The sequence below is a fragment of the Dipodomys merriami genome, unplaced genomic scaffold (assembly GCF_024711535.1).
Source record: "Dipodomys merriami isolate MVZ:Mamm:240054 unplaced genomic scaffold, mDipMer1.0.p SCAF_64, whole genome shotgun sequence".
Lineage (NCBI taxonomy): Eukaryota > Metazoa > Chordata > Mammalia > Rodentia > Heteromyidae > Dipodomys > Dipodomys merriami.
In genome coordinates, this window is record NW_027206224.1 from 2,249,848 (window position 1) to 2,371,743 (window position 121,896).

General features: G+C 47.3%; 1 protein-coding gene and 1 long non-coding RNA gene across 3 annotated transcripts; one reads left to right on the top strand and one right to left on the bottom strand.

Annotated features, from left to right (window-relative positions):
• The first annotated feature begins 28,903 nt into the window (after positions 1-28,903).
• Positions 28,904-120,989, top strand: LOC138815377 (sphingomyelin phosphodiesterase 3-like). 2 transcript variants are annotated; one of them, XM_070004728.1, is made up of 9 exons: positions 28,904-29,032; positions 91,040-91,106; positions 105,049-106,597; positions 113,203-113,278; positions 113,380-113,535; positions 114,949-115,038; positions 115,239-115,302; positions 117,694-117,856; positions 118,083-120,989. In XM_070004728.1, the coding sequence occupies exons 3-9, from the start codon at positions 105,263-105,265 to the stop codon at positions 118,182-118,184; spliced, it is 1,986 nt and encodes a 661-aa protein (XP_069860829.1). In that variant the 5' UTR covers positions 28,904-29,032; positions 91,040-91,106; positions 105,049-105,262; the 3' UTR covers positions 118,185-120,989. The 2 variants fall into 2 exon arrangements, with proteins under 2 accessions (XP_069860829.1, XP_069860830.1); XM_070004729.1 differs by lacking the exon at positions 28,904-29,032 and adding an exon at positions 86,565-86,596.
• LOC138815379 (uncharacterized) lies at positions 85,576-90,489 on the bottom strand. Its single transcript, XR_011368305.1, has 4 exons — positions 90,414-90,489; positions 88,068-88,170; positions 86,190-86,257; positions 85,576-85,679 (listed from the first exon to the last, which is right to left on the bottom strand). It is a non-coding gene; the product is annotated as an uncharacterized lncRNA (long non-coding RNA).
• Positions 120,990-121,896: the final 907 nt, after the last annotated feature.

Below are 121,896 nucleotides of genomic sequence, written 5' to 3' on the forward strand. Positions count from 1 at the left end.
GGCACAGTTCTGAGCGGTGCCAGGCACTGCCTAGCCTCCTCACAGCCTTATCTACCATGCTGGGTCAGAGTCCAAGCCTCACCCAGATGACGCTGGCCTTGGCCTGACTCACCTCCATTCTCTGAGCCTGGATTCCCCCAGCCCTATGGCTGCAATAGCCTGGCTGACAGGAGACTGAACTCAGCCGACCTGAGTAGGCAGGCTAGGCTGTCTTCTCACAGTGGTTCAGTAGATAAGGAGGGAGTAGGAGGCCTGCAAGTGGTTCTATAGGCAGAAAACAGGCCAAGATGGTGGCAGCGACCAAACCAGTGACCACTGGCAAACAATTTACTTCCTTCTCCCTAAATTGAGCCCAGAAGGCCAGTGCATGGGGGTCCTGGGAACTCTCAGAAGCCAAGCAGAACAGCTTGGCCATTTCTGGACACAGCTGCAATGGCCTACCTTTCCCTTTCTAGTCTCTGTTTCATCTTCTATCAAAGGAGAGCCTATTTCTAGCTGTGAACATCAACACCAAAACGCCAAGTGCCTCCACAGATTCATGAACAGCACCCTGGCAAAAAGCTAAAGATCAAACCAAATTCTCCCACTGGTTTGATTCAGACCTTGTGACAGGAGATTGAAATGCAGACCTTGAGTAGAGATTTGTTCACTATAAACACTCGGCATCAACCAGCCAGCAAGTTACCACCTGAGCCAGAGAAGCAGGAAGGAACAGCTCCTGTTAGTCTAGTCTTCTCAAACCTACTTTGGAACCCTGGGCCAGGCATCTTGACTCACGAGGGCCCAGACTGCAAGGGCTGGCATATAGTTCAGGCTTTGCAAGTCCTCGTGCAACGGGCAGTACCAGGTCAACCAGGTGAAGTCACCCAGTCTGCGTGGCACAATGCTTAAAGGATCCCCATTTCTAGGGCTTTTTCCCCCCTCAAGCACCCCCAGGAGAGATGAGTTATCTACCCACCAGCAAAACCAGCACCCCTACCTGCTGCTCCTCCTTCCTCTGTTTTCCTCAGCTCTGCTTCACTATTCTGAAGGTGAACTCTGGATATGGTTAATGTCGCTCTGAGGTCATGGGTGGGTGGAACGTTCAGCAGGTGGGTCTAAATAGAAACACGCTTGGCCAGCGGGGTGCTCACGGTGTGTAACCAGAAAACCAGTCCTGTGATGTAAAGGCTAGGTGATCACAGCTGAGCCAAATTGGGATTAACCATTAAATGGGGTTAAACACCTGTCCAGCTGGCTCTGGCTTCCCCCTGCCTCCTCTCTTATTCCTGAGACTGGGACTGCTCCAAGGGAAACTGGATCTCCGACAAGTTGAGTTATGACTCCAGAGAGTCCTTCAGTGCCTGAGGAATTTGGGGCAAGAAGGAGTCATAGTGCCCCCGAGTCACAGGTGACTGAGCCCCTGGCAGCCAGTTCAGACTGAGAGCTGACACACATGAGCTAGCAGCTGTGTGCTGGACCCAGGAGGACATCTGTGGTCCCCACCTTCACCTCCGTGAAGGATGGCTGCTCTGGTAACCTGTGATGGACAGGTGGGTAGGGAGATGCGTGCCTTGGCTCAAGTCCCACCTCCAACTAATCATTTCAGGCTTCGCCCTGCGACCAATCAGCCATCCTTCCATCCCTCCAGCTATTTGTCATTTAGACAAGAAGGATTGGGTGGGGACCGATGACAACAGGGCTACTAGAGTCAAAAGAGGAGATGGTGGCTCTGGGCTGGTGGTGACCACTGTTTTTCTTGTCCACATCGTCTCTCACTACTCTCCCCTCTTCCTAGGGACCTTGCCCTCCTTTTTTTTTTTTTTTTGCCAGTCCTGGGGCTTGAACTCATAGCCTGGGCACTGTCCCTGAGCTTCTGCTCAAGGCTAGCACTCTACCATTTGAGCCACAGCGCCACTTCCAGCTTTTTCTGTTTATGTGGTGCTGAGGAATGTAACCCAGGGCTTCATGCATGCTAGGAAAGCACTCTACCACTAAGCCACATTCCTAGCCTCCCCCCCTTTTTAAAACCTAGATTCCACATATGAGAGAAAAGATTTGATATTTGTCTTCCCAAGTCTGGCTTATTTTTCTTAACATTCTAAGCTTTGGTTCAACACATCTTCCTGCAAGTGACATAATTGTGTTCTTTTTTTTTTTTTTTAATGGCTAAATAATACTCCACGGTGTGTCTGTACCACATTCTCTTTATCCATTCATCCATTGACTGGCGCCTGGGCTAATTCCATGAGTTGGTTATTATGAATAGTCAGCATTTTTTGGGAAAAATTAAACATATATTTATTATTATGACTCAGCATTCTACTCTTAGCTATTTCCCCAGCAGCAATAAAAGTTGATATTCACATGGCAACTTCACATGGGACATTTGTTGTAAGTGTATTTGGAACAGTCCCAGATTGGAAACAACCCAAATATATATTTGTGGGTGAAAAGATAAACAAGTTGTGATATAACCCAGAAGTGGGGGTATGGCTCAAGTGTTAGAGTGCCAGCCTTGAGTGAGAAAGCTAGGCAAGAATGCAGGGCCCTTGCCGGGCGCTGGTGGCTCACGCCTGTAATCCTAGCTACTCAGGAGGCTGAGATCTGAGGAAGGATCACGGTTCAAAGCCAGCCCGGGCAGGAGAGACTGTGAGACTCCTATCTCCAATAAACCACCAGAAAACTGGAAGTGGCGCTGTAGCTCAAGTGGTAGAGCGCTCGCCTTGAGCTGAAGAGCTGAGGGACAGTGCCCAGGCCCAGAGTTCAAGCCCCATGGCCGACAAAAAAAAAAAAAAAAAAAAAGAATGCAGGGCCCTGAGTTCAAACCCTACTACTGGCATCAAATAAATTATGTGGTATAATCTATACCATGGAATAGTATTCAGCAAAGAGAAGGAATCAATGTAAACAACAACACATGCAGATGTCAAAATAATCATACTCAATGAAAGGACAACAACTCAAAATAGTACATACTGAATGATCTCATTTATTTAAAATCCAAAGAATGCAAATTTCACCGTTAGTGACAGGGAGCGGCATTTGGGGGACTGCCTGGTGATAGTGCAGATGGAAGGAGAGATCACAAAGGGGCAGAAGGAAAATCTTGAGGGGGGGAGGGCAATGAGTACGTTCACTGTCTCGCTAGTGTTAATTTCATAGGTGTACACATATGTGAACAGTCATCAGATTGGACACTTCAGTATGTGTATTTTTATATATTATAAAATGTATATTTTATATGTAAGAATTATCCTTAAATAAAGCTATTCCATAAAAGAACAAGAGAGGGGCTCATCTGCTGGTGGCTCATGCCTGTAATCCTAGCTACCAAAGAGGCTGAGAGTTGAGGATCACAGTTTGAAGTCAGCCCAGGCAAGAAAGCCCATGAGATTCTTTTTTTCTCGTTTTTTTGTCAGTCATGGGGCTTGAACTCTGGGCTTGGGCACTGTCCCTCAGCTCTTCAGTTCAAGGCTAGCACTCTACCACTTGTGCCACAGTACCACTTCCAGTTTTCTGGTGGTTAACTGGAAGAGTCTCACAGACTTTACTGCCCAGGCTGGCTTTGAACTGTGATCCTCAGATCTCAGCCTCCTGAGTAGCTAGGATTATAGGTGTGAAACAATGACGCAGCCAAGATTCTTATCTCTAATTAATCTCCAGAAACCTAGAAGTGGTGCTGTGGTTCAAAGTGGTAGAGGATTAGCCTTGAGTGAAAAAACTCAGGGACAGGGCCCCACAACTGACCAATAAAAGGGAAAAAAAAGGAAAAATCCTTGTGTGTTTGTGTATGTGTGTATGGTGTGTGTATGGTGTGTGTGTGTGTGTGTGTGTGTGTGTATTCACACATGTGCACTGGTATTAAGGCTAGAACTCAAGGTTCTGCATTCTCACTTAGCTTTTTTCACTCAAGTCTGACCCTCTACCACTTGAGCCATACCTCTTCTTCTGTCTTTTGGACATAAGAGTCTCGTGGATTTTTCTGCCCAGGCTAGGATCCTCAGATCTCAGCCTCCTGAATAGCTAGGATTCCAGGCATGAGCCACCAGTGTCCAGCTAGGAAGAATTGTATTACCTTGAATTCTTGTATTACCTTCAGGATAGAGTCACTGCTCAGTGAGGTCTTTGAGGCCTTTTAGGCCACCTAGCCAGCCTCTCTAGCTTCTCTCATCTCTCTCTTCCCTGGAAATCCAGACATGGCTTCCTGTGCCTGGTCTGGGTCTCCTGTTTCATCCACTAAGTGAGTTCCTACTCCACCAAGGCCTGGCTCAGCTGTATCCTCTCTAGCAAGGTCACTGTGAATGGCTCCTTTCTCTCTGCTCCACAGTCCTGGTATACAAATAAGCGGAGCCCAGCAGAGTGCAAGCTTCTGTCTCAAAGTGTGTGCACCTTGGCCTTATCAATGCCAGGCATATGAGCAACCATGGGAACTTTACACAGTGAAGTCCAAGAAGATGAGACGGGTTCACATGGGTGGGGGTGCAGGAGGTTCAGAGGAATGAGAGGAGCCAGGAAAAGGCAGAAATCTCAGCCTCCAGGGAGAATGAGGCTGCTTTTCTGCGCAGGTCATCTACACTGTCACCAAGAGGTTCAGCCAGGGCTCAGGGTCCTGAGGGCTGGGTGGGGTGTACACTCTTCCCTCTGTACAGTGGAATGCAAGGAGCAGGGCTGTCTCTGCTTCTCCTCCAGAGATGGGAGAGGGCTGAGGTCTCCACCCTGAGGTGCAAGTGCCAAAGTCTGTTGGATCATGTGCTTTTCTGGGGCCTAGCAGGAAATAGCAAGACAAACTACATCTGGCAGCTTGGAGGAATGGGATGAGGGGCAGCTTCTTCAACAATTACTGGACTTGCAGGGAGACAAACCCTGTGAAGGTTGCTGTACGAGCTCCCAATGCTTCTAGTAACCTCCTGGGTCTTGCGCAGATCTCTGCCCTGAGGATCATGCGGGGATCCCTCAAAGTCCATACCACCATCTTCCCATTATACACTGAGCTGAGGCTGGGGAACTGAGCTCTGTGGATGACGTGACCCCCACACAGCACAAAAGCAAGCATGGGAGGCCTGGGGAAATGAATTCTTTGGGGGATGTTCCCCAAGGTTCTATGTTGGTGATTAGAGATACAGCGGTATCCCAGGGGCCCGATGAGCCCCCGCCTCCACTGTAAGTGCACATTGAGAAGACCCAAGAAATGGTCCAACTCATTCCCGAAGCCCTCAGACAGATGATCATGCATGCAATACTTCTTTCAAAACCAACTGATGTCTACGGGCTACTCAGCTTGTTCACCCTTGACCTAGCCAAGGGCTGGATATTCTTGGATCCTATCCTAGCTGCTCGAGTAATTGTTTTCTCCAAAAAAGATTCCTACAAGGTCAATTTCTTCTAGAAAGTATCCCATAAGAATCTTTCTTGGGGATAGGCCTGCTAGTGTCATGTTGAATGAAATGTTCTCCAGGGGCTCCCCCAAAATGAAATCCTAGAAAGTCATTTCTAAGCCCACATGGATATAAGCTTAGGACAGTCATCCAAACTCAGCATACAAGCCATCTTCCTTGCAATGAGCTGCCTCCCAGTCCCTTTCTTTCATTGCACACTGCTGTGTGGGGAGTCCTGGCCTGGCTGCCTTGGGAAGGGCAGATAGATATCAGCCCCACCAGATACTCACTGGCAGCTACACCTGCAGAGCCAGGCCTAGCAAGGGGCCCTAGGGACACAGAAAGTGGGATAGGGGGGTCTCAAGCTTGTTCTCCAGGGACCCAGTAGGGGCACTGATGGGCCAACACAATTCACAGTAGCTTTGTGAGCCAGTCTGAGAATGTCCCCGAACAGGTATAATAAAGGAAGACAGGAATGGTTTTATCTATGGTTTTATCTCTTTCTCATTCATATCTGACTCTCCAACAGGATTTGCTGAGCTGTTCTTTCTGTTGGGAACAAGGTCAGGGCATGGGGGAGGGCACCCCTGAAGCATCTGGAGTGATAAACACAGGTCTGCCTGGCAGAGAAAGGGGGAAGGGCAGGCCAGGTAAAAGAAGCCACTGAGAACTCCCAGCAAATGGCTCAGGATTTAAGCTGAGAAGTGCTTCCGATGAAGTCCCAGCTCAGAGAACTCCAAAAGAATCCCAGATTTCAGAACATGAGGCAGTGCTATTTGTCTCGATACCAGGCTATGTGCCAACTCTGGCATTCACCTAATTCTCTTCCCTTTGCCTCTGCCGGGAATTTCTTTGAGGCAACTCATACTAAAAGCCCATGGTAATGTTCTCCTGTGAAGACATCTTATTCCCTACTGGATAATTAGGACACTGAAGAATCCTCTGGGAATGGCTGTTTTCTCTAAAGGCTGCCACTATCCCAGCCCAGAGACTGACACTCCTTAATTGATTCATTTGATTCACATTTGAACCTGTGTTCATTTTGTAATGGTGTGCACTTCACCCACACCCCCCTTTACATGGATGAGCTTGTTTAAGAGTTGTCTGGTTGAACATGGTGTTCATACTTGTAATCCCAGCTCTTAGGAAACAGAGGCAGAAGGATGTCAAGTTCAAGGCTAGTCTGGGACTACATAGCAAGCTCAAGGCCGTCATAAGACCCTGTCTCAAGAAAACAAAGAGAATGAGATTTGAGGATTGAGATTCAAAGCTAGCCTGGGCAGGAAAGTCTGTGAGACTCTCACCTCCAATAAACCACCAGAAAACCTGAAGTGGCGCTGTAGCTCAAGTGGTAGAGCACTAGCCTTGAGCTGGAGAGCTGAGGGACAGCGCCCAGGTCCAGAGTTCAAGCCCCACAGCCAACAAAAATAAAAGAAAATATCACCCTGATCCCTGGTGCGCCTGCTGGCAGCACTTCCTAGGACAGCACTGACATTATGGTTCAGGAACTTTTCAGGGCTTTTCATACTCTCAGCCCTGGAGCCATTGGTCAGATACCTCCGCTGTTACCCTTTCCCTGTGGCACCTGGCCTGCCTGGTTGGGCTAGCAGATCCTCATCTCTGGGGGGAACTTTTAGCTGGTACTTCAACAATTGAAGGAAGATGAACTCTAGGCATTGGCCTTTAAGGCCCATCTGCTGCCATGGCCTAGAGCTTGGACCTCATTTTGAATGGCTGGGTCCCTCCTTTGTCGCAAGTAGTAAGAAGGAGAGGAATGGATGGGCCAAGCATTGTGTTTAGATCTTTTTTATTGGGGGAGGGTCTAGTCATGGGGCCTGAACTCTGGGCCTGGGCACTGCCCCTCAGCTCTTCAGCTCAAGGCTAGCACTCTACCATTTGAGCCATAGCGCCACTTCTGGCTTTTTGTTTCTGCTTATGTGGTGCTGAGGAATCGAACCCAGGACCTCATGCATGCAAGGCAAGCATTCTACCACTGAGCCACCTTCCCAGCCCCTGTGTTTAGCTCTTTATCTTGGTCTTTCTACTTTTCTCTTCTGCTCTATGAGAGGAAAGAGGCAGTACTTGAGGTATCAGTTGAAAAACTTTTCACAATTAATAGATGCCATTTAGGTATGTTAAAGAATCCCAAAGAAGCCGGGCGCTGGTGGCTCACGCCTGTAATCCTAGCTACTCAGGAGGCTGAGATCTGAGGATCGCGGTTCAAAGCCAGCCCGGGCAGGAAAGACCGTGAGACTCCTATCTCCAATAAAAACCACCAGAAAACCAGAAGTGGCGCTGTAGCTCAAGTGGTAGAGTGCTCGCCTTGAGCTGAAGAGCTGAGGGACAGTGCCCAGGCCCAGAGTTCAAGCCCCACGACCGACAAAAAAAAAAAAAAAGAAAGAATCCCAAAGAAAACCAAGCAAGATTCAAAGTGTGGGTTGGAGAGGGAGAAGAAAAGGAATAAATAAGCATGCATTGTAAATTGTAGAATATGAGAGAGAGAAAGAGACAGTCACAAAAAGACAGACAGAGACAGCCTCTTGACATTGGTCCCAAGCTATCATTACAGCCTCAGCTTCTCTGAATTCACCAACATTCAGGCAGTGCCAGCTGTGCCCTGTCCCCTGGGCAAGTGCTACGTCATCCTAACTCCCTACCAATCATGGGAGTGGTGCCAGATGGTGTCCCAGGGCATCAGGTGCATAGAGGAGGAAATCTCTGCCTCTGTCATGTTCTAGAGTGTGCTGGAGATCAGAAGCTGATTAGGTTAGGAAACATCACAGGCACGTGTTGGTGCCACAAAGAGGCAGAGATAAAGGTGTGATGAGAAGAAGGTGAAATATGGACTCAGAATACCCTGGCTCTTAAGAGAAAATGGCTCAACCCAGACTCATTCCTTTACACCATATATAAAAATTAATTAAAAATGGATCATGTTCCTAAATGTGCGAAGTGAAACTATAAAATGGCTGGAAGAAAATGTAAGAAAAATCCTTTGTGACTTTAGATTTGGCAAAGATTTCCTATGTAGTGTGCAAAAAAAAAAGCACAAACTAAATGATGGAAATCATCAATACATTGATCTAAAACTCTTTGTCAAGATTTAAAATTTAGTCAGGCAATGGTGGCTCACACCTATAATCATAGTTACTGAGGAGGCTGAGACTTGGAGGATCAAGTTTCAAAGCCAGCTCAGTCAGAAAAGTCGACTCCATCTCCAATTAACTAGAAAAATGCCAGATTGGAGTCATGGCTCAAGTGACAGAGTGGCAGCTATGAACAAGACAAATGGAAACTCAAGGCTGAGTTCAAGCCCAGTGCCAGCATTAAAAAGTGAAAGAAGAGAAAGCAGAAGAGAAAAAGACTTTAATTACAGATGATAAGTAGCCTAATTTAAGAACTGCAAAATATACAGACACTTCACCAGAGAAGATATAGGGATGGCAAATAGGCTAACAATGCTCAACATCACTATTCATAAGGAAATGCAATGAGATACCCATCCTACTAAATAGCTAAAATAAAAAAAGCTGACTATACCAAGTGTTGAAAAGGACACAGAGAAACTCCAACTCTGGGGGATATAAAACACATCCACTTTGGAAAAGTTTGGAGGGGTTGGAAATGTAGCTTAATGATAGAGTGCTTGCCTACATTGATGAAGCCCTGGGTTCCATTCCTCAGTACCACATAAACACAAAAAGCCAGAAATGGCCCTGTGGCTCAAGTGGTAGAGTGCTAGCCTTGAGCAAAAGAAACTCAGGGACAGTGCCCAGGCCCTGAGTTCAAGCCCTAGGACTAGAAAAAAAAAGTTGAGCATAATGCCATGTAAGTCATGTATTTCACTCCTAAGTACTTAGCAAAAGAAAGTGTATAGTCGCATAAATATTTTGTATAGACTCGACATGAAGTAAAGTGACAGAGTGTTTTCCTAGACCTTGAGTTTGATCCCCCAAACCATACAACCCCCCACCACCAAAATTACCCACTATAGGTAATAGTCTCAGTAGTTTTATCCTGTGACACATCCCGAAGTAGAAGCAACTTATGAATCAACAAATTCTGCTCGGTCCATATAATGGAATACTACTCAGCAATAAAAACGAGCAAAGTGCTCATACAAACAATGACATGGATCATTATTAAAATAATGATGTAGGATGAACAAAGACAGATGAAAAATGCATATACTGTAAGATTCCACATGTTTATGATCCTGTAAATATAAGCTAATCTCTAGTGACTGACAGCAAGTCAATTGTCTGGGTGTGGGGTAGGAGAGGCAGGAAGGAAGGGATTTCAAATAGTTACGAGGAGTAGGGGAAGCATGCAATGAAGTCAAGTGATGGATACAGTCATTGTCTTGACTGTGGTGAGGGTTTTATAGGATCAGACAGGTCAAATCTCATCAGATTGTGGACTTTAACGCCATTCCATTTATTGAAGATGTTCAGAAGGAGAATCAGGAGGAGGAAGAGGACAGCAGCTTTGACCCCGTGCTAAAGATCTTCCTCAGCTCTGCTCTTCTAATCAGGACATTATCACCAACTTGACTGAACATCTCCATTTTGTCCTAGGTGCCTTGAGCACAGGAAGTGTGTTTTCTGCACCAAGATGACGACGAAGATGAAGCCATTGCACAGGTAGCTCTGGTCAGGCTGGGCTCTTTCTAAGACTAGGAGTGTTGACTCCAGGATCCAGGGACATCCACCCAACATGAGGCAACGCCACCATGGTCATCCCTGCCTTGGTGTGGAATGTGTGGTGACTTGTTCTTGGAAGACTCTCAACATTGCAGAGGAACTGGATGAGGCAGAGGTGAACCATATTGGCTCCTGAAGACACTGACTCTCTGGGGCTCACCCTTCAGGTTGGGGCTGTCCAACAAGAGGAGGCTTATGTAATCTCCAATGAACCAAGCTGATAGGAGCCAGGAAGTGCATGCCATGTGCAAGATGCCTGCTGAACTCAGATTCCAACCTCTCCCACCCTGACCTGACAGCCGTTTCTGTGCTCCTGTGCGCAGCCTTGGGCACAGGAAGCTGATGACCTTGCTCAGCCAGATCTGGAGTTCTCTCCCTTCCAGAAGCCAGGCTCGAAATCCTGAAGTTACTTTCTGATGCATTCAAGAGCTTGTGAGGTGCTGGGCACTGGTGGCTCATGCCTGTAATCATAGCCACTCAGGAGGCTGAGATCTGAGGATCACAATTCAAAGCCAGCCCAGGCAGAAAAGCCAGTGAGGCTAATCGCCAATAAACCACTCAGAAAACCAGAAGTGGTGCTGTGGCTCAAGTGGTAGAGTGGTGGCCTTGAGCTGAAGAGCGCAGGGACAGCACCCAGGCCCACAGTTTAAGCCCCACGACCAACAACAATAACAAAAAAGCTGGAAGTGGAGGTATGGCTCAAATGGTAGAGTGCCACCTTAAGTGAGAAATCCAAGCAAGAGAGCAAGGCTTTAAGTTCAATATCTATCCCCCAGCCCCCCCAAAAAGGAATACAACCTTCATCTTGTTGCTAGTTCTACTATGATCTGTTCTCATTCCTGTGGACTTTCCTTGATAGCATAAGCCTTAGTAAAGGAAAAGCTTCATTCAGAACCAAACCACAAGCCAGGTGCTGGTGGCTCACACTTGTAATCCTAGCTACTCAGGAGGCTGAGATCTGAGGATCAAGGTTCAAAGCAGTCTGGGAAGGAAAGTCTGTGAGACTCTTATCTTCAATTAACCAACCCAAAACTGGAAATGGTGCTATGGCTCAAGTAGTAGAACACTAGGCTTGAGCAGAAGAGCTCAGACTGCGCTCAGGCCCTGAGTTCAAGCCTCACAACTGAAAACACACACACACACACACACACACACACACACACACACACACAGAATGGACACAGCATTGCTTATAAGTTAATATTTACTTACTTGCTTGACAAAGTCGCCTGTTAGATAGATATCCGGAGGTTCCTTTAAATCGCACACTGGCCCAGTCATCCACAAAACAGTCTGTTTTTCAGAAAATGCCTGCAGGTGAATTTCTTGGGTGTGCCAGGAAAGCAAGATGACACTTCCAGCAAGAGCACTCCTCTCTGGGGTTTTCCTGGCTCCATCTTCATCTTTGAAAGAGCAGTTGCAGTGTGGGGGTGGAGATGTGCATGGCATACTGTCTACACTTCCTGTCTAATTAATTATTCTCAGCACCTTGCTGGTCCTGAGTGGAGGGCTGAGTGGCAAATAAGATGGATGAGAGAGCTGGGAATGTGGCTTAGTGGCAGAGTGCTTGCCTAGCATGCACGAAGCCCTGGGTTCAAATCCTCAGGAACACATAAACAGAAAAAGCTGGAAGTGGTGCTGTGGTTCAACTGGTAGAGTGCTAACCTTGACCAAAAGAAGTGCAGGGCCAGAGCCCAGGCCCTGAGTTCAAGCCCCAGGACTGAGAAAGGAAGGAAAGAAGGAAGGAAAGAAGGAAGGAAGGAAGGAAGGAAGGAAGGAAGGAAGGAAGGAAGGAAGGAAGACGACAGCCCTGCTTTTGTGGTTATCAGTTTCACCCTTGCAGCACCAGCCCCCAGAGGTCATGAAGCAAGAACAGGTCTGACCAGGTTAGGTACCAAAAGCAGCTTAGGGAGCACTCAGGGATGCTTAGGACAGGGCTAGCTACTGGGCTGAAGTTGCTGCTGCCTCAAAGGTCTCAATGCATGTGTAACTCCCAGCCAGATTCAGAATGGGTTGGACTCTAAGAAGGTCCAACCCAAGTCCGAGGCCACCCCAGGGCTGAGGCTCTGCAGTTCTCCTTTGCAGACAGGTCCTGCACCAGCCTGGGGCCAGATATCTGGAAGTGTGGGCTGGGAGCAAAGGCTGGGCTTGTGGGGAAAAGTTAGGATGAATGAGAGAATGAGGTTTCAGCAGAGGCTGGAGATGGAAGGAGAGGAATAGGCCTAATGGTGACAGTAATGCACAGGGTAAATTGTGCCCCATAGACCAGGGGACAGCCTGGAGTCAGAACTGGGGCCCCCTTAGCTGCATCTCCCACATGAGTCCATCTGAAATACATGAGAGCCAGTGACCCTCAGTTGCTCCAGCCTGCCTCCAATTTCTGTTTGCCACTCGCTACTTCCAGGCTTCAGCCTTCTTTACTGTGTCTCGTTCTAGGGTATGAACTGCACATCAGAGAAGGACTTCTTTGACTCCTGGGGAGGCCTTTATTCCTGAGGTTCCATCTTGTCCAACTATGGTCTCACCCCACAACCAACTAGAGTATCAGGTTAACTGGTCATGACCTATGTGGTTTTCCCTGTCCATACTGGATAGCGGATGGTTCAGACAGGAGGGGAGACAACAAACTGTGGGAATCAGATCAGCACTTTGGTCAGAGACCAGGGACCCCTCAGAAGCTACATGAGGGAGGAAATCAGTGACTACTGGGTAGCCACGAACAGGAGAGCAGGTTCAGTTCCAGAGTTAAGAGACAAAGTTGGAGGGGCTGGGAATGTAGCTTCATGCTAGAATCTTTGTCTTGCATGCATGAAGCCCTGGGTTTGATTCTTCAGTACTACATAAATAGAAAATGCCAAGTAGTGATGTGGCTCAAGTGGTAGAATGCTAACCTTGAGTACAGAGAGGCTCAGGGACAATTCCCAGGCCTTGAGTTCAAGCCCCAGGACTGGCAAAAGGGAGAGAGAGAGAGAGAGAGAGAGAGAGAGAGAGAGAGAGAGAGAGAGAGAGAGAGAGAGAGAGAGAGAGAGAGAGAGAGAGAGAGAGAGAGAGTGTTAGACAGACAGACAGACAGACAGATAAGGTTGGAGTAGACCAGGCTGAGCTCAGGAGCTGAGCTAAGAGGTATTGAGAGCAGCTAAATTGGACTTAAGGCCAGACATCTGAGAGACCACTCAGTAAGTGGTGGGGACACAAATTTGGAATCTGTCCCACGAGGGCTCACTGTGTTCTTTTTTTTTTTTTTTCATACACAGTTGTGTATTTTTTTTTGCCAGCTCTAGGGCACTGTCCCTGAGTTTCTTTCACTCAGGCTAGCACTCTACCATTCAAGCCACAGAGCTACTCCCAGTTTTTTCTGTTTCTGTGGTACTGAGGACTCAAGCCCAGGACTTCATGCATGCTAGGCAAGCACTCTACCACTAAGTCACATTCCCAGCCCCACTGTGTTCTTGTCTTGGAGTTACTACTAGCCCCGAAAGGGTCAAGGCAAAACAAGCCAGATAGAAGAGAGAGGTGGAAAAAAAACCTATAGCACCAAGATAGCTAGGTTGGCAGCAGACAGCTGAGTGCTCTGAAGACAGTGGGTGCTTGCTTACCTAGTAACCCAAGCTGGCTCCTCTCTGGATGTGGCATTCCTTTTGATGGCACTTAGTTTTCTTAGTTCCTACAGTCACACACACACACACACACACACACACACACACACACACACACACACACACACACACACACACACACACATATGGTTAGTTAGAAAACCTTGCCTTGAAGAACTTCTGGTTAACCATTTCCACCTATTTACTTAAAATCTGGAGAAAAATTGGTGAGACATGAGACACCTACCTATTCAACCTCCTAGAATGTCAAGTAACAAAAAAGTTAATTCAGTTTTGGAAACACACAATCAGCTCCCCAAAAGAATGTGGCTCTAAGAACCTAATAAAAGGGAACACCAACAGCCGTCAACCCCATGAGTCATCTCTAGCTCTCGGCAGCTGCGTGGTATATTCTGGACAGGTTCAAAGGCCACAAGAAGCCCAGCACTAGAAGCCAGACCCTGTCATACTTTGCCATGAGATCCAAGAGGATCATTTCCCCCTGGCCTCCATTCCGATTAGCAAAGTGCTCACTGCCCAGGCCACACTGCATGAGGCAGATTTTTTTCACTTGTCCTCCCTGCTAGAGAGACAATGTTCCCTCAGGAAGGTTCTGCTCAGAGCTTGCCTTGACAGCAGGTAATTCTCTCCACATACCCTGAGTGACAAGGACAGCTGCTAGGGAATAGAGAAAGGAGAATCAGTCCAGAAAGGAGAGCCCAAGAAGAAGCACGTGATAAGGCAACTCCACCACCAGCTCAACACACTGGATTCTCTGCTGTCCAGGAAAGGACAGCGGGGGGGGGGGGGGGGGGGGGCGGGGGGCGCGGCGGCGCAGAGGGTATGAGGGACCTGCGGCCTCTTCACTCCCCACCTTAGTCCAATGGCATGGTTGTAGGGATTACATAAGAATGTGGGTTTAGATGGGGGCACCAGTGGCTCCTGCCTGCTCAGGAGGCTAAGATCTGAGGATCCCAGTTTTAAGCCAGCCAGGCATCAAGTCTGTGATATTTCCATCTCCAATTAACCACCAAAAAAAGCCAAACGTGGAGTTGTGCTTTCATTGGTAGAGCACCACCCCTAAGTGATAATTAGTACAGCACCAGCCCTGAGTGATGAAGTGAATGAACAGCACCCAGGCCCTGAGTTTAACACACACACACACACACACACACACACACACACACACACACACACACACACACAAAGTTGATGAATGTCACTTAACACACACTTCAACAATGCAACTTCCCCCATGGTTTCTCTTCTAACCACACCAGCAACCACACCTGTGAGCTGGGAAAGCCTCTCTCAAAAGACAAAGCAGGAATCTGGCTCTCGAGGCGAAGTAGGTAAAATGGTTAATGACTAAAGATTCAGAACTGCACTTTGAATAAACACAAATGTGGCTGTTCTGGGCTGCTTTCTTACTATTAATTTTATTTTTAGTAGATATTACTACTAACTGCACAAACCTAGGACAGCTGGAATATCCTTAATCCTTATCCTTGGAACCAGGAATGGTTCAGATTTCAGATTTTTTTTTAAAACTCTGGGATATTTGCATTTGTGGAATGAGTTATCTCGGGGGTGGAATCCAAGTCTAAACATGAAATTCATTTATGTCTTATATATATGTACACACAATTCCATGGGGTGGAATTTTCCTCTTGTAGTGTCATCTCAGCATTCAAAATGTTTCAAATTTGTGAGCATTTTGGATATTTCAAATTAGGAATATTCAGCCTGTATTCTGGAAAAGTGACAGTGGGTAGCAATAGTGACAAAACTCTGCTAATTAAAACTCTTCCCCAATTAATTTAAAAGGAGAAAAAGAAAACAAAGCAAAACTAAAAACAAATTTATTTTTAGAAATGCTTTTCTGGGTAAATATTTATTTTGAAACAATGAAAATATTTACACAAAAACAAACAGATTTTTTCTACAAAGTCATTAACAACTCAATTTCAGGAAATCCCAGAATTCTTTTCAAAATTTTCTATTCTGACTCAAACCCAAATTCAATTTACTATTGAGCAGAATATGAAATTGATTTTTTTTCTATTCTCAATATTTGTTAAGAAAAAAGTTCTTACAATCTTGAAACTAATTGGTTTGGATACATTTCAAAATTAGCTTTTTAACACTATATATTATCATGTTTTATTGTTATTTTGGTTGTAGGGCAGGCTTTCATGGTTAGAAGGGGATTTGAGACAGGGTCTCTCTGAATAGCCCAGCTGGCTCTGAATACATGCTCCTACTGGCTCGGCCTCCTGAGGGTTGAGATTACAACGCCACCATGCTCAATCTGAAGGTTTGTTAGTCAAAATGGTTTTGACTAGTTTTTGTTGTTGTTATTTTTTGTGTGGGTGCCAGTACTGGGGCTTCAATTCAGGGCTTCAGATCTTGCTTAGCTTTTTCATTCAAGGTTAGTGCTCTATCATTTAAGCTCTAGTTTGGAGTTTTTGTTTTTGGCTGATTAATTGGAGATGAGGGAGAGTCTCACAGACTTTCTTGCCCAGTCGGGCTTTGATCAATGATCTTCAGATCTCAGCCTTCTAAGCAGCTAGGATTATAGTTGTGAGCCACCAGTAGCCAGCCTTGAATAGTTTTTATACTATCATCATGCTCTGTAATCACCTTTATAATAACAATTTTAAAAAACCATCATCATGGTCATCATCATTGCTGGTGCTGGGAATTAAACCCAGGGTCTCAGAGACAAAAGGCATTCCCCTACTGAGTTACATCCCCAGCCCTTCGCTGAGTATTAAACATTATAATGGTATCTAAAGCTTTAGAGACATAATTGCAATGAATGAGCAAAAATACTGTTACCCTTAACAGAAATGAAGAGAATGATTAGGTTAAGTGGCTAAGACCATACAGGAAGAAAAGGATAAAAACTTCACATTAACACAGTAGACAGGTAAAGTATCTTTTTGCAGAAGCCATGACCTCTGCATCTATAAGACTCAACATTCATGGGCTGGCGAATGTAGCTTAATGTTAGAGTGCTTGCCTAGCATGCATGAAGCCCTGGGTTCCATTCTTCAGTACCACATACACAGAAAAAGCCAGAAGTGGCACTGTGGCTCAAGTGGTTGAATGCTAGCCTTGAGCAAAAGAAGCTCAGGGACAGTGTCCAGACCCTGAGTTCAAGCCCCAGGACTGGCAAAAAAAAAAAAAAAAAAAAGAAAAGAAAAAGAAAAAAAGAAAAGATTCAACATTCATGGGACTGGGAAGGTGGCTCAGTGGTAGAGCGCTTGCCTTGCATGCATGAGGCCCTGGGTTCAATTCCTCAGCACCACATAAGCAGAAAAAGCCAGAAGTGGCACTGTGGCTCAAGTGGCTGAAGAGCTGAGGGACAGTGCCCAGGCCCAGAGTTCAGTCCCATGACTGACAAAACAAAAAACAAAACAAAAAAACCCCATCCATATGGGGTCCATGGGAATCCAGGACAAGGAAGGTGATGATAGGACCCTGGGCACCAGCTCTAGGGGTGATAGAGACAGGGCCTGCAACCAGTGTAGCTGCATAGGGCCCTGAGCTTAGGACTGAATGATCTGCAGTTGCCATCTTGAAATCTCTTAGTAATTCTATCTTTATGTCTTTAGTAAGTAAAGGCCAATGGGACAGCAGGGGCTGGCAAGCTTCATCCACTTGGGGTCTGTCTACAATGAGTTTTTACTATATTTACTTTTTGCACCCTCTTACAAGTACCTCATGGGATCCAACTGTCAAGGTCCCTGTCCTCTGTACCCCTCCCCCTGCTCTGTGCCCTGGAGAGGAAGTTGGAAGAAAGGATGGAGGATGCGGTGGAGCCATGCTAAGAAGTTGCAATGATATTATGGGCTCCCCTGGGAAGATCTCCAGGACTACAATGTCCTCCTTCAATAATCATGCCAATGACCACTGTTGGACATCTGTAAATAACTTGGGACCTAGTAATTTGGGACTTTGTGTAAGTTCCACAAAGTCTGAAAGATCAAACAAGACAAAAATGCCAGCTACTTTTCTGGGTGGTTGTTATCTTAAAATACCATAGTAAGTGTGTCTGTCATTTCCTCACCAAGTAGCTAATGTATCTACCGTGACAGTGTGGGTGGCCAGGAAAGAGCTGGAAAAGCCCAGAGACAAACACCAAAGCCAATAGCTGGCCCCTGGGGCTGCCTGTGAACAGGTAGAGTGAGGTGGGACGGACCCAAGGGGACAGTTGTGGCACAACAGATGGAAGTCGAATCAGCAGATATGTCCCGAGGCCAGTACATCTGAGGCCTGATAGCCTGGAGAACACTAGATACAAAAACAGAAAATAAACGAACAACAAAAAAACCCACCTGGATCTGGTGGCTCATACCTATAATCTCAGCCATTAGGAGACTGAGCTCTGGAAGATCACGGTTTGAGACCAGCCCAGGCAAAAGTTTAACAATTAGACTTCAAACTAAAGAAACAAGCCAGGCATGGTGGTGTATATTGCTAATTCAAGTAATTTGGGAGGTATAAGTAGAAGGATCTCTGTGCAAGGGCAGCAACAGGACAAAATGTGAAACCTTATCTAAAAAATAAGTAAAGCAAAAACAAAGGGCTGAGAGTGTGGCTCAAGCAGTAGAGCATCTGCTTAGTACATGTAAGGTCCTGAGTTTAAACTCCAGTACCATGAAAAAGAGAAAAAAGAAAGAAAGAAAAAGCAAGCAAGCAAGCAAACCAGAAAGAAAGAAAAAAGAAGGAAAAAGAAAAAGAGTGTTGGGAATGTGGCTTAGTGGTAGAGTGCTTGCCTAGCATGCATGAAGCCCTGGGTTTGATTTCTCAGTACCATATATACAGAAAAAGCCAGAAGTGGCTCTGTGACTCACGTGGTAGAGTGCTAGCCTTGAGCAAAAGAAACTCAGAGACAATGCCCAGGATTTGCATTCAAGCCCCAAGACTGGGAAGGAAGGAAGGAAAGAGGAAGGAAAGAAGGAAGGAAGGAAAGAGAAGGGAAGGAGGGAGGGAGAAAGGAAGAGAATGGTTGTCTTCCCCTTCTACAATATAAGTCCATAGTCCTCTGCCTGTGGGAAGGATCATGTAACTTCTCATGGCCTCTATGCCTAGCTTCAAGGTCTGCTTGAGACATTGCTGGAAACTTCTCTAGAAGTCAATTGGAGTACGAGCTAGAAAGAGTTAAGGCAAAAGTCATGGTGAGAGGGTCCTGCAAACTGTGGGACTATGGACTGGGCCTAAATCAAGATCCCACGATCAGGACAACTTCAAGTCGGAGCTGAGTGAAGGGAGGAATCCACAGGACCAGCTAGAGGACACAGTGACCTCATGATCACCACGCTGTCAGTCCCCAGTGCCTGGCTCTCATTGTCTGTGTCCTTCCAACTTGTGAATCATCCTAGGGCAGGATTTTGCCTGCAATTCTCAGGAAAAGGACAGCTCCCATTTCTAGGGAAATTTACACGATTTGCTTTGTGTCAAATCTGGATGTTCAGCCAGGTCCAAGTTGTGTTCCTTATTCCTGTCCAGCTTCCTTCTGCCACGGGGGGTCAACCTTCCAGGTCAGACACTGGGCTATGAACTGGAGGTGACCTCATCCTATTGCTTGTGTCATTTATTCTGCAGCGGGCTCAGATCTGGGGACTCTCCTTAGCAGGGTCTTGCTAAACAAGTGCTCTGCCACTTGAGCCATGCCCCCAGCCCGTTGTTTTAGCTGTTTTTCATATAGGGGCTTATATTTTTGGCCCAGGTCTAGCCTTAGACTATTGGGATTACAGATGTATACTGCTGTGCCTGGGTTTTCGTTGTGTTGTTGAAATGAGCTTGTGCTAACTTTTTGCCTCAGTTAACCTTGAACTTTCATCCTCCTAATCTTCTGAGTAGCTGGGATTATAGGTATAAGCTATAGGGAGATCAGTTATTTGTTTTCTTAATTTTAGATTATATACGATATAAAGATATATAAATATATATTTTCCATGGTTGTGCTTTGAATCTTTTGGGATTTTTGAAAATGAAGTAAGCAATTGGTTCATTTTGTGTGTGTGTGTGTGTGTGTGTGTGTGTGTGTGTGCGCGCTCACGCACGTGTGCATGCCACATGTGTGCGTACAGATACTGGGACTTAAATTCAGGGTTTAGGTGCTGTCCCTCGGCTTTTTCACTCAAGGCTGGCTCTTCTGAGTATCTAGGATTACAGGTGTGAGTCTCAGCACCTGGTAGTTGGTTCACTTTTGTTTGTGTGTGTGTCATGGGGCTTGAACTCTGGGCCTGAGCACTATCCCTCAGCTCTTCAGCTCAAGGCTAGCACTCTACCACTTGAGCCACAGCACCACTTCCAGTTGGTTCACTTTTAAGCTTGTGAATATAAAGCACATTAAACAAGCTTAGCAAAAATTTGATGCTAAAAATGTAAAGTCATTGCTCCAGGGAAATGTTTATATTTGTAGATAAAACAAAACCCAGTTGTTCCTAATGAAAATTGAGCAAGGGAAGAAAGATTAGTATGATGAGCACAATGCTTTGTACTAGCAGAAAAGCAAAGGGATTTTTTTCCTTCCTATTGGCAAGGAGATCCAAATATTCTACCCTTTTTACTTATTTCAGAGAATTTTATTCTAAGAGAAATCTTCTTTCAAAGTAAGTAAAAATTTGAGGGAAAGTTCATGCTTACTATTATGATTTTTGTTTTGGGATTTTTTTTTTGTCATGAGTTTGTCTATGTATCATTAAACATCTGTGCTATCTTGGTTTTTTGAAATGCCCAAATCAACAGAAATATTTTCATATGGCCTCTACTTTTTTTGTGTGTGAAAAATGTTAACTAAATCAATAGATGGTTCTATCAACCATATGTATATTTAAAAATTACTGCTGATTTTTTTATTGTAAATAGCGCAGCAAAAGCTATTCTGCAAGTTTCTTTTTTCTTTCTTTCCCTCCCTTCCTTCCATCCTCCCTTCCTCCCTCCCTTCCTTCCTTCCTTCCTTCCTTCCTTTCTTTCTTTCTTTCTTTCCTTCCTTTCTTTCTTTCTTTCTTTCTTTCTTTCTTTCTTTCTTTCTTTCTTTCTTTCTTTCTTTCTTTCTTTCTTTCTTTCTTTCTTTCTTTCTTTCTTTCTTTCTTTCTTTCTTTCTTTCTTTCTTTCTTTCTTTCTTTCTTTCTTTCTTTCTTTCTTTCTTTCTTTCTGCCAGTCCTGGAGCTTGAACTCATGGCCTGGGCACTGTCCCTGAGCTTCTTTTGCTCAAGCCTAGCACTCTACCACTTGAGCCACAGTGCCACTTCTGGATTTTTCTGTGTATATGGGACTGAGGAATTGAACCCAGGGCTTCATGCATGCTAGGCAAGCACTCTACCACTAAGCCACATTCCCAGCCCTATTCTGCAACTTTCATTTGGAATCTTTTGAGGAAAAATATGAATCTCAAAAAAATGCTAGTTTGCTTTCCTGCCCTCTCTCGAGTTTATTTTGGGTTTCAATGGCAGTCATTTGTTGGAGTCGGCTAGAGTTTTGTTGCTGCTATTAATGCTGTTGCGGCTGGTGGCTGGGGGAGGGGCGTGCGTGTGTGAGTACATGCACATATGCACATTAGCAGCAAACAACTTTAGGGAAAGACAATTCTAAGAAATAATTTCTGAATTGTCTTCATTTCCAGGTAATGAGTATTTACATGTTACGTTTAGTATTAGGAACTGAAAGAGGTTTTAAATGATCAGGTGGCTTCACTTCCAATTCAGAATTGAAGTGGGGGTTGGTACTTCTGGCTGGGGGAGCCTGGGCCTTAGGCCTTGTCCACGCTCGAGCTGCAGAGGAAGTGGCTCTACTTCGTGAGACATAGATTTCCTGAAGCCCAGGAAAGAAAGCTTAGATGCCAGGCAACCAAAAGGAGTGACAAATGTCTACCCCAGCATCTCATTCCATTGTCATAGCAACATGTGTTGTCAGGATGACTCTTTACTGTCCCCTATATTAGACAGGAAAAGTGGGACCAGAGTAGCTTCACAGTCAGGTTGAACTAACAGGGAGAAAGCAAAAGTCTTGCTTTTGGGTATGAAAAGATCAGTACAGTAGCAGGCCTGGAGAAACAGCTCAGCAGTAGAGCACCTGCCTAGCAAGCTCAAGGCCCTGAGTTCAAACCCCAATACCACTGGCATAAAAAAGATCAACTGCAGAAGCATAGGACAAAAGAAACTAAATTTGGCTGCAGTTCATGCAAAGATCTTAGAATAGAATCCCAGTTGACCATACATAAACTTCCCATGAATCAGCTGTAGGGTCTTGACTTGGCCACTGTGAAGACTTCTGGGTGGGATAATATCCTGGCCTCTGGGCATACCAGGCTGTTCCAGGGGTTGAACATTCTAGTCTACTTTCATATTTGTGGAGATGGGAGCGAGTATGAAGGCTCTGCAGCACTTACTGTGAGCTCTGTGGCTTCAGAGGACAAAGCTGAAGTCTATGAGAGCCAAAGAGGACAGACGCCGACTCCCAGCTCTATTCTTTTTTTTTTTTTTTTTGTCGGTCGTGGGGCTTGAACTCTGGTCCTGGGCACTGTCCCTCAGCTCTTCAGCTCAAGGTGAGCGCTCTACCACTTGAGCTACAGCGCCACTTCTGGTTTTCTGGTGGTTTATTGGAGATAGGAGTCTCACGGTCTCTCCTGCCCAGGCTGGCTTTGAACCGCGATCCTCAGATCTCAGCCTCCTGAGTAGCTAGGATTACAGGCGTGAGCCACCAGCGCCTGGCTCTCCCAGCTCTATTCTTGAGGGGACTATAAAACCTGGACATGTTAGCCAGGCACTGGTGGCTCACACCTACAATTCTAGCTTTCCGGAGGCTGAGATGTGAGGATTATGGTTTGAAGCCAGCACTGGCAGAAAAGTCTGTGAGTTTCTTACCTCCAATTAACTAGCTAAGGGGGTGGGGAGGTGCATTGTGGGGAGGGAAAGTAGGAGCAAAACAAGAGAGAGTATAATAATGTTTGACAAGAAATGTACTCACTACCTTATTATGCAACTGTAACCCCTTTGTCCATCACCTTGACAAAACAATTAATTAAAGATAAAATAACATAAAACACCATCACCACCACCACCAACACGAATTAACCAGCTAAAAGCTGAAGTGGAAGTGGGGGGGAGGCTCACGTGGTAAAGCAACAGCACTAAAAAGCAAAAAAGCCAAGGGAAGGTGTGAGGCTCTGAGTTCAAGCCCCAATACCAGCACAATAAAATAAACACACAAACCAAAGTAGAACTCATAATATATCTTAACTATGGTTTCCAGAATTTTAAGGTTACACATGTGTCCTAGAACTAGACTATTAATATTGACAAATTCAAAATAGATGCTAGCCTCCATTATTAGGATTAGGACAATGTCTTGTTATTCATGCAACATGATAGCTCTCATGACCAGGTACTGTTCTTCATACTAGGAATACAATAGTGAACCAACCAGACAAAGTTGTAGCCTAATGGAAAACTGTTCAAGTAAATCACGGGAGTCACAGTGGAGAAGAGACAGGATGGGATGGAAGTGGGGTTATCCATACAAAAATATGTTAAAATTAAATTATTCTTCCTTTTTTTTGTTGGTTGTAGGGCTTGAATTCAGGGCTTAGGCACTATGTCTGAGCTTTTTAAGCTCAAGGCTCACATTCTACCATTTTGAGCCACAGCTCCACTTCCAGTTTTTTGGTGATTAAAGTTCATAAGAGTCTTATGAACTTTCTGCTCAGGCTGGCTTTGAACTGTGATCCTTAGATCTCAGCTTCCTGAGTAGCTAGGATTACAGGCATGAGCCAGCACCCAGCTAAATTCCTTTTTCAAAGACAGATTCAAATCAATGAACTGGTTTTGTTCTTTTTTTTCCCCCTCTCCTTTTCCTTTTTTTTTTTTTTTTTTGTTTGACATGCTGGAGAATGCTTTTCTCAGTTAACATTTAGATATATGTTACCTACTCTACAACAAGTCCCATAATTTCAAACTGAGTTTCTGCTTGGGAAATCCTAAGTTTGGCTGCTTGTTTGATTTGTCTTAAATTTCCCACGCACAGTACCACAGTATGTCTGTTATATCATTCCGACCCACATTAATGATAGGAGACCCTCATGGGAAGGTGGAATGTGCTGGCGAGATTATTTGAAAAACTAATAAAAGCCTTGTAATCCCTTTCAAGGATGCAGAGAGGAAAAATGGCTGCATTTCAAATTCATGGCATTTCAAAGGCATGAATTAAGCTCTAAGCTCTACATTTGGGGGAAAAAATCAACACAAGTTCTCTAATTTATCTTCTAAACTGAGAAAACAAATTGTTGCTAAGAAATGAGATTTCAAAAAAAAATATATGTATCTATTCAAAGTTGTTTCTTAAACACATTTTCCAGATGACAGGCACATACCTAATTCTACAAACTATACCAAAATATAAATTACAGGAATCACTACCATTGAACTTGGTTGATACAATTTCACCATAGAGTCTGGAGTTACATTTTGGTTTGGTTAATTTTAATTCGTAGACATCCTGCTGTTAAGGTGAGTCAAAAAATTGCTCATGTGTAGATGGAGGAATGGTGACAGAATAGTTGGGTGAAAATGTCTGAAGAAGATCACTGCATGGGCAGGGAATGTGGCTTAGGGGTACAGTGCTTGCCTAGCATTCATGAGACACTGGGTCTGATTCCTCAGTACCACATAAACAAAAGAGAAAGCCAGGCACTGGTGGCTCATGCCTGTAATCCTAACTACTCAGGAGGTTGAGATTTGAGGATCATGGTTCAAAGCCAGCCCAGGCAGGAAAGTCTCTGAGACTCTTATCTCCAATAACCACCAGGAAACAGGAAGTGGTTCTGTGGCTTAAGTGGTAGAAGACTAGCCTTGAGCTGAAGAGCTGAGGGACAGTGCCCAGGCCCAGAGATCAAGCCCCATGACCCACAAAAAAAAAAAAAAAAAGTCTATGGAATTCTACTGAGATCCTTGCTCACAAAAAGGAAGAAGCAGGCTGGGAAGGTGGATGAGTGGTGGAGTGCTTGCCTTGCATGCATGAGGCCCTGGGTTCGATTCCTCAGCACCACATAAGCAGAAAAAGCTGGAAGTGGCACTGTGGCTCAAGTAGTAGAGTGCTAGCCTTGAGCTGAAGAGCTGAGGGACAGTGCCCAGGCCCAGAGTTCAAGCCCCACGACCAACCAAAAAAAAAAAAAAAAAGAAAGAAAGAAAGAAAGAAGGAAGGAAGAAGCCAGAACTGTGCCCCTGGAAGCTTCCATAACTCTCATTTGTCTTTATATAACTCTTCACATAACTCTCACCCCTAGACTTCCATTTCTTTAGGGTTGTGTGCCCTAAAAACATGCCTAAAAATAACAAGACAATACATCCAGCAGTCTCTCATGAGTCAGATACTTTATCTCATCTAATCCGCACCATTTCCATTTCTTAAATGAGAAAACTGAGATGCAGAAGGATTAAAGATTTAAAAATCATGGGCTAAGGTTGTGGCTCAAGTGATAGAGCACTCGCCTAGCAAGGGTAAGGCCCTGAGTTTCAATCCCAATACTGCCATAAAAAAATTGTTTTTGACCAAGTCATACAAGTGCTAAGAAAGAGAATGGGTAATCAAACCCAGATTCCTAGGGTATCAATCTTGTGTCTATTCACTATCAACCAATGATCCAAGATACAAAAATGAGGAAACAAACATTTGTGGAGGTTTGATATTTATAAAGTACTTTGCACAAGGCATTTCATTTATTGCATACATTTTCAAATAAGTAAACTGCAGGTCCAAGGAAGTAGTATATACAAAGACACATAGCTAGTAAAATGGGTTTGTATTTTCTCACCTCTACTCTTTTTTTTTTTTTTTTGCCAGTCCTGGGCTTGAACTCAGGGCCTGGGCACTGTTCCTGAGCTTCTTTTTTTTTTTTTTGCTCAAAGCTAGCACTCTACCACTTGAGCACAGAGCCACTTCTGGATTCTTCTGTTTATGTGGTACTGAGGAATGGAACCCAGAGTTTCATGCATGCTAGGCAAGCACTCTACCACTAAGCCACATTCCCAGCCCTTACCTTTACTCTTATTAGTTTTTCTGCAGCACCAGTAAACAGCACTTATGACTCAAGAGACTCTATGTAGTTAGGCAGATAATAGTCTAGTCTCTGAGAGCTGAGAGAGTTAAGTAGCTTGACTTTTTCCTATTTGTAATAATTTCCTGAAAAATCAACACACATGTGTTATGTGTATATGTGTGTATATGTGTGTTTTATTGGGCTTTGAACTCAGAGCCTTGTTCTGGGTTCTGCCACTTGAGTCACACCTCCAGTCCTTTTTGCCCTATTTACCAATAAGATCTGCTTTTCTTTTTTGGTCATGGGGCTTGAACTCAGGCCCTGGGCATTATCCCTGAGCTCTTTTGCTCAAGGCTAGTGCTCTACCACTTTGAGGCGCAGCTCCTCCACTTCCATTTTTTGAGTGGTTAATTGGAGATAAGAGTGTCATGTGGACTTTTTGGCCTGGGCTGGCTTTGAACTGTGATCCTCAGATCTCAGCCTCCTGAGTAGGTAGGATTTCAGATCTGAGCCGCAGATGCCTGGCTGTTCAAGGCTTTGAACACACCTCCATTCCCCCTACTCACAATCTCCAAATAGCTGGGTTCACAGGCATGAACCACTATACATGGATTGTTCTTTGAGATAGGGTCTTGATAGCTCTCCCTTTCCCAGGCTGATCTTGAACCACAATTCTCTCATTCTCTATCTCCCCCATAGCTGACAGACATAAGCAACCATATCCAGCAGTACTAGAGATCAAACCCAGAGCCTGAACATGCTGGTCAGTGCTTTGTCACTGAGCTACACCCTTAATCCTAGACTACTTCTGAAGAGCTAAACTAACCTCCAAAGGGATCTGGCTCCAAGCAGCCTCATTGGTAGCCTCTGATCCTCTGCTTGTGGCATAGTCTTCGTACCTGCTATTCCAGCAGCCTCTGCTCTCGCTGCATCCCCAAGATTAGACACTAAGCTTCAGGACACCCCATTTCCCTCTACTTCCTTGCAATTTTCTCAGCCTTGGAAATGAGACCCTATCTGTTTATCCAGTTTCCTTCATGGCTAGCCAGGACCAAATCCCTTCTACCGCAATTCTTAGAAGTCCTGTTAGTTCTTCCTTTAATGTCATCCATTTTCTTCATTCTCCAAGCCTAACATCTCCTCAGCTGTCACCAATTCAAGGATGATATGGTTGCTTTGTCTCAGGTGTGTGTGTGTGTATGTGTGTGTGTGTGTGTGTGTGTGTGAGAGAGAGAGAGAGAGAGAGAGAGAGAGAGAGAGAGAGAGAGAGAGAGAGGAGAGAGAGAGAGAGGGTTACTTCCTTTTTGACCATGGATTAATTATTCTTATATATTAAAGCATTCTTCCAAAAATGGTTCAGCTAACATACACCCAAAAACTTCTGGAGTGACAAAGGAAACATATGGGATTAATTGGACCATTTAATCAACACCTTTAGTGGGGAAAGATTTGGGAAAATGTTACCTGAGATGGTAGGATGACACCACTGGGCCTTATGATTCTGGGCAGAGGGTGCAAGCAGGGCATGAAGCTCAGGCTGTCTCTCACTTCATAACTGACAGGAACAGATCTTCCAGAGGAAAGGAGGAGAAAATAGGGTATTTAGGCACAGGAAGGATCAAGGCCAAAAGCTAGAAATAGAGGATCATGAAGAACTGATGACATTTATGGCATAATTGAAAGGAGTAATTGGCATGAATACTAATATCTAGCATCATAGGATTAGAAGGGCCCTCAGAGCATTCAGGCAATCTCAGCCAAATCTAATGTCACGAATGACAAAAACATGTCAAGGAGTAACGTACTTCAGCTGAACATCTTCAACAATGGGAAATACCCAACTTTAGGAAATCAGGACTTTGGAAGTGTATGTGAATAAAGTTCAGGTACATTTCCCTTAATTTCCAACAAATATCTGTATAAATAGCTCAATATCTATTCACAAAACAGACAGTGTCTAGGCTGGACTTGAAGTGTGTTGAATTAGCTAGAGGTAGGGTGGAGGGGCCCATGGGAGTGAGAGGAAAAAGGGTGTTTAAGGTTTCCCAGTTTCCACAGAAGTTCGATTTTGCAAGAAGGTGGAGTCCAGACCTTGGGGGTCCTTTCCAGCTATGCTGAGGAATGTGGGCTTGATTCCAGAGGCATTGGGAGCTCGTGAAGAGGTTTAATCAGCTCCCTATATCAGGCTGCCCTGGGAGAGATGCTACAGTATCCAGAGTGGTGGCAAGGAGATGACATGGAAAGATCTTGGTGGCCCAAGGAATGTGACCAAAAGTGAAGTGCTCCTGTATGACAAGATCAAGACTAAGATAGAGATAAAAGCTGAGTACAATGGGATGGTCTCCTCTATCCTTCTTCATCTTTGTTGGTCAAAAATCAAAGTAGCGGGACTGGGAATATGTTAGTAGTAGAGTGCTTGCCTAGAATGCATGAAACCCTGGGTTCGATTCCTCAGTTCCACATAAACAGAAAAAGCCAGAAAAAGCCGAAAGTGGTGCTTTGGCTCAAGTGGTAGAGTGTTAGCTTTCAGCAAATGAACTTAAGGGACAGTGCCCAGGCCCTGAGTTCAAGCCCCAGCACTGGCAAAACAAAAAACAAAAAAACAACTTAGTAGCTGGTCCTGGGTTTGTCTCCCTTCACCACTGTAAGTACGAGGAAGAACGTCTCCACAACCCTCTTTCCTGATAGGAAAAGTGAGGCCTAAGGTCCCGAGATGGGAATAGAGGGGGGGAAAAAAAAGGATAGAAATATACTCCCAAAAGGCTGATCCTGACCGAGACCCTCGATCCTTGATTCTTCGGGGGTCACCAGGCCTGCCCCAACTTCGCGGCCAACCATCCCGGCTCGGTCGTTTTGCTATGGAAACAGTTCTTCGGCCCTCCTCCGCGCCTGGGTTTCTTCAATGCACTCTGGGAAATGCAGTCCATTTCTGTTTGCGGGCCTGGGCATGAGCGGCATTAAGACTACAAGTCCCAGAAGGCTGTGCAAAAAAACTGATTGTCTCTGGGGAATGTGGTCCCTACTGACAGACTCAGGAACGGGAGGGCGGGGCCAGAGGGACAGGAGACGTTGTCCCCACCCATGGGAAGCCTCCTGGGCGGGGCCTGAATCTCCATTGGCTACGTTGGCGCGGGAGGGGCGGAGTCAGAGGAATGAGGCGCGGAGCTGTTCGCCGCTCCAGGTGCTGAGTCCGAGGGAGGCTCCGGACGCGAGAGCCGCGGTAGCCGCAGCCGCTGCCGCAGCTAGAGCCGCCGCCGGAAAGCCGCGGCAGTGAGGACTCGGGAAGCGCCGGGTGCGCTGCCGCCGGGCACTGACAGCTTTCTTGAGGTGGGTGCTGCAAGAAATGCTTTTGTTTCATTGGGGAGGGGTGAAGGGGAGCCTGGGGAGTTGATGGGATGTGTCCTCGCCGCACTCAAGACCATCTGTCCTGGAGAGCTGCTGACTGGCCGCGGGCCTCCCGGTGGCGGGGTGCCCGAGGGCGGAGCAGCTTGGGTTAGGTTTGACGGTGGAGGGAGTTCTAGAGTGTAAGGGGCGAGGGCTGGAGGACCCTCTCCCCGTCTCTCTCCTGGGAGAGCATGGAAGGCTCGGAGCCTCCCTTCCCCAACGCCTGAAGTCGAGGCTGCTCGGATTGCTGAGGATGGAGGAGGTGTTTGGGGGACCCGAGGGATTGGGGGGGGAGGGGCAGGGGACCCTTCCCCACAAAGGGATCTGGAAACGATGGATGAGACCGCGGGACTCCTCCCCTCGGCTCAGACTCTCCTGGGGTTCGAGTTGTAAGGGAGGACCCCCCCCTCCTCCTGCAGCCAAGGTTTTGTAAAGCGGGGGCTCTTCTCCCTGACACTTGTACCCCCCTAGGATTTTTTTTTTGTGGTGAGCAAGATTGACGTTTGCAGGGGGAAGGGGGAGGTCGGGAGACCCCTCCCCACCTTGCTCAGAGTTGCTCATAAAGGAAAAGCATCAATGGATGCTCAGAGTCCTCCGTGCTCGGCCCAAGATCTGAGTAGCCTGGGGGTGGGGGTGAGGGGTAAGAAGAAGTAAGAGTGTCTGAGGGACCCCTCCCCACCCCGGTCCTAGCTCCCAGGCTCTATTCCACGTGGATCCAGGGCCCGATCCGTAGGAATGGAGACCACTCTTGCCCGCCCCGCCACACCCCAGAGAATCCGAGCTTCTGCACCCCAGCGGGGAGTCCGCCAGCCTCCCATGGGCACGTGCGGGGCAGGACGGGGCGCGTCCCCTCGCAAACATCCCGAAGCTCCGGGTCGATGTCCGTCCCCCCCACCCCACCCTGCCACCCCCCCCCGCGGCCACGGATCCTCGAGGGATGCTCGGCTCGCCGCGGTGGGGGGGGGGACGGAGGCGCGCCCCAGATGCGGTCTCCCGGGGGACATCGGCTCCCGGGGGTGCTGGGTTGTCGCACTCTGCCCAAGCATCCACGCGAGGACAAAGCGGCGGTCGCCGCACTAGCGGGCGTGCGCGGCGGGCTGGGCCAGGGGCGCGGCTGAAGCCGGGGCGGGGGGAGGCTCGGGCGCGGCACGGGCAGCTTCCGAGGAAACGTGCCAGGAGCCGAGCCGGAGACAAAGCGTTCCTGCTCCTCGCGGGCCCGCGCGAGCCGGGATGGAAAATCCCGAGGGAGGTGGAGGCTGCGCCGGGGCAGGGTGCAATGCCACACACCCTCCTCCTTTCCCACGCCCCCACCGCCCCCCTGGCTCTCCGTTGTGGGAGGGGCCGGGGGGTTGGAGGGATAGGAGTGGGCCAGGGTCCGGAGGGGGCATTCGGAGTGCCTCCCCCCATCCCATTAGGTCAAATTTGGCCCTGGGATGTGTGTGTGTGTGTGTGTGTGTGTGTGTGTGTGTGTGTGTGTGTGTGTGTCTGTGATGGTTTGGGTCTGAGGGTGAGTGTGAATGTTTGTGACTGAGTGACTACTGCCAATGTGGGCTCCAGTGTGTCATTCACGTGTGTGTCATGGTAAACCTGTGCATCTGGCTGTGTGTGTGAGAGGAAAGAGACAGAGACACAGAGAGGAAGGTGGAAGGAACTACTTACTGCTAGGCTTGGATACTGCTTAGGGCAATGACAATCACCCCTTCAGCTCTCCAAGCCACGGTAATGACCTAGATGCTTCAGGCTGTCTTGAGCCTAGCCTGCATCCTGGATATGGCCCAGCAAGAAGGATTTCACAAGGATGAGGAGTCCTCTTCAGCCCTTCTGGCACTTCAAGTTTGACCTGAACATCCTCACCAGGGCCCTACCCTTCCCAACCCTCTTGCTGTAATGGGTTCTGCCTCATCACTATCACAGGCTCCCAAGCCTATGGGGGGTTGTCTGCAGGGTCCCTTTTATGATGTATGTGGCCAGACAACTTTTGTCACTTTGGCCTCCAACCATGTCTGGAAGGGATGCAGGACTGTGGTTACTGGTAGTCACATTCAATCTCAGAAATAGCAGGTACAATAGCAGAGAGGTCAGAAGGGAGACATGGATTCCACTACAAGTGAATACCCCCACAGGATGAGCAGAACCTTCCAGACCCTCCCACTCCTGGCAGTTGACCCCACTTTCACAGCTCTTTTATGCCAAAGGCACTTTGATAATCTCCTTTGTGATAATCTCCCTTTGATAGGACTTGGGGCTAGAGGGTGGCAGTGGAAGCACAGATACCAGACAGTGGAACCAAGCCTGCCTGGTCCAGTCCCCTCAAGAAGCCACAGTCAGTATCCACAGCGCCCTCTGCTGGGAGGATGTCAAACCAAGGCATAATTTGACAACCAATACTCAAGAGTAGGTGTGGGCGGCTATTTGCTACAACCTCAAACCTTTTTCTTTGGGTTATTTCTCCATCTACCTTTGGAATCTTGATCTGCTTTGGTTTTGCATTGAGGGTTATTTTTTAATTGCTGAGGATCAAACCTAAGGCCTTATGCATGCGAGACACTCTCCCACTTAGCCACACACACCCTGACCTTAGGTCATCTATAGATCCTTCCAGCAAGTTCAAGTAGTAGAATTGCTATCCTTAGCACTACAGAACTTAAAAACATAGGGCTTGAAGGGCTGTATTTCTGTCCAGTTGAAGGTGGGCCTCAAATCCATCTTCATGATGCATGGCAAATATTTAGCAAGTCTGATGAGGTTAGAAATGGGTCTCTCCCATGCCTCTTCTGTTCCTTTCTCTTTTTTTCCCCTTTCCCACTTTTATCCTCTTCTCTTCCTCATTATTAAATATTAGTCAATAACACATTTTTCAAAGACAAGCCTTATTTTCCTCAATGATAATGTGGCCTAGAAAATGCAGACATCTGCAGGCTATTACTAAGTGCAGAAAGCTGTGAACACTGATTCTCCCAGGCTGGTGATGGGAGTGGGGGAGATGGATGAGGCATACTCAGTCCTAAAGCCTGCTTGATGGCATGTGTCTCTTCTGGAGTTACTCTGAAGGTATTTCACGCTGTCACAAAATTGTTAGAGCTCCTCAAAGGAGAGGAGGTATTTAAATACCTGGTATTGTTCTGACTTTGGCATCCATGTGATTTGCATTGAACTACGTGACTCAGTATCATAAAGTAAAAATAGGACTTAATTTCTTCCTTGCCTGTTCAGAAAGTGACTGCATATATAGTGTGTTGTGTTCTGCATTAGAGTGAAAAGCTAAATTGCTTCATAAATTGAACCACCTGCTTATCCTGATTAGAGAATAGTGTTTCACATCACCTACAGGCAATAACATTATTTTATGTTTCTTTTAATTCGTACCTGAATCTTTGTCTTGTAAAACATTTCCTCATGCTCATACATTATTGCTTTCACTTGACATTAATCAAGAATGTTTAATCCTTGTACTGAAGCCAAACAAATTAAATATCAGCAGATACAGGAAGGATGTGGGTGGCATTTCTGTTCTTTTGGGGCTCAAAAAAAGTCTTAAAGTTCATAGGGAAGGAAAAATGGACTCTTAAGGTTCAGTAAACATTGTGGGTGGAGTTAAGGCTTTCTGAGGAAAGGATCCTTAGAAATTTCCAGGAGGGATGGTCAGATTGAAGAATCTCTGCATGAATACCCGTGGCAGCGAGCATGTAAATGACAGTATGCATGCTGGGAGTTAAGACTGTAGTCTTAGAAATTCCAAATCTCTGCTCTAATACAGGATTCCCTGTATTAGAACCTGGGATTCCCCAGGTTCCTCCTGGTAGAAAAGCAGACCCTGAGCAGCTATGAAGCGGAGCTGTCCAAGGTTCTGGAATACTGGCCTCAGCCTGCCTTGTAGGAAGGATTACAGGGCAAGAAGCGTTTAGGACCATAGCTTCGGTGAGGCTTTCCCTGGAGCGGATCACAGAAGGGAACAGGAGGAAACAGAGCTGTAGAGGATTACTGCATCACTTTGAATGAACCCCTTGGCAATCCCTATTTAAAGAATTACAAGCTAATAATAAGAGGAAACATTTTCTGAGTCAGGCTCTTTGCATGCAAGAATGTATTTAACCCTGACAGCTCTGAGAGGTAAGTGCAAACAAAGGTTTGAAAGAAAAGATTACAAAGTTTAGGGTCCACCAAGTTCTCTTAAACTCTAGCAACACCCTCTCCCACACACATACCCTTGACATGTCTTTCCCTACTACTATTATAGAAACAAAATAGAATTATTGGATTGTCCTATAGACAATTTGGTTCTAGCCACATTTTAGAGGAATTGGGGACTAACTAGGATTCAGACATAAATCATAGAGTACTTTCAAGTTCAGAAAAAATATTGCCATTCTTTGTCTTATCCTTGTAAAAGGCTTGTTGCCTCAACACTGTTACCATAGAAGGCAGTGTAATCTCCATCATGACCAGCAGCCCAAGACTTTCTTTCTAGAGGGGAACATTTTCACAGGAAGTCAGTTCTCAATGCTGGCGAAGTGAATGATTTTTTTTTTCTTTTTAAGAAAGCAAGGAGACACACACAAAAGCTCTAAGAAGGCTATTTTTAGACAGTGCATATAGAAGCAAAGCAATAGAGTTTATCTTTATTTTCTAGCTTCCCTTTTCAACGCTGAGGATACCTGGATATTGTTAGGAAGTGTCTTTCGCTTCTTCTCATTCTCACATTTTCACACAATGCCTCTAACACCTAAATAAAACTTTTCTTTGTCTTACTTAGAGAAAGTAAGACATTCATGCCTGTGCTTCTATCATCCAGCCCTGCTCTACCTTCACTTGTGGCTGCCAGACTTTTTGGAAGCTGGCAAACCTCCTGTCCTCTATTTCTCCTAGGGTAGCAGTAGCAACTGCTCCAGTCTTACCACACACAGGAGCTTGTGTTCAAGAACCTCCCCATTCAATAAATGTACCCTTGGGCATCTAAAGTGGGCAGAAAGAAATAGATTTTTTTTCTTTTCGCTGGGCATTGGTCTGCATAACACTCAGATAGAAGGCCTACTCTTTCAAGAAAATGCCTTCCCTCAGACTGGATCTTCATCCCATTTCGGAGTGATTTCTGTCCCTTCTAGGCTGGGGCTTTGCAAGGCTCTGACGCAAGACAGGAAGGCTGCTTTGTGTTTCCCTAAGGCACTTGGAGGCTGAGGACCTGGCTCCCCATCTGGTCTGCTCTGACTCATATGACTGTGGACAGATTTGATTGTTTTCTTATTTAGAGTCATTAATGAACTCTTCTCCGCATTAGAACAGCATGTAATAAGACACCATTTGTAGGGGTCTCTAGGCAGGCCTGCCTAAGGTTGAATACCATCTCCTTTGCTAACATAATCAGGAAATAGCTTTTAAGTCTTCAGAAAGCTTGTATTGTCAAGATGTTCACCCAATATAATGAAGGAAACAAAACATGGCGTTCATTGCTAAGGCTGCTTTAGTTATTCTGGCAATAACCAGGGGACCCAGAGTCCCCCAAAGGAGAACTGGTTTTACATTTATTCCACACATATTTCTTGTGCCTGCAATGTGCCAGGCATAGAACTGCACACAGGAAACACAAAACCAACTTAGCATAAGCTAAATTGACATATAGAAATATTGAGTGGAACAGGGAAACGATGCAGAAACTCTAAAAGGAGTACTGCTGCTAGCAGGAGTTGTTTTTGTTTTTGAAGAAATGAAAAGAATCTTAATAATCGCAAACCATGATCTCCTTTTTATCATAAAGAAAGAGGCTAAGGGAATTTGAAGGTTGCTCTGGCCTCATCTCCAGTTAGTGGCAAAGGTAAAGCTTAGAAACGGGTTTCGCAACACCTAATGCACGTTCTTTCCACTGTCCTAAACTGCAGCTCTGCTCATCACATGATTCAAAGGGCACATTTCCATGATCACAGCCTTATATGATCCAATTCCACAGCAAAACCTAAATTTGAAACAAACACAAAAGAGGAAAACTATTAAGTATTGTCTGTGGTGTCCAATATGGTAGCCCCTAGCTAGCTATTGAACACTTGAAATGTTACAGGTTGAAACAATGTGTTTAAAAGTAAGCTGTGAACCAATGGCTGACACTTGTAATCCTAGATCTTGAGATACTGAGATCAGGAGGACTAGGGTTCAAGGCTAAGTTGGGCAGGCAAATCTAAAAGACTTGAAGTGGAAGACACTGGGCAGGGTGGGTGTGGGCCTGTCATCCCAGCTATAATGGAAAGCAGAAAATAGGAACATGGAGACCCAGGTGCATTCGTGGGCAAGAAGCTTGACCCTATCTCAAAAATAACCAGCATAAAGAAGGGCTGGAGACGTGACTCAACAGTAGAGCACCTTTCTAGCAAACATGAAGTTCTGAGCTCAAACCCTAGTACCTCCAAAAATAAAATAAAATATACTATTAAAATGAATTTCACTTGGCTTTTTTACTTTTCAGATGTAGCCTTTGGAAAATATATGGCAGTTAGGGGTGCAGTTCGGTCGTGGAACTTACCTACTAGCATGTGCAAGGCCTGGGTTCCATCTCTAGCACCAATTATATGGAGGAATTGGGGAGGGATTTTTCTTCACAAACCAGCACTTAGCCAAGTAGATTTTGTAATCAGCCAGTTTAAACTCTGGATGTCCCATTTGGGCTGTGTGAGTCTAAGCGTTCATTTCCTCATCTGTAAAATGACAATGAAGAGGCTGCCACCTAGGGTTGTGAGTAAAATGTTAGACTACTTAAACCAGTAACTGGTCCACAGGTAAGATTGACTAAATACCATTGTTCAAAAGGAAGGTTGTAGAATCTTAAAGGACAGGAGCAACAGGAAGGAGAACAAATAGGCAATTTTCAGATAAGCAAGAGTTAAAAGTTACAACATGATTGAAAACACTTGCTAAGTCAAGAGTTAGCATGATGTGGGCCATGTTTTCTTGCAAATGATGTTGAGGGAAGATTTCAAGCCATTTACATAAACATACAATGAATAAGCAAATTAACTAACTGCATTATGCACAGGTCTTGACTTCTGCTAATGAGTTAAGGAAGAAAGAGAATGATTAGAGGATGCTCGTTCCAGATGTCTCAAGAACTCTTGAGTCTTCTGGACTCCAGGCTTTCTCAGGGGAATGAAAGCCTTGTGCTTTTGGGGAAAATTCCTGGACAAGAACCTAATATACCCGAGGTCAAGATCATTTTACCACACCCATAGGCCTTGGTCCAAACACTGAGTCTATGCTAATAAAAATGAAAGAAAGGAAAAAAAAAAAAAAAGACCACTGAGCCGTGGTTTCCTCTTCTGCAAAATGGAGATGATACTAGCTCTTTTGCAGGTTATGGTAAGGAGGAAGTAAGATAATGCAAATAAAATACCTAGTACATAGTAGGCACTCAATAAATAGTAGTAGCTATTACTACAGGGGACTTCAGATACTTCTTAATAGAGAGCTCTCTGTTCTTGGCAGAGAATTTTCTGATCACCATTTCCAGAGCCTTTTCAACAATTCTGCCGGCTTTCTTTCCTATCCTCACTTGGTCTGTGAGGGGGCTGAAAGGACAGTTTTGCAGAATTAAATGTGTCTATGCAAAAATGTAGGGTTGTCTCCATAGCTCTGAGCACACTCTACACAAATTTATATGTTCTCTGTTGAATTAGCACATAGGAAGTTCTTTCTCTGGGAGAGGAGGCAGATAGCAAAATGGACATTGTTCTCCATCATGCTCAGCCTGAAGTTTTGACATCTTGGCCTTGGTGTTTAGGAGCACTGTCCATGCAATTTTGCTTTAAAAAGAAAGGACATGGCCAGGCGTCAGTGACTCAAGCCTGTAACCCTAGCTACTCAGGAGGCTAAAATCTAAGGATCCTGATTCGAAGCCAGCCTAGGAGGAAAGTCTGTGAGACTCTTATTTCCAATTAACTAGCAAAACACTGGAATAGGGCTGGGAAGGTGGCTCAGTGGTAGAGCACTTGCCTTGCATGCATGAGGCCCTGGGTTCGATTCCTCAGCACCACATAAGCAAAAAGAAAAAAGCCGGAAGTGGCGCTGTGGCTCAAGTGGTAGAACACTAGCCTTGAGCTGAAGAGCTGAGGGACAGTGCCCAGGCCCAGAGTTCAGGCCCCATGACTGGACCCAAAAAAACAAAAAAACAAAACAAAACAAAAAAAAACACTGGGATATAGAGCTGTGGCTCAAGTGGTAAAGCACTAGCCTTGAGCAAAAACGTTCAGGGACAATGCCTAGGCCCTGAGTTCAAGCCCTAGGATCAGCACAAACAAACGAATGAATGAATGACTAGAAGAGACATAGCTCTGGAAGCCAAAGTTTCAAAATCATGTCTACTTACCTTGTAGGACAGGCCATAGGCCCATTGTTACTGTTTTTGACCATGCCTTCTTTCAAAAATTGGCATTTTCAAAAAAGACGAATAATTGTCATAAAAGGTTGGCCTTTTAGACTGTTGAAATATACTTTAAGCTTAGGTTAACAGAGCATGTTGGACTATAAAGCAAAGACATTCAGCTCAGTCAGTGCCACAGGAAGTTTGAGCTGAAGACTAATACAGTTGGGTTTCCTAGGTCGAAGTGTGATAGATTAGATGGATCTTGATTCAGGCTCATTCCTGGTTTTGTTGATAAACTCTTATCCCTAAGGGACCAAGTGCCAGTGCCAAGTCCTTTGGACATCATGTGGTTCTTGAAGTGTGCATGGTTTCCCAAGCATTCACTCTTTTGTTGACTCAAAAAATGCTGAACAGTGTGGAGCTGGAGGCCAGGGGGAGGGATGTATTTTTGAGAATCTTTTCCCTAGAAGGATCCTCAAGGTTAGGCTAGGGAGAGGAGTGGTACGCGTATGCACAGTAAACCAGTGATCAAAGGCTGAAGTAACCACAGGAGTCTGGGTTAAAGAGGATTGGCTATGGTAGCAGGAAAGCTGTCTAAGAGTCTGAATTTCATTTTCCTCACCAAATATGTGATTTTGTTGGGTAAGTAACTTTCAGCTTTTGTTCTTCCTTTCCTTTCTTTCTTTCCTTCTTTCTTTCTTTCTTTCTTTCTTTCTTTCTTTCTTTCTTTCTTTCTTTCTTTCTTTCTTTCTTCCTTCCTTCCTTTCTTCCTTCCTTCCTTCCTTCCTTCCTTCCTTCCTTCCTTCCTTCCTTCCTTCCTTCCTTTCTTTTTGTTGGTGGTGGGGCTTGAAATCTTGGCCTGAACGCTGTCCCTCAGCTCTTCAGCTCAAGGGAAGCGCTCTACCACTCTATAAATAAATATAACCCAGACCTCAACTTAGGTGACGTGACTGCACAGCATGCACTTAACCACTCTGATCAAGGTTCAAGGTTAGCAGGAATGCAATAACTATTTGAAGGAGAGAGTGATAACTATCTGAGGGAGGGCACTTGTTGGGAGATCTTCTGCTTGTTTTTCAGGAGTGGGTACAATATGGAAAGATGCTGAGGGATGAATAGAGTGAGGAGAAAATGAAGATAGGAGTTTCTATAGGAAGTGGATATCTAAAAAGACTTGAATAGCCAGACATCTGTGGCTCATGTCTGTAATCATAACTACTCAGCAGACTGAGATCTGAGGATTGCTACATGAAGCCAGCCTGGGGCAGGAAAGTCTGTGAGACTCTTATCTCCAATAAACCACCAAAACAAAAAGCCACAAGTGGAGCTATGGCTCAAGTGATAAGAGTGTCAGCCTTGAGGAAAAAAAAAAAAAAAGACCTCAAGGACAGCCCAGGCCCTGAGTTTAAGTCCAAGGACACACACACACACACACACACACACACACACACACACACACACACACACACACACACACACACACACACACACACACACACACACACACACACACACACACACACACACACACACACACATCTTTGGTCATCAGAATAACAAGTATTAGAGAACCAAATGTGTTCATAGGCAAAGAAAGATATGGAAAATCTCCAACTACCAGTTTGTGGCATCTCATGGAATGTAGGCATTTTGAGGCAGTGTTGAGCCTGCTCACTGAGCATGCCCAAAGCCAGAACTCATGGAGGGCCTAGCCAAATAGTGCCACTGGCCAGCTCTTCACTTTGCAAAGAATTTGCATGGCCTTTTCTCTTCACAAAAGCCCTTGGAGGGAGAAGGATGGGTGGCCTGATGCAAGGTCTGCTGCTTGTGTCAAGTGGCGGGGAGCAGGGACTGCCAGGAAGCACAGATGCCAAGCACAGCTGTGGAGCCCAAACCCAAGCACAAAGCTTAGGAGAGCCCTCCTCTATGAGGAGACACAGGAGGTTTGCTCCCTGGGCTGAACTCATCTCCCTGTGCAGAAAGGTCCTTTGGTGTGTGGTTCCCAGTGACACTTCCCCAAGCGGCTACCTCCCAGGGTGGACACAGTGAGGGCATCAGTCAAGGTCATTGCAAATCTCAGCCTTTTTTGGGCACTTGTCAGTAGTGGTTTCCTCCCAGGTTAGAGGGCTTGTTTCCCAAATGGAGATTTTTCTGGACTACCTCTCAATCACATGCTGCTTATTTTTTCTATATGCAGCAGAGCTGGAGACTAAACCCCATTCTCTTCAGGCTGGTGAGGAGAAGAAAAATCTCTTTTTCTGTTCTAATGGCTGCAGTCTCAATCTGCACCAGATTTCTCTCCATGACTACGCTTCTATTAACAATGGAAAACAAAGACAGGAAGGGAGCGGGGAATGGATGCAACACTTCTTCCAAGAGGCACCTGCAGTTCCGTGGAGGAGGGGGGGGGGGCTTTTACAGCTCTGAGAGAATCCCTTGATGAGTAAAAGAGGGGTTTGATGTACAAGATGATAGAAGATGAAAGAGATCATGGTGCCTCACTGTGTTTTCTTTGAAAAGTCAGGCTAGGATTCCAAATGCCCTCCACAGTTCTGAAAGCCTAAATACAGAGGTGGCCAAGGCCATGACGATTTTTGCCAGATTGTCTAGTGATAAGTCCCTAGGATTTATAAACATCTCACTAATGAGAAATGATGAACGGTTGACTTTGGTAACAACGAATGTGTGTCTACACATGCTAAATGCCCCAGGGTTGGATAGTGACTCCTAAAGAACAAAATAAAATCGAGTTGGGGAATCAGAAGAATAATAACTCATGGGTGTTTGGAACAGCTGGGTGTCAGAAAGTAGGGCTGTGCAGTTACTCAAGGCAGCTTTATTAGCCAGCCCCCATTTTGCCTGATCATTCTGAACTCAAGGTTTTGATGTGCCAGTTGTTGGAAGCGTCTGTGATGTGGCCCCTCTCACACAGTAGGTGCTTGGCAGCCGTTCTCACACCTAGCTCTCTGCTAGGAATTTGAGAGAGAGCAATGGTGAGACAATCTCTATCCTTAGGAAGTCATTTTTTTTGTTGTTGGTCATAGGGCTTGAACTCTGGGCTTGTTCTAAAACAGAACAGAACAGAAAGCTGGGTGCCAGTGGCTCATGCCTATAATCCTAGCTACTCAGAAGGCTGAGATCTGAGGCTCATGGTTCAAAGCCAGCCCAGGCAGAAAAATCCCCATGAGACTCTTATCTCCAATTAACCACTCAAAAACAAGAAGTGGAACTGTGGCTCAAAGTAGTAGTGTGGTAAGCAAAAGAGCTCAGGGACAGTGCCCAGGCCCTGAGTTCAAGCACCATGGCTGACAATAATAATATTAATAGGAGTACTACTAGTAGTAGTAGTAATAGAACAGGAGTGCAGGGCAGGAAGTGTGCAAATGAAATGGCCACCCTTCTAGGTGCTTCCTTACACCTTTGGAACAATGTAGCCTAACAGGTAAGGCAAATTGGATCTCATAAATTTTACTTACCGTATCTAATATTGGGTCTAAGCAGACCTAGATGTGAAGGCTCATGGAGCAGCACTCTAGAGGCTAGGTAGGCAAAGTGTGAGTTTGAAACCAGCCTTGATCCCATAATAGATATGTGTTAAAAAACAATGAAAACGCACTTTTGAGATCCTTTGCCTGCAATTAGAGCATCCACCACAAGGGGCAGCAGGAAGCAGTGTAGTCTAAGCAGCCATTGCTCCAGACAGGAATGCTATGTTGAACAAAGTATAGGGTTTTTTTTATTGTTTTTTTCAATTCTTAAACCTTTAGAACACAATTTAAAAATTAATTGTTAAAGTTATTCATTTTAATTGGTACACTATATTTGTGTATATGTTAAAGAAGTATAATTCAACATATGTATATAATTTGTAATAATCAAATTAGAGTAATTAACATTTCCATCATAGAGAGACTGCACATTTAATAGACCCAAGCTGTGGTAACCTATATAGAGTTTAGTGGAGGGCTGTGAATTCATCAGCATTCATTTAACAAAGTCCATTGTGTGCCTACTGTGGACAAAGCACAGCCCAAATGTTCCTGCTCTTAAGTAGTCAAGTACGGAGACAGATAATTACAGTGCAGCAAGATAAGTGGTATAATGAAGGGATGGGCAGAGAGCACTCAGAGCATAGAAGAGGGACTCATTTTGCCAGCAGGAACACACACACACACACACAAACACACACACACAAACACACACACATTTCTGTGTGCTGGGGCCAGATGTTCACATCTGAGTTAGAATATTTACACGAACATGAGGAGGAGGAAAAAAAAAAAAACCAACACACTGGAATATATGAGGTGCTGTAAGGAATTTAGATTGGTCTTTTGGATAACTTTGGACCTGTGGGGATGGACACTTCCATTTCTGGTCCTTAGCTTCCTAAACTGAGGTTCTCTGATCGCTTGGCAGCGCCATCCTGACAGTGTGGGCTAGAATGACATGCGAATTAGAGTGATGGCTTTGCTCTCCAGGGGCCAGGGCTGGCCTTGTCCCAGCCCTAAAGGCCTCTTTGGCACCTGCTTGTCTAGATCTATGTGCTGCTATCTCTTCATTCTGGCTGAAATGTTCCAGGATATCATAGCTAGGATTCTGGTCCCAGGAACTCAGTGTCTGTGAAGAATTAGCCTTTGGTGTCCAATGGAAATGGACTAGCTCTCCTGAGGTGCTATTTGGCTGTACCATCCCCAGAAGCTAGCCTGGCCCCGCCAAAGCACTAACCACTGCTGTGCTGTCCTACCTTCTTCTCATCAGCAGATTGACCTCTTGTCTGTCCCTGAGGCCACTATTGAAAAGCTTTGGCTAGGTGCTGTGGCTCATACCTATAATCCTAGCTACTCAGAAGGCTGAGATCTGAGGATCAAAGTTTGAAGTCAGCTTGGGCAGGAAAGTTCATGAGACTCTTATCTCCAATTAAGCACTAAGTGGAGCTGTGGCTCAAGTGATGGAGCACTAGCCTTGAGCACAAAAGCTTAAGGACAGCACTTAAGCCTTGAGTTCGAGCCCAGGGACAAGCATACAGAGAAAGAGAAAGGAGGGGGGGGAGGTAGGGAGGAAGGGAGGGAGGGAGGAAGGAAGGGAGGAATGGAAGAAAGAGAAAGCCTTGACTCAGTCAGGTAAAGGATTTCTGGTGTCAGGTCAGGCCCACAGCTGCCTTTGAAGACCTCTAGAAGACAAGGCCCTACCTGGCCTGTGTTTCCCTCTATAGACCTTCTTAGGCATCAGACAGTCTGATCAATTCAGGCCAGCCCCCACCCTGTTTTTTCCCAAACCCTATACCTCGCCATCTGTGGCTACAGTAGCACATTAGTGTTAGGGGATTTGGAGAAGCAAACATCTTAATAAATTGAAAAATGCCAGCATTTTTAGAAGTAAACCACTTTAAACTGCTAATTGTACTATAGAGAGTTTTAAAATACAGTACGCTAGAACTGTGCCTTGTTAAGTCAGTAGACAAATAGAGGCACCCAGAAAGCCTTTCCTGAAATGCCATTTACAAGTCTTTTAAAGATTGTTTGCGTACGTAGGGTATTTCATGCCTGAGTCTGATATACTCTGAACAACCTGTCTAGTCAAAAACCCAGCTCATGTCCCCTGTACCCTCACTCTGGTCCCTCAGCCCCAACCCCTCTTCTTCAAAGAGCTCACCCTCACCAGCTGGGACTACATTACTCAGACTGCCTTTCTCACTCAAGAGCCAGCAGAGCCTGAACAAGGGGCTTCCATAACACAGGTAGTGTAATGACACTTTCTTCCTCTGCCATCCTCTCCATTGACAAACATCCTCCTCCCCTGGCGAGGGTCTGGCTGTCTCTCATCTCTCTGGAAGCACCTACTCAGAGTAGCCCACCTCTCTCCGGCTCTAAGCATGCCCGACTCCCTTCCCAGACTCAGCAAACAAAGCAAAATCAACATAGGGCCTTGAAAGCTCTTCTGCAGAGGATGCTGCCTTCACTAAAGGAGATGAGAGGGGCCGGCTGAGATAAGCAGGGCTGCTTAGAAACTGAACACAAAGACAAATTAAAACACTCCTTGGAAGCAATAGAAGGCAGATCAGTGGAGTGAGAAACAAGATGTCTCCCTGCCCAAATCACTGCAGAAGAGAAAAGAAGAAATTATCAGCGGTGGCTCCAAAGTCAGAAAAGAAAAGGAAATACAGAAAACACAAGAGGCCACCCGGAATGATTATGACAATAAATGTAATCGTTTAACACTCTCTTGACAGAAGACAAAGGTTCCCAGGTTAAATTAATACAAGAGACTCACCTAAAATAAAACAGCTCCCAGGGCAGGCAAAGCTATAGCAGGTAAATGCAAACAAAAGGAAAAGCGTGAGTGGCTATATCAGACAAAGCACAATTTAAGGCAATAAGCAGTGTCAAACAGGATAAAAAGGGTAATTTTATATTCATAGGAGCAATTGTGAAGGCATGACTGTTCTGAACAGTTGTACACTCAGTACTTTAGCATCAAAATACATGAGGAAAATCTGTTACAAGAAATACAAGAAGCTGGCCAAATGACAGTTGTGGGCATAAATTTGCATACTACTCTCAGAACCTGACATCAAGTAGCCAAAACATATATAAAAATAGAAAGGAGTAATGTCATGAAGATTGAACTAAAAGGTGGATACTGACTTTGATATGGGTCTTCAGCATGTTTTAAGAGATCACCATAAATTGATGCTTGTGATACGAATGTTAAATTTAAGACATATTTTATGTATAGTATAATTATAACCACAACTTAAAAAACCCAAAGCCACTGAAAAGCCACTGAAAGAAAATACACCAAAATGTTAACATTTGGTGTGTTTAACAAGGTTGGAATTTAGATATTTAAATTTTTTCTTTCCACTTCTCCTTCCAGTGTTCTTTAGTGATCTTATACTATTTTACAACTTTAAAAAATGAAGTAAATTATGTAACTGTAACCACCTTGTATACCACCTTTATAATAACAATAAAAAACGTTAAATGAACTAAAAAGAAAAAGAGATAGAGGAAGACTCATCCTCCTAGCATAAGGGTTATGATTTTCAAGATTTAAGATAATATAGGGGGCTGGGAATGTGGCTTAGTGGTAGAGTACTTGCCTAGCATGCATGAAGCCCTGGGTTCAATTCCTCAGTACCACCTAAACAGAAAAAGCCAGAAATGTCACTGTGGCTCAAGTGGTAGCCTTGAGCAAAAAAGGCTTATTGACAGTTCAAGCCCCTGGACTGGCAAAAAAAGAAGAAAGAAGAAAGAAGAAAGAAGAAAGAAGAAAGAAGGAAGAAGAAGAAAGAAGAAGAAGAAGAAGAAGAAGAAGAAGAAGAAGAAGAAGAAGAAGAAGAAGAAGAAGAAGAAGAAGAAGAAGAAGAAGAAGAAGAAGAAGAAGAAGAAGAAGAAGAAGAAATGGTCAAGGAAGATTAGAGTAAATCTAATAAACAAGGGGAGAGGTGAGGAATTCCAGCAAGCCCTGCATAGCCTGGGCCTCTTAAAATCTCCAGGCTTTCTGAGGGGGTCACTTCCTGCTTGAAACTGTTTTCTTTGCGTTGTCTTTTAGGCATTAGTGCATTCTTATCTATGGAGCTTCCCCATATAGATTCTCAATGATCAGGCATGGGGCAAGTGTGAGAAATACCAAATTCTCCCTTGCCTCTATTGTGCCTTCTCTATTTTCCATCCATCCTCCACTAGCAACTCAAAAACAACTGTTCCAAGATGAGACACATCTGGAATCCCTTCCTTTTCCTTTCTGCCCATGCCCCCAGCTAACCTTGTCTAATTTTTTTTTTTTTTTGGCCAGTCCTGGAGCTTGAACTCAGGACCTAGGCTCTGTTCCTGAGCCTTTTTGTGCTCAAGGTTAGCACTCTACCACTTGAGCCACTTTTGGCCTTTTCTGAATAGTTTATTGGAGATAAGAGTCTCACAGACTTTTCTGCCCAGGGTGGCTTTGAACCACAATCCTCAGATCTCAGCCTCCAGAGTAGCTAGGATTATAGGTGCCTGGCTCTTGCCTAATCTTATAGAGGGACATAGCTCACCTTTACATGCGAAGGACCCCCAGATTCATCTCCAGCCCCAAATACATCACAGATGCTCTCCAGCCTTCAGGCTACAACATACAGGCTGGAAAGCATTGGATAGATACGGGACAGGAATGGTGGACATGACTACCAGTCAGACCCCTCTAAGCATCTGATGGTGGGGCAAAGAATGATTGAGTGTGAGACAGGAATGCCCCTGGGGGTGGAGATGAGAACATTAAGGCATCCCCAGTCAAATGTAGAAGGTTCCCACGAATGAATCAGAATAGATTGTCGCCCACTCTGTGCCATCCAAAAATGAAACCTAGGGCTCACTCAGATTTATGGGATTATAAACTATTTCAGCACCTAAGAAAAGCAACAAAGTTGAATTTAAAAAGCCAGATCCAGGATGCCCTGACACTTAGGATATTCACTCTGGACTCTTTGAGTTTTCTTTCTTTTCATCTTTCTTTTTTTTCCTTTCTTTCTTTCTGCTATGAGGCTTGAACTTAGGTCCTGGGCACTGTTCCTGAGTCTCATGAAGAGACTCAAGGCCAGCACTCTATCACTTGAGCCACAGCACCACTTCTGATTTTTGAGTGGTTAATTGGAGATAAAAGTCTAGAAGGCCTTTTCTGCCCAGACTGGCTTCGAACCACAATCCTCATATCTCAGCCTCCTGAGTAGCTAGGATTATAGGCATGAGCCTCTGGCACCCAGCTCTTTGGATTTTCTTGTGCCCACTGCATACATCAATCTCTGGATGTGTGGACAGTCAAGGGACAGAGTCCACCCCACCTCTAAGACTTGCCAGTCAGTGGTTTCTGGTCTGGCCTCCTGGCTTCTGAGGGCAGAACAGAAAGTCTCTAAATACTCTGAAGTTTTTAATCTGCCAGTAAAATGAATGAGGATGAAACCACTGATGTGGTTTGTTAATTTAAAGGCTTTTATAACTACAAGGTACAGTCTCTTTTGAAATGAACAAAAAATAAACTTAAGTACTAATTTGAACCCTATATTCTTATCAATTTCAGCTCAAAGTACATAGTCTCATTGGAAAGTAAATCACTTTGAAAGCTTTCTAAAAGCGTTACATATAATTCTTCTTAACTTTCCTAAGTTTGGATTTCTACCCAATGCCATTTTATTTTGAAAGGCAAATGTGATGAGACTAGACTTTGGGAAAACGGCTTCATGAAATCCTATGCAACTATCAGGTTTTACAGAAGAGATGTTGCTAAGTAACTTCTTGCAAGTCACTTGACTCTTCCAATTCATAACCTCCTCTTGTTAAAATGAAGGAAATATTATTTGCCATAAACTGTTAAAACAAACAGAATTTGTGTGTGTGTGTGTGGGGTGTGGGTGTGGGTGTGGGTGGGTGTCGGTATGTTAGTTGTAGGGCTTGAACTCAGGGCCTAGGTGTTGTCCCTGAGCTTTTTTTGCTCAAGGCTAGCATTCTACCATTTTGAGCCTCAGCTTCATTTCAAGTTTTCAAGTGGTTAATTGGAGATAAGAGTCTCATGGACTTTCCTGCCTGGGCTGGCTTCAAACCACAATCTTCAGATCTCGGCCTTCTGAGTAGCTAGGATTACAGGATGAGCCAGAGCCTGTATTTTTTTTTTTTTTTTTTTTTTTTTGTCGGTCGTGGGGCTTGAACTCTGGGCCTGGGCGCTGTCCCTCAGCTCTTCAGCTCAAGGCGAGCGCTCTACCACTAGAGCTACAGCGCCACTTCCGGTTTTCTGGTGGTTTATTGGAGATAGGAGTCTCACAGTCTCTCCTGCCTGGGCTGGCTTTGAACCGCGATCCTCAGATCTCAGCCTCCTGAGTAGCTAGGATTACAGGCGTGAGCCACCAGCGCCCGGCTGAGCCTGTATATTTTTAAATAAAATGCCTGGTACGGTGTCTGTCCTGCAGGAGGAGCTCAGTAAGCAGCGGTTATGATTCTCAGATCCCAGGCTCTTTACTCCTGTCCCATGCATTGAGATGCAGGGGGGGGAAAATCCCCAGGTCTTGTATAGTTCCAGATCAGCTTCATCTCCATATCTTTTCCCAACTCACTAAAAAACAAAACAAAACAAAATTTTTTTTTTTTTTTTGGGTCCAGTCGTGGGGCCTGAACTCTGGGCCTGGGCGCTGTCCCTCAGCTCTTCAGCTCAAGGCTAGCGCTCTACCACTTGAGCCACAGCGCCACTTCTGGCTCTTTTCTTTTTGCTTATGTGGTGCTGAGGAATCGAACCCAGGGCCTCTGGCATGCAAGGCATGCGCTCTACCACTAAGCCACCTTCCCAGCCCCGAAACAAAACAAAATTAAAGGCACTGTTTGATTACAATTGATTCAATTGTGTATTCATTTGTAAATTATTACTCTGGATTTTTTTTTTTTTTTTTTTTTTGGTCAGTCGTGGGGCCTGAACTCTGGGCCTGGGCTCTTTCCCTCAGTTCTACAGCTCAAGGCTAGCACTCTACCACTTGGGCCACAGCGCCATTTCCATTTTTCTGGTGTTTTTTTTATTGGAGATAAGAGTCTCACAGACTTTCCTGCCCCGGCTGGCTTTGAACCTCGATCCTCAGATCTCAGCCTCCCGAGTAGCTAAGATTACAGGCGTGAGCTACCAGTGCCCAGCACTCCTGATTTTTAATGTTTTATCATCAGTAACTAATAAATAAGGGTACACTAACATCTAAAAGACAAGTTCCAATGACTTGAAAACCTATTTTCACAAAACAAGGCCTGTCCTAACTTTCCTGGGAGACAGCAGCGCTAACAGCCCCCTTCATTAGGTGAGCCCTGGGGGGCTTCCTCCTTGCTTTACATTCTAAAGCAACTGGGCACTAAGGGCCACATTTTCTTACTCCCTTTACCCATATCCACTGATTGGTACAGTGCCTTGCTTTTGGTTGACAGTTAATAAATGTTTCATGAATAAACGCCTCTGAATCTGCCCCCCTCCTGCACTGGGACTGGCAAATGCTCATTATGAGCCCAAATCAGGTCAGATGACCTGGCTTGCAGCAATAATGCACACAGAAGGCAAATGATTAAATAATGCATGTCTATCCACTTGACATGACATTCTGCAGCCACTGGAAATGATGCTCTCGAAGACTCAAAGGCCACATGGAGATGCATCTAACATTAATTGAATAAATAGACCATAAAGAGAGTTTCCTGGTCCAGCCATTCTGCACATGGGCCCAGACTGAAGGGGAAGACCAAACAGAAAACATTGCCACGAGAGCAACATGACTCTGCCTGAGCGGTTTCCAAATTCTCTTCTATGTTGGTCTTGCAATTAGCAATGGGATGTTTGGAGAGAAGCCCCCTCCACCCCCCTTCATCACCCCTCCCTGCCCCGCCCCGCGGCCTAAGCGAAAATTAGCCTAGGTTTTCTCCATAGGCACAGAACCAAATGCAGTGCAGTGAATTCAGAATGAAGGCTGAATAGTCAGACCAAGGGGAGGATGGGTGAGCCAGAGTCCATCCAGGAATGAAATATGGACTTGACCCAAAATAGCTGTCATGTTCAGCTTCGGCATCTGCATTAATCCTCCTTTTAGTTTATTGACATCTATGAAATTGATTCTCACCACAGAATTACAACCCATGGTCCTGGCATTGCAGTCAATAAAAAGCGTGACTGGAGAGGCAGGAAGGAACATCTGCACCAAGTATTTGCAGATGGGCACCATGGTGGGCTTTGCTGAGTCTTGTGTGTTCTCTGAGAAATGGTCCCTATGCTTTCCTGGAAAGAAAGGGAGGTTATGACTGGAGTGGGGTGTTTTCTGTTGCTATAGCAAAATACCACAGACTGAGTCATTTATTTAGAATGCAGGCTTATTGGGCTCATGGCTCTGACCTGAATGCTGTGAAGTTCAAGATGAGATGGTCACATTTGATGTTAACTTTCTTGCTAGGGGAGACTTCCTGCAAAGTCCCAAGGCAGTTCAGAGCATCACAGGACCAGACAGAACTCTTCTTAAAAAGCTACAGGACAATTGGAAACCCATACTTTTTCTTTTTTTTTGTCAGTTATAGGGCTTGAACTCAGGGCTTGGATACTATCCTTGAGCTGTGCTCAAGCCTAGTGCTCTATTGCTTTGAGCACTATTACTTGGTCTCACGGATTTTCCTGTCCAGGCTGGCTTTGAACCTCAATCCTCAGATCTCAGCCTCCTGAGTAGCTAGGATTATAGCTGTGAGCCACCGGTGTGCAGTAAAGAGCCCATTCTTATGGCTTCACTTAAATTTTATTACCTCCCAAAGGACCCATCTTCAAACACCATAGTTAGGTCAAATTTAATATTTCACAATGGGCATTGAATTTCAACATGAGTTTTGGTGGCGATGTTCAAACATATAGCAGAAAGTCCACACTAGTGGCAGGACTGGAGGAGAGGACCTTCTATTTCTTTTAGATCAAAGCCCCATGGGTGCCTATGAAACTCCTTTCTCCTTTGAAAGTTCAAGCAAGAAGTCCCCTCAGACACTAATTAGCCAGGCCCTTCTATGGCTGAACCTGATTCCCTCAAACCTTTAGGGGAGAAGTAAGGGTACATTCAGTTTGCAAGGCAGAGGTGGAACCGGCTGTCAGAGGCAGCCCTCTTCTATTAGAGGTGTGGCCTCCACATACCCATCAAGCATTTGTCCTAGTCTTTCTGATCATGCACACTTTATTGCCTTCAGCTTCTTAATGCCTTTTTTTTCCATGGGCAAACTGTCTTGAGCGATGCTCATAGAAGCAAAAGGGCCTTCACACTGGAAAATCTTGGGCCATTAGCCGCTGTAAGTGGAGTCAAGTGAGTTTGTCTCCACGGTGATGTTTGTTTTCCTGCTCCCTGGATGAGACATAGGTTGCTCAGATTTACCAAAGCAAACAAAGAAATGAGATGTGGGTGAAAGCGGACACACGCTTACAGGAAGTCTAGGATATCCTGGCAAGCAACTGGAAAGGTGCTTCCTTTGGGGCAGGCCTATTAGCTTGAGCCCTCCCCTCATCTTTATATTTATGGGCCTTGATCCTAGGGAACAAGGGACTGCATCCTCAGGTGAACTCATGTACTTGCCCCCACTTTCCAAGCCCCTCCTCTCCTCTCAGTCCTGCCCACTCTCTCCCTCCTTCCTTTCTCTGATTTAATGCCTTAGCTCCCACATGTGGAGGTGACTGCTCACAATGCACCAGCACTCCCTCTTCATTTTCAGTTCTCCATCCCACTCCTGTGATCCAAAGGAAAGGTGTCGCACAGTCCCCACTCCAGAATCGTCCTGTTGACGTCTGCCCATAGCCACAGGCTCATGTGGTCCAGGATGGTAGCCAGTAGCAATGTACAGCTATTCAGAATTAAATTACATTGAATTAAAATTTCCATTTTTTCATTCACACTAGCCACATGTAAAGGGCCAAATGGCCATGTGTGGCTAGTGTCTACCACACCGGACGGATATAAACACAGAATATTTCCATCATTAGCAAAAGTTCTACTGGACAGTGCTCCCCAAGGCCTCAAAATACTTTAGGGTCGATTCTTTCACTAAATGCATTCACTATTCCCCCCAGCTCTGTCTTCCACCTACAAGTTTGCTAACACAAGAGAAGTAGGAAGATCATCTTCTTTGAAATCAGACAGACCTGTTTAAATTTCTGCTTTGAAATCTGCTTGCTGAGTAAACCTCAGATGCTTCAGCGCTAACTGTAAAGTAGAAACAATCTTCTCAACCAAGTGGATTCGTAGGATTAAATAGGGAAATATAAAGTATTTGACAGAAAGAAATAGCCCATCACTGTAGTTATTATTGTCCTTGTTATTGATAAGCTGTCAAACATCCCGGGGCTGAGACTGTCTGTGTGAGAGGTTTAGATGTGTGCATATGGTCAGCTTGGAAAAATGACTTCAGTGATGGAAACAGTGAAGAGGAATGGAAACCTGTTCCTTGGTCTCTTGGGGATATTTCTATTTTTCGGTGCCATTTCCTCGCCATATTGATTTTAAATCATTTGTTAAGAGCTTTTCATTGTTTCACAGCTTTTTGAAGCGTGTCTTTCTTTCTCGCACATATTCAGTAGTAACCACTGGCAACTTCCAGCAATGAATCACTTGCACAGAAACCAAGCAGTAAGACTTCCAGGCCTCCTTGCTAGACCCTCCGGGGGTCAACTTCAGCCTGCATGGGGAGATACACGTGGTTCTTGTCATAGTCGAGAACTGATTGTCAGTGTGACCTGGGTCAGCTCTTTGCTTGTTCTTCATGTCCAATCCTCACAATAACACAATAAATGGGTTGTTAGAGATCAAATGAGGTTATCAAATCAATATTAACTCCCCTACGGGTGCCCTGTGTCTGACATCCTTAGTAAACCTTAGAAGATGATGGAAAATGTGTTCGTGGCATGTCAGATCTTTACATGAATTAAGGTATGCATTTTATAAAAGTGGACCTAGATTATTACTACAATAGAGACGATGGGTGGGGAGGGCACTCAGGCTGGGAGCATAGCTCAAGTGACAGAGGCTTGTCCAGCAGACATGAGATCCTCAGTAGAATACCCAGTACTGCAAATCATAATAAAATAGAGCCTCTTTTATTTTCACCTTTGTTGTCTGAAGTCTGAAGTTTTATTTTCCTGGAAGAAAATGTGACCCAGAGTCAGCACCAGAAGATCCCAGCTCCTTTTGGGTCAAACCCCACTTACTCAGTGTCCCCTGAGCCCCTTTCACATGAGAGTCTCTGTGATGGGTGCTGGGGTATACTATCAATCAACCGCAGAACACACATGCGCTGCATTTCTCCACAGCAGTGCACCCAAGAGAAGGGCTGGCTAATCAAGGTGCTGTCTGTCCCTTCAGAATTGCAGACCTCTCCCTTTCTTTCAGAGGATGTTTGCTTTCTCCCTGTCCCTACCCACTACGCCCCAGCCTGCGCTGGCTTAGGCCAAGTATCCCGTTGAGTATCCCAGTCTGTGGAACAGAGCTAGGGATAGATTTGCTGCTTCCGATGGTCTCCACCTTCCTTCTCTGTCCTTCCTTCTTCCCCTCATGGCTAGAGGGTCAGCAGAGCCACTGTGCTCTTCAGGGGACTCCCCTTGTCTTCATGGTATCCAATGAGCTTTTCCTCCTGTAGCTCCCCCATTCCAACAGCCAAGGACCCTCTCCACCAAATGAAGAAGCCGGACTGCCTCCCTCCCTGTGCTAAAATCAGTCATGGGTGCTTCACGTGGAATCTGGGAGCCATAAGGCTAGAGGAGACCCCCTTGGCATGGAGGGCTCTTGGCTACTGCATCTGACCCCAGCAGTCTGTTTTGCTGAATGGGAGAGACCCCCTCTCCATCTCAGTTTCAGCTGCAATACACCTCCAGGGACATCCAGAAAGTTCACTTTTTGTTTCTCATGTGCTAACAATTGACAGCCAAAAGTCTAAAGCCAGAGGGACTGATTCTAACCCTTGTAGGCCTGGGGAGATCTGAGGATTCAAAGCCCCAAGGCAACATCTTTGGGATCCCTGCATCCTGTCGTGTACACACAGGGTGTAAGGACCTGGCAGTGTACTAGGCTGAAGAGAAGAGCTACGAAAGACTGTTGTTCTGAAAGTCTAGTCAAGATTGAGAGAATTGTAGCTAACCCACCATGCTTTCGTATAATGCTGCCCCGGGATCTCCTCCCTCCCCCAGCCAGAATCCTGAAGGACTGAGCTTGCCGCGGTTTCCTCTACTGAAGCAGAAAGAAGGGCTAAAGATAGAACAGCAACCCCCAGAAAACAGAGAACCAGCTCCCCTGGCTCTGGGCGGGGCAGGCCTAAACTTTGCAGGAGATTACCCCAGATCTAGCCCTTAGTCCTTTTAGGCCTGTCCACCCTCAGTGTGGGCTGTTCCCTAGTGTGGTTTCAAGGCCTTTCTTTCCTTTCCCCAGCGTGGCTCTGCTCCCCCTCCCCGCACATCCCCCCCCCCCCCCCCCAGCAGCATCTCTTACCCACTGCTGGATGCCAGAGCTGCCATATTGGCCTCTAGACTAACTTCTTCCTTCCATGCTCAGATTACCCTGGAAGAGTGCCAAGCTTAGGAAATACCTATCAGTGGGTAAACAATGAGGCAACTTGGGGTGCCTTATCTAAACCTGAAGCAGAGGTCTTGGGTACAAAGATAAGACTTGGGAAGAAAGATCCAATCCAGTTTGCTGGTAACTCCTTATAGATTCTCAGAGCCAGGTTACAGGATAGCAATGAAGAGATCTTCAAAATCTCTTCTGTGTCACAGAAGAGGCAACAAGGCAGCCAGAAAACCGGAGTCAATCAATACCCTGGCTCTCACTTGAACCAATCACCTGTTTCTTCACCTGTAAAGAGAGTGATTGGTATCAGATGCTTGTAGGTTGTTGTTGTAAAGATAATTGATCTCATAACTTTGAGAAAGCATTCTCTGGGGGTCTGTGTGAATGTTAATGATTCTAATGAAAAATCCTATAAACTACAGAGGGGCCATAAAATGGGGAAGGAAATGGGAGATTCAGACTTTTTAAGCTGAAAGGGATTTCTGAACCCCCTCTCTCTAAAGAAGGAACTAGTGCTTCCCAGCCAGACCTCTGACAGTCTCCCCCCCTCAGATTTCCTCTCTGTGGTTCATTCACCCTCAGGAGGCAGAAGTTGGCCCACTATACCCTTGAGGTAAAAATATAGAGACTGCAAAGGAAGCAATTTGCCACCCTCTAAGAGCTATAGCCAAGGAGATAATCTCCTTCCTTTCTTCCTCAAACATCAGTGCTATCAACCAGTAACTGGATGCTAAATAGGAAGTAGATTTCCTCTCCATTAGTTCTCCTCTGACCTTACTTGCCAACAACAGTGAACACCATTCCCCCCCCCCCCCCCCACACACACACACCTTCTCCTTTTCTTCTCCTCTGCCTCTCACATACTCTTCCAGTTCTTTTTCCGGGAGTCCATTCCTCTAGTCTGCTCTAGTCTGACTTTAGTGCCTTGGCTTGGGGCTCCTACCACCTTCTAGGCGTATGTGTGTGTGCCAGATCTGGGGTTTGAACTCAGGGCTTGGGCTATGTCCCTGACCTTTTTGTTCAAAGCTATTGCTCTACCACTTGAGCCACAGTTCCACATTCTCCTTCTACCTTCTAAAAAGCATGCAAATTCAGCACTTGCATCCCATCATCATCCCCCCATCTGGCATTCTTGCTTCCTCTTTTTTTTTGGATCCGGTCATGGGGCCTGAACTCTGGGCCTGGGCGCTGTCCCTCAGCTCTTCAGCTCAAGGCTAGCGCTCTACCGCTTGAGCCACAGCGCCACTTCCGGCTTCTTTCTTTTTGCTTATGTGGTGCTGAGGAATCGAACCCAGGGCCTCAGGCATGCAAGGCAAGCACTCTACCACTGAGCCACCTTCCCAACCCTCTTGCTTCCTCTTATAAAGGCTTTCAGGACTACATTGTGTCCACCTGGATAATCTACCTCAAGAGCTTTCATTACACTTGCAAAGTTCCTTTTGCCATCATCATAGCTTCTGGAGATTAGGGTGTCAACAGCTGTTAGGGGCCAATATTTAGCCTTCCATAGAGGCCTACAGGTCTAGAGGCAGGCTCCTTAACCCCTGAGCTGTGGTTTCCTCAGCCAAGAGTAGAAAAAAACAGATGCCTACCCTCTGACTCAAGGTGAACCAATTGCATGATGCGTTAGAATGTCAATGGCCAGGAATGGAGGCTGGGCTATGAGTGTCTGGCCTGATTCCTTGGCCCAAGACAAAAAGGAGGTACTGGGAGATGAGGGCCTGGGTTTTGGACTTGGGTTCTTTTTCCTGCCAGTCCTTCAGGGGAATGGGGAGACCTGATCTGTACACTAACATTGCCAAGTTGGTCATAGTGCTTGACAGAGGGCAAAAATGTCCCCCAGAATGAGTGTGTCTAGTGGTCACCCCTAGCAAGCCCATGTGGGCCAGCAGCTGGGCATCAGCGGAGACCCAGGCATGGAGCTGTTACTCGGCCCTCATCCACAAGGGAATTGGCCTCTGCGTGCCATGATTATAAGTCTGGAAGACAAGAGGGAAGTGTTTTGCTCTGCAAATAATTTTGGCCCAACTCCAGGGACAGGGAATGCCCACTGATCTTGGCTGGGCTGAAGGCCATGGCTTGCTGAGGGAGTGGTTTGGTCTCTATATCGGCTGAAGACACATAAAGGGGGCCTGGGGCTCCCAACTAGCTGAGTCACTGCCGTGAAGCTTAATGAAAGCTTGCAAAGCACTCAGAGGCCTTGACTGAGAGGCCCCACGTGAACACGGAATATCTTTATTAATCACCGAGACAGCACCAAGTGGGGTGGCCTAGGGGGCAGCTGCCTCCAAGCACAGAACAATGGATGGTTAAATTGCAGTGTTGAAGAGTCGTCTTGATCAGCGGGGCTCAAAAGCAGCTTAGCTGGAGGATGCAGGCCCCTGTAGGAGCCACTTAACTCACCTGGCCCTTATCAGCCATGCATTAAGTAGAGGCGATAAACCTAACTCCCTGCTGGGCAAGGACTGTCAGGCACTGGTGAAACATCCCTTTTAAACCCCACCAAGTGGAGGGGCACAGAGGCTCTGTCAGGCTGGGTGTTGTTGGGCAAGTCTCTGGACCTCCCTGAGCCTCAGTTTCCTCCCCTGCAAAGTGTGACATTAAAAAAAAAAAAATCCTATCACTTCCATGTAGGATTGTGAAACTCAAATGACATATATACGAAAAAGCCTCGACACCTATAGTAAAATGAGACCAATAAGAGAAACAGTTGGCAATGAGTTAATAACAAGAACAGTAACATACGGGCTGGGAATGTGGCTTAGTGTTAGAGTGCTTGCCTAGCATGCATGAGGCCCTGAGTTCGATTCCACTGTACCACTAAAAAAAAAAAAATCTTTAAAAAATGGTGACAGTTTAAAGAGAATGCCTCTGGGAGGGGGGGGGGACTAAAATGAGTAACATATTAAAGGCACCATTGGTAAGAATAGCAATAGTAGCAGCAACAGATGTGGACACTGCTCCTTGCTAGGCACTCTTCTAAACTCATTCCAATAATTAGCTACTCTGACCTTCATTGTTTAGATGAAGAAGTGACCTCCAAGTTTCCATCGTCAGTGAGAGAGGGGACTGGGAGATGGCCCAGAAAGTCTGGCTCTAAAGTCTCCTCTCTCCCAGCTCTCTAATGCTGCTTTGTCATTAGTGTCATTATACTCATTTTAGGAATGAAGCAGGCTTCGTTATGATTGACATTATCATCAGCAGCATCATTTCACGGAGCAAACAGAAGCTGGACCTAGGGCCAGCTGTGCTTCAGGAAGGGACCCTCTGGTCATCTTTAACCCTCTGTCTTAAGAAGGGGGGAAAAAACGGTATTGTCAAGACAGAGGTGGAGTGTGTGGGTCTGCTCTCTAATCAAAACTCTGGAGATACAAGGAAAAGTATAACTAACAGGTTTTTAGAAAGAAAGAAAGAAAAAACAATTGTCAGCAGATGTTGGAAGAGATTTAAAATGTAGCCCTGCCCTGCCCTTTCCCTCAAGAGGCTATGCACTGAGGGGGACACTGGCCCCCCTCTGGGAGGCAAGTTGCTATCTGTGGGTAATGGAGCAGGTTAGTCTTTTTGCATGGGATCATTCCCCAAAAAAGGTTCCTGCAGCTTAGTCTACATTCCAGAACTTCAGCTAGTCCCTGCACGTGGCACTGTGACTCAAGAGCATAGCCCTGAGCCTCTCTTTATGTCATTGGTAACTGAAGCAGCTCAGGGCAACTTCCTCTAAGACTCACCTAAGCCAGGTACTGTGGCTCTCACCCGTAATCCTAGCTGTTCAGGTGACTGAGATCTAAGGATCTGAGTCAAAGTCAGCTCAGGCAGGAAAGTCCATGAGACTCTTTATCTCCTCCAATTAACCACCAGAATAACCTGAAGTGGAGCTGTGGCCCAAAGATAAGACTGCTGGCCTTGAGTAAGAAAGCTAAGGCCCTGAGTGCAAGCCCCAGTACTAACACTAAAATGTATACATATTTAACTAACTAGCCCCAAAGGGATCAGGAAAGCTGGGCACTAAGTTTTTAGCAGGACTAAATGCCCTAGTCAGATATATGCTCTGTTCCCTAGCCCTGTGTTACTGCTCCTCTTACTCTTCCTGAAGGCCACTCCCACAAACAGATCATGCTGAGAACCTCTCTGGACTCAGCTTTACCCTCATGTCATGTCCCCCTTGTGTCCCCCCCCCCTCCATCATGCTCCTTTATCCTACCCTCTATCCTTACCATCCTGTCCTCACACCATCTCTCTCTCTACCCAAGGAAGACACACCATGGGCATGCTCCAGACCCAGCATGGGTATGGTTTCCTGCTCTGGACTCCTCATCCCTCAAAAGACAAGAAAGGAACTGGGCATAGTGACCTAGGCCTGTAATCCCAGCACTTGAGAGGCTGAGACAGGAGGATCACAAGATTGAGGCCAGAACAGATTAAACAAAGTGATCCTAACTCACAAGAAACAAACATGCAAAACAGTGTGGTGTGATGGCTCATGCTTAAAACTCAGCTTCCCAGGAAGCAGAGCTAGAAAATGCAAAAAGTAGGAACAACAAACAAGCTGGGCATGGTGGCATGCACCTGTCACCCCAGCAAGGATAGAGGTATAAGAGAATCATGGTTCAGGTCACGTAGGTTAAAAAAAAACAACAAAACCCAACAAAACAAGATACTACCTGACAAATAACTAAAAGCAAAAAGGGCTGAGGGTATGGGTCAAATGTTAGAGAACCTGCCTAACAAGCGCAGAGCCCTTTAAGTTAAAAATACCACCTAGAGGGACTAGGAAGGTGGCTCAGTGGTAGAGTGCTTGCCTTGCATGCATGAGGCCCTGGGTTCGATTCCTCAGCACCACATAAGCAGAAAAAGCCAGAAGTGATGCTGTAGCTCAAGTGGTAGAGCTCTAGCCTTGAGCTGAAAAGCTGAGGGAAAGTACCCAGGCCCAGAGTTCAGGCCCACAACTGGCAAACAAAAAAAAAAACAACACAAAAAAAACCCCTAGAAACACAAAGGAAATCCACTTTAGACCCATCTTTTGACAAGTTCAAAACTAGGGTTTAATCCTATTTGGTGGGTGTGAGGGGAAAGAACCAGAAGAACAAAAGAAAGACCTTCCTAAACCACCTTCACTTTGAACTTGGCTTCCCTATGCCCTTGTAGTTCTTTTTTTTTTTGGGGGTCCGGTCGTAGGGCCTGAACTCTGGGCCTGGGCATTGTCCCTCAGCTCTTCAGCTCAAGGCTAGTGCTCTACCACTTGAGCCACAGCACCACTTCCGGCTTTTTTCTTATGTGGTGCTGAGAAATCGAACCCAGGGCCTCGAGCATGCAAGGCAAGTGCTCTACCACTGAGCCACCTTCCCAGCCCCTGCCCTTGTAGTTCTGACCTGGTTTGCAGGTAATATGTGGCACTTGGGCTGCTGGTGTTGACTACAAATTGCACAACTTCTGAGCTTCCCAGAGGAACTTGAGATGCCAAGATGGATAGAGTCTGCCTTCCCCCTTGCCTTTTGGGGAACGTGTCTCAATCAGGAAAGTGAGTCTCTCACCCTAAGGAAAGATCTCAGCTTTAAAAATTTAGTGCAATTCTTTTTATATCAGAGGGTTATATTTAAAGTATTCAAAGGCCTAGATTTGCATCGTCTTACTTAAATTACTCATTACCCACCTCTCACCCACAACCCTTTTCTCTTTCTATAAAGTCTCAGTTTACATAAAGTGTTTAGAGATTTGCCAGGTATCGCTGGTACATACCTATAATGCCAGCACTCAAGAGGCTAAGGCAGGAAGATTGGGCATTTGAAGCTGCATAAAAAATTATAGGCCAGGGGCTGGGAAGATGGCTCAGAGGTAGAGCGCTTGCCTTGCATGCCTGAGGCTCTGGGTTCGATTCCTCAGCACCATATAAGCAAAAAAAGAAAAAAGCCGGAAGTGGCACTGTGGCTCAAGTGGCAGAGCGCTAGCCTTGAGCTGAAGAGCTGAGGGACAGCGCCCAGGCCCAGAGTTCAGGCCCCACGACCGGACCAAAAAAAAAAAAAAAAAATTATAGGCCAGCCAACACTACCTAGCAAGATGTTGTCTCAAATAAAACCAATTTTAAGTTTCTTCCAGCCATGTAGGTGATCATTTCTCTCACTGGAAGGGTTATCTACTATGTTATCCAGTCCAGACCTGCCTGGGACTACAGGCCTGCACCACTACTTCCAATTCTCTCATTCTGATCAAAGTTTACTGAGCATTCTCAGTGGCCTTTCTTCTGCTATACACCATCTACTTTGAGCTGCAAAGGCCTAGCCAACATCTTTCTATCACTAGAAAGTGAATCCAAGCAGGCTAGAAATGCATTTTAGTTGACAGCAAGCCAGCACACAATAGGAAGGCAGTTACTTGAGAATAAAATGGCCAGGAGCTAGTAGTAGCTCACACCTGTAATCCTAGCTACTCAGAAGACTGAGATCTGAGGATGACAGATCAAAGCCAGCCCAGGCAGGAAAGTCTGTGAGACTTTTATCTTCAATTAACCACCAGGAAACTAGAAGTTGGCAAATGTTGCAAGTCATTAACTAGCAAACAGCTCTGTCTGATGCCATACTTCCATGGCTGCATATATGTATTATTCATTTTTACCTTGGTACAACAGGAAAACTACACAAAGCTACAATCAAGAAGCTATGCTAAGAGACTATGGAGGATGGCCAAGATCTTCCCCAATTGTTGGTGTTGATAGCATAAATACAAACCCAAACCTAAACAGACCCAAGGAATTTAGAAGCACAACTTTCCCTCAGTTCCAGTTCAAAAATAAGTGCTCCCAAAATGACCTCTCAGGGAGCCTGAGTATCATGCAAGAACGTAGCGGTCCAACCACTGAGGGGGCTCTGTTCCACAGGGTCCTCTCTCAGGGGCTTCTAGAAACATCTCAGCAGTCCTAGCCCAGCTTGGACAGGTGGCTCAAGAGAATCAAAGAGCTATCCATCAGCCCAGCTTTCTCACAGAGCCATAGCAGGGACCCTAGACTAGGCTTCTCAAGTCTGTGCACATTTGTGCAAAGAAGCCAGGAAGGCAGGACTAGACAGTGGGGAAAATGGACCCAGATTGTGCTGGCTGCTGAAACTTCAGCAGGTCTCTCCATGGAACTCAAGGGCTGGGGTGGCCCTTCAGAGTTGTTCCGGAATGGTCAGGGGCCTGGTCCTGCTACTCCTCATCCCATCCCACCTCCATCCACCAATCATTAATCACAGACTAATCTCTGGGAGGGGATTTGAAGGAGAAAATGCCCTGGAGTGCCACAGCTGTAAGGAATTCCTCACACCCCTTTGGTCCAGCGTTTGTGATCAAGTGCCCAGCAATGAGCAGGCAATCTTCCAGCCATGAAACTCACTAGTGACCCAGGCATCCTCTCATGCCAAGCCTCCCCTCTGAACTTGGCCAAGGCAAGCCCAAGGACCAGCTAAGCTAGCCCTGGTAGAAAGGACATATTTCCTGTGCTCTGAAGCCTCAAGGCTGAACCTTCTAGTATGGACAACAGTAATTTCCACTGGGAAACTGTCAAAACACCAACCTGTGGTACACCTACCTACACACACACAACTTCAGAAACAAAAGCTTCATAAAGCACCTGGCTTTAGCAGTGTTAGTACTTCCTGGTGAGCGTGCCAAGACAAACTGTTTGCTAAGCATACAGGGACGAGGTAGAATTAAGGGACGAGTTGGGTGATGCTATTAACAGGAAAGCTGTCAAGGTTAAAGAAGACGATAATAGCCTTCGATTTGAACTTCATTAAGTCGGCCATTGATGGGTTAGAGGAGACGGTCAGGAGGGATCAGGGCAACCCCAGCTGGGCAGCTGCAATGATCTGCAGAGGGGACAGTGGTAGAGGAAGTGGGGGAATAGCTCAGGGTCAGTGGTCCCATAGAAGGGAAGATGGGAAGGCACTGTCTAAAGACCAGGAGTTCAGGAGCTGAAGTACAGAGCAAGGGAAAGGGGCTGTGCTATACTCTATGGTAGCTTTCATTCACTATCAGTTTGCCCTAGCCCAGCAGGAAGTGGCTGCTGCCTGATCTCCAGGCACGAGGACCATAGCAACTTGTAACTTTCTTAATGGAGGTCTGGTGTCACGTTCCACAGAAGGCAGAATCCTCAGTTTCATTCTGATTCTATTTGGTTCTGCTGGCCTCGCCTAGCTGCCCTTGCAGCATAGATGTTGTCAGTTTGAATCTGCTGCGATGAACTCTTTAAATAGCTCCCCTAATGGATAATCAATCATCTCAGAGTTTTAATACTGAATCAGGCTGCTGGACACATTTGGGGGCAAAGCTGTTTGTATTGGAGCCAAAAACTGACCTTTCTCTTTTCCTTTGCAAAGCAGAACATGTCACATTAAAAACCTAATGGTCTAAGACAGGTCTCTTGTGACCTAAAAAGAAAAAAAAAAAAAAACTCAAGAAGTGGACTCTCCAAGACTACAAATTACATGTAATTGGTACATCTTTTTAACTTAGGCTCTTCATTGAAAAGTTTAAGAGATAGTAAAATAGAATCTCGTGTTAATATTTAAAAGCATTTCATATATATATTATATATATGTGTGTATATATGTGTATGCACACATATATATATATACACACACACACACATCTCATAAGAGAGAGTTTGAACTCAAAGCTTTAGCACTTACCAGGCAACAAGCGCTCTGCTACTGAGCCAGGCCTTCAGCCTGCATCTATTCTTTGTGTATATGTGTGTGTCTGCATGTGTGCTTGCACACACATGTGTGTGCACACCTGTACTGGAGCTTGAACTCAGGACCTCTTGTTTTTGTTATTTAACTCACAGCTGGTGCTCTACCACTTGAACCACCTCTCCACTTTTGGCTTCTTTTTTTTCTTTTTCTGGTTAATGGAAGATCTCACAGATTTGTTTGCCCAGGCTGGCTTTGAACCTTGATTCTCAGATCTCAGTCTCCTGAATAGTGAGGATTACAGGCATGAGCCACTAGTGCCTGGCTCTGCTCTTTTTTTTTTTTTTTTGGTTGGTTGTGGATATGAACTCTGGGCCTGGGTGCTTTCCCTCAGCTCTTCAGCTCAAGGCTAGTGCTCTACCACTTGAACCATACCTCCACTTCTAGCTTTTTCTGCTTATGTGGTGCTGAGGAATTGAACCCAGGGCCTCATGCATGCAAGGCAAGCACTCTACCACTGAGCCACCTTCCCAGCCCTCTCTGCTCTATTTTTGAATCTCAAGTGTAACATAAATGCAGCGTTCATAGTTACCCCTTTCAGGTTCCCTACATTGACAAGAACCTGGCAGGGAGAAAATTTACACCATAGCACAAAATGTTCACAGATCTTCTGGAAACCCCCAGGGAAGCCCACTTGAACCTTCTGTCCAGGAAACAAGCCATCTGCAGAGTTGCAGAGCTGGCTCAATGGCAGCTGGAGTTTCACAGCTGGAGCCTCTCGATGCTGATCAGGCAGGGTGCCTTTCCTTCCTACCTCCCTCCCTAGCTCTCCATTCCTGGTCCCTCCAATTCCTGTCCCTTTCAAGTTAATGCAGTAAGTAGCCATTCTCAAAGGCCTCCCTGCTGCTGTTCAACCCCTGCTGATTGTGGTTTCATGGCTCCAACCTCATGCTGTCTGCCCACTGCTTGGGCTTCTCTACAGGAGATCATTTCTTCAAACTCCAGGAGTTTTTTCTTGGTCCTCCTTGAGTTTCACTCTGCACTTTTTTTTTTTTGCAGGGGCAGCGGGGTGGGGGTCATGGGGCTTGAACTCTGGGCCTGGGCGCTGTCCCTCAGCTCTTCAGCTCAAGGCTAATGCTCTACCACTTGAGCTACAGCGCCACTTCCGGTTTTCTGGTAGTTAATTGGAGGTAAGAGTCTCACAGATTTTCCTGCCAGGGCTGGCTTTGAACCACGATCCTCAGATCTCAGCTTTCTGAGTAGCTAGGATTACAGGTGTGAGCCACAGGCACCCAGCTCCACTCTGCACTCTTTTATGGGATTTCTCAAGCCACCTCTGGCTTTGCCCTGTAAGTCCTAGCATCATTTCTTCAGTTTCTGCCTGAATACAAACCAGGAAACAAAGGCCAGCTCCCATCTGTGAGGCTTGGAAAACACATATACACACCACACACACATACACCAACCAGACGCGTGTGTGCACATGCGTGCACACAAGCAGACAGACAGACAGACAGACAGACAGACAGACAGACACACACACACACACACACACACACACACACACACACACACACACACACACACACACACACACACACACACACACACACACACACACACACACACACACACACACACACACACACACACACACACACACCAGGCAGATATTTTAGGTCTGGAAAACCAGGTTGCCATCCCCACATCAAGTCTGATTGCATCTCCCAAACCCACCTGTTATATCAATCACTGGATGGATGATGTGGGAGAGACCAGGTGGGCTCTCCCCACAGGTGGGGTGGTACACAACTTGATTTGCTCAGGGAGAAAGGATACTCCTATTGCTTATCTTCCCTAAGACACTTTTCAAGATTTCCTCCAAGTTCTTAAGTGTTTTCAAAATACTCTGCCATCCTCCCACTACGTGCTTAGCTTCGCAAAAGCTGTTGAATTACCCAGTGCCCTTTTTAAATGTCCTTGTGATGAGGATCTCACAGTTACTTGTTTATCCTCCAGTGGCAAGGATTTTGCAGGTCACCCAAGTCCATGTACACCAGAGTCCAATCAGAGTCTAGGAATGGAGTCAGGTGGCCAAGTGGGGAAAGAGGCCCAGAGCAGGGACTCCTGTGGCAAGGACCACAGCCTGTCAGTGCTCTCCTCAGCTTCTGAATTGCCGGCAGGCCCGTCCAGGCTTCCTCTGTCCACATCTCAGGTAGAAGAGCACAGGCAGGATGGTGGAAAAGGTTCAGCCAGAACGTTCATACCAGGTCTTTCTGGAGAGCACTGACACAGGGAGAGCGTGCCCATTTGGCAGATAAGGGAACTGAAGCTTGGGAGGTGAGGGTACTCGCTTGAGGTTTTTGTGGGTTTTTGTTTTGTTTTTGCCAGTCCTGGGGCTTGAACTCAGGGCTGAGCACCATCCCTGAGTTTCTTTGTGCTCAAGGCTAGCACTCTGCCACTTGAGTCACAACACTACTTTCAGCTTTTTCTGTTTATGTGGTGCTGAGGAATGGAACCCAGGGCTTTGTGCATGCTAGGCAAACATTCTACCACTAAGCCACATTCCCAACCCCTTGCCTGAGGCTTTATACTGGGTGCATAACAGCTGGTAAGGATAGGGTCTGTACAGCCCTCCACACTGTACCCATTGAAAGTCACTTGCTTTGGGTCCTTGAACCTGAAAACAGACATTTAACACACACGGAGAGAAAGAAAAGAGGGGATTATCATGAGCTCCTTCCAAAGGAGGATTCAATCCTTTTCTGGATGCATCCTAATGCTTGGCCACATTCTGTGACTAGCCTAGAGTTCTCTGAGTCCACTTATCTTTTTATAGTTTGACCTTTACACAGGAAAAAAAAAACAATGATTTTCAATTATTTTGAATAAACTGAAATGGATGTGTTTTTCTAAATGATTAAAGAATGAAAAACAGAGCCTGTCACCATCAAAGTCCTCTGGGGAGTACTTAGAGGATGGGTTCACTAAAGTCCCTTCCAAAGCTGGGCGCTGGTGGCTCACACCTGTAATCCTAACTACTCAGGAGACTGAGGTCTGAGGACCGAGGTCCAAAGCCAACCCAGGCAGGAAAGTCTGTGAGACTCTTATCTCCAATTAAACACCAAAAAAAGCCAGAAGTGGAGCTGTGGCTCAAGTGGTGTAGAGCACTAGCCTCAAGCACAAAAGCACAGGGACAGTGCCCAGATCTGAGTTCAAGCCCCAGGAGCAGCACAATACATACATGCATACATACATACACACATATATGTACATACATACATACATACATACATACATACATACATACATACATACATACATACATACATACATACATACATACATGAAGTCCCTTCCAGGTGAGCCAACCCCTTCGTTATGATGGGGAGCTTGAAGCCATTTGTTTTTCTTCCACTACTCATACTCTTGTCGTTAGGAAAAGGGAGCTAAGTGCTGGATGCAGAGTCAGGACTAGACTTGGCCCTTATCATCAGAGTTGCTGACACCATGAAGACAGGGCAGGAATATCTTGTCCCATAGAGAGTTGATAGGATGATGACATCCGTTATCCATGTACAGACAACATGGATCAGCAAAGCATTCCGCTGTAGTCTCAGATACTTAGAAGGCTGAAGGAGAAGGATCACTTGAACTCAGGAGTTTGCAGCCAGCCTGAGCAATATAGTAAAATACTATAAACAAACAAACAAACAAACAAACAAACAAGAGGCATTCCTTACTCACACTCACCAGGAACAGGCCAGCCAAGGGAGAAATGTAAAAGGCATTAGCAATCTGAGCAGAGGCAAACGACTTCAGCTCTCTTAATCTGCTTCCTTTTCTGTGAAATGGTGAAGGTGATGGTGCCTTGTAGGATTGTTAGAAAGTTAATGAGTTTAAGAAAGTGCGTAAGGCTAGGTATGATAGCCCACACCTGTAATCCCAGAATTTGGCAGCATGATTGTGAGTTCCTAATTAATTTGGGCTACAAAGTGAGACCCTAAAATGAAAATACAATAATGATCATGTATACAGATGAAATGATAAACAGATCGTGTGTTTATATGGTAGGTATTCAATAAATGTGCTTCCCTCTCTCATCAAATGTTTGTTTAAAAGCACAATTTCTCTTTGATACAAAGGTCTGAACTCAAGGCCTGATTGCTCGGCTGGTGTTCTACCAATGGAATCACACCTCCAGTCCAGCTCTTTTTCTGATTAGCCAGAGAGGGATCCTCCAATTGAGATCAGATTCCTAATCCTGGGTAGTCAGGATTACAGGCGTGAGCCACCAGTGGCTGATACAGATTGGCAGCCTTGCCCCTCACAAAAGGAGCCCACTAGGATCAGAGGTGCTGGGGCGGCCAGCCAGCCAGATGTTTCAGAGGTGCATTCTGCTGACTCGTGGGCCGACAGCTCTCTTTTGGGAGGTAGTTGTGGCTGGACATCAGTTGAATCTCCTCATCTTGAACTTCCCTTTGTTAGGTGGTTTGGTCACTTATGGGTCTCACAGGCTGCCATCCTGGCTTTGGGCTTTTCCCCTATCAATCCCAAGAATCGTTTCTGGCAAGCAGGGATGGCAGTGCATGTCGGTGCTGGTCATTAGGCCAGGGAGCACTCATGGCTGCTAATGAGTAGCAGGGCTGTCACCTGGCTCCTCAGCACATTTTTTTTTTTAATTAGTCATGGACCTTGAACTCAGAACCCAGGTGCTGTCTCTGAGCTTTTGTGCTCAAGGTTATTGCTCTACCACTTGAAGCCACAGCACCACTTCCGGTTTTCTGGTGGCTAATTGGAGATAAAAGTCTCACAAGACTTGCCTACCCAGGCTGGCTTTGATCCTCAGATCTCAGTCTCCTGAGTAGCTAGGATCACAGGTGTAAAACACCAGTGCCCAGCTCCTTGGCACATTTTTGATGGCCATTCTGCTATGCTAGAATCCCCATCCCTAGGGTACTATGCCTGAAACTTTCCCAGCCACCCACAAATCAGAGCAAAGCAAGAGCTAGTTCCATTTGAAGCGAGCTGGCTTGACAAGGATGCTCTTCACGTTCACTGCTGTTCTCCATCACTGCTGTGGACCTCGCTTTTGATCATTATCCACCACCGCTTCCACTTGCCTGGCCTTGACTCAAGGCCCAGCTGGCCATTCAGCTCAGACTCAGTCCCCTCAGCTCCCTTCCCCTCCTGATATCCTCCCCACCTTTCCTTGCCTGCAAGGATTCCATCATTAGGGCCTGCTAAAAGAACAGCTAGAGTCAGGGTAGCACTGTCACCATCAGTCCTTTCCCCCACTGCCCCATCAAGTGCCAGCCACCACCCACAGGAACCTCATGAGATACTAGAGCACTGTACCGCCCCCCCCCAAGAGATTCTTCTAAAGCCAAGTTCCACAATACTCATTCATCCAGTAACTCAAAACAGCCAAGTCCTGCTGGGCCGGTCCACTGAAGTATTCAGTGTGATAAAATAATAACACTGGAAGATTCTATTGTTCTTACTGAGAGCTCTAAAACGCTCCCAGAAAGTTCTAAGTAGAGTTTGTCGTTTCCTGATTTTAGTTTGTGAGCTATAATTATCCAGTACTGAGTAGCAACTGGTACCAGGCAGATGACCCCCAGATTCTGGGAAAGTGTCTTTGGCTTCCTCGGCTTCTTTTTTTTTTTTTGTCAGTCGTGGGGCTTGAACTCTAGGCCTGGGCACTGTCCCTCAACTCTTCAGCTCAAGGTGAGTGCTCTACCACTTAAGCCACAGCACACTTCTGATTTTCTGTCAGAGTTTCTTGAAAGGGCTGGCTTTGAACCACGATCCTCAGATCTCAGCCTCCTGAGTAGCTAGGATTACAGGCTTGAGCCACCAGTGCCTGGTTTCCTGGACTTCTTAACCCGATAAGCCATGTCTCCTTGCTCTTTAGGTAAAAACACACCAGGCTGTCTAGTGTACAAATATGTATAGACATATGTATACACGTATCTACATGTTTGTACATGTAGATACATGCATGCACATGCATATGTACATGCATAAATAAGATAGCCAGGTGCAATGGCTCATGACTGTAATCCTAGCCACTTGGAAGGTACACATTGGGAGAATCTTAGTTTGAGGCTAGCCCAGGCAAAAAGTTCTTGAGATCTTATTTCAACCAATTAAAAAGACTAGACATGATGGCATGCACCTGCCATCCTAGATATAAGAGAAGTATAAATGGTAGGTTCTTGGTCCAAACCAAGGCACAAGTGAGATATCTTATTTAAAAAAGAACCAAGGAAGAAGGGCTCAAGTGATGGAGCAACTGATTAAGTGAGCACAGGATGTGTGTGCACACAAACACATGCATGCATTTTGTCAGTACTAGGAATTGAACCCAGGGCCTCACCTTGCTAGGCAAGCTTTTCATTTATATTTTAATCATCTTGCTAACATCTTTTGTCATTAGTCTTCACTAATCCTTTCTTGATAAAAGGCATGTCATTGTAGCCACACGAGAAGCATAAACAGGAGAAACACACTACAAGCCAGCACAGGTCATATATCTAAGACCTTAATCCAAAGATAATGAAGGCAAAAATGGGGTAGTGGGGGCATGGTTCAAAAAGGCAGAGCATTTGCCAGCTCAAGATCCTCAGTTCAACCCCAGTACCACCAAAAATAACTAAAAAATCCAAAAACACTCTTTAGTTCTTCAAAAGAGGCTATTATTTAAATTATTACTTTCCAAAGACAGTAACTTTGGGTTCTGCCCGTGAGCCAGCCTGCCTGCCCTTCCAGATGTGGTCTCAGACATAAATTTTGTAAATTGGTGGGGACAATTCTCATTGCCTGTTTGGTTTCCCCTACATGCCCTCAGCAAGCTATAGATAAATCAATACTTCTCGCTAAGCTACATTTATGGTTAAGCAATAATTATAAATGGAGAGTAAATGTTCACCTCAAGCAAGATGTGAATCCCTTTAATATTCTCCTGGCCAACCTTCTGCCCTGTTTCTTGCCCCACCCCCTACCTCTAGTCTAAGGCCACGTTAATTCACACACACACACACACACACACACACACACACACACACACACACACACACACACACACACACACACACACACAGTAACACCCATCTGATTTTAGAAGACTCCCCAGGCAAGCATAAAATTCTCAGCCTCCCCTCCCCCATGCCCTGATGTGCTGCTAAGAGCAACTCTCATTGCTACGAGCTGATTGTGTTCAGCAAATGTTTGTAAATGTCTATGGCCATGTCTCTTCCACGCTACGGTGAGCTTCCGCCCCCTGAAACTGTTTTCTGAGTCTTTTGTGTCTCCTAATGGTGCCTGGAACATTTTGCACATGATAAGGAACTCAAATAAAATGAACAATAAGCATCCCCATCCAGCTTGAGCTTTTTACAAGGCTCTCAATGAAAACCCTGAACCGCATCCACGTCCGATAAAGGCAAACATCTGGAGAAGCCCGAAGCAGATGCCCAATTATGCTGAGCCTGACGGACGGCCAGGGAGTTATTTGGAGCTCAGTAGCATCACTCAGCTTTGCTGCTGCTGCTGCTGCTGCTGCTGCTGTAGGCAACAGGCCGTCCCTTCCCTAGACACAATGCTGGCCTGGAACTAGGCTTCAAACAGCTGCTCATCTACCCACCATCTACCTACTAACACCTGCCATCCCAAAGGACCACTGCCAACAGTCCCATCCTCAAGGATAAGGAGGACTGTATTAGGTTTATGTATTTATTTTTGCTGTGTGTGGGTATGTGAGTACACATGCACACACACACCAGTCCAGGCTTGGGCACTATCCCTGAGCTTCTTTTGCTTAAGGCTAACCCTCTACCACTTGAGCCATAGTCTTTTTTCTGAGTAGTTTATTGGAGGTAAGAGTCTCATGGACTTTTCTACCCAGGCTGGCTCTGAGCTATCATCCTCAGATATCAGCCTCTTCAGTAGCTAGGATTACAGTCATGAGCCACCCAGCACCTGGCTAGTTTATTTTCTCATTCACTTTTCCACCTCAAGAAATACCATAGTTTCTACAAGAAAATGCTAATTGCACCGCAGACACCATCAAATGGTATTAAGTAATAACTAAATGTTCAGGAGGTTGACATGCATATTGTTTCAAGTAGCTTTGTGATTTATTATCTAATTTAGATAAATGGCAAATAGTGATATCATAATAGCCTCTTTTTATTCTGGTTTCTGCCTCATTGTCTCTGGATATAGACTAAGAAATGAATCATCAAACAGGCCCCACAGGAAGACTGGCAGACTGGTTCAGAACATAGGCGCTTGGTATCAGACCCTTGGGGTTCAAATCCCAGCCACATGGCTAAAAAAGAACAAAAGGAGCCAATACTAAAGGGCTTCTCAGAGAGGGACAGGCATGAAGCATGTGCTTCTATTAGTTTTAGTATTAGTGAAACCAAAGTTTTAGGCCCCAGACCCAAACTCCTGGGTTTCTACATCAGGTCTAGCCACTTGTCCCTATATGCCAAGAACAGAGACATGGTGAAGGTAGAGAAAGCAGCTTTCTTACCTGGTGTGGGCAGTAATGGGAAGACAGCACTTCAGGACATCTTCAGTCATCTTCTACCTATAGACCTGAGCTATGGGTTTAAATAGGCAAAAAGGAGGGACAGGAGTGAGAGGTATGCAGAGCTAATCATGGCCTGGTTGATTATTTGTTTGCATTCTGGAGAAGTTATCACTAGCCCTGGTGAGGCTCTGATGTTTCCTTCTTTTGGGAAACATACTAATCCTTTCTGGATTCCAGAGTGACTGAAAAGTGGATGGTGGACATGAAGACAGATAGAAAATGGAGGTATATGCCCCACCCAGCAAAGACAAGAGGGCTATAAGTGTTTCATGGTGAGAGGGCATGCTTGTGGCATGCCATCCTGTGCTGAACTGGCATTTTTTCAGGGTCTATGCCATGCTAACTTCAGTTCTGACAGAGAGAGGATCCTTTACCCCGAGCATTGTTATCTGAGTGTAAGTGCGTTCACAGTGGCCACCCAGCCATGTTGTCTCTCAGCAACAGACAGCAAGGAATCCTGAAGAGCCACAGGAACTGAGGAATGCAGGCCAGCAGGTCAGAAGATGCAGGGCGTCCATGAAACCTAAAGCTACATCCCATCAAAACACCCATCCAAAGTTGGCAGTGAAAGTCAACGGCCCAGCCGTGTGCAGAAAAAGCTGAGCTAGACCACCAGGCCCTGAGTTCAAGCCTCCAGTATGGGCATAAAAGCTAAATAAATAACTTTGCTGTCCTCTACTAAGTAGTTGATCTTTACCAGAAGTCCTCTAACCTAAAAATCAAAGAGAGCAATTTCCAAGGTGATAATCCCCAAGTTAAAAATCCCCAAAGATAAAAATATGACTAGCACAAGAGGAAAAGCATATTTTTCAAGAGTTACCAAATATTTGAGTAAGAAGCAAGTTCTACTCCAGTGTGACCCATGGGGCCTGCCAAGCCCAGGCACATTTGGCTGGGACTATAGGTAGGAAACTCAGAGCACCCTCATTTTAGGGATGCCAAAAACTGCTCATCCCCCCACCCACACTTCCCCAATTGATCTTAGTCACTAGATTGTCAAACACCAGTGCTTTCCCCCCCCCCCCCCGCCCCCTTCCATCACACTCTTGGAAATAGCATCTCAGGTCATTCTGGTCCTTCATGTTCTGTACTGGGCTGCAAAAACAACGGTCAGTGGGGGCTAATGCCTCAGGGTCAGGTGGATCTTGGCAGAGAAGGACCCCTGACACATCACCTCCATCCTGCTTCGAAAGGTTGCCTGCCACAATCTCCTCACACCCTCCATACCCACCCTTGTGGTTTCTAAGCTATAGCCTGTGATGATTCCAGGAAAAGACAGAAACAAAGCCAGGGGCTGGAATTCTGCCTAGCATCCCAGACATCCAGGCCAGGACCTGGTGTTCCCTGCAAAATGAAATGCATGGGGCTCCAAGAACCTTCCCCTCAAGGGCTTTAGCTCCTATGACTCATGTTGGGGGGAGGGGATCACCCTGTAATCACAGACACTGAGTAGGGTCTTCACATGAGTATGGAGACCTACACCCCTCCATCACAGGTAGATCCAGCAGAGAACTCTCCAGGGCCCTGATTTTGAAATGAGCCAGGGTAAAATCATTGTGCAAATAATCAAACCTCAGCAAATCCCTTCTAATTCACTTCATTTAAAACTTTTGTTTTCCAGAAAGGATTAGGCTAAGAAAGAATTTAATCATAGCAAATCCACTTTCAAAATAGTTACAGATCGCATGATCAAGAGGAATAATTAGAAGACAAGACTGAAAATCCCCCCTGGATGTTGAGAACTCCTGACATTGAAGGTAGCCTGCTGGGATGTTGTCCTCAGCGTGGTCGCGCATAAGACAGAGGCAGAGGTGAGGCTACGGTTCATCGGGGGCTGCTCCGTCTTTGTCTAGTGCAGGAGCTGTTCTGGATGGCCCAGGTCCAACAGTGGACATAACAGCAAAGATCCCTGCCCTCATGAAACTGTCCATTCCCATGGCAGAAGACAGACAATATAGACATGCACCGTATGTTATAGTGGTTTCAGAAAGGAAAATGAATCAGGGAAGGGAGATGGAAGGGACATTATTTGTATGCTGTGGTCAAGAAGGCTATTCAGTGGAGAGAACAATTGCTCATGAACCTGAATAAAGAAATGAGTCACATAGATATCTGAGTGTTACAGTAGAAGCAAAGGCACTGGGGCTGGAAGAGACATGCTTTATGGACTGCATTCTGACACAGCATCTACAAAACCACTTTGTAGACTCAAGTGGCAAGAGTAGCTCATCATCATTACAGGAACAAAGCTTCTCCAGCAAGTCAGCAGAGCACATCTCATTACGCGTCCCCATGCGCCCATCTCACCCTTCTCAGCATCTTCCTGGAAGCCTCCTAGCTTCAGCACACTCTGGCTTCCCAGGGGAAGGATGTCCCACTGGGGATTAGATTCCTGACTGGAGATACTCATCCAATCAGGACAGGCTCTGACCAGTGGCGCCTCAAGCACTCATTCACAGTAACCATCCACCATGTCATTTCCAATCAGACCACTGGAAGGATTCCCTGGCTCCTTCTACCACAGGTGGGTAGGGGCAGCCTACCTCAGGTGGGTCTACTCTGTAAGTACCAAGGTGAAAAGCCCAGCTACATCATGATGCTGGCGTGGAGCATGTCCTCTGGTTATGCCCAATATACATGCCACAGAACCAATGCCAGGCTATGGCCCCTTAGCTCCAGGATGCAGCCCCCTTTGGGGGAATATATATCCAACTATCCTCATTTTACAAGGGAGAGAAACTGAGGCCTAGAAGAGCAAGGGGCTACAGCAGTCAGGGCTCAATAGCCCAAGCAGGGCCACTCTAAGCATGATGGAATCAGGAATGTATCCTAGGAGTTAGACCTTACTAATTGTAGATGTTGCTGGGGAAATGGAGACATACAGGATCAGAGGAGGTCACTAGCCAGCCCTGGGTGGAGGATGGGGAGCAGCAAAAAAGGGTTGGTACCTATGGAAAGGTCTAGACTGTGGCCTCTCTTGCTAATGGAGAGCTGAGGTAGGAGTCTCTGGAAGTGAATTCCATCGCTGTGAGCTTGCAGGGAAGTATGGTGGGAGCCTGGCTTGCTGTGGGGCAGCTGTGCTGGCAATAAGAAAGGAAGGCTGGGCTACAAAGCCATGGAAAGAAGAACAAATGAAACTGCCAGTCTCCAAGCCCTTTTGATGACCATGTTTTCTTTCCTGGGATTCTAACGTTCTTTGGGGAAATGTTGTCTATGATCCTGAACACCTGGCTCAGCAGTCTGCCTTGCACTTGCCCTGCCTAGGATGCTCCATGGAAGTCCCCAGGCAATACAAAGACTACACTTCCTGGCACCAGCCTCCTGGGTGAGGATCCCAGACAAGCACCTTTGAGGCAAGGCCTAAATCCAGGAGGGTGGAAATGTGAAGCTGGGGGTGAGGGAAGGGGGGGGGGGTCCTGGAGGCTGTTTGGTGCACTTGCACATGTCTGCCTCACCCCTCCCAGCCCTGCCCCTCAAATCTTCCAGGCCCCCCCACCCCCGCCTCTAACACACTCAGTAGCATCTCATTTACTCCATAATCTCTGCTTCCTCCTCCCACTGATCCCTCCCAATTCCACTTCCAGCCCTAGTTGCCCCAAAACAGGCCTTGAACATCAATGGCTGACATTGTCACTGCTGTGCAGCCCAAATAAAGGCATTGGTTCAGAAAACTCTCACTGGGGACTGGGAACCCACAGTCCAAACACCCCATGAGCAAATGATCAGCTCCGTGCTAAAGCACCCCTGTCCGTCAGATACTGTATGACCTAAGATGGACCAGAGCAGAAAGCAGGTGAGATCTGCTGTCCAGGTTTCTGGGGGCATGACAATTTAGAGTTCTAGTCTCAGTTCTGACAACCACTGGCTTTGGATACCTTATCCCACACCCTGGGCATCTGTCCCACTGTCTGTGTGATGCCTGAAGGTTACAAGGATTCCAACTCCTATTTGTTCCATGCCCAGCACTGTCAATGATGCTGAGTAAGTAGGACCCGATACATATAGCCTTAAGGAGAGAACAAAGGCCGGAAGTGCTGGATAGAGGCCCAAGGCCAGGCCTCCTCAACCTGCCTCTGCCCTGCCCACTACACCTCTTTCAGAATCTCCTTCCCTTTTCTATACCCTGCACCACAGCCCAGTAACTTCCCTAGTTTCAAAGACTCAGCTCTTCCTACTCTAATCTTCTCTCAAGCATCCATCCAGTAATGGCAACCTGGGGCTGAATTGAGTTCTAGACATCTCAGCTTTAAGCCCTAGCACCTCACAGAGGGACCAAGAAAAACTAGAAGATTAAATCCTTTCTCATTCAGAGGCGGCCAGATATTTACGATCTACACACACCCAGTTAAGTCCTCAGGCACAGAAGGGGCTGGAATGGCTAGCCACCCTCACTGACAGATCTCCCAGGTTTGGTTTGAACAGAGCAATGTTTCAGGCACCTTTTTCAGGGTTTGAGGTACGTGATCATGGCAAAAGGAAACCAGTACAAAAGATGCGCCCATCTGGATCTGGGATGTATGAGCTTGTGTATCGGTGGCATAGAAGAAGTTCACCTCTTCCAGTTACGTTTTAGAAAGCTAGCAGAAAATTCAAGTTGAGTCTTCTTATCTGAATCTAATCCTACCACCACAGCTGTCTCACCCCCCAAACCAGCTTCTGTACCTTGATAAATGTTACTTAGAGCTACCATATTGAATTAGGAGCCCATTATATCTGATTTACCCTGTAACAGGGTTAGATCTATTTCCTGGGATGTAACAGAAGGCCTGATGGTGCCCAAGCCACTCCATAATTATGTTTTAAAATTATAGCCCAAAGCCGGGCACCTATGGCTCATGCCTGTAATCTTAAGTACTCAGGATGCTGAGACTGAGGATAGCAGTTCAAAGCCAGCCAAAGCAAGAAAGTCTATGAGACACCTATCTCCAATTAACCACCAAAAGACCAAAAAATGGAGATATGGTTTAAGTGGTAGAGCAGTAGCCTTGGGCAAAAAAAGCTCAAGGGCAGTATAGGGCCCAGAGTTCAAGCCCCAGGACGGCACACACACACACACACACACACACACACACACACACACACACACACACACACACACACACACACACACACACACACACACACACACACACACACACACACACACACACACACACACACACACACACACACACACACACACACACACACACAGCACCTGGGGGGAAATCCAGCTGAGCTGAGCAGCACTTGACAAGATGCACTCTGGCTGCACATTTCAGAGGGTAGCACCTTCTAGAGGCCATTTTGCCAAAGACAAGAATTAGGACCAGGAGGTGCAGTAACAGAGTGAGTTGAAAACAGTGACAGTTTAGAAGTTAGATGCATCTGGGTTCAAATCTTATTCCTCTACTGCAATCTTGGGCAGCACACTTCCCCCTTCTGGGCCTCAGTTTCCTCATTTGTAAATGGTAGTAGCTGCTTGGCTGTAGTGTCAAGTAGGGAGGTGTGGTAGATGCATCCATACAGGTGACTAAGGAGCATAGTGCTAAGATGGCAAAGACCTGGGATCCAGCCACTTGGTCTCAACCCAGAGACCATGCAGGACTTTGGGTTTATCTTACCCCAGGGATGTGAGCAATTTTGGACTAAGAGGGTCCTTTGTGGGCACTACAGAAACAATGGCAAAACTTGGCTACTGGCCATTCAACTCAAGGAGGACAGGAGGAATCTGGCAGTCAGGAGGCAAGAAGTGGGTCATTTAGGGAGAAAGGCCAATCCAGAAATACTGACCACCACTTACCCACTGATGCACTGCTTCAGCTGCCTGGGGAGAGGGCACAGGAAGGTCCTTCTATAAGACTGGCAGTTGGCAATATTCTGGAGCCCATGGACCTAAAGGGAATTCCTCCAATCCCTAGGTAAGGACAGCAGTGTTATTCTGCTTACATGCAAGGCTTGTGGGGCCCTCATTCATAAATGAAGCACAGTGGTAACTAGATGTCCAGTGGGGCATCAGGCATTGGGACAGTGGGAGTTGGAGGAGACTCCCCGCTGTCTCCCCTGCCCTCCACATGGAGGACAGAGCAGGAGCTGGGTAGAAGAGGCCAGAAACCAGCAACTGGAGAAAGCAAGGCCTCCTGCAGCAGGCTAGGCCTAAATTTTGAATCCTGAAGTGACCCCACCCACCCAGAGGGCCACCTCTCTGGTGGCAGCATTTGGATGTTAAGTCCAAGAACCCAGAGGCCCAGGAGAGAAGCTCAGTCCCAGTCTAAGGCAGCCTACGATTTGCTCTCTTTGTTCAGAGCCAACAACTACAGCCTCAGTGTTTTCAAATGTTTGAATCAACAGAGAGACTGTTTATCAATATTTAAAAAAAGAAATGTAATTAGAGGTTGGCGAACCCCCAGAGCTCCTGGCCACAGATGTCAAAGGCTTCCTTGACTTGCAGTGGGGGGGACAGAATGCAAAGCAACCACAGACACGGCCTGCCATGCTGTGCTTGGCCACAAATCCCACTTGACAGACGCTCCCCACTGAGCCTATAAAAGATTCTGTGGCTAATGGAACGGCATTTCACATATGGCCACCTTTTTTTTTTTTTTCTTTCATTCCTAGGTGGTTTTTCTTTTCTAAATTTGGGACTGTGGAGATTCTATTTGAAGAACATTAATTACTGTCCAATGTTAATGTAACTAATGTGAATCCAAAATACAACTGTGAAGCGAGGAAAGGAAACAAAAGCAACTTGTGTGGTAATTTTGTGTTCACATCCCTCAAGATTGCCTGAGAACATTAGTCTGATGCATTTATTTCTGGTCAAAAGAAGTGAATAGCCAGCTTTTTGGGGGTTTCTGGAAAAGGAGATGAGGGTGGCCACATCGGCCTTAGAGACGCCAGCCAAGGCCACCTCAGGCCAGACTCCCTCTCAGGGGCTCAAAGAGGCAGTGTGGGAGGGTAAAAATAGTGCGAGAGAGGGTTTCAGCCACAGCTTTGACACATGGCTTTCTCATCGCAGGGCTTGCCACAGAGGGCCCTCCTCTTCTAGCTATTCTAAGTGAAAAAGAAAAAAATAAGATTATCTGAGAACTAAATAAAAACAGTGCTACATTTTAGCCACCTTTCCTGCAACCCTCCCCCTTTCCTGCAACCCTCCCCCTTTCCCGGTGCTCTTTTCTCAGCTCTTCTTTCCTCACCAAGCCAAAAATGGATGAGCCCCAAAGTTCTGTCCTTGACCCCCTTTTTCCTCCACCTGCCTGCCCTGAGAACTGGAATCCACAGCTGTAGCTTCAACAGGGGTCCATGGGGGTCCCAACCCTGGCACTCCCCCAGGAGTTCTTCCAGTACCCCAGACCCAAATGGCACATTCCCCCTTTAGAGGGGCGCAACTGGACCCGATTCTTTCCTGTGGTCACTGGCCCTATCCCCTTGCCTGACTGTAGGTGACTAGGACTGCTTGACCTGGGACCAGCTTCTCAGTCCTACCAGAGCTAGCAATGCTGGGGGATCTGTGGGTTCCCTGCAAGAGGCCCTAATGGTAAATGAGAGGAGACATCAGGAAGGCATCCCTGAGAAAGATCATCTTCAGCTGGGCATTGGTGGCTCACACCAGTAATCCTAGCTAGTCAGGAGGCTGAGATCGAGGTTCTAAGTCAGCCCAAGCAGGAAAGTCCATGAGACTTTTTTTTTTTTTGGTCATGGGACTTGAACTCTGGGCCAGGGCGCTGTCCCTCAGCTTTTCAGCTCAAGGCTAGTGCTCTACCACTTGAGCCACAGCGTCACTTCGGATTTTCTGGTGATTTATTGAAGATAAAAGTCCCACGTAGTTTCCTACCCAGGCTGGATTTAAACTGTGATCCTCAGATCTCAGCCTCCTGAGTAGCTAGGATTACAGGCGTGAGCCACCAGCACTCAGCTCCATGAGACTCTTATCTCCAATTAATCACCAGGAAACTGAAAGTGGCACTGTGGCTCTGTAGCTCAAAGTGGTAAAGCGATAGCCTTGAGCAAAAGATCTTAAAGGCCCTAAATTCAAGCCCTACAACTGACAATAAATAAATAAATTAATTAATTAATTAAATAAACTTAAGAGGCACCCAAAGTGTGGATACAGCAGCCAGGGAAAGGCTCACACAGGAGACCAAGGAACAGAGGAGAGAGGGCACTGAGGACAAGCAGGGGAAAGATTAGCTGGGAAAGGAAAGTGAATGTACGGTGTGAATCTTTCTGGGGACCAATGCGTGTGGGTCAAGATGGGAATACACTCTGCTTGAATATGTAAAAGTCACTCTGCTTGTGGGTACAGAGTGGGAAGGGGGCCAAGGCTAATGGATTTGGTGTGAGCCATGAGGTGTCTCCTCCCATTGCTTAGCCACAGCTGCTGTCCCGGACATCTGTCTGGTGAGAGAGCTGATGGCGCTGTTCACACTCAAATGTTGGGGACAAATAATGGCAGTGTTCTCAAATTCTCCTGGGACTGGTCAGAGGACAAAAATGGGTAGAGTAGACACCAATAAGCCTTTCCACACCAACCCCCTAGGATATGGGCTGTGCATGAGGGGGTCCTGTGCATTAGGGGGTCCTGTATTGTCACATTTCTAACCTGATCCAGGTATCTGTGCTCACATCTGTTGTCCTTGATACTTGGGAGGCTCAGATAGAGAAAATTGATGTTAGGGGCTAGCCTAGACAAAAAAAAAAGTTTGCAAGACTGATTTTCAACCAATAAATGGACACAGTGGTGCATATCTGTCACCCTAGCTTCATGGGAAGCTAGGTAGATTGAAGTCCAGGCATGTGCCCAGGCAGGAAGCAAGACCCTATCTTAAAAACAACCGAAGCAAAAAAGGGGGCTGCAGGAATGGTTCAGTGGTAGAGCTCCTACCTAGAATGCAAATCCTGAGTTCAAACCCCAAAACCAGGAAGAAAATAAAAAACACCAAACATCTAATTAGTATAGGCCTGCAGAAAATCCTCAACAAGCCATACAAGTCCCTACCCAAGTCTAGTTTTCCTAAGAATAGGATGTAATACTACCCAACTTCCCAGTCTACTTCACTTCCCTCATTTTGGGGAACTGAGCCCAGGGCCTTGTGCATGCTAGGCAAGTGCTCAACCACTTAAGTCATACCTCAGGCTCCACAGCCTTTAAACAAGAAAATGTACATCCAATGTTCTTAGCATAATGTCTGGCATACATAGGCACTCCCAAATGATGATGAAGAGGAGGAGGAGGAGGAGGCTCACTCAACCTAGTAAGCTGTAGGTGCTAATACCACCCACTTGAGTTCACATACATTTTTTAACATCAAGTCTCCATTTCTGTACATCTTTATGACACACAGCAGATTGATATAGCATTTCAAACAATCGAGAGTACTTGCCCACTATTCCTACTGTGCTCCTGGTGTGCACAGAGGGAAAGGAATTTGTTGTGACTGACATGCCAGCCTGGCTGGAAACTATTTGATTAATTTGACCAAGGTCCCCCATGTACTTTGCGAGTACAAGCACAAGTACGGGCCCTGAGCTTGGTGCTCAGGTTTTTGGGCTTCTGAACAAACTGTGAGGCAGTACAACTGAAGAGAACGTTGACAGTTTAGAGATGCGCCTTGAAGGATGGTTGCCAGGTGGATCATCCAAGGGCTGCATGGCAGACACAGGCATGTGAAAGGTATGGAGGCGTGAAGAGCGATGGTACGTTCTAGGCCACAGAGGTTTGGCCCACAGAATAAGTTTGTGGAATAGAGGGAAGGAAGAAGAGAAGGAGGGATAGAAATGGGGTTGGAGAGGGACACAGCCAGATCACCAGGAGTCCCAAGTCAGGCCAGGTGGAGGGGTTTATCCTGTGGCGAGGGGAAGGGAGATCTGAAGATGTTAGACAAAGGCAGAAGGAACTCCCAATTGATCGTGATGGGGATCCAAGATTTGGGCATGGAGGGTAATGGCAGAGACCAAATGCAGGCTGGGTGGTTGGGCCCAGTGCAAGCACCAAATGAGGCAGCCTTGAGTGGAGGTAATGGCTAGGGAGGAGTGGGAAGCAGGGACTAGAAGTAGACTCAGGAGCTGGCCTTGACTCCAGACAAGCTGAGGGTGAGGGAGGGGCCAAGTTCAGAGTGAACAGCTGGAGAGGGTGGGCAGCCAGCCCTTGGCTAGGCAGAGAGCCAAGCACCAGGGGTGAGGAATCCATGCCTTGCCTTTCCTCATCAACTTTCAGCCTCCTTTTCTCTTCCTTATCTGCTACAATGGGAAACAAAATAGTTTTATTTTTCCTTCCTGCAGTGCTGAGAATTGAAACCAGGGACTCACCCATGCTAGGCAAGCATTTTACTACAGAACTATATCTCCAGCCTGAAAAAAATCAAGTATTTCTTAATTGTTTAATATACTTCCTCATTTTAAATGTAAAAACTGAGCAAATGTTTTATTTCTTCCTCAGAGAATCAAAATTATATATACAGAGTTTCTCATATGCATGAATCTCTAGATTGTGCATTGGGTGTGTGTGTGTGTGTGTGTGTGTGTGCACGTGCACACGCATATACCATTTTTTTTTGGGGGGGGTCCAGTCATGGGCCTGAACTCTGGACCTGGGCACTGTCCCTCAGCTCTTCAGCTCAAGGCTAGCGCTCTACCACTTGAGCCACAGCACCACTTGCGGCTTTTTTTTCTTCTGCTTTATGTGGTGCTGAGGAATAGAACCCAGGGCCTCATGCATGCAAGGCAAGCGCTCTACCACTGAACCACCTTCCCAGCCCCTCAGGCTGGCTTTGAACAGTGATCCTCAGATCTCAGACTCCTGAGTAGCTAGGATTACAGGCGTGAGCCACTGGGGGTCAGCTTCCCTGAGATTTTGTGCTTAAGGCTAGCACTCTACCACTTAAGCTACACCTCCACTTCTGGCTTTTTGGTGATTCATTGGAGATTTTCCTGCCTTTGGCTGGCTTTGAACTCGAACACTCATGTCTCAGTCTCCTAAGTAGCTAAGACTACAGGTGAGAGTCACAGCTGCCCAGCAAATCTCCAGATTTTATTTTCTCTTATATTTAAAAAAAAAAAAAAGACAGTTTAAGGACCCAAATGAGGTCTGGAGACGTCTGTCAGTGCCCCGCTGTCCTTCTAACCTCTCATCCCAAGGCAGCCCCGGCAGAAGCTCTGTACTCAGAGGCCAGGGCTGTGTGGTCACACAACGGCCCTTTACCTGTGCGACTGAGATTTTTTTTTCCCCCAGAGCTTGGAGGATATTCTGTAATCCCTGGGGCATTGACATTTTGATAAGGTTTAAAAGAAAAAAAGAAGATTTCACTTTGCAAGACAAACAGCTAATAAAATAGATTCTTTTTTGGTAACCACCCATACAAGCAATCAATCTGTCACTTGGAAAACCTGGCTTCTGAGAAGTGAAATGAGGTTACTCTGCAGTTCTGTGGGAACAGAGGGCCCCCCAGAAGTCCTCCTCAACACCAGATGACACTTGCCCCTGAAACTGGGAGCACCTTTGATAACACAGCACAGGAAACACACAGCTAATTAGCTGCTCAATCAATACTGACTTTGGGAGGCTGAGGTGGAGGGAGTGGTACATTGTTTACACGGCAGCCTGCCCACACCAACACCAGTGTACCCCCTTTCTTTTCTTTTCAATTCTCTCTATTGGGGAAAAGGCAAGGGAAAAAAAAAAAAAAAGAACCATTTCCCACTCAGGGGGCAGACAGTGAGTCAACACCACAGGGGCCCTCTCCCTGTGGCAGCCATTCAAGCAGGAATTTAAAACAAAGGGTCATTTCAACACCACCAACAAAAATCAATAGGACAAGGCTCAGTCATAATACATATCCCTCTATGTTCACCTGAGGCCATGCTGAAATAAAAAGACTGCCACCTCGCTCCCTTTCCTTGTATCTCCAGTTCTGCCTGGCTGCTTCTACCTTTATTTTCCTATAGCAATACTTCTCTTGCTGGTTTAAAAAAAAAAAAAAAAGCTTTACACAGTACATAGAAATAGAATATAGTTTAAATCATTTCAAGAACAAGATAGAACAAATAAACTAATCAGAAACTGCCCCCAAAGCAGCTCTCACTGAAGAATTCTGAATAGGGCTGCACTAAACTTGGAAAGGACAGATGGCCACAAGTACTAATGAACAGCAGTGTCTCTGGCACACATTAGGCCCTTGATAAATGTCAATGAATTTCTTTCTTTCTTTTCTTTTCTTTCTTTCTTTCTTTCTTTTTTTTTTTTTTGTCTGTCATGGGACTTGAACTCTGGGCCTGGGCACTGTCTCTGCGCTCTTCAGCTCAAGGCAAGCACTCTACCTCTTGAGCCACAGTGCCACTTCCAGTTTTCTAGTGGTTTATTGGAGATCAGAGTGTCACAGACTTTTCTGCCTGGGCTGGCTTTGAACTGAGATCCTCAGATCTCAGCCTCCTGAGTAGCTAGGATTACAGGCGTGAGCCACCCGTGCCCGGCAATGAATTTCATTTTTAAATGATGGAATCTGAAAGGTCTTGGGAACAAACAGGATAAACTGAATGATAACTATTTAGAAATAAATAAATGACCAAAAAATTACTAATGGGAACAGATCAGAATTAAAAAGTAGCTGTACTTCCATGGTATAAAGCATAAAAGAATTAGGAAACACCTAGAAGGGATTGGCATCAAGTGAAAAAACTGAAGTCATTGACATTGATAAAATAAGACATCAGACCAAAAATGTAAGCAAAACAAAAAAACAAAACAGAGAAATGAATAATTGATTTGGAAAACAGGAAATAGCATTACAGCCCTAAGACAAATAAAAAATTAAAAAATAAAGCATAATGAATGGTGTGAGGCATAAGATAAAGGGAACATTGAGGGGGAAATAATGCAAGACAAGACTCCAGAGCTAAAGAGAATTAAATAACACACACACACACACACATACACACACACACACACACACACATCTCGTGCCTTTCCAGTTTCACTTTGAGGAAAGAACTGAGCCTTTGCTAGTTAAATTTCTGAATTATACATTACCCAAAGTGAAGGGAGATATGCTCTTTTGAAAGCTGATAAAAAAAAGACAAGAGAACTGACATCACAAATATTGAAGACAAAATGAGCAAGGGGGGGGGGAATGAAATTCGAACCATATTCTCATCCTCTATCAGTTGTGCTCTGAACAAGACTTGATTATAGCAAGTAGGAAAAAAACAAAGTCATGTAGAAATTTGGGAGACTTGGTTCACAATTACACTTAAAAAAAAAAAGCACTGGAGGCTGTCTGCTCTTTTTTTTTTTAATAAAGCTACAAAAGACAAAAGCTGTCTTATATAACAAGAAATTAGAATTAGAATGGACCAACTGAAGACAGAAGAATAAATGATCTGATGATACGTCGTTGTCACTCTCAAGACTTCGTCTATACTCTGACAATTCCCAAATCCCATCCCTGTCCAGATCTCACTCTGACTTCCAATGCTATTTGCACATCCACACAAATGTCACACACCACCCAGTGTACCTCGATGACCCGCAGGGTAATGGTACAGATGATAGAAATGCTCAAACTGGGAAACCTCTGAACTCACTCTGGGTGTTCTTTTGCTATTCAACTACCCCTTGGGTCCCTCCCATCCATCCGTCCGTCCATCCATCTATTTGTATTCATCTGTTAGAGCTGCCATAAAAATACCACAGACTGGGGGGGCTCAACGAGCTAGAATTTATTTCCTCATAGTTTTAGAGGCTGGAAATCTGAGATCAAGATTCTGGCTGATTCTGTTTCTGGCAAGGACTCTCTTCCTAGCTTATAGACAACTCAACAAGTTCTCACCTGGCCCCTCCTGAATGTGTGAGTGTTCCCCAGTGTTTATTCTTAGAGAGACATTAATCTTACCTGGTCAGGGCCCCACCCTTATGATCCTCACTACCTTAATTACCTCCTTAGAAGCCTTATCTCTAAATTCAGTCACACTAGAGGCTAGTACTTCTATATGTGAACTTGGTGTGGAGGGATACAATCAGTCCAGAACACACTTCTCCCCTCTTGAATGTCCCTCAGATAGGGGCTGGGAATTAGGGCTTAGTGGTAGAGTACTTGCCTAGCATGCATGAAGCCCTTGGGTCCATTCCTCAGTACCATAGACACAGAAAAAGCAGGAAGTGGTGCTCTGGCTCAAGTAGTAGAGTGCTAGCCTTGAGCAAAAGAAGCTCAGGGACAGCACCCAGGCCCTAAGTTCAAGCCCGGGGACTGGCAAAAAAAAAAAAATAGTAATGTCTCTCAAATAGGTGACTCCCACTCTTCACTCCCTGCTTCCACTACCACACTGGCCTTCCTGCCTATATTTTGTTATCCCAAATAGATAAGAAATCACTCATACCTACTAAGGATTTCCCGCAATATTGTTTCTCCTTAGCATCCCACCAAAGTGGAAGGAAATTTTGGAGAGGCTAAGTGAAAGTCCTATGTTACTCAGAGGTGGATTTGAATCCAGACTAGACTCAGAAGTGCATGTGCTCTTTCTGTGTCTCCCCATCCTTACAGTCCTATCACCTGAAAGGGTGCCAGGCCCACAATACACATCACAATTAACCATGGGCAGATGAGCATGGTTTAAGTGTAATCATAGGGCTGGGAAGGTGGCTCCGTGGTAGAGTGCTTGCCTTGCATGCATGAGGCCCTGGGTTCGATTCCTCAGCACCACTTAAGCAAAAAGAAAAAAAGCCGAAAGTGGTGGTGTGGCTCAAGTGGTAGAGCGCTAGCCTTGAGTTGAAGAGCTGAGGGACAGCGCCTAGGCCCAGAGTTTAGGCCCCGTGACCGGACCCCCCCCCAAAAAAAAAAAGTGTAATCATAATCTCTCCTTCTCTTTTATCAGTACTGATGGTAAAGTTGGCTTCTCTTCTGATTCCAGCAACAGTTAGTCAGGTCCTCTGATTTGGAAGCAAAAGTACTCTGGGGGCAAAAGAGAAGTCATTATCAAATTGAAAATGCATACAGGTTCTTATATGTGATTCCCAATTATATACTAACAAACTTGCCTTTACTATTAAGGACAGAAAGTTTTCCCAAGTATGAAATGACAAATGAACTACTGCTTTGTGTTCATTCCTACTAGCAGATGCCTTAGCCTCTGTTCACAGATCAGAAAGTCAAGTTGAACCAACCCAAGTTTGACAGTTCCCTCCCACAGCACTCTATGGGGAGTCCTTGAACCAACTTTCTCCAGCAATTATTCTCAGGCACCTTGTACACCCTATACCCAATGTCTCAACCAAATGGACAAACAGGTGCCATGAACATACCTGCCACTCCCCTTGCCTTGGTGCTGGGGGCCTCGGAGTGATTCCTTCCCCCAAACCAGAAGCTGCTTCCACTGTTAACTTGAGACTGGAATGACTCAAATCTGCATGAAACCTGAGCCTGACACTTGACTGGAGGCCTGTGAAACTTTGAATACATTACCTGGGCTTGAGCCTCCCCACGTGAATAAATCAATCTTCCTCCTATGAGCCAGGCAAACATTCTTGCACCTATGAAGTCAGGTGGTATGGGGTAGGCAGGACAAAAGGGAGTAAGAAGAACACAAGGGAGCCGGGGAACAGGTGCCACACTGTATCCAGCAACGTTTTGCCAAACATCCTGCCCCATCATTGTCCTGGAGTAATGGCTGGCTATGGTTGAGACACTTCTTAGTACAGTGGCTAATGGTCCTTAGCAACCACCCCATCAGAGACTTCCCCACCTCTGGAGATAAGCCAGAGGCCTCATCTATGTCTCACTGTGACCTCATCCATGTCTCACTGTAGTTGTGGTTTCATGTCCACTCCCCCACTCAGATTGCCATCTTAGGTCTGAAGACACCTTACGAGGTAAACCATTCTATTCCCCTTTCTTAGAAATCACCACAATTGTGTACAGATCTTAACATAATCAATAGCATAATTGTTAAATCCAATCTTGAGACTAGAGGTTTGGGGTACTTGACTATTACTGGTCAAGCCATCTGCCTTCAGTTCCTTTTGGGGGCATACGTCACTTTAAGATCACTCTTACTTTAATAAAATCTAGCATTAGCCAGATGCTAGTGGCTCATGCCTGTAATCCTAGCTACTAAGGAGGCTGTGATCTGAGGACTGTGGTTCAAAGCCAGCCTGGACAGTAAAGTTCATGAGACTCTTATCTCTAATTAAAAACCTGAAGTGGAGCTGTGGCTCAAAGTAGGAGCTTTGAGCAAAAAGAGTTCAGGGACAGCGCTCAGGCCCAGAGTTCAAGCGCATGACTGACAAAAAAAAAAAAAAAATCTAGCTTTAATATATAAATCTATTCTTTCCTCAGTTAGACCAAGGCCTTGCCACCCATCTCCCCCGGCAAGTATTACCTGCATTTAAAGAAAGTAGAAACTAGTCAGGCACCAGTAGTTCATACTTGTAATCCTAGCTACTCAGGAGGCTGAGATTTAAAGATCCTGGAAAGTCCATGAGACTCTTATCTCCAATTAACAACAACAACAAAAGAAGTGGTGCTGTGGCTCAAGTGATAGAGCACCAGCCTTGAGAGAAAAAGCTAAGGGACAGCACCCAGGCCCTGAGTTCAAGCTCCAATAAGCACATCAGAAAGAAAGAAAGAAAGAAGGAAAGAAAGAAAGAAAGAAAGAAAGAAAGAAAGAAAGAAAGAAAGAAAGAAAAAAAAAGAGAGAGAAAGAAAGAAAGAGTGAGAGAGAAGAAGAGAAAGAGAGAAAGAAAGAAGGAAGGAAAGGAGGGAAGAAAAGAAAGGATGGAAGAAAAGAAAGAGGAAGGAAGGGGGAAAGAAGAGAAGAAGGAGAAAAGGAAAGAGAAAAAAAGAGAAAGGAGAGGGAAGGAAGGAAGGAAGATAGGAAGGAAAGAAGGAAGAAATCTAAGTCTTGGAGAGGTATCCTGCCTGCTCTCTGCTGCTTCTGAGGAGCAGGTCCATTCAATTCCACTCTGGTTCTGTTACTCAGGCAAAATACAGGCATCCAAGAGCTTCACCTGGCCCTGCTCAGAAAATCCAGGGGCTTGGTCTCTAATTGAAGCTGCATGTCCATCAAGGGTCACCTCAGGTCCTGGTCTGTGGTCTAGGGGCCTACAGGCTTGAGGCCTCCTGGTGGACAGGCAGGCAGGCAGGCAGGCAGGCATGTGCTGGACCACTGCTGGCTGTGTGCACACTGTTCTGCTGTGCTAGGTAAATAGCCCATTTTCCATGCCCGGCCCCCAGACCGGCCCTGCCCCACTTCCATTGCCTATTTAAACTAGAGGCCCCAACTCAGCCCAGGCACAGACAGCTTCCGGAGCCAGGAAGAGCAGCACTGCAGGCCCCACTCACCCTGGGATGAAAGATTCTTCTGTTTCACCATTTCCAACTGGTGCGTTCTCAAAGATGCTGTGGATCAGCGTTGCAGTGGGACAGGGTTCGGGACGGGATTCTGCTGTATTGGGAGTACATTGAGATGTACAGTTGGCAAAGGGAGGCTTGGGGCGGATTCCTCGCAATTCGAATTCCTGACTTGGTGTGATCTGATTTTCAAAGTGAGAGAAAGGCTGTAGTTTGTGAAAGGACTGTGAGAGAGCAGAATTAAAAAAAAAAAAAAAAAAAAAAAAGGTCTGTCTCAGAATATCAGAGATCTTACATGTTTTTCTATTCTTTTGAGGAAAGGGCCTATAATGTCAAGGCTGGAGATAAGTCATTTCCCATCAGGAACTCCTTCCTAAATAGTCAGTTCCTGTCACTTAATTCTTTTTTGAAAAACACGTAAAGGATTTTTTTTTCCCATAAGTTTGGCAGAGAGTAGGAAGCTTGGAAATTGTTCATTTAGAGACTGTCAGGGGCCAAAGACTGCTTGACAACCTTCTGAAATCCTAGTGAGAGTGAGCTCTTCCCAGTGTGGGGAAACGACATTGCAGGCTGAGACTTGCCCAGATCCTACAGTCCAGCCTTATTTTTCTCTCTTTTCTTTCTTTCCAGCTTTTCTTCCTTCCTTCTTTTTTTCTTTTTTCTCTTGTGTGTGTGTGTGTGTGTGTGTGTGTGTTCTTGGATTTCAGATTCAGGGCTTAGTAATTACAAGGTAGGCATTCTAGCATTTGAGCCACTTGTCTTTTTTTCCTCCTCTTTGCTTTTATTAGGGCTTGAACTCAGGAATTCCAGGTCACTTGGCTTCGTTGCTCATAGTCTACCAGTTGATCCATCCCTGCAGTTGGACTTGCTGGTTAATTGGAGATAGACTCTCTCATACTTTTCTGCCTAGGCTGGCTTTGAACAAAGATCCTTCAGGTCTCAACCTCCTAAGTAGCTAGGACTAGAGGTGTAAACCCCCAACACCCAGCTTATGTCCACTTCCAAAAGCTTGCTAGCCTGTGGACTAGGGTCATCCACCTAACCAAGGGTGAGGAGAAATACATCCCAGGGACAGGAGTCAGGGTATCTCCTGGAAGTCAGGATAGCTTGCAGACTCTCCTGGCTATGGGGTGGGGGAAGGGGTTCCCGAGTACTTAGCTTAAAGGGAAAAAGTCAGGGTGTCCATGTGGGAACTAGGACCCCAAAGGGAACCTAAGTCCCCTTGTGGGCTCTGACTTCCTTCTTCCCACCTTGATCTGAGAGCATCAGGTTCTGAGATGCATGTAGTGCTAGCTACACCCATGGTCCTGCACTTGCCCCAGTGTTCCAGGGCAGCAGGTACTGGAGGCTCAGCAGCTACATGGGTGGCTGGAGGAGAACCAGGCCTCTGTGGAGCCCACACACTGACTTTGCCATCAGAGGAGCCATTCATGCCAGCCCCTACAATATCCTTGGCTGCAGGACAGCAAGTGGATTGGGGACTCAGATTTCAAATTATTCTGAAACATTTAGTTTGGGTGACTGGCAAGCAAATTGTACATAAAAGATAGGACACGGTCCAAAGAAATCCTGTGGAGAGTGGTAGCTCTACTTTGGCTATGGGGCTGAGAGAGCTTCGGAACCAGGCAATTAGCCATACCTATATCCCAGCAGTGAGGAGGCTATGGCAGGAGGATGGAGAGTTCAAAGCCAGCCTGGGCTACATATGTTTTGTAAAAAAAAAAAGCGGGGGGAGGGGACTGATGACATAACCTTCCTTTATGAGCTACTATGAGTGTGTGTGTGTACACATAGTAGTTAACTGGAGATAAGAATCTCATGGACTTTCCTGCTTCAGCTGGCTTTGAACCAGGATCCTCAGATCTCAGCCTCCTGAGTAGCTAGGATTACAGACATGAGCTACCGCCGCCCAGTTTATGAGCTACTTTTTCATATTTGTATACCAACTAACCAAGGCTCTAGGCTCTGTCTCCAGTAACAAAACAATACTAAAATTTAAAAAATGAGGACTCTGGGTACCTCCTTAAGAAAGTGGAGGGTACAGAGAGCTTCACTAGCCCGGCTGGCTAGGCCCTGAACTTCCCCTGCAAGACTCAGACCAGAGGGCAGGGCCAGGAACCCGGGATGCCAGCTGGGCCGGGGCGGGGCTAAAGAGTCCAGACAGCCTGGGAGGCCGGGGTGCGTGATGGGAGGAACAGCACCTGAGGACCAGGGTGGATCAGGAGGGCCTGGGGCGGGGCCTTGGGGTATCAGGTCCAGAATCCTAGGCCGGGGGCCGCCACAGGATGAGAGAACCTGCGCAATCTTGTCCAAAGGCTTCCGCTCACCAACACTCACCTCCTAAGACCCCGCTGGGGTCACGAAACGTCCTCGCCGGTCCTGCCCTTTACCAGATCTGCTGCCAGACGCTGCTTTTTTCTCCCCTGCAACTCACCCAGGTGACCACTAGGTCCAGGGCCTGGATTCAGCCCCTCCTCCGCCACTCCCCAGCACGCTGTCGGTGGGAGGTAGAGATTACACCCAGCGCCCCCGGGGAGCACCCTGACGGTCCGGGCTTCCGCCAGCAGATGGACCCCAGGGCTGCGGTGGCGGCATTGATCGCATTCGCCTTTTTCCTGGGCCCCGCCCCCCAGCGTGCCCCAGGCGGGCCCGGGTGCTGCCGTCCAAGTGGAGGGTTCTTCCCTCTCCCCTCCCTCGGAGTCCCGCACTGCGTTCAAACTTCCTCCCCGTGCCTCACAGAAACCCCTCCCCATCGTCCCCTCCGGGGCAGCCCTTTGCCGGAGTGGTCAGCCAGACCCACACCCAGGCCCTGGCGACAGGGAAGGGTGTGGCAACGCCTCCGGCGCAGGTGGAGCTTCTCTGGTCTTTGTACCTGGCACACCTGTTCTGGGCTGCTCCTTGGCTGTTGGTAGAGTTCCGGAGTTTGTTCCGGTCACCTCGGTAAATTGCTCTTCTCTTTCTAGGTCTTGACTGCAGTGACATCCCCTCTGTTCAGAAGAAAAGTCAAGATCCAGGTGGCCCCCTCCTCAGGTAAGACTGAGGCTTTTGAAAGGGGTGGCAGGCTAGGCCTCTCCTGGCCTGCTAGAGGGTTAATGTTTTTAGTGTAATGAAGTGCTATGTGAAATTGCTTAAGAACAGTTCTGCTGCCCAGTTTTAAGTTGGAAACTATTAGCTCCCCGGTTAATGGTCTAGGCAGGCCTGTCCTCTTGTGGGGTACAATGCCAGCCTAAAGGAGGTCTGTCTTGTCTCCTATGTCTGTGAAGAAAATACAAACTCCTTCAGTTCCCAGGAAAAGGACGAGTGGAAGGATACTAGTAAATTATCTAGAAAAATGAAACCAGTATCACTGCTCACCAAACAATAAAAACAAAGTTTTTAAATGCTAAAACCAAGAGCTGGTTATTATGAAATAGCCATTATCAAACAATCTGTAGGTAAATTGACACAACCTTGGTAGAAATCAATCTGGATCAGAAGCTTTAAAGTTGACCAGTCTCTCTTGCCCCCCCCCCCCCTCTCATAGGTTGTTGGGACTGAACTCTGGGCCTGGGCACTGTCCCTCAGCTCTTCAGCTTAAGGCTAGCACCCTACCACTTGAGCCACAGTGCCACTTCCAGCTTTTTTCTGCTTATGTGGTGCTGAGGAATCGAACCCAGTCCTCATGCATGCAAGGCAAGCGCTCTACCACTGAGCCAACTTCCCAGCCCAGACCAGTTCTCTTAAATTCATCCCAGAGAAATAACAAACTACTAGGAAATCTCGGGAATAAAAGCAGAAACTAAGAACATCATGACCTCCTGAGAATCAGGCACCTCAGACCAGGAGTCAAACAGCAAGATCATTAGAAGAACCCCCCACTTCCCAATATTAACAAAAATAATGTCCTCAGAGCTGCCAGGAGTGCCCCCAGGCTAGGAAGGAAGAGAGATTTAGGGGGCCGAGGTAGTGATAACTATGGGGGAACAAAAGAGGAAACTAGGCTGGCTGCCGGTGGTCACACCTTTAATCCTAGCTACTCAGGAGGCTGAGATCTGAGGATCACAGTTCAAAGACAACAAAAACTTCCAGGAGACTCTTATCTCCAATCAGATAAAGCCAGAATTGGCACTGTGGCTCAAGTGGTAGAGTGCTAGTCTTCAGCAAAAGAAGTCCAGGGACAAAAGCGAGTGAGCAAGCAGGAGAGGGGGGGAGAGAGAGAGAGAGAAAAGAAAGAAAGAAAGGGAGGAAAGGAGGGAGGGAGGAAGGAAGGAAGGAAAGAAAGAAAGGAAAGAAAGAAAGAAAGAAGGAAAGAAAGAAAGAAAGAAAGAAAGAAAGAAAGAAAGAGAAAGAAAGAAGAAAGAAAGAGGAGGCTGGGAAGGTGGCTCAGTGTTAGAGTGCTTGCCTTGCATGCCTAAGGCCCTGGGTTCGATTCCTCAGCACCACATAAGCAAAAAGAAAAAAGCCGGAAGTGGCGCTGTGGCTCAAGTGGTAGCGCACTAGCCTTGAGCTGAAGAGCTGAGGGACAGCGCCCAGGCCCAGAGTTCAGGCCCACATCTGGACCAAAAAAAAAAAGAAAGGAAGGAAGGAAGGAAGGAAGGAAGGAAAGAAAAAGAGATGGATGAAGCCAGCAACCTGCAGGAAAGGAGGAAGATATTAAGGTTGTCACTAAGACCACTGTAGGTTACAAGCGTAACCTTTAGGATGGAAGTCAAGCAGGAGTTTTGTCTTGTGGAACTTGAGGAACAAGGACAAGGCAGATAATGCAGGAACTGTCATTCTTCTTAAGAACTCCTCCTGGAAAGGATGGAGGCTTGGTGCTCATTTACATGTTTTAACATGCATTAACATATCATTTATAGTCAGCTTTGTTGGGAAAGGTAGAGAGAGAGAAGGGAAATTGTATTGAAGTGATCCAGCTTGTACCTCTCAGGAACTGTCATTTACTTCTGAGTCTCAGCTGACTCATCTGTACAGTGGGGCCAACTCTACCCTTGCAGTGTGGTTGTGCAGTTGGATGCACTCTCAGAGATAAGAGCATATCCTTGGAGGTGTTTGTTCTGTGGCATCTGCTTGAGGTCACAATTGGATCCAATATTTCTGCCTTTCTGATGCTCATTGTGTCCTTGTTGTGGACTGCTTCTTGGCTGGGGCCCCACCTCTGCAGGAAAAGAAAAAGGAATGAAAGAAGGCCACAGGTGGCCTGAGAGGAGATGGCTCGCTGAAGCTATTATGGTGCTCCTGGTCAGCAGGGGGCAGGGCTGTCATTTGTCAGGCAGGTGGCAGGCTTCCCATTACCTGTCCACTAGCCACACAGACAGGCAATAGAAAAAATACATATATATACTGAGGGCCTATAGGATGTGAAGTGGGGTACAAGCCTCATTCCTCATCTGGCCTCAGAGTTAGACAATAGACCCTTCTCTGGAAGTGTGGCCTAAGTGGTAGAGTACCTGTCTAGCCAGCACAGGGTCCTGAGTTCAAACTCTAATACTGCCGGAAAAAAAGAAAAACAAAAAACCAGAACTCTCATTCCTTAGGAAGAATTGAGTTGGAGTGATGAGCACCTCCCATGTGCTCCCAGAGTGCCCTTTGCACAAGGTCCCTGGTGCTGCAGAGACAACACACAAGCCCCTGTGCCTCTTGCTTAGAGGAATGGATTTGTTGACATAGGTTCAGCCTCCTGTCTCCACCTTAATAGATCTCTGCAAGGGTCAGATCTGTGTGATAGGAGCTGGGCACCTTTCTGGTGTGCAGTCTGTAAACCTGGACAATACATGTACAGAAACAACCAGCTGTCAAGACAAAAATGGCCTATGTAAGGCCAGCCAAGGACCCTCCTGAGGCCTGCAGGAACCCTGGGCACAACGGGGAGCAATGTGGTCAGGATTATGGAGGCTGACCTGCACTGCTGAAGGGATGTTATACCCGTGAGCCGCTAGAGATCTGCTTCTAGGCCCATGTTCCACACTCTTCCCCCCACCCCCATGTCTCTTCCTGGCCTCCAGGCAGAGATCTGGAGGTTGCAGTGGTCATCAACGGAGGGGTCCTGGCACCATGGTCCTTTCTGAGTGGCTACATCCCCCTTGCGTCCACTCTCAGTTTCCTGTCTGTCCCTCTATTGTCGCTGCCTCTTCCTGGTTCTCCACCTAACACCTTCCTATCCACGTACCTTCGGGGCGAACCAGCACCCTGAGTTCACACACTAAGGAGGCAAGGTGTCTCTGTTGCTGCAAATTTTCAGGCACTTGCAGGTAAAATGCCACAAGCAGTCATGTCTGATATGCTGGTACTCTTGAATCCCTGTTTTAACAGCTGCTGTTGCGGGCCCTGCCCCTGTCCACCAGCATGACGTGGGGGTGTCTGACCATACCCCCAGCTTCTTGGCTCAGACTCTAGGCTTGAAGGACTCTCAACATCGCTGCCTCCTGCCTGACACCTGCAGGTCCTGCTTGGTCGCCAGACCATCCCTTCCCACTGACCCTTCACAGAGGTTGCCAATGGATTTGCTTCTTGGTGTCAGTGGATTTACTTTCTACCTGTATCACCAAAGCAACTGCCTCTTTCTGAGCAGAAAAAATTTCCACTAAAAATTAAAAGATTAAGGCTCAGGAGCCCTAATACCTCATAGTCCCAGAGGACTTAGGCACAAAACAAGAATAACCTTTTTCAGTCCCCACACTGAGGCAGTGAGGCATGAATCTCCACTTATCCTGGATTCAGGGTGGGGGAATCACAATTGTTACCAGTATGAAGAGGAGGAAGTGGGGTCGAGAGGTAGATCTGGCTATGTTTTTGGAAATCAAAGGCCATCAATCAAGGCAGTTTGGAGCATCAAATAAATGGACTATAACATAGCAAACCAGAGCCTTCCTCCACTGGCCAGGATGGGCTGGGTGATGCTATGGTTAAAATCCAAAGTAGTAGCCAAGCACTGGTGGCTCTTGCCTATAATCCCAGCTACTCAGGAGGCTGAGATCTGAGGGTTGCAGTTTGTAGCCAGCCTGGTCAAGAAAGTCTGTGAGACTCTTATCTCCAATTAACCAAAAACAGCCAGAAGTAGAGCTGTGCCTCAAGTAGTAGAGAGCTAGACATGAGCAAAAAAAACTCAGGCTCAATGCCCAGGACCTGAGTTCAAGCCCCAGGACTGGCACGCACATGCGCATGCTTGCACGCACGCACACACATACACACACACAAAATCAAAGATAGTATTATTTTTGCTCTCGTGGGCTGATGGGCCCTGCTCCATGCCTCCTCATCCTGAGCCCTAGCTGATGGAACAATTACCATTTAAGCTCTGTGGGTCAATGTGGCATTGGGAAAGAACTCTGGAATGTCTTACTCCTGATATTAGCAGACTAAGAAGTTAGACTATCCTCTGTGCCCACTGTGGCTGTTCCAGAGGCCAAGGGAAGGGATGAGGCCGGAGTCCTGGACCAGGCCTGGAGGGAGATGCAGACAAAGGGAAATCTCTACTCACCACTTTACCCAGGCAAAGCAGGTTACGTATTTAAGTAGCCACTCCTGAGTGGAGATGTATCACTGACTACACTAGTCATCTGAGTACACATAGCTGTTACAACTAGAGCCCAGAGTTCTGTCTCCTCTTTCAGAAGTGTAGGATTCAATACTGTTGCCACCCCCAAAGGGGTAGCTGTTGGTTGGAACCCAGAGCCCCATAGGACCTGTAGTGTTGGAGGAAGACAGATTTGGAGGCAGAATTTAGAAAACTCCCATAATCTCTTCCCCATGGGTCTTGGACTTGGACAAATGACTGATCTACTGTTTAAGCAAACAGACTCCAAGTCCCAGCTCCCAGGATAGCTGACTACAGCTGACTCCCTGAATCCCCTTCCCAAGTATATACAGTAGATACACTGGACAGCCTTACGGGTAGCTTGAAGAACTCCTCACACATACAGCCTTTTCTTCAGCCTGAGCTGGGTACCCTCTCTCTGAAGGGCAGAGTCCTGGTTGGTTCTCAGTGGCCTTTAACCAGAAATCCCCCAAAGAGTCCAGAACAAGGGCCTCAGGCCTCAGCAGGAAGTGAGAGTTGGGCCTCAGCCCAGAAAGCCCAGCCCTCTGGCTCAGCTGCCCCAGCGTTGGTGACACGCGGACACCTGCTCTTATTTACTCACCCTCACTCATTGACTGTTTGATCTCTGCATAAATTCTCCTCCAGAACTCAATTTGTTAAGTATTCTTTGCATAGAAAAGTTCAAGCTGAATGTGAAATGATTGCCTTCGGAAGAATTTCAGCAAGTCTGTTCTGTTTCAGGAAGGTTTGTTGTCTTCATCTGTGTTCTCTGGTGCCTGGAAATGCCCACACATCGCTCAGACAGCCAACCCATTCCAAGAGGAAATGCTGTGCTGGAAACACAGCCGATCCCAGGGTCTGCAGAAATGCTAGCATTCATGTGCACTTAGGTTTAAAATCTTCCTCCTCCAGAAGGCAGGTTGTCATTCCTTCTAGAGCAAAGTGTGTTCAAGCCTTGTTTGCCTCACAAGCCATTGACTCAGCCTTTGTGGCAGGGAGATAAAGACTTTGTTGAGGCACACACAGTCTCATCAGCAGGACTGAGAGAAGCAAAAGGCCTCTGGTTGCCATCCCTGAGAATGGTCTCCTATGGGTGGAGATGGTTTGGGCCAGCAAGGGGCATGCTGAGGGGTCTTCCTTGGCACTCAATAAGCAGATACCAGAGAATTTACCAAAGGCAGATAAGGCAACCTGCTGAGGAGTTCCAGGATGCCCTGCTTGTGGCTATTGCTGAGGCTCAGCTCAAACTCAGACCCCAGTACCCAGGCAGGCTCAGGGTGCTTGAGGATAAAAGGCCCAGGCTAGACTGGCAGGAGCCCCATGGCTTCTGCTTGAGCAGCTCTAGAGAGCTGGATCTGCTTCAGGCAAGTTCTTGAGAGTAACACCAGGGTCTTTGTAGCATGGGGCAGTTCAGGCACAAGTTTTGGTGCCTGTCCTTCTAGCAGTGCCCTTTGTGGGTCACCAGTAGATGAAGCTGAATTAGTAAGTAGTGGAAGGTAGGGAGGTCAGATCTTCAAACTCAGTCTTCTTCTGTGCCTCCGATTACTCTCTCCTCTGTGCTTCCCATTGCTCTAGAGGCAAAGCTCCAGGGGCTTTGCTATTTTAAACATCAGATTGTCTTGGTATCCCTGGCTCCTGCTCCAGCTTGAGATTTCCTTACCTCCTTTCCTCCCTCCCTCTCTCCCTCCTTCCTCTCTCCTTCCCTCACTCACTCTCTTCCTTGCTTCCTCCCTCCCTCCTTCTTTCTCTGCCTGCCTGCCTGCCTTCCTTCCTTCCTTCCTTATTTTTGCTATTGTTTTGGGATTGAATCTGGGGCCTCATACTTGCTAGGAAAGTATTCTGCCACTTGAGCTATGCTTAGTCCTTTTTGTTTTGTTTTGTTTTGTTTTTTCCTGAAACAGATGTTGATGGTTTTGCTCAGACTAGCCTCAAACTCAGATACTTCTATCTGTACCTTCCAAATAGCTGGGGTTACTGATTTGTTCCACCACACCAGGCTTGCTGTCCAATCAGAGACAAGTCAGCTTCCTGCAGGCTTTCTGAGTTCTGACAGAAATGCAGAAGCTGGCTGGTGAAAAGAATATCCCAGAGCTGCTTGCAGCCTCTTCCTCCTCTCAGAAACCACATGATGTATTCATAGCTCCTGCACAAGGTTTCTTTTTGAAAATTTTATGGCTCTTTTGTCTGCACCTGGCTTCTGCAGAGGCCTATGACTGAAGCTTGTACAAGCAACCCACAACAGACAGCTTGGATGGTATCCTGCCAGAAGACAGGTTCTGACATCTCCTACATGGTCCTTGCCCTTCATCTGGAAGAGTAGGTACCTCTTTGTAAGGCTAGCTAGGCCACATGAAGGAAACTCTGAAGGCTCCAGCTGCATGTGTGTGTGTGTGTGTGTGTGCGCGCGCGTGCGTGCGTGCGTGTGTGTGTGCACGCGTGTTGGGGATCAAACCAAGGGCTTGGCAGATACTAAACATGTACTGTACCACTTAGCTGGACCCCAACTCTCTTAAGGGCCTTTACAGCAAGGAGATCATGCTGGTGATCATGGCAGAGACAAGTTAGTCTCTATACTAAGCACTGAGCATATGTGGCCCTTTCTAACCATCCCAGAGGATGACCCATGTTTAATCAGGAGAAAACTAAGGGCTCAGAAGCATCCTTTAGGCAAGGTGTCCAATATCCAGCAGGAAGACCTGGCCCCAGAGTTTGTATGGACATCTGTCTGTTCAAGTTGCTGTCTCTCTCCAACGGGTGTGCTGAGCCACACAGATCCCATGAGAACTTGAGTCCCCTTGGATTCAGAAAAGGGTCTCTACTCCGCCAATCAGGAGAAGCACAGATGGAGGCAAAGCTGAGAAGAACTGCATTTTAGAAAGATCACATACCTGATGAGTATAAATACAGCACGATCTCTTTAGTGGCAAGTGACAAAAACCCAAGTCAAAGTGACTATAGCCAAAAAAAAAAAAAAAAAAAAAGAGGATAGGGATTTGCTGACTCATTAATTAAAAAGTCTATGGATTGTGTGGCTGCAGGCACCAGGCGATCAGAGCTCAATATGTCACTAAGACTTGGTCTCTCTCCTTCAAGCCCTAATGTCTTTTTTTCCTCTGAATTGGATTCTCTCTCAAGGAAGGTTCCAGATGCCTCAGGCTCTCTGTGCAATACTTTCAACTCAGAGGAAATAGAGGCTTCTTTCCTGCGGGAAAGCTGAGTTTGGTTCTGCTTGGGATCAGAGGGAACTAGAGTGCAGTTCAGCCTGACCTGGCTTCCTGCCCTCCCTTTTGAGTATTATCAGGGCAATGGTCTGCCTCAACCAGAGAAATAGAACAGGGAGGGTGTAGGCAATATGGAGGTGTTTGGATCTAGAAGGATGAATAGACAGTTGTTACCTGGCACACCTATGTCCATGGGCATCACTGCTATAGCCCACATATTCATGCCCAACCCCAGACCCCCAATTCTTCTGTGTGTGTGTGTGTGTGTTGTGTGTGTGTGTGTGTGTGTGTGTGTTGTGTGTGTGTGTGTGTGTGCATGCTCATGCGCACGCGCCTGTTTTGGAGTATGAACTCAGGGCCTGCGCACTATCCTTGAGCTTTACTGTTCAAGGATAGTACTCTACCACTTGAGTCATAGCTCCACTTCTGGCTTTTTGTTGGTAGTTAATTGGAGATAAGAGTCTCTTGGACTTTCCTTCCCAGGCTAGCTTTGAATCATGATCCTCAGATCTCAGCCTCTTGAGTATCTAAGATTATAGGTGTGAGCCACCAGCACCTAGCCCCAGACCTCAATTCCGTCTGGGATGTGGTTTTCACCTGGGTTTGCCTGCTCCATCCCACTCAGAAACACATTAGTCTCTCTTCAATCTTTCTGTCCTCCCAGTGACGAGCTGACTCCAAGTTTCAGCAGCTCAGAGCTCAGGTTGCCATGCCAACTCCCGAGGTAGCATCAGGCAGAATGTGCTGGCCCCAGCTCCGTGCTGCTGGCGGATGCAGGCACATTTGGGTAATTGGATTGGAGCAACCCACAGGCCTTTCCTGTGGAAACCTGGGACCTGGCCCAGCTCCTATTTAGACATGAGCATGGACACAAAGAGAACTTGGAGAGGAGGGTCCTTTGCTCCAGGACAACTTGGGTCTAGGAAGAGAGTGCTCAGCAGGCCCAAGGGTTAGTAAAGGAAAGATAAGTCCTCTCCTAATGCCCAAATGAGCCAACTGCAGACCTCAATTAATCAGAAGCTTCCCAAAGCTCAGAGCTTCCCCATTCCTCTCCCCCACCCCCCACCTTGGCCCAGAGCTGGTGCAGGCCTTCACAAAGCAGCCAGGGCTTGCCTTGCCTAACAGAGAACTGGCTTACTTACTCATTGCAGAAGAAATTCAGAATCAAAGTCAGCATCCCTCTGGACCCTTTGAAGCTGCTCTGCAGGCGGGCTCTGTACACCAGCAAGCTTGGAGCCGAGTTCCTGTCCCAGGGTCTGTGATACTTTGGCATCCAGTGGCAGCAGTCCCATGTAGTTGCCCCTCCCCCCAAAAGAAAAACAAATCCAGTGCTCAGCTTCACCTTCCCCAGAGAGGACCATTCCTGGTGAGAATAGAGCAGAGTATCTCAGGTGAGAGACCACGACTCAGAGGAGACCTCTGAGAAGCCACTTTCCCCCCTTTCCCAGGCTGTGGTGCCTGCAGGTCTCCGTTAGCAAGCGTCTCAGTGGTGACGGGTGAGCTGGTAGAAGCAGCCATACTGGAATTGGGATTGCTTGCTGTCAATGTCCCTGGATACCTAGAAATGGCGAGTACCTCTGGGGTCCGGCCATGGTCCACTTTCTCCTCTCCCAAATGGTCTTTCAATTGTCTGGATTTCCAGACATCTCTAGGTATGACCCCTCCTGTCCAGGTCAACTTGTGAACTGTAGGGCCCTCTGCCCCTCTATCTATCCTAGATATATGGCACAGTATAGTTCCTACTGCAGCAGAAAGAGACAAGTTAGCAAAGGCGATGGCTCTGGCCCAAACAGTGTAGGGACATCTCTGAGGCCCATGGAGGCATTCTGAGTCAGAGTCCTAGAATCTTGAGCCTGGGCTCAGATCAGCCTCCAAACAGGGCAGAGAACACAGGCTTGGAAGAGAGGAAAAAGCATATGAGGGTGAACCTGTGGAGAGAGTGGAAGGGTGAAGAGGAGGGAAGGAAGTAGAGCTGGCAAGGTCACCATGGTCCTCTCTAGTCCTCATGAGAAGTGCCAGGATCTCATGCAGTTGAGTCGTTGAGGGCAGAGCCGTAAAGCCCAGGTGAAGGCAAGGCAGATCTCTGTTTCTAGAACATAAGAGCCTGGCTTCTTGGAGCACTGCCTGGATCACTGTGTAACACCTCTTGGTGTTACATCTTGGACCCAAGGCTCTGGAGTAAACCCCAGGGTATACCAGGATCTCTGAGGATATAAGGGCATCTAGGAATCTAGCCCAGCCCTAGAGACCGTGGTGTTTGGAGGGTGGCTTTGGGTAACCCTGGAAACCACATACCAGGATTTGCAAAGAGGATCAACCCAGGGGTGACTATTGGTCTTCATTCACATAAGGAACCTTAAAGGACAATCTAGTCTAAGAGGCTGAGCTGCAGAAGCTCAGAACACATGGGTTTGGATGACTCCATCAGAGGTGCCCTGTGGTGGGCTCTGCTGGGCAAAGCTGCCCTCCCCCCCAAGAGCATGGGAGAAAACAGGGCATGGAGGAGAAGGGATTCCTCGCCCAGAGGCAGAGCCTGGGCAGGCCACACCCACAATGTCCAGCCTGCCAAAGCAGCACCAGCAAGATAGAGAGGCCTGGAGCAGCTGAGCCCCGGCCTGTGTCCGGCCAGCCCAGGAAAGCCACATCCTACTGTGGCCATACCTCTTGAGGACAAGGGAACTCTCTAGAAGTTGCCAGCCTCTAATGTGTAAATGCAGCACTCCTCCTTCATGGGGAAAGTGTAGATCAGACTAATTAATGTGTGTGGTTTGTTTACCCTCCTTTCATTTCCCTGAGACAAAATAATTAACCACAGAGCTTTAGAAACCCATTCATCAGTGGCAGTCCTTCTGTGTTTCCTATGGCTCAGCTTCTATGTGTAGATGCAGGGACCCCGTGTGGGGCAGGGACAGTGGCAGCACCTGGGACAGCTCCTATCTACAGCACTGCAGGAGAGCCTAGTGAGGGGGGCTTGGATCAGGGGAGGGCCAGCTATGAAGGGCCTGGCATGGGAGCAGAAAGGCCCAGGAGGCTCAGGGCTCCATTGATTTAGAGGATCAGTGTGGTGGCACTTCTGTCACTTGCTCCTGGGGCTGCCAGCCACCTCAAATCCCAGCTAAACACTAAATGATAACAAAAACACCTCTGACCACTCATCGCCACTGCCAGGAGGGGAGTTGCTCAGAAGCATTTCTGGGGTCACAGCTAGAATGAGGGAGAACAGGCCAGCTGAAGGGGTCTCTCTTTCCTTACCCCCCCCCCAAATCCCTGTCTCAGTTCATAGCAGAGTGCAGCTTGGGCCAAGATGCACTGGACAGAAGGTTTCTCATAGAAACACTCCCACATCCTTTTTTTGTTTTTGTTTTGTGCTGGTCCAGGGGCTTGAACTCAGGGCCTGAATGCTGTCCCTGAGCTTCTTTTGTTCAAAGCTAGGACTCTACCACTTGAGCCACAGTGCTACTTCCAGCTTTTTCTGAGTAGTTTATTGGAGATAAAGACTCTCACAGGACTTTTGTGGCCCAGCTGGCTTTGAACTGCAATCCTCAGATCTCAGCCTCCTGAATAGCTGGGATAACAGGCATGAGCCACTAGCACCAGGCACAGAAACCCTTTGATGAGACCACACCCACCCATAGTCAAAGCACAGGGGTTTAGCCACCTTGTAAAACCAAGCCAGCACTACCTTGAGGGCAGCAAGGTCCAAACCCTGCAGAGGAGCCTTGGGAGACCCCATCCCATCCACCATTGTTCTTGCAGAAACTGGCCTCTCTTAGCTCTGGTCATCTGATGAGACAGTCCAGCTCCTGAATTTCCCAAAGACCTGGCACAGAGCCAGCTGTGGTCTGCGGTTTGCGTGGACACACCTGCAGCTCTGAATGGAGACCTTCCTGTGCTCACTTCCAACGGATTGCCCCTGAGGAAAGGAAAACCCTTGTGCACAATGATGATCAGAACCAGATACAGCCATCAGCTTCAGGGTCATCTTTAGATGGGGATGGAGGCTACAAGGTGCTTGGGCCACCAACTCGCTGCATAGACAACCCCTTCTACCATGGTACTGAGCTGGGCAAACAGCTGCCTCTTTCACCAGGGGCAGCTCCGATCAACCTCCACTCATTCATCCCAGCTCTGGAGCACCTGTGACTGCCAGCCTGGGGCTCTGTCACTGAGCCACATCTCCACCTCACCCCCATCCCATTTTGTTGAGACAAGTTCTCCCTATGTAGCCCAGCATGGACTCAAATTTATAATCCTTCTGGGATTATAAACTACCAAGCCCAACTCTAAACTGAGTCTTCAACGAGAGTGAGTGAGGCAGGGAGAGGGGGCTGAGGGCTGGGAGATACCAGTGTGAGAACTCCACAGGTCTGTGGAGGTGGAAGTCTTGAGCTACTGTAGAGAGTGGGGGCTGGTGATGGAGCAGCAAGGTGAAACCCTAGGCCCACATTGGGAGGGGGGATTCTTAGTGGGCAGAAGGAACAGATGGGAACATGTGGACTGAGAAAGAGCAGTCCAGATAATACCCAGGCCTCTGGCTTGAGTGACCAAGGATTCAGAAAGGAAGAGAGGGGCCAGGATGAATGATGGCCCCACAGGCCCAGACCCACGCAGGTGCCAGTGTAGAGGCAGGCTAGGAAGGACTTCCAGCTGATCTGGTCATAAAAATGCCAGGCGAGGGGCTGGGAAGGTGGCTCCGTGGTAGAGCTGCTTGCCTTGCGATCATGAGGCCCTGGGTTTGGATTCCTCAGCACCACATAAGCAGAAAAAGCTGGAAGTAGTGCAGAGCGCTCGCCTTGAGCTGAAGAGCTGAGCGACAGTGCCCAGGCCCAGAGTTCAGGCCCCACGACCAACAACAAAAAAAAAAAAACCAGGTGAGGCCTCCACAAGTTTCACTCTGAAGGAGCACTGGGGGTCCCTGGAGACCAGGTAAACTTGAGTTTCTTGTCTTTATTGGTGTCACAGCACAACAAGTGCACCAAGTAGCCTCTGCTGGGTGGGGCCCTGGGCCAGCTCCAAAACTCAGAGTCTCCCAAGAGCCTGGGACAGGAACCCAGAGTGGATGTATTCAGTTGCTGCAGGCCTTGCCTGGGTTGCATCTTGTAGGACAGGACAAGCAAAGGTTGAATAAAGTTTGGGTCAGATCCATGCAGGCCCCAGGAGCTTTTCCAACCATCTCAAGGACTGGCAGGGCCTTGCAAGTAGAAGTTGATGATGCCTAGGCCATGCTGGGTCCTCATTGGCTGCGGTTCTGCTGAGGGTAGAGCATAGCACCTGACCCAGGCTGTGGGCAGGCATGGTTGCACAGCGGTAGAGCTGCCCTGCCTCAGGTCCCGCCAACCACACTGCCTTCTGCCCCAGGACCTTCTGGCCCCCTTTCGCAGTCCTGATCTAGGCAGCCCTCAGTGACAAGTGACAGTGTTTGCAACTTTTCTGACCCATGGTCATTGCCTGCCCTAAAAGACTTCTTCCAGTCTCAGCTAATGCATCCTCTGGGGTCCCCTGCATGTCCTCACTGTACCCACAAAGCTGTGCCCCTGGAAGACCTAGGTCATTTTTGTTGTTGTTGGTTATTGGGCTTGAACTCAGGGCCTGGGCACTGTCCCTGAGCTTTTTTTGCTCAAGGTTAGTACTCTAGCCCATTGAGCCACAGTGCTACTTCTGGTTTACTGGTGGTTGATTGGACATAGAATTTCACGGATTTTCCTACCTGGTCTGGCTTTGAACTACAATCCTTAGATCTCAGTCTCCTGAGTAGCTAGAATTATAGGTGTGAGCCACCAACACCGGGCTTGACCCAGGTCATTTCTAAGTAATTAGGTTACAAGGTCAAGATGGTCAATCCAGTCATCAAGCCATTTAAGAAAACAAAACATAGATAGGCTGGGCACAGGTAACTCACACCTGTAATCTTAGTACTGAGGAGGCTGAGATCTGAGGATCATGGTTCAAAGCCAGCCTGGGCAGGAAAAGTCTGTGAGATTCTTATCCCTACTAAACCACCAGAAATGGTGCTATGGCTCAAGTGGTAGAGCACTAGCCTTGAGCTGCAGAGCTCAGGGACAGTGCCTAGGCCTACAATTCAAGCCCCATGACCAACAACAACAAAACCCCCAAAACATACAGATAAATGGAATGTACCAGGGCCCTCTCTTGCCCCTAAATGTCCCATATGGGCCTGTAGGCTCTGGCATGCTCCCTGAAAGATCACTAACACCCCCACTTTCTGTCTTTGCAGGTTCTCAGCAAACCTTGGCGGCTCAGCATGGCCTACTGAGATGAACCATGACCTACCGACTAACATTCACCACTAACCATCCAGAGCTGAATCTTGACAGGAGGTGATTCATCCTTCAACGGCCCCCCCCAACTTGCCCACCCCGGCCAGAAAAGTGCCCTGGCTGCCACGGACACCATGTAGTAGGGCTGGCCGCAGCGCCCAGTGAGCTGCGATGGTTTTGCACACGACCCCCTTTCCTAATAGCTGTCTGTCTGCTCTTCACGCTGTGTCCTGGGCCCTCATCTTCCCATGTTACTGGCTGGTGGACCGACTGTTGGCCTCCTTCATACCCACCACCTATGAGAAGCGCCAGAGGGCTGATGACCCGTGCTGCCTGCAGCTCTTCTGCACTGTCCTCTTCACACCCATCTACCTGGCCCTGCTTGTGGCTGCTCTGCCCTTCGCCTTTCTTGGGTTCCTCTTCTGGTCCCCCCTGCAGTCTGCCCGTAGGCACTACATCTACTCACGGCTGGAGGACAAGGTTGGCGGGGCGGCCCTGCTCAGCGAATGGAAGGGCACAGGGGCTGGCAAAAGCTTCTGTTTTGCCACTGCCAATCTCTGCCTCCTCCCTGACTCACTTGCTAGGCTCAACAATGTTTTCAACACCCAAGCACGGGCCAAAGAGATTGGGCAGAGGATCCGCAATGGGGCTGCCCGGCCCCAGATCAAAATCTACATCGATTCACCCACCAACACTTCCATTAGCGCGGCCAGCTTCAGCAGCCTGGTGTCACCACAGAGCAGTGATAGTGGGGCCAGAGCCATCCCTGGGAGCATTAAAAGGACAGCCTCCGTGGAATACAAGGGTGATGGCGGGCGCCAGCCCAGTGATGAGGCTGCCAATGGCCCAGCCTCTGGGGACCCGTCTGATGGCTGCAGCCTTGAGGATGCCTGCATAGTGCGCATCGGGAGCGAGGAGGGAGGCCGGCCGCCAGAAGCCGATGACTCTGCCACTGGGAACCAAGCCAGGAATGGGGCCACTGGAGGCCCGAAGGGTCAGACACCCAACCACAATCAACATGATGGGGATTCGGGGAGCCTGGGCAGCCCCTCCGCCTCCAGGGAGTCCCTGGTGAAGGCACGAGCTGGGCCAGATAGCGGCAGCGGCGGCAGCGGCGGCGGCGGCGGCGGGGATACAGGTGCCAACAGCAAGCTCCTGTACAAGGCCTCGATGGTGAAGAAGGCGGCGCGCAGGAGACGGCATCCCGACGAGGCCTTCGACCATGAGGTCTCAGCCTTCTTCCCTGCCAACCTAGACTTCCTGTGCCTGCAGGAAGTGTTTGACAAGCGGGCGGCGGCTAAGTTGAAAGACCAGCTGCATGGCTACTTCGAGTACATCCTGTACGATGTAGGGGTCTACGCCTGTCATGGCTGCTGCAATTTCAAGTGTCTCAACAGTGGCCTCTTCTTTGCCAGCCGCTACCCCGTCATGGACGTGGCCTATCACTGTTACCCCAATGGGTGCAGCTTCGATGCCCTGGCCTCTAAGGGAGCTCTGTTTCTCAAGGTAAGAGCCCTTGGCCAAACCTACACCATCCTAACTGGTACCCAAGCCACATGTCTGCGGGGGAGGGATGTTAAAATGGAAGGTAGAAAAGGGTTTCCATGAAGCTAGACCAGAGGATTCCCCAGCTCAGGAACAAGGGAAACATACAGGCATAAGGTCAAAGGCCATGGTTCCAGACTTAGTGAGTGATCTGAGCCCACTCCTCAGACCACCTCAGATCTGAGCTGCCATCTTCCCATCTGTAAAATGGGAGCAAGCAAGGTGGGAGTGAATCAGCACAGCAAAACCCAGAAGGAGGTCCGAGCCTCTGCCCGCATAGTGGGTGTGGTGATGATAGCTGCTAGCCATGATGATGGTGGTGGAGACAGGTGGGAAGAGGAACTGGGCCCTATCTCCATTCACACAAGGCAGGCTGGCAGACAGACCTCTCGCCAATGAGCACAACTAGTTCTTCGGGCCACCAGCAGCCCCTTCCCCCTGGCTATCAGCAGCTGCATGCCAGGCTCTCTGCCCACCAGCCCATGGCTTCACTTCCATAGTCACTAATTAAAGTGAGTCATAATTATTTCTGCTAATTTGGCTGCAATTGGAGGAGTTTTTAGACCATGGCAATTTGGTCATTACGCATTATCTTCCATTGAGTTTGAGACACTTTGATGTCAACTTTTTGTTCTCTATCCAAAAGCCATTGCTGGTGCTTCCAGAGTTTTCTGAAGCATTATTTGGCCAACTGATGCAGAGCAAGGTTTTTTGCCTCCTCTGCCTCCCTCCCCTTCCCCGGCAGTAGCTGATGTGGGGATGGGTTCTGTTATTTTAAGGTGAGAAATAACAGAGTGCTTACTAGGAAAGCTGGGGCTCAGATGCCCAGGGCGGCCTCCCCTGACTCCTCAGTTCCCTGTTTGAAGCCAGTGCTTAGCCTGTCCAGGAAAATGTTGGTGTGGGAGCCAGGAATAAGTGAAGGTAGACTGTCTCCATAGAGCAAGTTACAGCCAGGGTGGACCTCTGTGGACCTTGGCAAACTCCTCAGGAAGGCTCTGACAGGCTAGAATCGGGGTCTCTCTGGCTTTCCATTCACAGCTGAAATGGAACCAACTCTTCCATCAGATAGATCCAGCCTTCCTATTCTGGCATATGGTTCGTTGGTGTTCTGTTCTGTGGGTATATTTTTGTCTCAGCAGTCAGAGTGACTTTCTGCAGAAGAAAGGAATATGTTGTCAGGCTCAAAGTGGGAGGGGTACCCTGTCACCCTTGCCCTATTATGGAAGGCACCAAGATAGGAGACCCCACTACCCATCAATCTTGTGCTATGCAGGCCAATCCCTCCTTTAGCTGGGACCCTGACCACAGCTCCAGGATCAACAGTGTCCTTGGGGACACTGTGGCCCTGTCCTGAATGCTCTGTTACGCTCTTCTACCTTCTGGATCTCAAACTTGTCTGCAAATTTGTTTAATTTGGATCATGCCAAGACTTTTATTTTTTGGAGGGTGGAGGGGAGAGTAGTGAGGTTAGAGATGTGGTAGAGCACTTACCTAACACGTGTAAGGCTATAAATTCTACCCGAGACATTGTAAGGGGAAAAACTAGGTTTTAGAACTTAACACCGTGGCAAGCCTGGCAGCCCCAGCCTGCCACACATGACACCGCTGCTGGAGACTGGGACCCTCACACCAAACCCTGCACCTTGGGAGTGTGACCCAATAGGCTTTACTTCTGCCCTTGCTAATGACCTTTGTTCTAGCCCATATTTCCAGAGCCCTAGCCTTCCATCTGATCACCTCCTGGACACATCCAGCTCTTCTCAAACCAAACTCCTTGACTAGCCTCTCCCAGGCTCCACCACCCCCATGCCAGACAGAGCCACAGAGGCTGCTGCTTGTGCCTCCTGTCCGTTCCAGGTTCGTCTGTTCATTTTCCAATGCCCTGGCTCTGCCTTGCCTCCAGCTCCACCACTTTGGCCTAGGCTCCATTCCTCTGTCAGTCCAACGTTTGGTTTCCTGATGCCTTCCAATGGCAACTCTACTCCTTTCCTCCTCCACTGCTTCAGGAGAAGCCCAACTTCCGTCTCAACCCCTCCCCACAACTTATGCTCTGCCCCAGCCATAGCACTGTCAAGGGACCACCACACTCTTCTGGTCTTGGTTGTGCGGAGCATAACCCAGTTCTCCCAGCATGGAGGCCTTACTACTCTGCCAGGCTGATTGTCACATCAGACACTGCACTATAAAGCCTGGCCCCGCAGCACCCACCGCACCTCTGTTGGCCCAGAGCATGGCTGTCTTCCTGCTGTGGAGGACTGAAATCAATGCAGCTTCAAAGGGTCTGGTCTACCTGGAGAAGAACTGGGGACACAGGAAAGGTCCTATCAAGGTCCTTTCCCCCAACACATCTGCCATGGGGGCCTTCTTTGCCTTCCTGGTTTACTCCGTGATACTATAGATTCTTTGGGGAAATCCAAGTCTCTACAAAGGAAGGGGCAGTAAAACGGAGCTTAATTCCAAGCACCTTTTGTATTGACGGTCAGCCCACCAGGACTAAAAGGTACCACCTCTCAGTGTAATTGTTTGTTTTTGCAAGAGAAACACATAAGACTGTGGCTCCCCACACGGACCAGGGATCAATAAGCCCAGCAAATAATAAAGTGGGTCCTGGCAGGCTCACACACTATTTGAGGGAGAGGCGGGGTGCATGATTGCAGCTGTGCCGTGCTGCTGTGATCTGGCTTTCCCAGACCAGCTCTCCTCTGCAGCAGGGATGAGTAGGACAACTTTTTTTTTTCCCCATCAGTTGTGGGGTTTGAACTCAGGGCCTGGGCGCTGTCCCTAAGCCTTTTTGTGCTCAAGGTTACCTACCACTCTACCACGTGAGCCACAACTCCACTTGCAGTTTTCTTTCTTTCTTTTTTTTTGGGGGGGGTCCGGTCGTGAGGCCCGAACTCTGGGCCTGGGCCCTGTCCTCAGCTCTTCAGCTCAAGGCTAGCGCTCTACCACTTGAGCCACAGTGCCACTTCTGGCTTTTTTTTCTTTTTTTGCTTATGTGGTGCTGAGGAATCGAACCCAGGGCCTCATGCATGCAAGGCAAGCACTCTACCACTGAGCCACCTTCCCAGTCCCCCACTTGCAGTTTTCTGGTGGTTAACTGCAGATAAGAGTCTCACAGGGACTTTTCTTCCTGGGCTGGCTTCAAACCACTATCCTCAGATCTTAGCTTCCCTGAGTAGCTGAGGTGCACCCAGCTGCACATCTGTCTTTTTTTTTTTTGGCCAGTCCTGGGGCTTGAACTCAGGGCTTGGGCACTGTCCCTGAGCTTTTTTTTTTTGGGGGGGGGGTCTGGTCGTGGGGCCTGAACTCTGGACCTGGGCGCTGTCCCTCAGCTCTTCAGCTCAAGGCTAGCACTCCACCACTTGAGCCACAGCACCACTTCCGGCTTTTTTCCTTTTGCTTATGTGGTGCTGAGGAATCAAACCCAGGGCCTCAGGCATGCAAGGCAAGCGCTCTACCACTGAGCCAACTTCCCAGCCCCCTGAGCTTTTTTTTCTCTCTCTCAAGGCTAGCACTCTACCACTTGAGCAACAGTGCCTTTTTTTTTTTTCCTGTTTATGTGGTACTGAGAAATAGAACCCAGGGCTTCATGCATGCTAGGTAAGCACTCTACAACTAAGCCACAGTCCCTTGCACTTTTTGTTGTTGTTGGTGGTGGTGGTGGTCGTAAGGCTTGGCACTGTCCTTGAGCTCTTCAGCTCAAGGTGAGTACTCTACCACTTAAGCCACAGTGCCACTTCCAAGCACGTATCTCTTATCCCCGTCTGGGACTCAGTACAGTGCATGTAACAAACACTAAGTGTTAAGAGAGGAAAAGGCTGACACATTAAAACCAACAAATGGTGGGCTGTAAGAAAGCTCACCAAAACACTATTGGCTCAGATCTGATCTGCCTTTCCCATCTGAGCCTTGTGGCCAATGACTTAACTTCCCTGAGCATCGATGTCTCCCACTGTTAAAATGGCAGGTTTTTAGTGTCCTTCTTGCCCTCCGTGTGAAGTGCTATGCCGGAGTGCTCACTCGTTGCCTGAGGAATGCAGGGACCACAGTGCCATCGTGTGACCCTTTTGAGCAGTGCTTTTGTTTCTGCAGTGGGATCTGTCAATGGCACCAGGCTGGCAGAGCTACAGGGTAGAGGTGCTGTTGGGGGGCAGTTTGGGTCTGGAATATAGGCAGAAAGTAGATAGTCAGCATGTGGGTTTAAAAATAGTTCTATAAGCCGAGTCCCAGTGGCTCACTCCTGTATTCCTAGCTACTCCGGAGGCTGAGATCTGAGGATCATGGTTCAAAGGCAGCCCAGCCCAGGCAAGAAAGTCTGTGAGGCCTCTTTTTTTTTTTGTCGGTCCTGGAGCTTGAACTCTGGGCTTGGGCACTGTCCCTGCACTCTTCAGCTCAAGGTGAGCACTCTATTGCTTAAACCACAGTGCCACTTCATTTTCTAGTTAATTGGAGATAAGAGTTTCATGGACTTTCCTTCCCAGGCTGGCTTTGAATCGTGATCCTCAGATCTCAGACTCCTGAGTAGCTAGGATTACAGGCATAAGCCACCAGCGCCTGGCTCCCGTGAGATTCTTATCTCCAATAAACCACTAGAAAACCAGAAGTGGTGCTGTAGCTCAAGTGGTAGAGGGCTCGCCTTGAGCTGAAATGCTGAGGGACAGCGCCCAGGCCCAGAGTTCAAGCCCTACAACCAACAACAAGAAATAGCCCTACTATAAATACCAGAGACTCAGACCATAATCCTAGCTACTCAGGAGGCTGAGATCTGGGAGGTCCATGGTTCATAGCAGCCCTGACAGGCAAACCTGAGATTCTTTATCTTAAATAAACTACTAAAAATAAGCCAGAAGTGGAGCCATGGCTCAAATGGTAGAACGAACACACACACACACACACACACACACACACACACACACACACACACACACACACACACACACACACACACACACACAGCTTGTCCATGCAGTCAATGGTAGAACACACACACACACACACACACACACACACACATACACAGAGAGAGAGAGAGAGAGAGAGAGAGAGAGAGAGAGAGAGAGAGAGAGAGCTTGTCCTGCAGGACCTAGGGACATGCAGTCCGGGAGAGAGGTGAAGAGCTGTTAAAAGCCAGGAGTTTTTGCTGAGAAAGTCAGATGGGAAAGAAGACCCACCAGACAGGCAGCAAGAGGCAAGGTATGCCACTAACCGAGGCATGGTCACTACACCCTCAGCCAATGGCTGGAGCAGGAAGCTTGTCCTTTCCAGTCCACCCTTACCCCACCTTCTCACCCCCAACATCCAGTCTCATCATCCCAGAAAATCCATCTGAATGGAACTGTGCAGTCCGGGGAGGACAGTTCACAAGGGCAGTCTAGGAGCTGAGAAGTATCCCTGGGGACAGGTCCAAAATGATCCCTGAGGGACATGCAGGTAAAGATCCTTGTCAAGAGCGCCAGGAGATTCATCAGGTGGGGAAGAAGGCCTTCTCGCTCTGTGACCATCCTCACTTTCCCACCATGGCACTGACAAGGGCCACGTGTGGCATGGTTACCACATTCAATGGGGCAGCTTGGAGTTGTCTTTCTGAAGTTGAGATGTCCATTTTTATTAAGCCAGCATTGGGGCAGCAGAGTCATCTGCAGAGTGAGTGGGGTAGATAGAACCTGGTGGCTCCATCCTTCATGAAGGAGGTGAGCCACGGAGGTAAGGACAGAGGTCCAGGGAGAGTGGAGCTATGGAGGAAGGAGGACTGGTCTCAGGATGAGGCCAGGGGATCACAGCTTACAAAATAGATGGAACAACTTACCATGCAGCTAGAAGGAGCAGATAATGGGGACAGCAGAAGATGATAGGGTCTCAGGCCTCTGAGCCCAGGCTCAGGATGGAGGCCTAGGCTTTGAGGCTGGGTCTACATAGGTAGGTCCGTCCAACCTTGATTTCAGAGGGAAGGAGCAACAGGGTCAGATCAGACTAGGTTGTAGCTAGGGAAGAAAAGCCACAGGTGAAGAAGTTCCATAGGTAAACAGTATAGTTACCAGTAGATGGCAGGAACTAGGGAAAAACTCAACTGTGGTTTCTGTATTTTCCCCTTAAAGCCCTATACTATACCAAAAGCTGATGTTACTTTTTTTTTTTTTTAATTGGTCCTGGGTCTTGAACTCTGCCCCTCAGCTCTTCAGCTAAGGCAAGCGCTCTACCAATTGAGCCACATAGCCACTTCCAGTTTTCTGGTGGTTTATTAGAGATAAATAGTCTCACGGACTTTCCTGCCTGGGATGGCTTTGAACCATGATCCTCAGATCTCAGCCTCCTGAGTAGGTAGGATTACAGGTATGAGCCACCGGCATGGCACCTGGCTTGATGTTGCTTCTTTATGTACTGGCCTCCTGAACTGGACTGAAAATTCCCAGAAGCAGGATGTGTCCTGTCCTTACCTAGGTCCCGGAGTCTAGCTAGGCATGTAGCACAGAGCAGTGTTAAGTTTGGACCCAAAGGGCCAGTGGACATCAGCAGGATCCTTTGGCACTCAGAGCAACGATGACCAACACTTGTCTCCCTGACCCCAGGTGCAGGTGGGAAGCACACCTCAGGACCAAAGAATTGTCGGCTACATCGCCTGCACACATCTGCATGCCCCGCCAGGTACGTCACCAGCCCAAGGTGCTTTGGGAGTGGGATCAGTGTCAGGAACCTGGCCAGGGAACTGGGTGAGCTTCACTGTCCGTTTTCCATCCACTCTGCAGAAGACAGTGCCATCCGGTGTGAGCAGCTGGACCTGCTTCAGGACTGGCTGGCTGATTTCCGAAAATCTACCTCCTCGTCCAGCACAGCCAACCCAGAGGAGCTGGTGGCGTTTGATGTCATCTGCGGGGATCTGAACTTCGACAACTGCTCCTCTGGTGAGGCGTGCTCCTCCCCTTGGGTGTGTTGCTCTGGGCAGGAAGGAGGGTTCCGGGCACAGTCAGAAAGCCTGCCGTTAGCAACTCACAGAACTTCCTGCTCTTTATGAGAGTGTGGGTGGGAAATTTAGCAAGACTGTGATGTCTCTGCCCCCCAGAAGCCACAGAAGAGCCCACGCTCTACCTCAAAAGCTCAGCAGCATCTGCTGGAGAGAGTGATCCCCTAAAACAAACTTGCACCAGGCAGACCTGTGACCTCTGAAGCTGAGATGGAGGGACAGTCAGCTAGCAATTCTCATGACGCGTTTATTCAGCCCTTACTTTTACCAGGCATGAGGCCAACTGCTGTTTAAGTCTCCCAACAACCTGAAGAAGTAGGCACTATTTCTCCACACTGTGGAGAGAAGCGGGGACACAGTGAGCCCAAGGTCACACAGCCAGTAAGCAGCTGAACTAGAATTTGAACCCTACGAATCTGGGAAACCTGCCTAAACCATCAAGCTAAAAGTTAAAAGTTCATTCAGTGAGACTGTAAATGATTGGTTTAAGTAACTGATCTTATAAGGTATCTTCTGTTGTTTTGGTGGTTCTGAATATTCCTTGGCCTTGAAGCTCTATTGATTCCAGCTATAGTTCCCAAAGGAGGCTGAGGATGGGGTGGGATGTGGGTCTGTCTCAGCAAGGTGCTCTCAAGTAGTAGCATCCAGTGACAGCTATTTTAACCTGTTCTTTGTCAGAGAAGCACATCCTGATAACAGGGTAAGCAAGGAAAACAGTCAACAAAGGTCCTGCAATATAGGAAATTACCTTCCACTGAAGCCATGTGGAACGTGAGGCTGTCACCTTAATACACCAGCTTCTGCCTCAGCCAGGACCCTAAGATCCCATCATAGTCCCACTCCTGATGCTGACGCCTCATGATGGGAGCTCCTGGGGTCCTAAGTCAGCATACACAAGAAGCAGCTGTTGGGAGGAGGATCCACCAGACAGGCCAAGCTCAGTGCCCTTCCCTCCGAGGACTCAGAGAAATGCCTTCTGGCTCAGTGTTGACATGACAATCAAGAACCCTGTGCAGGTCTCCCACCTTGCTGAGCCTTGTGGGGTCCACTCTTCCCTCAAGGCAAGGCACCCAAATCTGTGAAGAGGACAGAAGTCTGGCCCACGAAGTATCAGCCAGTCTTCCACAATTGACCTGGAAGGCCTTGAGGTGGCTGTCCCTGAAGCCCAAGAGGCATAGGGACCACTGTCCTTGGATTGTTATGTTGGGGGACATAAAGTGATGCATGAGACCTCTGAGAGGTGGCTACCTAGGAGACAGGGACCCAGTGCCATCTCCTAGGAGTAGCTGCTAGGAAGCAAGCCTCTGGGAATGAAGATATCCAGAAGCATTTCCTTCCTCTTCCTCCTGTACAGATGACAAGCTGGAGCAGCAGCATTCCCTGTTTACACGCTACAAGGACCCCTGCCGCCTGGGGCCTGGGGAGGAGAAGCCATGGGCCATTGGTGAGCAGCGATGGGAGGAGTTGAGTGCTCCTCATGCTTCTGAAGTTACAGATCACCAGGACTGGGGCCCAAGGCCCTACTATCAAGGGTGGGCTCTAGTCAGTTTCCTGGGGCTCCTGGCATGCCTCACCCAAGAAAGGCTACCTTCTCAAGGTTGGCTGGCCCCTGCCTGGAACTCATCACTCTCTCTCTTGCCCCAGGTACCCTGCTGGACACAAATGGCCTGTATGATGAGGATGTGTGCACCCCCGACAATCTACAAAAGTGAGTGCTGATGATTTTTGGGTCTAGAGGAGACCCAAAGACTCTGGTGGCAAGGGATGGGGGCTGGGCAGAACTAGCTCATTCATGCTAGTAAGGGCTTCTGTTTGGTGGGAGCCTGCCTCTCATCTGCCTTTGACAACTCTGTGGTCTCCAGCAGGAAGCCTAGTGGCAGATGGATGGAGGCTGTTCTGGCCTTGACACATTAGAGCTGGTCTTGCTGAAAAATCTCAAGAGCCTTATGGGGTCTGGAAGAGCCATTTCCTAAACCAGCAGCCAGTCAGGACTATGTTCAAAGGCTCTCCCTACTCCAGTTGTGGTCTAACTTGCAGGTTCTAGGAACCAGATCCTCTTAGGGCCAAGCAAAGGCCACACTCTGTAGTACATCTTACTCTGTAGACATCTTACTCTGGGTAAGATGTCTGCCCTAGCTAAATTTCATTCTTTTTTTTGTCTGTCGTGGGGCTTGAACTCTGGGCCTGGGCGCTGTCCCTGCGCTCTTCAGCTCAAGGCGAGCACTCTACTGCTTGAGCCACAGAGCCACTTCTGGTTTTCTGGTGGTTTATTGGAGATAAGAGTTTCACAGACTTTCTTGCCCATGCTGGCTTTGAACCACGATCCTCAGATCTCAGCCTCCTGAGTAGCTAGGATTAAAGGTGTGATCCACCGGCGCCCGGCTCCAAACTTCATTCTTGATCCAATGAGGCTCAAGGGGACACAATGGAGGCTGTGGATACAATGAGGCTCAAGGACACAGTTGAGGCCAGCAGCAGACTTGATATATAATCCACAGCCTGAGACTGCACAGACCCATGACCACGGATCCTTGCAGCTAATTTAAGCCAATTAATTAGACTACAGAATAAATGTGAAACATCATTCTGTGCTGAGAAAATTATCTTTTCATGAGATGATTAAAAATGACTCTCAGTAATTCAGATCATTGATGCTAGAATTATCAAAGGCAAAAGACAGTAATGGATTATATCTCTCAGCCATAACAATGCTCTGAATGCCGTTAAAATATTTATCTTAAGACTGATTTAAAAACAAAAAACCAACAACTTGTAGGAACTCATGTTTACCAGCTTGGTCTTTCCAGTCTTGAGAATTTTGTTCAGGCATCTGGAGGCCTGAGCAGTGCCTCCCAATACCACCAGCCCATCACCTAAGCTTGGCCTCACAATGCAGGGGAAGAGAGAAATCCTAAATCACCTTCCTGGGGTGCTTGGGTTTCAGGGGAAAGGCAGGCAGAATGGAGACAGGCACTCTGCTGTCTCAGGGCAGTGATACCAGAAAGGAAAACAGAACCAAAATGAAGAGGCTAACAGGCCCTGCCTGAGTCTGCCTTCCCTATCCACCAAGAAGGGCATTTAAGCACCCAGGTTTCGTCTAAGAACTGGAGTAACAGTCAATTCCCTGAAGCCTCTTGGTGCCCACAGCAACCACATTTTTTTTTTTTTTTTTTGCTTATGTGGTGCTGAGGAATCGAACCCAGGGCCTTGAGCATGCAAGGCAAGCGCTCTACCACTGAGCCGCCTTCCCAGCCCCAGCAACCACATTTTTTGTGTATGTGTGCTGGTTCTGAGGCTTGAACTCAGGACCTAGGTGTTCCCTTAGATTTTTTACTGGTACTCTTACCACCACCTGAGCCACAAGCTCCACTTCTGATTTATTTCTTTTGTGACTAATTGGGGGTTAGAATTTTCTGGGCTTTCCTGTCTGGGCTGGCTTCAAACTTTGATCCTCAGATCTCAGCCTCCTCAGTAGTAGGTTACAGGGATGAGCCACTGGTACCCATCCACAGCAACTACCCATTTCAGAGGAGGAAGTAGAGACTTAAAGCTTTGGTGACATGCTGGTCATACTATTGCCAGAGACAGACCCACAGAAGTTCTGCTCTCCTATGGGGCCTGGGTATTCTCCTGGCTCCTTCAGCCCCTTGCCAAGCTTCACAATTATGAGGCAGGGTATAGGGGGTAAGAGGAGATTTCAGGAGCAACTGGTCCCTTAAGCTCATGACAAAGACCAAATTCTCTCAAACATGCCTCTACTGGCTCAAAAGCCCCTTTGGGAAAAAGGGTACAGTGGCATCCTGAACCCAGCCACAGCCAGCATTGTTCCATGACCAGTGTCCAAATTCTGAAAGGAAAAGCGAGGGCTGACCGCCTGAGGCAGACACAAGAACCCAAACAGACCTTAGAGGATCCCTTGCTCAGCCAGGTACTGGAAGACTTAGCTTCCCTTCAGCCCAGGCCCTTTGTGGAGTAAAGGGGAAGAAAGATGGTCAGACCCGCTCCCCTCTCACTGTGTGAAAAGACCATGGCTCCTCGTTGAGGACTGTTGGGCCCAGGGTTGGCATGGGGCTCACTTTGCTTCATGCCTGAATGACAGGGTCCTGGAGAGCGAAGAAGGCCGCAGGGAATACCTGGCCTTCCCCACCAGCAAGAGCCCAGGGGCCGGACAGAAAGGGAGGAAGGACCTGCTGAAGGGCAATGGCCGGCGAATTGACTACATGCTGCATGCTGAGGAAGGCCTGTGCCCTGATTGGAAAGCTGTGAGTCTGGGGATGGGCCCTGACACCCTCAACAGCACTGAGGTTCTCTTTGGACCCTAACCTCCAGTCCTTGCTCCTTTAAGATGAAAGCTACTATTCTCCAGAACTGAGACTCTGGGTCCTCTGTATCTGGAACCCTCATACTGCATTGCCGCCATCTACTCCCCAGACCCTCCTTTGGGAGAACATCCTTTAGGTCTAATCAGAACCCCCCCTTCCCCCACAGGAGGTGGAAGAATTCAGTTTTATCACCCAGCTCTCTGGCTTGACGGACCATCTCCCAGTGGCTATGCGGCTGATGGTGTCTGCAGGAGAGGAAGAGGTGTAAATCAACCAAGCCACCGGCATCCGGAGCAGGGGGGCCTCTGCTAACCTTCAAAGTACAGCCCATCCCTGGGCTGCATACCCTCTACCCAGCAGCAGTGCTGGAAGGAGGAGGGGAAGGGGCAGGGAGGGAGCCTCACTCAATCCCCAGGGAGCTCAGCGCCTCTGGGCCCTCTCTGAGGGCCATCTCCCGGGACTCAGGCTGGCCTGGGAGCCCCTGGCTGCCTAACCAGTGCCATTCTTTCCAAACACAATTTTCTACAGATCTACACAGCACAACCTAGTTTGTAACCCGAGCGTTAGTTATGAGGACCGGGTTTATGTACTCTTTGTATTTCTTCTCAAGCTTCGTCCAGGGTTCATTACTTTTGTCTGCTGCCAATGTTGTCTCGCATGCCTGCACCCTCGCATGCACGCTGCCCGCATGCCACCTGCCACACTGTAGCCACCCAGACCCCTTGCTCGGGCCTCACCCAAGGCCAAACTCCAAACACAATCAGAACCAGCCAAAGAAGCACTTCCTGGGCACGGCTACCAGCTCTCCACCTCCAGCCAGGACTGCACACTGGGGATGTGAGGGCTGCCATTACCAGCCAGCCCAGGGCTCTTCCCAGGGTCTTGCATTCAAGGGCGATTACATTTTAAAAAGAAAACAGAAAAAGGTTTAAAAAAAAATTACCCTTCACTTTAAAGGGTCTGCAAGTTATTAGGTAGAACTTTGCTTTTTCCAAGTTAGGATCCCTTCCCTGGCCCCCACACCAGGGTCTGGCTGGCTCCAGCTGCCCCAGCAGCAATTTGGGAGACTGACCCCTGCTGTGGAGTCATAATGGGAAGCCCTAGAGCATGATTTTTCTATAGAAAACTCACAGCATAAAGGGGAAGGGCATCCTTACTTTGAAAATGACAGATTTGTAGCTTCTTATATCCAAGCCAACATGTCCTGTCTTTCTACCGAGCCCCTTATTCCCCTACGGACACCTCTGGTTCAGGACCAATCTTTTCCTAGAGACTTTCCCCATCCAAGTGTTGGCTGAGCTCAGGATCTGCCTGTCTATCCCCAGGTAGGGCTGCAGCTCTAGCCTTAAGGGCCTGCCCTCCTCAACAGCTACCCCAGCCAATGCCATGTTCTAGGAGGTGACTTTGGAGGAAGGAACAGAAAGCCAAGGGGTGAATAGTGACCTGTCCCTCACCAACGTGCAGGCTGGGGATTTCCTAGCTGATAGCTACTGCTTGTCCACAGCAAGGGGTGGTACTATGTGGCATCCAGGCCCATAGAAGCCACTCTGCTACTGTGTGGCCAGGGTCAGCCCTAGGCTCAACATGGCAGACTGGCCAGCAGCCCAAGGTCCTCCATCTGCCCCAAGCCTGGGGCGAAGGCACCAGGCAGCACTGCCTCTGCCCACCTGCCTTCTGAGGTGGGCATGCTCCCCAGCCACAAGGGGAAGGTCTGTTTCAAGGTGCCAGGCTCCAACTTGAAAGACTGTTTTTGACAACTCTACTAGTCTCAAAGTGACCTGCCCTTGCATCCACCATGCCTGTCAATGCTGGAAGGAGCACCAGGACCCTGCTGTCCGGACCTTTTGGTGCTGGTGCACTGAAGCTGTGCCTTGTCACCCACTTAGCAGAAAGAGGGATTAAGAGGGGGTCTGCAACCAACCAGCTGCAAGGCCCTCTGCTGGGGTAAAAACCCTGCAGAGCCTGCAGCTTGGCACTAGGATGTACATCCCTAGTCTGGATGTCTGAAACCTGCTCATGCCAGTGTCCAGAGCCAGGAAGGGACTGCTCACAGCAAAGGCAGCCCTGCTGGGCTCTTTCTTGTTCTCCTCTTCCACAAGGGCCTGGCCTTCCAGGGTCCTGACAATGCTTCATGGGGTAGAAGGTCCACTTGTGAAAACAGCCAGGGTTCTGTTCATACCTAGGGTTCAAGTGGGCAGGCCCAACCCCTAGACCTATGCTGCTGTACACACAGGGAGAGTGGCCAAGGCCAAGGCCAGGGGCCCTGAAGGGGAGAGCTCCATGTAGAGTCAAGGCAATATGATCCTTTCCCTCCAAGCTCCCAAGGCAGCCTTAGGCAAGTCATACTGCCCTGTGCCTCGGTCATTTCCTGTCATCACAAGGTGGCCTCTGCCAGTCAGGTCCTGGAATAGAGGAGGGATGTCCTGCTTCCCGGCGCCCCCACCTCCTTCAGCCCACCACATATTTTTACCATGGTTTGCCTGTGAATTCCCAGGGCATATAGCCAGGCTTTTCAATTTTTTAAGGAAGAGGAGGGAAAAAAACACATTGCCAGGATCTCAGATTCTATGGCATCTAAACCTGGGAGGGGACAGTTACAGGGGCCACCCAGATCCCAAACCCAGGCTTTGGCCTGCCCGGGGCCCACAAGGGAAGCCTCAGGCAGGTGGGGTCAGCTTAGGAAGGAATTGTTCATTTGTCCAAAGCCACCTTGAGTTTTAAGTATGGATATTAATCTTGAGGCTTTTTAATATTGTATTAACTTGCTGAGATTTAGAAATACTGTTTTAAAAAAAAAGAAAAAAAACACTTTTTTAATTTCTGTATTTTCTTCTGTATTGTATCTTCATGGGACATTAGGGGTTTTATATGGTAAGATACCTAAGGTTTTGGTAAAAAACCCATCAAATATATATCCAGACGACTCATCCCACCTGAAAATAATCTTCACACCTGATAAAAAAAATTTTGAAGAGAGGTGGATTTTTCCTTTATGGTGCTGAAAGGAAGGATGGAGAATGAGGAGAAAATAAAACTGTGAGGCTCAAGGCTGACATTCTCTACTTATTTGAGCGACAAGCTGGGGAGGGCCCTGCTGAATCTAGACCCAGAGGCTGGACAGCTTCAAGAGGTAGTTCGTGACTGTGGGGGCAAATAACAAAGACTGCCCCAAAATACAAAAACCACAGGCCATCTAGCCCCTCCTCCAGTCGTTTAACCTCGGGGCCTCACACTTACTAGGAAAGTTTTTTACTGTTCCAGCCCTTTTTTGTGCTGTTTTATTTCTGAGTTAAGGCCTAATTTCCTGCCCAGGCACATGGATGGACTTCAATCCTATTTTCTTCTAATGCTGCTGATGGGATGATAGATGTGTCACGATGTCCAGCTTCTTCTACCTCACAAACTTTTCTGACTTGGCTGGACTGGAACTGTAAGCATCCCAAATGCAGCCTCCCTCATAGCTAGAGTGACGATGTACAACAACTATGCTCAGCTATTGGTTGAGAAGGAGTTTCATAAACTTTTATGCCTTAAGTGGGCCTCAAACTTCAAGCCTTCCAATGTCAGCTTCCCAAGTCGCTAGGATTACAGGCTTAAGCCATTTGTGCCCATTTCCATCTGGGTGTTTACTGGGTGTCTCCCCTATCTTGAGACCTGGAAGGTCAGTAGTAAAAGCACATCTGAGTACGTGGGAGAAATAAGGCTGTGGCCAAATCACCAATTTCAAGCTGTCCTTGCTAAAGCAAGGCCAGCACATTGGAAGTGGCGCTGTAGCTCAAGTGGTAGAGCGCTCTCCTTGAGCTGAAGAGCTGAGGGATAGCACTCAGGCCTGGAGTTCAAGCCCCTCGACCACACAAAAAAAGCCAAGGCCAGCACTATATTGGCAAGACTTCTGAGGGGCACACAGGAAAGGGCTATGCCCTCTGGATCCCTTCTTAATGGCTAGTTTCCTAGGGCTATACCCCAAGAACTGCTCTGGG

Bases quoted from the DNA above. Each gene is read 5' to 3' on its own strand.
- LOC138815377 (XM_070004728.1), top strand. From the start codon at position 105,263: ATGGTTTTGCACACGACCCCCTTTCCTAATAGCTGTCTGTCTGCTCTT. The intron at 113,279-113,379 runs GTACGTCACCAG...TCCACTCTGCAG, and splicing joins ACATCTGCATGCCCCGCCAG to AAGACAGTGCCATCCGGTGT. The intron at 115,039-115,238 runs GTGAGCAGCGAT...CTCTTGCCCCAG, and splicing joins GGAGAAGCCATGGGCCATTG to GTACCCTGCTGGACACAAAT.